Consider the following 144,179-nt stretch of genomic DNA (forward strand, 5'->3'; position numbering starts at 1 on the left):
ATTATCTGCTAAAACCAATGAAGGGGAAATGAGGACGCATTGTATATAAATGCTGAGAGGAAGCCCATGAGCTGAGATGTGGATTTAGGCTTCTGCAACTGAGTCTTACTAAAAGCAGTCACACCTCCACAACCTCAGTGACTTCCTTCACAACCCCAGGGGTTTACTTCAGAAAAGGATAAGTTGGCAGCTTCAAGGATACAACCATTCCCATCCCCAAACACCTAACTTCCTTCCAGAAGGCTCTACCTCCTGATGCTCCACTGCTACCCAGTAACACCACAGGCTGGAAACCAGATATTTAACACATTGGACTCCAGGGGACACTAGAGCAATAGTTGTGGAAATGCATTAACAAGCTATGAATATGACCGGAATGTTCCCTCGGGACATAATAAGCATTTAATCTTCAATCCTACATCTAATTTGTATTCAGGAAAAGATCTGGTGGGGGGGTGGGAGACAGGGCCTTGTTACATAGCTATTCTTGGAACTTATGATCCTCATGAGGCATTCTGGGTCCCTTCCTTTTCATCTTAGTACTCCTGGTACAATACATGAGTTAGCGTCCAGTTTCTTACACAGAACTTAAGCATTTGTCTCCAAATACAAATACCCCAAGCATCATTAGGCCAGTCCTCTCATGCATGAAAGGGAATGGAAGAAATGAAAACTTTGAAAATAATTAAAATAAGTTGCTTATTAATTTTAGTAACCAACTAAGGTCATACTTTGCCTAAAACTTACTACACCTGTCATTTTGTGAATGATTCGGATCATTTCCTGTGGAAGAACACTGAATGTGTAAGTTTTAAAATCCAAAGCTGCCTTGGGACTCCTTATCTATCTGACTGACATGTATAAATAAAGCATTGTTCATGAAGAGGCCCAAGTTAGTCAATTATTCTTTGCCCAGTTCAAAAAAGCATGACTTTGATACATATAAATTTTAAGTTTTATTTTTGGAAGTTACACATAAAGGAACAATAACTTTTAAATTTTTCCAAAGGATGTTTTTACTACTTAGAACACTGGATGACTTCGCTTATGATGGAAACTAAAACTTTTGCATTATCTTCAGCAGGAGAAGCTCAGGATCTGAGGGCTGCATTTCCCATAATGCTCTGCCTTCAGCAGGAGATGCTCAGGATCTGAGGGCTGCATTTCCCATAATGTATTGCCTTCTGCAGGAAATGTCCAGCATCTGAGGATTGCACTTCTCATTCTATAGGAGCACATTTAAAACTACCACAAAAACTCAAAACACTGAAACTCTTTAGCTAATTAAAATTAACATACTGGTCAATTCCACTTCACTTTTTGGTTTTTCAAGACAGGATTTCTCTATGGCTTTGGAGCCTGTCCTGGAACTCATTCTGTAGACCTGGCTGGCCTCGAATCTGCCTGCCTCTGCCTCCCCAGTGCTATGGTTAAAGGCATGCACCACCACTGCTCAGCTTTCACTTTTTATTTTTTAAAAAAAGTATGTATCTTAAATTACTTCTGACACAAATAAGTTATACTGCTTATGGTTGGTGGGAAAAGTTTAAAACATTCAGTAGTTTTATCTTCCTATATTCTTAGACTAGAAATGTTTTGGGATTTTTGGCAACTATTCTGAGAATATATTCTCTTCCCCACCAAAACAAAATCAGTTTTTCTCAATAACTCTAGAAGCATGCTTGCTTTTAAAAATAGTACTTTCTCAAAATACTTTTCAAGTTCATAAATATTCAAAATGTATTCTGACTCTTATTGCTGGTAATATAGGGAGTGCTTCTTGCTGCTATTCAAGGTTTGTTTAAAGGTTAGCCCTAACCTTAGTAGCTAACAGAACACAGGCACTAGTACACTCTCATATTTTCTTAAAAAAAAAAAAAAAAAAAAATCGTAAGTACCAATTTGTATGTAAACAATGTCTCTAAAATCAGGGTATGTCTCATGTCATCTCACCATCAAGTGCAAACTTTGACTCATGTAGCCATCAGTTAACCTGACAGTAGGCACTCACCTCCCAGTCCTCCCAGCCTTGCTCTACCATTAAGCCATATACCCAACCCACAATTTCACTTTTACTTTAAGATAAGCTAAGCTGCCCAAGCTGGCCTAGAACTTGTAATCCTTTCACACCCACCTTCCTATTGTTGGCACCATGCTATGGGTTAAAGTGGGAACTATATCACACAGTCATGGCACATTCTTCCTTGGGTAGAGGCAGTTAAAGGATGAAGGTGAAGGCATTGTCGGGGTTGGCAATGCTTCAGTACTGTATTGAAGTGTCTAATGAAAACCATCTTAAAACTCATGAAATAGAGTGATTAAAAACTGCATCCCAAACCTATAGTTGTACCCTAGAGTTAAAAACCAATGACAAAGATTTTGCCCAGTATATCCAGTCTTGTGTAGGTCTCTAATACTTTAACATCAGTATGTTCAGTATAGCCTGCATCCCCCTACTCCACACTGAGAAATCCCTCTCTGCAAAGACATTTGTTAATTTTTAAAACTAGACCGTAACAACCTGGAAAAGCAAAACTAAACATCGGGTGCTCAAACTTTTATTTTAATTCTTACAAAATACTATAGAAATGAACCCAAACTGAACAGATATGTACATGTACATATGTACAAAATTTTACTCCTGAAAAAATTTATAAAAGTAGATGGTAAAAACAAATAAAACACAGAAACTCCAAAGCAAGCAAACTTAAAAATGTTTAAAACCGGTATTATGAAATTGGTTTTCACAAGGAAAGCAGTAGTAACTATTGGCAGCGGCTGGTTTTCTAGGCTTTACACAATCGATAGGTCAGATTAAAGAAGCCTGCCTCTTCCATTTCAGAATCTCTCTAGTTTCATTCTATTTCATCTGCCAGTCCAGATCCCTCACAACTTTTCAGCATGAGGGCAAGGCACTAAGTTGTCAACTTGTGTTGTCATCTTCCTCTTGAGTCACAGGTCGGAAAGGCAATGTGGTTTGCCCTCTTTCAGGATCAGACATTCGAAGAATTCTAATCAGTTTACTTGAAGGAAGTGAGCTAGAGGAAGAAAAATCAATCACTCAATTTCCCAATAAAATTTTTACTTATTAAAAACTTGCACTCACCCTAGGTTCAATCCCCAACAATATGAGCAATCAATGAATGAAAACTTCCAGATCTCAATATTTTCAATTTGGATGAAAATAAAATAAAAAAAAAAAAATTTCTAAGTCAGCAATTTTACACTTTCCTTGTCTACAGTTGCCTGGATATTCCAAATCAAACTGCCGAACAATCATGGGACTACTTCATAACAAAGGATTAATCCTCAATGGCAAAGGATGGATAGCAGAGCAGAGCTCTTTCTTGGTGTTTTTAAGTAACCAAAGATAAAGAGGAGGGAATATTGAATTGTTTCTTTGTCTTACACAGAATTATAAAATCATCTTTGTATTAGTTGGCCAAGAAAACTACAAAGGAGAAAATTCTCAAAATATAAACAAGTAAAAATTACTTTTCAGTCTATTGATTTCTTAAAAGGGGGTAGGGCATGAATAAATATACATGTATCTAGGAAAGAAGACCTACTCTTAAGTGTGCTGAGCAAGAAAGGGGACTAATGTCCCCTCAACCCTGGTCATTTCTGTATTGAAAACCATGCCTGTCCCATGCTGCTTTCACTCAGGACTGCTTCTGGAGGAGTGTATGTGCATGTGTAAGTTTTAAGAAGTTACCTCATGCTTTGAGGGGTAAGCAAGATAAATTGTCTAAAACGCTGGGAATCTGCCATCTTAAGTATCATGTCCATTGCAATTCTCCTATTAACCATATCCTGAAGAACAAATGATAAAAGTTAGGATTGGTTTGGCATCAGTTATTTTTATAAAAGCAACATTCTTTTGACTAAACAAACTTGTAGAGTTTGATCCATTACTTTACATACAATGCAAGTAGTTCTTTTATGGAAAAACAGTATCAGAAACTGTAAGAGGAAAGTAACTAAATAAATATTCTCCCTGGTCATTTCTATAGTCAAGAGTATTTACATTACAGCTTCCTCTCTTAAGCACAAGTAACAACTAAAAGAATAAGAAAATATACCAATAACACAATTATTACAGAATGAATCTCTAAGTACAGTAATAGTACTCAGAATAAAGATAAAACATGTCTAGTTTCAAATTTATCAAGTTTCTATTTAAAAAGTATAGCAGTCACAAGGCATCATCATAAAATCATCATAAAAAGATAAGCAGACTTGAATAAATAATGCGTGAAAATACTAGACAGGGGCATTGTGCTTGGGAAATACAGAATAATACAGGTAAAATTTTTGACAGATACCATACCATACCATTAAGTGTCTCAATGTTACCTTACAAAATGAAATACTTTAGATATAACCACCTAGGGGTTTTAAAAGGGTAACCACAATCAGGCCTATTTGTACAAATCACCTCCCCTAAAACATGTGGAGGATGAGCTGCAGAAGCAGCAAGACACAGAATGAAAGCCTACCAAAAGATTTTCACACCAGCTGAAGTAAAGAAAGGGCAAGAGGTAGCAGAGCCACATGAGGTGGGACAAAAGGGTGAACCTTCAGAAGAAGACCAAACAAGGCCAGACAGCATAAAGGTCAAAGGGAAGAGTTAGTCAGATATACACAGGGTTTAGAGCTACATGACTAGGGTGGAAATGATAATTTGTTATTAACAAAGTTAAAAAAAATAGGAAAGAAATAAGCTTTGAGAGAAAGACCCACTCAGTCTCAGACATACTGAACTCGGAATGCTGGCACTTTACTAGGTGGCAGAATGGGTATCAGGCACACAAGTTTAGACTGCAAATGAGATATCAGGATGGAAAACATCCATCAGGTAGGTCTACAAGCAGGTAGTGGCTTGGGGGCCTATAGGGAGGGATGTCTATTACATCACATCTACACATATGTGGCCAGAAAAATAACAATACTATAAAAACCAAACAGAAAACTTCAAACACTCAGTGACATCAGAATTGGGAGGCAGAAAGTAAGACTAAAAAGAAGACAAGGAAATGTAAATCCAGATCAATGATATCAGAATTGAGAGGCAGAAAGTCAAGACTAAAAAGAGGACAGAGAAAATGCAAACCCAGAAAGAGTATAGAGGCTATAAGAAAACACACCCAAGGGAGGGAGGACAGGTGCCAAGTACCCCAATAAATATAGCCCAAGCTCATCTAATAGACAAATGCTGCTGTAGAGTCTGAATCCAACTACAACACGAGTAATAAGGATGTCTATTAGACACAGAATCTCATCTGAACCTCACTGTAGTTCAATGAGGTAGCGAATAATCATCTCTATTACATGGAGAACTGAAGGATAAATGTAAGCCATTTGCAAACTGTAGCAGACCAAGGTTTCAAAAAACCTTAAATTGTTTTTAACCCTTAAAGTCAAATGATTTGCATCTTTGTTACCTTTTTTGCCTTCCTGTTAAAAAAGCTTAGTCATAACCAAAGGAACCAGTCTACAAAAGCCCTGTGTTAAGAAGCAAAAGCTTTATGACATCTTTAGGTTGATGGCAATAAGCTAGGGAAAATGCTGAAGGAGAGAGAGGCTGCCAGGTGGACACTCATGATGCCAATGGTAAGAAGGCAAAGGCTGGAGTATGGCAGGGTCTCTAGAGGACCACATAGTAGCCATGGAGAGAAATAAACTTGAGGGACTTCCCACCACTAACATCACAAACTAACGTGGCAAAGCACAGCCTTCCCTGTTGTGGGGAAACTTCCTTTCAAAACGTTCCAACCAAATAAAAAATAGAGAACTTAAAATGCAACAATACCATGTAGACATCAAACTCATCCAGGCATCTGAAAGGTGATTCGGCAATGGACCACAGGGAAAGAATGAAGCATACTGTGGAGAAAGAACGTTCACCGCCGGACAAAGCACGCATGTCATTGAAGGAAGCTTTATTTCCCTCTCCAGGCTGAACCTTTAAGGGTGATCACAAGGAATAGGTTTATAGTTAAAAAAAAAAAAAAAAAAAAAAAAAAAAAAGAGAGAGAGAGAGAGAGAGAGAGAGAGAGAGAAAGAGAGAGAAGGGGTAAAGCTAAGATCATTTAGAACTTTGAAAGAATCTACTCCATTCAAAATATACTATAACAGTAAGCTATCCAATTTTTGATTCACTTTAAAAGAATCAACTTGAGGGGCTGGAGAGATGGCTCAGAGTCAAGATGCTCTTACAAAGGACCCAGGTTCATGTCCCAACACCCATAATGTAGCTCATGCCCATGTACGAGTCAAGTTCCAGGTATCTGATACCTTCTTCTGGCCTCCGCAGGCACCAGGCATGCACTTGGTGCATAGATATACATGCAAACCAAAAGTCCATACACAAAAATAAATTTTAAAAAACTCAAATTGAGCACCTTTTGTCACCTTAATGGAAGATAACATACCAAAATTCCAAAGCTGACAACAAACCCAATATTTAACTCAACATTATTTACTAAATTAAACAATTTAAACTAGTTCTTCTAAAGCTGTTACCATGTTAAACATTTAAAGTACTAAGATAAGTTTTCATTACTAGAATTACAGTGACATCTAGTGGCTGTAATAATTAAGATTGTCAAAACAGACCCACTTAAGAGGCTTATAAAAGAACAGTGAGAGAATGGACTGAAAAATACTTTTTAAAAATTCTCCATGGTAACAGTAACAACAAATCAATAAATGATATTAAAATTATTCATAACATAAAGTAATATAAAGAGGCATTCTATTTTATTTTGACAAAACTGCAGACATACTATAAATCTAACAAAATGAAAAGACCAGTTTTACATTAAATGTCAGCCATATACTACTCTCAAATAAGCATACATTCAGTTTTTGACTTTTTAAAAGACTTACAAAGTCTGAATTTAAATGTATACTGTGCATCATTTTTGGAAGACACAATGCCCCTAGGAGAAAAATATCTTATGAAAACATAAATTCATATTCCTTGAATTTACATCCAAAAGTATATGGTTTCAAACAAATACCACTTTTCCTCCCAATAGCAACACAGTAGCTCTGATTCCAATTCCTTACCAACCGAGTTCCCAATCTTGTTCATTTCCATCATCCTCATTGGGGCACGACAGTAGAAACATTTGTCCTTTTCTGATGACTAACAACCCTGAGTGCTGTCTATGTGATTATCCTCCATTTGGGTAACTAGATCTATTCATTTAAGTCTTTGGTGATGGGCTCAAGTCTTCTTTTCTTTTATTAATCTCAAAAAATTCTAGATAAGTTGTTTTATTATGTACCAAAAATTATCTTTCTCTAGACAACCACCTCCCTTATTGTAGTAATGTTTTAAAATTGCTTTTTGTGGCCTATTTTTTAAATCTTCAGGAAAGTATTTTTTATTAACAGGCAAAGGTGGCACATGGTAATGGAGCATGGTGTGCTTACTTCCACACATATGAAGCAAGAATAATTAGCATTTCTATTCCCTTACTTGCGTCTAGAGACCTTGAGAATTTCTCTTGATCTCTCTTTTCTTTGGTTTTTCGAGACAGGGTTTCTTTGTGTTGTGCTGGATGGATATCCTGGAACTCACTTTGAAGAGCACACTGACCTTGAACTCACAAATATCCATCTGCCTCTGCCTCTGAGTGCTGGGATTAAAGGCGTGTGCCACCACTGCCTGGCAAGTATTTCTCCTCTAGTTTTCCTTGTATATCTAACGGTTCCTGTGAACTGCAGTGGACACTATGCTGGAGCACTGGGACTTACTCCCATCGGATGGATAGGTTTGTTATTCAACTTCTCCTTCTCCCCTCCCCAACATGTAGTGATCATTATTGTGTGTTCAGATTAACTCCTGAACTTCTGTGAGAATATGTACTATTTGTTATTCTGTGTCTGACTTATTTAAGATCACATACTCTAGATTTATCCATTTTGATGCAAACAATAGGATCCCATTCTTTTTAAAGGCTGAATAATCACTTCATCATGTAATCTACTATATTTCTTTTATCTATTCACCTACTGATAAGTAAAATTGATTCCCTCACCCATAAGTTTTATTGTTCTACATTTAAATTTTTAATTTTAATCACTTTTTAATACTGAAAATGTGATAAAGAATCAAAGACTATTTTGTTGTTTTACCAAAAGGATACACAATAATCCAAATGCAAGTAATTCGCAAAATGATCACCATCTACCCACAGGTTATGTAGTGTCTCTCTAGAGGAGGGAGCCCTGTGTGCAGCCTGCTTTGCATCCTCCACTGTTTTGCTGCCAATGGACTTTTGCTTCCTCTTCTCATCTTCTGCTCTCAGTTTTATGAGCTCTGTGTTTGAATTCCTAATTGTCTTCTAGCTTTCTGAGATATACCATTAATGCTGAATCTATCTTTTCCTCCTTAAACACATACAGAGCATTCCAAATTCCTTTCTGAAAGTGTTACAATGTCTCCTTCAAGTTTTGCTATGTTTTACATTTTTATTGTTGATAGAAATTATCTTCTATTTCCCATGTGGTTTATTATGATCCCTTAATCATTCAGAATTTTGCTGTGTAATTTTATAAGTTTGGGAATTTTGGGGTAATCATTTATTTCTAAAATTTCATTCAATTTTAAAATTTAATTCTTTTAAATTCTTTGAGATTTTTAACTGAGTACAAGAAAATGATCTATGTTGATAAATGCTCCATAGGCAGTTCCCAAAAATTACAAACCACCATAGTGTTCTATGTTTATGCTACTGGGTCAATTTGGTAAATAGGGTAACTTTTAATCTGACTTTTCCATTAATTACTGAGAGTTCTAAAATTTCCACCTATATTTAACTCTCATTTTGTCTTTCAGTTCTCTCAGTTTTTCTGTATTTACTGTCTTCTGAATATACAAACAGAAATGTTTTTCAAGTTAATTTTCTAATACTATGAAGCACTACTTTTGGTCTCAAGCCTGTGTAAACCTCATTTTGTTGTTTAGTGTGTAAGCTTTCTTGTCTATCTGCACGGCATGCCTTTGCTCCATGTTTTCACTTAGGATTGTTAATCATTAAAGTGTCCCTTTAACATGTGACTCCCTCTAATGTAACGTAAATCTGTTTTCTGATGGTCTTGAGAGAGCTCTGTGAAAGGGTCATTCAAGATTTACGTTATGATTCTTAATAATAGCAAAACTATAGTTCTGAAGTAGTAGTGAAAATAATGTTATGGTGATGGTAACCACAGCATGAGAAACTGTGTTAAAGGATGGCAACCTCAGGAACGCTGAAAAGCACTGATGTAGCAGAACCTTACTATCTATTATTTTAGCCTAAAATGTTGACATGTTAAATTTTATCTATGTGTTGTTATATGTATAAATTCTTATATATGCACAAGTGTGTGCACATGTGTGTGTGAGAAAGGTGTTTTTCTCAATCACTGTCACCTTCATTTTTCTGAAACAGGGTCTCTTATTGAACTTGGAGCTCACTGATCCAACTAGACTTGCTGGCCAGAAGCCCTATGAATTGGCTTGTCTCTGTCTACGGAGCTTTGGGATTAGTGTGTGGCCTTTATACAATGCTGGAGATCCAAACTCAAGTCCTAATTAATGCTTGCACAGCAACCACTTTACCAGATGGGACATCTCCCCAGACCCTGTTAATTATAAATATAAGGATGTGACTTCCTTTATCATCCCTTTCTTTTGTTCCTTGATATTTGCTAGAATCACCAGTACACTGATGAATAAACAGTGTGCATGGACAACCTGCCTGTCTCCTAACTATATAGTAGGGACTCAAATCTTTTTACTTTATGTTTGATGTTTTATACAAGAACAGATATTCTAGCCAACACAATCGCCCACCAAGGTGGAACAAGTTTCCTTTTGACTAGGAGATACATATGTTAAGGCTGATTGATAGTTAATCTGGTAGAAAGCTGACTTGGAGTGGCTTTACAGCCTTACTAAGACTTAGGCATTGATGCCTTTGGCTGGTCATACACAACTCCAGCCCTCAAGAATGAACTGAAATAGCAGTCATATGCCTAACATTCTACAAGCTCTACTGTCTTGTCTCAGAAGCCCTCATCATCACCAAAATTCTGAGATCAGTAAATGCCTCCAGGAAATAAAATATCCAGCAATGTTAGCTTACTTTGGACAGGCTCTCCCACTTCTTGGAATTTCAATTCATCTAGTCGCTGTTGCTTCCACAGCTTTCCAATGTCTTTAAAAATAGAATTTTTGTAATTTCCTTGGATTTCTTGTACTTTTGCAGTAAAAACAATGGATTATCATGACATACTACCCCCCACCCACAGGCCTAATTCCTCCCAGTTCTTTTAAATCTGTATCTTTAGATAACTGGATCTCAAAAATAAATGGTGGGTAGAGAGATGGTGAACATAATTTACCAGTGGAAATTTAAACAAAGAAAAGGCAAAACTAACTTCCTTTTTTTGTTTAAAATGCAGAAGTTCTAAATTTACTGTGAATATTGGAATACAAGGATAAATTTATGGTAACAAGAGAAGCAGTTACTATTTAAAGTGGGTAGCTTTTTTTTTTTTCTTCCTATATAATTGTTAATCCATATCCCTACACCACATACTCTGTACACATTTCCACAAATACAGAATCTATAAAGGTGAATACAGCAGATAAATTATGAGGTAGAAGCTTCTTGGTTTCCCACAGTGAGACTATGGACAAATCACTTTCTATGTCCTACATGGTGCTGTGTAAAAACTTAAAACAGGAGTGGACAGACAAGATGAACACTATTAGATTGAAAATAAAAATGTACTTAGCATCCTAAGAAAACAATGTGACTGGGGGGGGGGGGGAATCTAAGCTACTAGTTTTATTACGGACAACTTAATTTTAAACATACTAGCACAGATCATCTGTAACTTAGAAATAAATTCCCATTTTCTAAAGCTAACAGGATAAAGCTGATCAAGGTTTCATCAAAAGAAGCAACTAATGCTAAAGATGCAGAGTCAAGATACTTACTGATATACTAAGAGTTTCATTCTTGTGATCGAAATTCATTTTTCCACAATAAGCCCGTTGAGACAGTAAGTTGTCAAAGTACAATTTGCAGCGCAATGTCAAACACCTTCAAATAAAATATTTTGTCACATTATAATATAGAACTGTATGTTCAACACCGTATAAGTACAGGCAACTATGCCAATGTTTGGACAATAGCTGACCATTTTAAAAGATCAATTTAAGATGATTTTCCCTGTTTTTTTTTTTTAAGTTCATAATTTTGTCTTATTTTTTAATTTTTAACATTTATTATGTATACAGTATTCTGCCTACAGGCCAGAAGAGGGCACCAGACCTCTTATAGATGGTTGTAAGCCACCATGTGGTTGTTGGGAATTGAACTCAGGACCTCTGGAAGAGTCAGTGTTAGTTACCGCTGAGCCATCTTCCCCAGCCCCTGATTTTCCCTGTTTTTAACATTTGTGTCCTGGATTTTAACAAGTTCATTACTTTTATACCAATATTTACAAAATAAAGGTATCATTCTACATTTAATATGCCCTATTATGATAGACAGTCTACATGAATGTATTAGTCACCCAAATAATTTATTTAAGGCATGATTACTCTCAGGCATAAGACTAATCTTGTCTTTAAAGAAAATAAGCTTTAGAGACACCAAGGTATTCATCGTATTTATCTGTCTGTTTCCCCAACTTCACAATGGAAAAGGTTAAGGGTAATGCTGTACCCTTGATGTGAATGTGAACTCCATCATTTCTTCTCCACTGTCAGGTGACAACGGACTATATTTTAAGGAAACTTCTGCTGCCTTAGTTCCCTTTCCTGTAAATGTACCAGAGAACAACCTCACCTATGATTCTTTGGTCCTATACACCTTGGTTTTATTGTGTGCATGCGTTTTTTTACTATTATGTTTATGTGTGTTTTGCCTATATGTTTGTCTGTGCATGACATGTAAGCAGTAACCACAAAGGCTAGAAGGCAATGCATCCACTGTGACTAGAGTTGTAGATGGTTATAAGCTGCCATGTGGGTGTTGGGAATTGAACCCCATAAGATGAACCAGTAGTCTTAGCTGCTGAGCCACCTCTCCAGCTCTGTCTACCTTATTTCTTAAACAGCCTCTCGTTGCTCTAGTGCTTGCCTATTTAGGTAGCTGTTTCACTAGTGAGCCCTAGAAAGCCTCTTATTTCCACCTTCCCTGTAAGTGACTCTTCTGTGCCCAGTATTTATGTGGGCCACAAAACAGGGGCTCAAACTCAGGTCGGTCCTCATATTTGCCCCCAGCCTTCCATTCTTTATTTATCTACCTTACTCTTTATCAGGATGAAGTTGCTATGATTGTCAGCTGTCTCAGATTTTGACAAAGACAGCCCTTTAAGCTGTCTCCAAAGTCACTTTGAGGGGGTGGCTAGGGCTGGGATATGAGCCATAACAAGAGACTTATCTGTATATCCCCCACAGATTTGCTATCAGCTCTTTCTTTCCATGAGACACTGGTTGCTTTTAAAGAGGGCACAGTGTTCAAAAATAAGGTATGGGTGAGAGAAAACTGGCAGTTTTTCTGATCTTCTCTACTCATTAATGAGTTGAAGGCTATTTCTTCGATATAACTATGACTTTCTTCTTCACTGTTTCCTGTCCTAAACTACATGAACTCTCCACACTAAAAGGCAGAGAAACTGGGTTTTCTTAGTTTCTTTTGCTGCCCTAGCACTGGTGTTTGGATTGCAGAACTCCCTATTAATAGACTTCAATACTCCAATGCACTGGCTGCTTCCATTCACAAGACTTCCATCAACTGCTGGAAAATATGAAGGTTAGAGAGGAGAGAGATGATTCTGACAAGTTGGTCATTTTGTTCATATCAGTAGTAAAGCATCTATTAAGGTAAGACACTAGGATGGTTAGTGTTGTCAACATGACAATCCGAAATAGGCTGGGAAATGGACTGTGCATACCTGCAATGGATTTATATTTATTGGGCTAATCAAGGCTAGCCTAAAAGCAGGCAGGACCATTCCTTGGGCATAAACCCCTGAACTATGTTAGAAGGGAGCAGAACGGTGCACATTCACACTCCATTCTCTGCTTCTTTACAACACAACCAGCTCCTTCAGATTCCTATTGCCTTCACTGTGAGCAGTCCTGTCTAAGCTGCTTTTCTTAGAGTGTTTGTCAAAGCAACAGGAAAGTGAACTCAGACCAACAGAACTTTTACAGAGACTACTTAAATGTTAGTTTCTATTTAACAACAGAGAAACAAACTACACTACATCTTGAAAACATGTACATAATAGAAACCTGAATTTATTTTAAATTTAAGATAAAATATAGAAAAATTAAATACTATGTTAAATTAAATACTAAAACTCTTCAAAATCCAGCCAAAATATATTAAACAAGAGTTTTCAGTTTGGATACCAAATAGCAAAAGCAGTCCCAGTCAAAATGATCTCCCAAAAATGAGCAACAAATGAACGGAGGAGCCCTACAAATACCCCCCAAATTACTACTCATCAAAGACTACAGCGAGTGTACACTTCATGCAGCCTAGCATTTGAGGAGGAAGAAAAGTTTGGAGAGCACAGTACTAGAGAGAGCAGAGGGAGGGATGCACAGGAGACAAACTGCAGAGCACACACCACAGTTGTGCCAATTACCCTGATCTTATCTTTGCCTACTATGTATGTATGTACATGCAGTGAGATGTCACCCTGTATCCCCACAAAAGAGCACAATTAATTTACATTATAAACTCGTTTTAAAAAAAATTCAACAACTAGTGCCAGGCAGTGGTGGTGGACGCCTTTAATCCCAGTACTCAGGAAACAGAGGCAGGAGGATCTTTGTGAGTTTGAGGCCAGCCTGGTCTACAGAACCAGTTCCAGGATAGCCAGAACTGTTACACAGAGAAACCCTGACTCAAAAAACCAAAAATAAATAACAAAGACAAAAATAAATAATAAGAAAAGAAAAAGTAACCAATTCAACAACTATAAATATGCATTTCAAAGTTTAAAACTTTGACAAAACATTTTATCTTTAAAGCCTTACCTATTGGCCAGCAAGATGGGTACAAGTGCCTGCCACTAAACCTGGCTCCTGAGTTCAATCCTGACTCATGATGAAAGGAAAAGACTCTTGCAAACTGTCCTCATCTCCACATGCCAGCCCACAGCATATAGTACACACAAACACTCCAAATAAATACACAAAAAAATTTAAGGCCACCTCCAACTTTCGCCATATATACATATAATAGCTATTCTTAAAGAATTTTGGGACTAGGAAGTTGACAATTCAGTTGTGGAGGTACCTACCAAAATGTGAAAACCTTAGTTTGGATCTCTAGAAGCCACATAAAAATTCCTCACATAGCTTCATGCTCCTATAACCCCTGGACTGGGCGGGAAGGGGGTTGACAGGTGTAGATCCCTTGAAGCTCACTGACCAGGAAACCTAGCAAAAATGGGTGAGCTTCGGGTTCAGCAACAGATGTTGTCTGGGAATTTAAAGAAAATTCAGGGGCTGGGGGTGGAGCTAAGGAAACACACCTGCTATCAACCTCAAGTTTCCTCCACACACATATGATGTACACACACCATACACACACACACACACACACAAAATGGTAGAAATTGGGATATAAGGACAAGTAAAAAGCATTATTAGCGGACTGTCTGGACAAAACACAGGTAAGTAGAAGAACTGCAGATGCTCAGGAATAAGGATATTAAGAGATATATATCCTGTATCATCTGTCTTCCAGCTTTTTCGGCTTCTTGTGATATGTGGGGGATCTATTCATTCCTGAAAGACTGTATATCTTTGAGTATTGTCTTAGCTAGGCTTTCTATTGCTGTAAAGAGACACCACAACCACAGCTCTTATAAAGGAAAACATTTAATTGGGGTGGCTTACAGTTCAGAGGTTTAGTCCATTACCATCATGGTGCAAGCAAGGCAGCATGCAGGCAGATACAGTGGTAGAAAAAGGGCTGAGAGGTTTTACATCTTGACTCACAGGCAATAGGAAGTGGTCTGAGATACTGGATGTGGCTCAAGCATATATGAGACCTCAAAACCTGCAATGACACACTTCCACAGTGACACACCTCCTCCAACAAAGCCATATCTGCTGATAGTGGCACTCCCTTTGTGGGACACTTCCCTTCAAAGCATCACAGATATGATATTAACAGCTTGTTTCCTTGATTATTTATTCAACTAATGTATATCAACCACCAGCTATATTTTAAACACAATTATAAACACTGGATAATGCAGTAAATGAAACAAAGGTTTGTAATCATGGAGCTATATACCATTCTAGTAGATCATGGTAAAGCAATTGAGACACTGTCTTAGGAGGCCCTTCCAGTCTCCCTTAGTAACATAGTAACATACAATGTCCAAGAGTAAAATCAGTTGCTTCAAATGACTGACAGGCATTACACAGAATCTGAGAGCTATCTAGTAAATAAAAATGCTATCTAGCAGTGGAAAAGCTGGGTCAACCTGCTGTTAAGGTCCTTTCAGATTAGTATTCTGATTCAACTACAGATTACAAACATGGACCATGCACCCAAAGTATCTCATACTGCTGGACTGAGGAAAGATCTAATGGTTTTATTATCATGCAGAATGTGAAAACAAACAAAAAGAGATTAAAATGCACTTACCTTCTAAACTGCTGGTATGTTTTGTACCTGTGAGTCATTATTTCTTCTAGTAATTTAATGAACCTCCTTAAAGTCCTTACTTTATTATCCAAATCAAGATAGGTTTCTCTTGCTTCCTGGTACTGCCTATTTTATGAACAAAATATTCAGTAAACAAACACAAACATACAAGTAAAGACTCAAACATATTTTACTGGAGAAAGGAAAGAAGTAGTGTTGGGAGGGCCTAACAACAGTAATTTCATGAATTTTTAGTCAAAGTATATCCCCACAAGGAATGAACACTATTAGAGAGAGACAATGCAACTGTGAAGGGGAAAGAAGACTTGGAAAATGAGCTTGATAGAAGAAGTATGAGGTTAAGTACCCAGGTAGGTTCAGGGTAGCAGATCTCAGGAAACATTAATAAAGTGACACTTTCTAAAAATAAAAGAGTCACACCAGAAGATTTTCTTAGTATCAGATGCCAAAAAGGGAACAAAGACAAGGTCAGTACTAGAACCCCTCCATTCTAAACAAGATAGACCAGCAAGGTGCTTAAAAATGTCACAATGGAAGGAAACCAACACCCTGATATTCTCTCACTAAATCTGAAGCTTATCTATTTGTCTAGAATGGCTGGCCCATTGTGGAACCATCTGTCCCTGGTGCTGGGTTACAGATAGCCATTTCCCCGGTTTACAAAAGTACAGACGATCCAAATTCAGGACACTGTGATTGCACAGCTCCCCAACTCATTCATACGTATATACATATATATATATGTATATACATACACACACACACACACACACACACACACACACACACACACACACATATATATACACATATTTTTTTTTTTTATCAAATTCTGGGCCTTGGGTATGATATGCAAGTATACTACTATTGAATGGCAACCATAGCCAAATAATAGAACTTACAAATTTTTAAAGTGTGATATACTGATTCCAAAAACTTCTTAGTAATCTGATTTTCCCCCCACTGTTTTGAAAATGAAGCTGAGATCATTGCTTTTTCAAACTTGCTTTTTAAAAGTACTTGTTTACTCTGTGTATTTGTGCATTCACCATGGCACATGTGGAGGCTGGTGGATAATCAATGTTGTCAGTTCTCGCCTCCTTACACGATATGAGCCCCAAAAGTTGAATTCAGGCCATCAGGCTTGGCGGCTGGTGCCTTATTTGCTGAGGTATCTTACAGGACCCTTCTCAGCCTTTTATAACATTAAAAGGGGTTTAAAAAAAAAAAAAAGCTGTAATTTTACTATTCTTTAACCATTCTTCAGAGATGTGTACCACTGTTAACGTTTCATATTAAAAAAAATACCTTTAAGGGGCTTGGTGTAATATTTTCTCACTTTAGATTACATTACAATATAAAAGCATTGATTCATTTAAAATTGCAACAAATATTTTGACTCATAATGATGAAAAGTTTTAACAACTATGCTAGGTTTCCTCTAGATTCTATTTATTAAAGATTCTTTTATTTGACTTGATTTCATTTCATTTGATTTTCCTAACAAACCCTAAGTTATCATAATTGTACACATTATGTAAATGGAGAAGGCTAAAGAGAATTCGATTGATTGGTAGTAGATAACAGCAAAACCATAAAGTCCTCTAATTCTATTAAGGCCTTTCTTTTTTATCAGTAATGTAAGAATACCAATTTCATGAGACCTAGACTGTTAGTGACTAATTGCATTTGTTTTCATGCATGTGGAAAACCGCTTATAATTATTCTGACTGTCAGTTCTTGATCACTCATGAAGCTCAATATTTTCCTGTTCATATGATTCTTATAACATAAATTGCATTTATGTTAAAATGTCATTCCATAATTTAGTAAGAAGGTATTGTTCATTGTCAATAATGCCCATTACAAACTACTTCAGTACAATTACATACTGATGGCAACCCTTCATCCAAATTAAATTTACATATAAAATAGTTCTGTCTTAATAATATCCATGGAAAATACACTCATGTAAAAAATTAATGACCGCTTACTTCATTATTTCTTCCCGATCTCCATGACTAGCATGTTCTGCCTGTATTTTTTGTCTTAATCGATTAATTTCTTTGTCTAGAATTGATGCAGATTTTTTTACTTCTATCCGTTCTGGGCAGATCTGTCTTGCTTGTGACATTTTCTCCTAGGAAAAGATATTTAGATCTTAAAAACTTCTTTGTTATGATACTTCATTATACTAATGTCATTAAAATATGCAAAGAAAATTATCTTAAATTTTTGAGACATGCACTTACTATCAGTGTTTTTTTAAAAGATTTATTATATTTAATTATGTATGTATACTTAAGTATAGATGCCTGTGAAGGCCAGAGATGTTGGATCTCCCTGGGGCTGGAGTTACAAGCAATTGTGAACACGACACATGGGTACTACAAAGCACATTCAGGTCCTATGGGAGAATAACTATGTATGCCCTTAGTTGGCTCAGTCAGCTCTCCAACCCACATCAATATGTTTTTATCCATGTTTTACAATGAAGAAATAAATTTATGTGTCATTAGAAATGTACTGTCTTTAGGATATACTCTGAAGAACAGAGGAATGGAAAACATAAATAGACCATCTTGTTTATAAACAATTAAAAAATGCTAAGATTTTCTCACACAATATCTATTTCATACCATAATGTACTGCATTATGTATGGAACAAATATGGAAATAGATTAAGTGCTCCACTGAACCCGCTTTCTTTAGGCTACAAGACTGCCTTCAATTTATTCTCTACACAGTGGCTGCTAAACTTTGAACAGGCACAGCTGGCAGGAGTTAAAGCCGGCCAGTGATGTGGAGGCATCGTCCTGATATTAAGTGGTATGTACTGAAAGAAGAACACCAAGTCACAGAGCCACCTTCTCACTGAGACACATGGAAAGCAAACTATTCTAGTTAGGTCTTCACATTTTGAGGGACACTACTAAGTCTCCCCTGTCAATTCACAGAAGCACCTGTTTCTCTGTAGGAAACAAAAACTCAAGACCATTTGTTGTTGTTTTTTTTTTTTTTTTTTTTTTTTTTTTTTTTTTTCTAGAGACATGACACTGAAGAAAAAGGCTCTTAGGAAGGAAGTGTGACAGACAACATAGCAACATAGAAGTAAGGATAAAACAAAAGAGTATGGTAAGTAAAGGAGCAGAGAAATAAGAGAGAATAGGCAGGAAGAGGGAACTTACCAAAAAAAGCATGTATGGAAAATTCACATGGAAGCCTATTTTATTACTTTAAAAACAAAAAATAAAAAAAAAAAAAAAAAAACAAATCGATATTGTATAGAAACGTCTTAAAATAAATCTATAGGAAAAAAAAAAAAAAACAAAACTAAATGGAATCACCAAACAACAGAGGAGACAAAGCTCCATCCAATTAGACATTGCTTGCCATCAAATGAAACCTCCAATTCCAGGAATGGGTTACATCTAATCAAACTGTTGAATAGTTAGTTCCCTTTGGAAACCTCCAAACCCAGGCTATTGCCAAGGCTATTGGCTGCTCTCCACAAACTGATGGTAAGAACCTACTATCAAAAAAACATCTACAAACAAACAACAACAAAAAAAAAAAAAAAAAATCACTGAACATGGAGATGAGTCAACTGCTGTCTACCCAGAGCCTTCATCTCAAATAACCAGTGTTCATGGTACTGGAAGTCACTCTGTACATTACCAGAGGAGAAAGATAAGTACTAATGTAAGCACTGCATTCCCTTCAATCTATAATAGTGACCTTCATGCAAGATACATTGGTAAAATGGTGTCACAAAAATGGAAATTAACTAATAACTATCTGATTAGAATTAAGGCCCACAGATGGAACCCTGCACTGCCCAGTGGCCAAGCATCTAATACTAGATAGGACATGGACCTAGGGGAAACTAGGTCCTTGCTCAGCCATCACCAGAGAAGCATCCTCCTGCAGCAAATGACAACAAATAGAGACCCAAAACTGTGGACAATATGCAGAGAGAGGGCAGGAGAAGACCTTCGAACACTCCACTCTGAATTGGATGTCTTCATCAAACCCCTCCTCTCAAGGTTTAGGAACTCTACATTAGAGGAGCAGAAAGATTCTAAGAGCCACAGGGGACAGAGAACACCAGAGCATCAAGGCCTTCCAGACACAACAGGAGGACTGACACACATATATGAACTCACAGACTGTGGCAACATGCTCAGGCCACGCAAAGGTCTAAAGTTGTAGATAAATAATCTGAAAGGGAAAAGCAAGCCAAACCACTGGCTAACCTGTAGCTCCTTTTCCTTCATGTCAAGTTCTCTTCTCTTTTTATTTAAGGTATCCAAATGTTCTTTCTGTTTATCTTCATAATGCTGCTTTCCTCGTTTCTGGCTATCCACTTCAGAATCAGCAAGATTTAATTCATCCTGTTTCAATAAAGACAATACAATCTATAAAGGAAGGATCATTAACAGCAGGGTGGGTGCTCTGGGGCTTTGGGAATAGGTGACAACTTAGCTAATAGAAGTGCCCATTGCACTTTTTAGAGAGAAATACCATACACCAAAATCTCAATTATCTCACAACCTCCCCACAACACCTCTAACACTGAGTACACTCTCAAGTACTTGGGAAATCAATTATTTAGTTCAAAATCATCTTGGTTTTGCTACTGACAGGTAGTGTGACATTTTGAGGAGGAGGAAGAGGCATAAAAACTTCCTGCCAATACAAGCAGGTTTACCAGAGAACTCAGGTCCTACCTTTCAACAATTTAAAGGGAAGGCAAAAAATTCTTATTGCCCTTTATTGAACTTACTTAAGAACTCCCAAGTTCATGGCTTGCTTGACATTAGATTAAGCACAGAGAATTAAAATAAAACTTAAGAGTACAAAAAAAAAAAAAAACCACACACACACACAGATGCAGAGGGGTACAGTGCTTACACAACACAGCTCACATAAAGCCCTGAGTTTGTTGCAGAAACATACACAAAACAAAACAAGCCCAAAACAGAGCTTGCTCTTCACTCTTTCCTAATTTGAAGTCTCCTGAGTAAATAATTTACCTGCTAATCTTTCTTCATTTTTTTTTTTTGCTTTAGCATGTCACTATTAGTATTTTAAGTGACCCTGTTCAATTCTTTATCTCTGTAGATTTTCAATGTTACTACAATGTTTATTGTTGCAATCCCTGAGACCAAAATTTTATTTTACCTATTCCTCAAATTTTTACAATTTCATTTCTTTTCTTATTTTAAATCAACAAAATACTATTTTAGTCATATTTTTCATTCTTTGTTTTTTTTTTTTTTTTTTTTTTTTTTGTACATTAATGCTGATTTTCTCTAGGACCTTTTTTTTTTTTTCCATTTATCTTAGGTCAATTATATTTTGTTTTTCTTCTACTTTTAAACTGTACTTCCCTAACAATCAGTTCATTTACGAGTGAACTGTGCTTTATCACTAAAATGTCTAATTCTGGAAATAGAATTATTGAAATGACAATAAACTGCAGGATAACACAACTACCAAACAAGGCCTGAAATTCACTTTATTAATTTATTTATAAACAACAAAATTTATTTTAATTCAGTTCACTTTACTCCCCTAAATCTAGTCACAAATATTATATGCCATGAATAAAAGTCAAAAGAAATCAGTCCAGAGCCATGTGTGGTGACCCATGCCTTTAGTCCTACTACTTAGGAGGCAGATGAGGACTCACCTGTTAGTTCATGGCCACCCAGACCGTTTCAAAACACACCAGAGAAATCAGCCTCAAATCTAAGTGTGATGTGCTAATAAACAGGGTTAGTAACATTTTATTTCAAGCTGGCTTTCACAGCTGCTAATCCATGAGTAACTAAAGGAAAGATGGGAAGACTCAGGCAGGGACAGAAACAAGTTGCTGCTTTGGGTGGCCAAAGAGATTATGATCTAATTGTTCATTTTCTAAAGACTAATTCAGCAGTTTATACATTTATATTTATAACTAACTAGTGAGGATCTTCAAGGCAAGATACAATGAGTTTGTTAGGTAATAAGCTGTAACATAAAAAAGAAAGAGTAACAACTGTATAAATACCTTAAGCGGATCTGCTAGCTCTGACAGCTGATTAATTTTCAATTTAATTGTATCATACTTGTTTTCTGCTTCAATTTTTAGACTTTTAAGATTCTCCATGTTTTCTTTTTGTTGCTCCATATTTTTCTCAACCATCTGCATTTTTATTTTATTTTCCTCAGCTTCATCTTCCTGACAACATTTAAAGAACATAGAGTTAAACACAAGTCATCCAACAAAAATATATTTTATATAAGCAATTCTTAGAAGGAATGAACAACAGGAAAACTCAGAGCGAAGATAAAAAACAAACACACAAACAAAACTGAAATATTTTCATACTTAAATGGGAATACACAAAGTAGTGCAAAAAAGGTTCAAAAGAAGGAATGGTATTTACCATTCAAGCAAAATAATACTCTGTTTTAAATTATAACAAAAGTATAACTTATTCCACCTACTCACTTTCAAAATGTATTTAGTATAAATCAGTATGTATTTGTGACAATGTGGTATCTGCTAAGTAAAAAAAGAAAAATTAAAACATAACCTATGCCTTTATAAAAAAAATTAACAAATAATAAGCAGGAGACAGAACTACTAATAAAACTCAACAATCCTCATTAGCCAAAAGTTCTGTAGTGACGATCATCCCTGTTTCGTTCACTGCTTACTGCATGCAACATGCTGCCATTCATTATGCAGGATATGGGTTGCGTGCTTCTTTGTTGTACTCCAGAAAAAGTCAAATTGGTCACAGAGGGCTAGAAAATTTAAATACACAAAAACATGTTCAAAAAGAAAAAAAATGAGATGGAATACAAACCTGGAATAAGGAATCCACGCTCAACCCTGACTGACTGGAAAAGTAGTCCTGACCTTAGGCCCCACTTATCTGAGAAACAGCAGCTCTCAGCATGCTGTTTAGAAGCACATGCTTTGCTAACATTTACAATATTTGGTAGAAGAAAATTCTACTGTGTGTACAGTCATATACCCAGCCTCACTCCGTGCAGAATCTGATGTATTTCACGAATGTCGATGGTGAGCATAAAGAATAGTTCCAACAAAAGGATCTTTTAAAAAGTGAGACTGGCAAGCCAATAAGCTATTACAGTTTTATCCTTTAACAATTAATTTGAAGAAAAGTATTTTACCAAGGTCGCAATATCTACAGACTGGTGTTCTTCTATATTCTCAAGTTCCCGAATTTCAGAAATATTTTTTCTTATTTTCATCTAAAAAGGAAGTATTTAGAATTAATAAAAACCAAAGGCCTTGGAAGAATATATTAAACTACAAAGCTCTACTATGCTTATAAAACAGCAGGATGTAATATCATCAAAGGGGATAGATACATGGTATTCAATGAACCAAAAAACTGAGATACATGCCACTAAGACCACTCTCACTAATCTATGTCTATGCAAAGAAGACATTAAGAAATACACTTTAGCATTCAAAACAACCCATTCTTCAATCCATACAAGAAAAATGCTTCTCTAAAATACTTAATGTTTCAAATTATTGGAAGATTACTATAAAAATACAGTGTTTCCCAAAGGCCTAAATAATCCCTGGGCAGCATAGAAGTCCATGTAGTTAAAACTTTTGCCAGAAAAGCACTGTAATATCATCCATCATTCTTATTAATGCTTTCTCTCAAATTAACAGGTAGTTTATAAGTGTACCTACCAAAAAAACAAAATTTGTATTTTCATTTCTAAGCAGTGATGATACATGCCTCTAATCCAACCACTTAGGTGGCAGAGACAAGTGGATCTCTGTAAGTTCGAAACCAGCCTTGTCTACAGAGCGAGTTCTCAAGACAGCCAGGGCAACACAGAGAAGCCCTGTCTTGAAAGAAAGAAAACAAAAACAAACAAACAAAACAAACTTTACTGATAAAATACAACACACTGGTGTTGTCTAGTTTTATTATGTCAACTTGACACAAGCTAGGATCATTTGGAAGAAATATTAAGTAAGAAAATGCCCCAACTAGCCTAGCCTATATGCTGGTCTGTAGTGCAGTTTCTTGATTGGTCAGATACATATAAAAAGGCCCAGCTCATCAAAGGCAGTGCTACACTGGGCTGGTGGTCCTAGGAGCACTAAGAAAGCAGGCTGTGCAAGTCGCGAGAAAGACAGTAATTAGTACTCCTCCAAGGTTTCTGCATCAATCAGTTCCTGCTTCTGCGTTCTTGTGCTTCTGCTCTGACTTCCTTCAACCATAGACTGTGATATGGAATTTTAAGCAGGTAACTTTGCTTTTGATCCCCAGTTTGCTTTTGATCATGGTGTTTCATCACAGCAATAGAAACCCTAATTTAAACAACATACAAAAGAAAGATATCCCTAGTCAGGCAATGGTGGTACATGCCTTTAATCCCAGCACTTGTGAGGCAGATGCAGGTGGATCTTTGTGAGTTCCAGGCCAGCCTGGTCTACAGAGCAAGTTCCAGGACAGGCTTCAAAGCTCCACAGAGAAACCCTGTCGCAGGTGGGAAGGGAGTTATTTCTAAGAATAGAAAGGGAGTAAGGCCAAAATATTTGAGAACATGAATGACAAAATGGTTAAGTTAGGAAAACCAAAGGGTTTTTTGTTACCTTTATTTCTTTATAATGTAGCTGGCACCTTTTAAGAAGTTCTTCATTTCTTTTAATATCCTTCTCTAAGGCAGAGAGATGGTGTTGAAGATTTGTTATGTGGGCCTTTTTATTTTCAATCTCAGTCTCCAAATCACTTGATAGAAAAGAGAAAAAAAATAAACTAACTCTTTGCTCCTTTACAAGAAAAGTTTACTTGAAATAACTTATTTACAAAACTCTATGCCATCAAACCAGTTCTACAGTCCTATCAAATCATTAAAAAGTTACCAATGAAAACTAGCAGAAATGAGACAAGATTATCTAAACTTAAATTTTGCTTATTTGATTAGCAAATATTATAATATGAATTCTATTCTCCAGGTATAATGCACTGATGTCGGTGGTAGCAGAAACAAGACAAAGACTCAATCCCTTAAAAGAAGATGACCAGATTACGTGCAACATTAAGTATCAATAGGACAAGATACCTTCTGTCCTCGCAGCTATAGGAATGCAAATGTTCTGGAAGAACATTCTTTCCAGCTAGGTCAGCTAGGTGATGCAAGGAGCATGCATGCATATACACAAGCACACACCCAGTGGTGACAGAAGACTTAAATAATAGCTTAACAATTCTCGTTTAAGAAAACAATGCTAAGACCATGTATGGAGTGGAGGGAAAAGAGGACAAAGGGATGGAAAAAAGGATGACAGATGCCCAAAACATCAAGGGTCTCTTTGTAGCAATGCAGCAAAAGCTACAATTTAGTGGTCTGCTTTACTAGTTCACACATGAAAAAGAATATTTGTTACCTAGTAAGACATACTAAACAGGAACTAAGTATACAAGCTACTTGTGTGACATCCATGTATTCCAGAATAGCAATGATCTCTAATCCTGCACTGCACTTTGTTGGTTTCCACAACACTCTCCATGTATAAACTACCCACCCCTCCTTAACACATTTGGCAGGCACTAAGTATTTGCTGTTTGAAGAAACAAATGAAAGCATAAACTCTGAAGTAATATCTATCAAAATGTTTCACCATGCAGTTCAACAACACACAGATACTCACCCTAAGAGCCTGTTCATACATCATGCATACTTTCCTAATGGGACTGCTTTGGGATGAAAAAAAATGAAACCAACTGCCACAACATTCATTTGGCTAATTTTCCCCAACATCTTTTTTTATTCCTAAACAAGAACAACTTTTATTTAAAATCACTAAAGCCTTGTAATAACTTCATGCTACTTTTAATGAATCACATGAAAATTAGTCAACATTTGAAAATGAGAAACAACACTCTCATTTCCTTACACATGCAAGTCACTTAGAAGGAATCCTTTTACTTTGAGTCAACTTTCTTAAAGGCCCTTCCTTCCTTCTGTAGTAATGCCACAGGGTGAATCTTAATACCTAATACATGGTAGATAGGACTCTACTAAAATAATGCTCCTTTTGCCTCAGTCTCCCAAGCAGCAAGGATGGCACCAGCACTAGATCTTTACGTCAATTTACTCTAAATATACTACAAGTTGGTAATTTCAAACCTAACCCATCACTTCACCAAATGGAATTAGTTGGGTTGAGAATTCAAGATATCAATGGTACCAGAAACTCTTATTTGCAAACTGCAAACTCTTTTAACTTCTCAGGTTTCTTTTTTGTTTTGTTTGTTCGATTGATTGATTGATTGATTGATTGATTGATTGATTGATTGATTGACTGATTTTGGATACAGGGTTTCTCTGTATAGCCCTGGCTGCCAGGGAACTACCGCTGTAGATTAGGCAGGCCTCGAACTCATAGATCCACCTGCCTCTGTCTCTGGGCACCAATCCCTGGACTAAGGTGTACACTACCACCTCCCAGTGTAACTTCTCAATCTATCTTTTCTACCAGCCCTATTTTCCTAGGCCTGTATTTTAATTTTGTTAGTTGCCCTTCTTTTTGCTTTTTCAAACAATGTAACTGTATATGAGACAAATAAGGAAGGCCATGTCTGAATGTAGCTCAGTATGCTGGATCCTTGCTAAAGGAAAAAAAAAATCATTGTGACTCAAGAGTGAGCAGTGATACAGCTGTATTTCTTCAACGTGGAATCCTTCAACTCTGCAATCTACAGTCTTCTGTGTACTGTTAGAATCTCATGCTAATTCACACACTCTTAGTACAGTGTTCTTACAGCCTGTGGACAGGTAGCATTTTGTACATCAGCTGCTGAGAACACTCTGTGTATTTGGTCCTCAATACTGTTGTCAAAATAAATGCTCAATTCCACATCTAGTTAAATAAACTTTTAAGACCAAACACTTAGATAAATCACAATTTTTCCCTGAAATAATCCCTAAGGGAAGGAAGGCCATTGAAGAAAATGGAATCCAAAGGAGATGGTGGGAATAATATAGTGAACAAACTCAATTCAAACCTGATTTCAGAATCCACATCTCTGCTTAGAAACTTGGGTCTTGTGCTTTCAGATGAATAGTAACGTCCTGCAAAAACTTGATCACCATCAGCTGTAAAAGCTTCTCTACAATTCTTTGGTGGCTTTTGGGACTGCATGACTGCACGAGCTACAGAATTATTCTACAATAGAAAAGAAGATACATTTTTAAAACACTCAAAGTATTTCTGATGGATACACTTCAAAATTTTAGCTATTGCTAAGGAAATTCAAGTACAGAGTATGAACCCTGGCCTTACTTTGATTAGCAGCACAGTCTCGATGCTCCGCATGTCAATCAGGCTATTTGCAACAACAGCATTGTCTATTTCTAAAGCTGTCAGAACAGTTGGAAACTCTGGATGGTAAGCAGCTCTAGAAGATAGAGGAGAAGGATAACTTCACAAACTTTAAACTCAAAAAACACAAAAGTATGTAATTTAACGTAAGTAAAGAGAACCTGAAGTATCTGATGATATTTGAAGGAATATCTGTAAGAGACTTATTTATTTACTTAATAACACTAAAAGTTGTGTGAAGACACTGTTCTAAGCACATAAAAAATATGAGCTCATGTAATCTCCTAACAGCCACTGTAACACATCCTCTCTATTCTCTTCTGATCAGATAGATGCTTCCTAGAGCTTATTAAGTTCACTAACATCCTTAAGGATAGTCATGTGGCCAGGCTGGAATTTAAAATAAGCAAATACAGATTTAAAAGACAGATACATGATCATAGAAGTTACAATTTCTACTGTAACTGTGTACAAACATAATAGTTCACTAAAACACATTTTAAATAGCTGAGTAACTATTTCACTGAATAACAGGAACTGGAGATGGCTCAGCAATGCTTGATCTGCAAGCATGAGGACATGAGTTCAAATCCCCAGCATCCACATAAAAAGCTGGACATAGCTATAAGCCCATCACTGAGGCAAGCAGGTCCTGAGAACTCACTAACCAATAATCCTTTCATAAAGGAATAAAATGCATCTTAAGTATCTGATACAGTTAATATTCTAATAGTTGCTCTTTTTTACATTTAAATGTTTCATTGCTATATTTAATTTCCAACCATATTTTAAAAAGTCCTTCAACACACATATTCACAAGTCCCCTTCAGAACATTTAAGTCAGCTAAAGGTTATTAAATCTACTCCCATCATATCAAACTGGCACTTACCAATAGTCACACACAGTAAAAATATTACAATTTAAATCCTTCCACTACTTCAACAACTTTGTACTTAAGCACATTAGACTTTATGCTGGGTTAAACACTTTGCCATCACCCAGACCTGTTTTATTAAACTATAATTTCTAAAATTTCTCAGTCTTACCAAAACTTTTCTTCCCAAGCTACTCCTGTTAAGCCTGACTAGCCCACAAAGCCAGGTCTACATTTTCTTCTGAGCTCCACTTTCTTTGAAATATTTCTCAGCAGGGTCCTTAACTGCTTCTCACCTCTTTGACACACCCACACATTCCAGAACTTATTCATTTCAGTCTTAATAAAAATGACATTCTTACTGACATTTATAAAGTAGTATTAACAAAACCCCTGTAGCTACCATAGTTTTGTATCTTAAGTAGAGTACCATTCAGCTTCCTCATGATTCTTAGCACTTGGTTTAGACTTTCCAGTAACAGAATTTCCAAGCCTCCCACAACTCCAGTTCAGTACTCTCATACTCATTTTTTTTTTCTTTTGTCCAAGGAAATCAGCAGTATACTGCACAAATGTTGCTAACCTTTAAACCCTTCCACAGTATACTGTAAATCAGAGTTGCTATATATTGCTTAATCTCTGAAAAACCACAGGCTGGAAAACAACGTGACAGCTGGGCAGTGATTAGCATTCCCCTTCACCAGGCTATGGCAATGTTTTGTTTATAGACTAAGAAAGCTTGCCATAGAGGCCAGGCAGTGGTCTGAGCATTGGTAGAGGTAAGACCTCTAGCAGCTGGTTGCTCTGCTTCTCTGATGCTTCAGCTTTCACCCCCTGCTAGCTGATTCTGAGTATTTATTATTAAGACCAATTAGAATTCATGCTACACCAGGCCCCATGGCAGATGACAGGGTTAAGGAAGTTGGAGAGATGGCTCAGTGATGAAGCTGGCTCTTCTTACAGAAGACCTCAACAAAAAGAGGCTCACAACTGCCTTTAACTCCAGCTCCAGGGAATCAAACACCCTTTTTCGGCTCAGTGGGACCTGGACTCATCTGTACAAACCTCTTAACCCCCACAAGTTAAAAGTGAAATAAATTCTTAATTAAAACAAAACAGGTTCAAGAAGGTGTTTTCCCTCACCTAACTTTATAGAACAGCTTCCAACTTCCCCATTTGGCACCCATATGGCAACAACTTCCCCATATGGCATGCAGGTCACCAGTTCAGGTGTGGGAGTTCACTGTGTCATTTTCAACATAAGCAACTAAGTCTGTCCTTAGGCAAATTCATTAGTTAAAGGGCTGGTCATTTATCACCGCCTCTGTCTACCTAACACTTAACTCTGTCTACCTAAGACTTAATGCTGTAGAATATTACATTGGGATGTGATACATTTGCTTATGCTTGGAACACTTGGTTTAATGATGTGTTGCATCCTTTTAAGTTGCATTTGTTTAATGAAGCTGTGTTACTTGCCTGCCTAAAACACCTGATTAGTCTAATAAAGAGTTGAACGGTCAATAGCAAGGCAGGAGGAAGGATAGGAGAGGTGACAGGCAGAGAATAAATAAAAGGAGAAAAAGAGGGATGGGGAAGCAACAGAGAACAGGAGCAAAAGAACAAGGAGAGGAGGACTCAAGGGGCCAGGCACCTCTTTTTTTTTTTTTTTTAAATTTGCAGTTGAGTTTTAGGTCCTAGATTCAAAATATCTCCCGAGTAACTAGGACCTATAGGTGTACACCAATGTGCCAAGCTCACATAACTCTATTTATAAAGTGGACTGATTAGCCAGCGATAGTAAGAGTTCTGGATTGGTCCCCTTGAGAGGAAAACACAGTTCTGTAGCATCCTAAGAAATGCCTTTCCAATTGTGCACATGACTAAGCAAACTAGAGACAGTATTTATCTGATTACCTGAGTCTCACATCATATACCTCATTCCGAAATTCAGAAACGATTATCTGTGGCCGAGAGGTCCCTGGTGGATAAAATTTTTTCATCAATGACTGAAGTACTCTCTCATCAGCGTGATTATGGCAACAATAGGCTTGCAGAAGTCCTTTTAAGCAAGATTCAATGGCCAAAGCAAGCTCGGGGTCCCGCAGATGAATGCAAGCACCTAGAGTGATCCACACACACAAACACATGCACACAAAAAGAATTATAGGATTTATAAACATTTAAGTAACACAGTTCTATAGAGTGATCACTCTCTAGAAGAATGTGACTAAAATTTCTGAAACCTTACATAGAAACAAATGAAAATACATTAGCATGGACACACTGGAGATCATACTGTTTAAATGAAGTAACAAATGAAAAGGAAGAAACTTTATGAAGAGCACATGAATCTGAAAGGACTAACACTCTTTCTCTAAATTCTTTTTCCCTTCTCGGCTTTAGTTTTTAAAGAAGAAAAGGAAAGGTAGACATTTAAAGTGATTGTCTCATTATGTTTAAAAATGTGAGCCATAGTGGTGGCACATGCCTGTAATCGCAGCACTCAGGAGACTGAGGCAGGAAGATCAGAATTAAGAGCTCAAGACCACATACAAAAGACTGTCTGTTCCACACCAATGTCAAAACCCCTTAGTGTAATTAAAGTTTATATATAACTAGCTAGTTAAATAGAACACTTCCTAGAACTAAGAACTCATGTTAATAATATTTTCAAAAACAGTGGCAAATACCTAAAGGGCCAATAGGTTTATGAGTAAATTGTCTCCGTCTGTAAGCATCATCTATAGCTTCCAGAAGAGCTGGAACATGAGGACCAAATCTTTTTAGTCGATCAGTTTTACTATCTTTCAGTTCTTTCAATTGTCTCTGATTATAACTCAATGTATGCCTCACATCTAAATCTTCTCTCCTAAAATACAAAAGCAGAGAAAGAAAATGTATTATGTTTAAGTTATACAGAAATATTAGGGTTTTGTCCATATATTTCCATGTTAATCAATAACCTTACTATGCTAAAAAAAATCTGATTTTCTTTAATTTAAAAATAATTGAGTTATCAGACAAAAACAGTCAGCAGTCCTCAAAACTCACATTAAAAGTGATACAATACTGATGGAATGAAAATCCCACAGACTGTCAAAATGTACAAATCTTAGAAAAATAATTTTAATACATTTTTATCAGTGCACGTTGGTGGCACAGGCCTCCAATCCCAGCACATGGGAGGCAGTGAATCTCTGAGATGGAGGCCAAGCTTGGCTGTGCTAAGATTCCCAGGCCAGTCAGGAATACAATTCTGACTCCAAATAAACCAAGTCGAAAGGCTCTTGACCGCTATCACAAAAAAGCTGTTTTTGCCTCATATTAACAGCAGAACTGCACGACACTCAAATAAGTGGAAGGTGTGAACTTACTTAATTCGAACATGTTCTTGTTTGTCCTTTTCTATAGCTTGTTCGAACTGTGCTGCCTCCTGATTGACGGCACTTTCCTGGTCCTGTAAGGCCTGTACTTTCTCTTTCAACCAACAGATCCTTCTTTGCCTTTCCAAGCGCTCTGGCTCCAACGACTGATCAGTGCTAAGGAGAGTAATAAACAAAAGGAGAAAGATAGTTAAATGAAACCTGACATTAAAAGCATAAGTCACTGAAATAAACTTTCATTAACACCAACATAGACAATGCACTGCTCATGGTGCCTCATCATTACACAGTGGTGACTGTGGAAATGCCATGTTACTATAGTACCTTTTCTTTAGCTCTTCAATTCTTTTACAAAGCTGCTCATCATCTTTCTTTAATGCTTTATATTCATTTAGGGAACGGTTATACAAAACCTAACAAAGAATTAAACATATTTTAGTAACATGCAGAAATGCATACATATACCATCAAAGCACACCCATGACCATCTGAAATGACATTTTATTTTTTTGTGTTTTTGTTTTTTTGTTTTTTGTTTTTTTGAGACAGGGTTTCTCTGTGTAGCCCTGGCTATCCTGTAACTCGTTCTGTGAATTCACAGAGATCTGCCTACCTCTGCTTCCCAAGTGCTAGGAGTGTGCCTGCCACCACCACCTGGCTGAAACAACATTTCTTGATGAGTGAATGCAGTATTTTTATTTTGAGCCAAGTAGAAAAACATTACTTTAAAAAAGTAATTAACAGAAAAGGAAAAGCTAACACAACAGTCATTATGTTTGGTAGAGTTTTTTTTTTATATTATAAGTTATAAGATTCCTCCCACCTCAGCATCATTAAAGGCTCTTGTCCGTGCAATGACATCTGTTTTCAATGCCAAACATTCTGGTGCCCGTGCATTTGTCTCTTCGCTGATTTTTTCTAGTTTATCTTGAATATCTTTGTACTTTCTTTCTGCATCATTAAGTCTGACCTTTAAGGAAAGAAAAGGAAAAACAAAAACAACAACAACAAAAAAAATTACTCTATTTTTCAATAACAAGAAAAACATAAAAAATAAGAACCAGTCACATTCTAATAAAATTAATTTTACTCTCGACATCAGATAAGGGCTAAGTGAGACGGCTCAACAGGTAGGGCACCCATGCTAATCCTGACAATGAAAATTTTAACCTGAGAACCAATCTGCTAAAGAGAACTGAATCCCTTAAGCTGTCTTCTGACCTTTTGGTACAACCCAAGGCATCTGTGGATGCTACAGCTTACATGGATGTACACATATGTGCATGCATACATACAAAACAGATAAATGATATAAAGCCTTTAAAGTTAAAAGATATTAGGCAATCCGTTACATAAAATACTAAAATGTAATTTAATCCTGACCCATTTAAATTATCCAATAGATGCTATCTATCCTCTGAGTATACAATGAAATAGTGTCTTTAAATGAAAAAGATTTTAGAAAGACAACATAACAGAATACACACAAACTGGATACTAGGTAGAATATACCTATTTATAATTATAAAACATAAAAAAAGAGACTATAGGTATGCCAGGAAAAGTCAGGATGGCCCAAAAGGAAAAAATTGTATGTGCTGGCAACAGAAAGGGTAATTAATTATGTACAGGTACATAGGCTGAGGGAAAGGTTTTAGCCAAAGACACCAGAGCATGTGCAGGTATCAATATCTATTTTAGAAACTAAAAATAAGAGAAGTTCAACTGAGAACATATATGAAATGAGATGATAGGTAGAAAAACTTCATATTCTACAACCAACAGCTTATAACTCAATCCTCTAAAGTAAATAATGTCCAAATTTGCATGCTGATATCTGATCATCCTCAAACTTGTTGAAGGCAAGGTGGCAGGAAAATTAAGGAAAGGTTTGAAAAATAACAAATATAAAGTCTTAAGGAACCAAAATGAGACATTGACAATAGGGATGAATTAGAAAGGGAGGGAAGGAGGGGAGTGTCATTTAAATCAGAAGCTAGCACATTTCATCTATAAAGAATCCCACGTAGGTCTGCCTCTGCAGGCAATATGATACGTGTCACACTCTCAGCTCTGGCCTTCGAGTGTCACAAAGACACCTGGGTCTAGAGGCTCACACCTGTGACCCAACACAGGGGAGAGTAAAACGAAAGATATAAATTTAGGACTTGGCAGAGGAGGAAGAGACTGGAGGAGGGAAAGGAAAAACAGAGCAACCAACAAAGGACAATGTCTTAAAGAACACTTCTTTGTTGTTGTTGTTCTTTTGTTTGCTTTTCAAGACAAGGTTTCTCTGTATAGCCCTGGCTGTCCTGGAACTCTGTAAACCAGACTGGCCTTGAACTCGAGAGATCCACCTGCCTCTGTCTCCCAAGTACTGGTATTAATTAAAGACATGCACCACCACTGCCTGGCTAAAAATGGTTTTAAAGTTAACAAAAATTTAAAGTTAGTATGATAATATTTCTTCAGAAACCTATTCAAGCGTCAGTCTATAGGCAATAATAAAGTCATGTCAAAGTGCTGCATAAGAGTGGTGGAAGGGGACTGGACAGATGGCTCAGCAGTTGAAAAACATTTGCTGCTCTTACAGAGGGCCCAGGTTCAATTCCCAAGAGCCACACAGCAGCTCAAAGCCATCTGTAACTTCAGTTCAAGGAAACCCAACAACTTCTTCAGGCCTTCATGGGCACCAAGCATGCATGTAGGAAAAACATCCATTCAAATAAATTTAAAAATTAAAGAAACATGGTAGAAAGGATATAACTATCACTATAAAATAGTCCTTACCCTCCAAAAGATTATAATTTCCTACAGAAGCGCCAAATGCTTACACAGAAGAAAGCCCTATAGCTTTCTTCACAACTCCTAGCTTTTGAAAAAAGAGGTGAGCATCTATTACTCAATTGGGTTCCATTATTAGGCTGGGAAATAGCTCTCAAGGAAAGTACCTCAGAACTTCCTCTACAAAAAGCTGAGAAATAAGACTAAGAGGATAAACATATTTGAAGAAAAAAATTTACACTATTATGTCAGAAACAAAGTTTGAGGTGAGTGGTGGCAAGGGTTGAACTTCCATTTATTACCTGAAGAGGGAGTGAGAAACCTTGCCCAGAGATTGCAAAGCAAATATACTATTCACTGCTACAAAACCCTTAAAAGTAAAGACACCTGTTGTGACAGACAAGTGCTAGTAAGCTGGGGAAGATTGCATCCTAAATTGCAACCATACTTGGGGCAGAAATTCCTTAAGCAAAGGAGAATAAAATACTAAGACATAAGTAATACACAATGGCACATAGAGTAGGACGAGGAAAATCATCTTATAAAGCACTGCTTCTTAAACCCATGTGACAGCATGTTACGGAATGTGGGAGTCCCAAAAACTTAACAGGAAAATGCTCCCGAATGACCAAAAATGAAAGAAAAATCAAATGCATAAGAAATTCAGGGTGTTCATGGCAATACTTTGCCATGCTGTATCGTGCACCTTCTCCACAGACTTGGTTCTGGACACAGTATGAGCACTTTGCACTATACATACCATATGTCACAAGACCAACAAAATCTGCCTCAAACACATGTCAGCTCAGGTCTGAGAGTTTTATGTTATGAACTACAGTATTTTTATTGAATAGATAAAGTTAGAGTAACATAATGGCTTAATTAAGGAGAACAACTTATTATTTTCCTACCATCACTCTGTAGCTTGTATAAATTCTTGTATCTCTGGATTATTACTGTGTTTGGATATTTGCTTTTAAAAACGGCTCTGAGTTTCTGACTCCAGTTTCAAAAAATGACCATGAAACCACTGAAACATTGCTTAAACCAGGCATGGTTTAAGTCGAGAAAAGCAGAAGCAGTCTGATCTACAAAACAAGCTCCAGGGCAGCCAAGGCTACACAGAGAAACTGTTTCCAAAAGCAAAACATTGCTTAAAAAACTCCTTGAGATTAAAACAGAATTTCCAACAATTTCTGAAATGAGCCTTTTAAAAAGCTTTGTTACTTTGTACTAGTACTTTGTACTATGTATTTATATCAAGTGGCACCCTTATAGCAGTAATGATTATAAAACTTATACATCAACTCTGAAAAAAACATTAATGATGTATGTCCCACAGTATTAAATACTAAGCTAAAGATTTAATTCCTTATGTTTAAAAAAAAATGTACATCCACCTTATTAGTATTCAAATTTGCATTAGTCTTTAAGGTAAAATTTTATGTTCACCTAAATATTGTGTTAAAATAAATATCTGGCAGTGATGGGGGCACATCTTTAATGCCAGCATTAGGCAGAGACAAATGGTCTAGTTAAAGCATAGCCAGGGCTACAAAGAGAAACCCCATCTCAAAAACAAACAAATGAAAATTTCTTGATGACTTAGTATCAGTGACTTTACAAACATATTTGACATACCTACACACAGATGACGAAGGATTGGGAGTGGAAAAGCTTTAAGAAGCTCTACCTATAAAGACCAAAAAGCTATGAGTCTCACTTTGAGCATTAGTGAAGGAAGCTCTATGCAGTAGCTGCACAACCTGGGAATTACCAAAACCCACGGAACCACACTTGAATAAACCTAACAAGTTATCTATTTCAAACACTAGGAAATAGGAAATCTAGATTCTGGAATATAAATCATAGTACTCTAAGGTTTCTCTAGGCACTGTTTTCACTTCTAATTTCTCTAGTTTACTAATATCTAACTTTAATTCAAATAAATTTGACAGTTATTTTTGGCAGCTCCCTATTTCTCAAATGTTCTGTTTCAACTCCTATTGTCCATATACATGACAGACAAGTCAGGATTATTACAGACATATATAGTTCTGTTTCAAAACAGTTGCAGCTGCTATACATTATACAGTCTTTGGAAAATGATCTGGTTCAAGATTAACAGATTTAAGTACAGATAATACACAGGTGGTTTGTAGGTCAAAACTAGCACCAGCAATCTCATGACCTAACTGACTATATCTTTGTAAGAGTCTCTAAGTACCTGCTGCTCTTCCATTTTCCTGTCAAGTTTGGCAGCACGTTCTTCACCAATTTTGATATTATCTCGAATAGCATTCAACTGTTTTTCAATTTCATTAACCTGAAATGTAATCATATACAAAATTACAAAGAACAGTCATGTAGTCTGTGATGAAATTCACAAATGAATATAGATTAACAAAAGGAAATATTACCACTGCCCAAGCCATTTCATGTTTCAGATATTCTAAATTGGTCTTCATTGTACTTAAACCAGCAATATTTTGAAAACGTTCCTCTTTCTCCAAACATTGCCGCTTTAGTTCAGTAAGTCGCTTAAAAGAAAAACAATAGAAGGAAATATATTGTGAACATGTTATTTAAAACAAGGCCTAAATTGGCACTACACAAAAGCTTTTTAGAAAATGACTTCATTATTTGTGCTAAGTACAGTAATTTTGCTGATCAAATGATCAAATATTAATGAGCAAAGGATTACAGGTCCAAGACCATATAAGTTCTCATGCATCCTTTTCATTTCCCATTTAATTCCCTATCTAAATACCCCTATCTCTTAATTACCCTCTAAAGGCTAAACAAGCCTAATCTTCCAGATAAAGCATAACAAGTACCCCAAAACTATTCAAGATAACAAAGAGAAGGAATTTATTCACCCAACCAAAAAAGTCCTAATTCTTTTAATAATAAATAAAACAAATACAAAATATCACATCATTAGAACAGGTTATTAAGTGGCTCCCAGACTTAATGTTCTTTACACCTGTGTGTATGGTCCCCTTCATTCACATTTTCTATATTCAACCAAGCCTCAATACTGTAATCTTATTTTGATTCCCTATCCAATCCAATTTACCTTCCCTTTGCCAAGATTACTTCAATCTATTACCAAATCCCTCCAAGCTTACTTGTGCCTCCTCGTTCCTTCACTAATGCTCCCTGCCTTTAACTTCAGCAGTTGTGAAAGTTAGCAGACAGAGATTCTCAACATTTCCAACATAATTACTTACAAATCTAGAGTAGCTATCTGCAGGGACTGCTGCAAAACAAAGGAGGTGGCCTGGTTATGTAAAAGGTCATCTCCAGGCTCCTGTCTTGGACCCTACATTATCGCTTCTCCATTCCAACCCTGTTTCATGAAAACCATCTGTATCTGCTGCATTTCCTAACTCTACAGATCTGGCTCCTATTTTTCTCATTAGTGAACCTGCCCTGACAATTTCTACATCTCAGCCATGACCACTTTCTTCTCAAATTCTCTTCCCTTGTCTTATATGGCCCCCATGACCTCTTCTCCCAGTTGAGGTTTGGTTCTGCCTTTCCTGCTCTCCTAGTGATCTAAATAAGATGCATTATATATTTGTACTAAAAAAAGTTACATTTTATACTAATTCATATAACCAGCTTCCAACTTGGTAATCCTGATAACATACAAGCCACTTAAAATTTTGTTTAAAACAGAATGAAACAGGGCATGACTGGTAGACGTTACTTAAAAATTCAAGGACTCAAACAATATGCCCTGGGGTCAAAATTTTAAGATTTGATAGCTGCTGATATGCACTGCCTGCTCAGGGAATGTCACTGTCTTATGATGACTCATCCACTATAAAGGCATACTATGTGTAACATCAGCTTGACCCTTGTACTCAACAAATGTTACAAATTTCAAATTATTTATAGTGAAAATCAGGGATGCTTTGTACAACCAATTAGTTATATAACAAGGGATTTTATCTTCTAGTTTAGTCTAAAAGAAGAAAAAAGACATATACATACCCACTATCACAAAACAAAATTGAAGGTATTAAATGTCCTAACTATAAAAATTAAATGTCATATAATTTAGTGTGCTAGAAAAAAATGCCATTTGTTTCAGGAAGACATAGATTTATACATGGGAATATAATTTTGATACTTTTACCTTAAGTAACCTAAGAACTGAGATCAGCTCAAAAAGATTTACAGTAGTTACAAACCTCTTCTCCTTGATTTATCTGTTCCTTTGTTCTTTCTTTTGTTTCCATAATATATGAATAATCTTCCTTCATCTGCTCAAGCTGGGTTGCTTTCATGAAGAACTGTATCAATAAAAAGAAACATACACTTAGGACTTTGTAGGCATTTTGTGCAAAAAAAGGGGGGTACATTTTAGCCCCCAAAACTTTTAAACCATTTGCACAGAAAGCACTAAAAATGTTAAGCATGTATACATAAACACAGAAAACAAATCATATTTCACATTAAAATTACTGAACCTGCTAGAACCACATCTACACAGTCAACTGCAAACACTCTTAACACCCCATGAAGGAAATTCCTTAAAGTATGAAAATAATACAACTTGGAAATTTTAAGAACTCCTACATTTTCACAAATCCTTTTTTCAAAGTATAAATGGCACTGCATTCCTATCTTTGACCTTAATGCATCCTAAAATAGGAAGTATCAAAATTCATTCAGAAGACTACACACTAAGTTTTAGTAGTAATCAAATAATTTTTTAGCTTTAAAATTTTAAATGGTTTAAAATTTGTTAAGTTATTAAGTTATATGTGGCCAACTGTTTGTTTCACTGTATTTCCTTAAAGTTTATTTGAAAAAATAATAATCTGTTCTTTTAGAATGAAAAGTCAAATTTAAAAAAAAATGAAGACATACCAAAAAAATTATACTTGCATCTTACTTGGCCACGTTTAAATATATTTTACAATATTCTTTAAGTGGGTGATTCTGAAGGGGGAAAAAAAAAAAATCTCAGTATCCAGTATCTGAGCAAGTTTCTATGTATCTACAACCATGACCTTAGTTAGGTTTATAGTTTATTCTCTTACTTTGTATTTGTCTCCCTCATTTTTGGATTGTAAGAACTGCTTACTCATCTCTTGTGTTAAAACAGAAACTGGGTTGTCCACCTAAAACAAAATTTTTAAAAAGGGCATTAAGAAATATTTCATTATAATGCTTTAAACCAAACTATACATTTTTAAATGACCAGTGGTCAATCAAGAAAGCTAAGCTTATTAATTTATAAGCTTATAAGTTTATAACATTAGGAATAAAATATAAAGAACAATGCTACACATTTGTAATATTTTATTTCAAAATAAACAATACCAAAATATATTGTAGCCATATTCAGCATTCTACTCCAAAACATATAAGCTCAAGAAGACTCCTACATGCCTTTACCGGTTTGTCCCACAAGCTAGGGAAATGGCTTAGTGGGTAAAACACTTGCTATGCATGCATGAGAACTGAAGTTCAGAGGCCCCAGAACCCATGTAAAAAGCCAACAGGAATGGGAGCCAACTTTAACCCTAGCATTTAGGGGACACAAAGGGTCCTGAGGGCAAGCTGGCCAGCCAAACGAACATGAATCAGTGAGCTCCAGGGACAATGAAAGAACCTGATTCAATAAAGTGGAAAGCAACTAAGAACACACAAAGTCACCTCCACACAAACAAGCACTCATATATATATATATATATATATATATATATATATATATATATATATTGCATATAAATATACATGCATACTATAAATACACATGCACACACACACATACACACACACACACACACATACCCCCATACACACGCACATACCCCAAACACCACACGCCAAAAAACAAAAATAGACTTTTCACTTTCATATAGATTACCACTTAATGTCACCACCATCAAAGGGCAATATAGGTAAATACGTGAGTCAGCTTTCCTGCATTCTAAATTTAATTCTGTCCTTATCCCTATTTGCTGCAGTCATTGGCAAGTCAGTGAACTTTTTCAATACACAAAGAAAGTTCAGCCCAATTACCTGTGACCAAAACCATGATGCCAAGTACTGTTTTTTCACAGCAGTGCATAAGATTTCTCATGTCTTTCTAACTTTGTGAGGATAATAGAAAAACCAATAGATCTCGTTTAACAATAGGAGTACAAGTCATTTTAAATAAGCCATACCTTAAACAAAAGTACAGTTAGCTACCAAAATATGTAAGGTGAAAAGGTTTTAAATACATATTCTGCTTTGAAAGATTCAGGGTGCTTATATAACAACAACTATGGTACTATTGACAAAGCAATTTATGATGCTAAAAATACTCACAGGTTAATTAACAGGACAAGTATAAGAAAGAAACTTCAACTATTCATTTTAACATTAAGAATAACAACTGTTGAAATTTTTTCCCCTTGGTTTCTCTGTATAGTTTTGGATCCTGTCCTAGAACTTGCTCTGTAGAACAGGCTGGCCTGGAACTCACAGAGATCCACCACCTGCCTCTGCCTCCAAGTGCTGGGATTAAAGGTGTGTGCCATCAATACTGGCTGACGACTGTTGAATTTTTAAGTAAAACAATGTTTCTAAAAGCACCTCCTTTTAAGTAAATGCTGATGCTTTTTACTGCATTAAAAAATGCTCACAGTTCAGTGTGGTGGTACTCATCTTTAACTCCAGCACTTGGGAGGGGAGGCATACAGGAAGATATCTGACAGCCTGACTACATACCAAGTTCCAGGCCAGCCAGAGCAACAACACAGTGAGTCTGTATTTCAAAAGAAAGAAAAGGGGGAAGGGAGCAAGGACTATGCTTCAAGACACCCCTTTCTCCCCTTCCCCCCCCCCACCCCTGTACCTGCCCCCAGCAACCTTAACTATCTGACTTCTTGGAAAGAAGACCTGATGTTATTGTCAACACCTGGCCATCAGCTCGTGATCAGTAGCACTACCTAAGTTTATACCGTTCATTAGTCATGAAATGAACCTGAGTCCCTATACTGCACAGAAATTTCATACCATTATTAAATAAATTTTAACAAGATACTCTTCACTATGCTAACAAAGCCAATGCACTAAAAATAGAGCACATATATTCTATCAATTTACCATGAAGCCATCTTATTTACTTATATGCATGGCACAGGCAAATATCACACCAAACCAATAAAATGATAGTTTCATAAATTAATCTGAAAAACAAATTTAGTATTACCTGGATGTTAAAATGGTCAAGAATTGCAATCAGCTCTTCTTTCCTGGTAGAAACCACGGTGCCTGGTTATAAAAACACAAAGACCAGGGGAAAAGTACAATTATCTAAAAATGCAAATATAGAGCACCTTTTGTCAGGCCAACAACAACAAAAAAATACTAGTAAATACATATAGTTTCAAGATGACATATTAAGTCATTATACAAATAGAGGGTAGGAAAACGCATACATGCAGTAACAGTGTATGTGTCTTCTTCCTGTGGGTCCTAGCCAGTATCTTAATAACTAAACACTCACCTCCCCTTTAGTGCCCTTTCCTACCTTCTGCTAGCTGTAAGCTATAGAAATCAAGGGAAAGAAAAGAACCCTACAGTTGAAAACAAAATGACACAACCTACTTCAAATTAATTCAGTTAAACATGGTATTGATTTTGTCTTATAGTAACAACTAAGTGTAATATACACATGTGCGTGTGTGTGTGTGTGTGTGTGTGTGTGTGTGTATTTGTACGACCAAGCAGGTACAAAGAGGTTTCAAGAGACTAGAAAGATATCACAGGGACAATCATAAGAACTTTTAACTATTTACTAATATTTCATAAGATATAAGAAAACCAACAAACCTTTTTCACTTTTTAGTTTGTAAGACCGACTTCCATCTACACTAATGTGTTGCTGCACAACTATAGAGTCGCCGTACACATTTGCCCGGAAGGCATCATCTCCTCTGTTCCGTAACGTTATTGAGATGTCTGCTGAGCTGAAACAATGAGGTTAACCTGAGTTACATGATGGCACAGTGCAACATGTTAGATTCAATACCATAAGCAACCTACTTAACATGTTAGATTAGCTAAGGGTCATCACTATCACATAATGTTAAAGACACTGTATCAGACAGAAAAATACAGCTGAGAATAAAAGCAGGCGATTCATGTGAGCACTTGATAAAATATTAATGCCTTCTCATACAGAACTATTTTAATTAAATGAAATCTTTGATGAACTTCTTAATGGATTTGTCAATAAACTCCATCCTTTAACATTTACAGGAAACACAGGAAAAATATTAAAGATGAACTTCTCTGTACACCACAGATGTGACAGGAGATACCCATCAGCATTTCTGTACTTCGCCACCTATCCCCCAAAACTGGGCTAAATATACATAAGTCTCTTAATTATTCAAGTTCAAGAAATAAGCCTACACTTCAGTTAAGACTCCTTAATGTGGATTACATAGCTTGGTTAGAGACATCTTAGTGAACCTTAATCAACAGTGGTGAGAAACATAGAAGAAACACTACACCATCTTTGCAACACTTCATTAAATCTAAAATAAATTTTTCTTAATTCAAATTTCAACATGACCAAACAAAGGAATGATGATGGTGCATTAGAGCTATAGTTTTGAGGTCTCAACAATGAAACCAATCTGATGAAGTGATGAAGCCTGCAGAGAAAAGCAGGAGCTCTAGGGAAATGAACCTAACCGACTGACAAAAGAGGCATATACTCCAGTCACTGACTGAATCAGAAACAAACAAAACTCACTTCCTCCATGCTCATACCAAATTAAAGTATTAGTTAGTAAGGCCTGCACACATGGAGTCTCAGTGGCCAAGACTAAAACGAGGAAGAAGAAACAGAACATAAACTCCACAAAGTCACACACTCAGTCATCACAAAGAGACAGGAAGGGAAGCTAAGAAACACAGTAAAGTAGAACCATCCAGGAAAAGGGATTGGTGGTGGTGGTGTATGCCTTTAATGCCCGCAGAGGCAGGCAGATCTCTCTGAGTTCAACGCAAGTATGGACAGCTAATGCTACACAGAGAAACCCTGTCTTGAAAACAAACACACGCAAGGACCAGAAAGATGGTAGAGAACAAAGGAACTACAAAGACACACACACACACACACACACAAATTAGCCAGAGAAAAAGAAAATGAGGTCTGAAATAACATCTAAAACTTTTAAATTAATAGTCCCAATTATTCTATTTTATTATACTTAGCTATGGACTTCAAGAACTGGTCTACCTGCACAGGTAATGCACCCATCTATTAAAATAAAGGAGTGATTCTCAGCCATCCTAATGATGAGATCCTTTCATACAGTACCTCACATTGTGGTGACCACCAACCACAAAATTATTTTTATTGCTACTCCATAACTATAATTGCTTTTGTCTTGAATTACATTGTAAATATCTGTTTTCCAATGTTCTTAGGTGACACTGATGAAAGGGCTGCTCGACCCCCAAAATGGTCTCAACCTACAGGTTAAGAACCAATATAATAAAACTTCAATAAAAAAATTTTAAGGTACCATGATTTTACACTTTCAGTATCAATTACATTCACTTACCTGTCACTACTTAAAAAAAAAAAAAAACTAAAACTGGAAAAAAAAAATAAGTTTTACTAGTTAAAGTACAAAACCCTAAGCAAAACTCCAATGCTTTACATAGCCATTCTAACTATATAAAAAGTCATAAAACTGTAAAACAGTAATAAAAACCAGTGACAAATATTGGAGTTCAAGCTGATGGTCTGATGGTAAGAAAAGCAAAGCAACCAGCCAGTAGCTCTTACCACTACCAAGGCTGAAAGGGAGATACATGTTCCCTGTGACTGGAAACTGAATCCCACATGAGACCCTTTGCTTCTTTCTTATATACCTCTCTAGTGCTGGGATTAAAGATGTGAGCTCTGTTACTCTTTTAGACTGACTCATTTATCCCTGGGTGGTCTTGAACTCAGAGAGATCCATTTGCCTGTCTCCTGAATCCTGGAATTAAGTGTGCCACCAACACCCAGCTTCAATGGCTATGGCTAGCTTTGTATTCTGATCCCCAGGCAATCTTTATTAAATCACAAATAATTTATCACCACATAAATCTGTACAGAATTTGTGACTGAGTGTTTGACTGGCCTCCTTAAACTAGCCAGGCAAAGTTTTTCCACGAGATGTTTTATGTCTCATTAAATCCTTTAACCTCTCCATTTGGGAAGTACTGGGACTCAACCATAAATTTCTGAGACATGTTGTGACTACAGTTTAAAAGCTACTAGCTTATACAACAACTGATTTTCAAGGATAATTGCCATAAGAGGGAACATGTATATAGCTTAAAGCAGTAAAGCAGAGATAACAATAGAAAATAATTAGTTCTGGGAGACTAAGCTGTAACTACACAGCCCTAGCTGGCCTGGAATCCCCAGCAGTCCAAGCTGGCTTAGAAATAGAGCAAACATCAAGTCTCTGTCTCCCCAGTGCCAACATTACAGGTATGGAGCATAATGTAGTTTTAGTAACCTTTCTTTAAACAGGAGCTAAAAGACCCTTTAAAAATGTGTTACCAGTCAGAACTGCTAGCACACACCTTTAATCCTAGCACCTGATCTATGAGTTTGAGGCTTGCCTGGTCTACATAGCAACAGGGCTACAGTGAGGCCCTGTCTCAAAAACAATCACCTCATTAAGAGATTTTTTTGTTTTGTTTTGTTTTGTTTTTTTGAGCTGGGCATTGGTAGCACACGCCTTTAATCCCAGCACTCAGGAGGCAAGGCAGGTGGATCTCTGTGAGTTCAAGGCCAGCCTGGTCTACAGATCAAGTTCCAGGACAGGGTCCAAAACAATACAGAGAAACCCTGTTTCAAAAAAAACAAAAAATAAAAACAAAAAAAGAGCTCTCCTTTTTTTTCTCCCACTGCCTCTGAAGTATTTAGTGACCACAAAGCTCTTTGCTTTTTGATGACTTATGTCTGCATACTAGGCTGCTCCACTGAGGGTCCCAGTCTACCTTACTATGTCTACATTGAAATCTATACACCTGTCCCTTTGCAGCCTGGTCTGCCTGCTCCTAAAGTTGTCCTAAAGACAACATGTTTAGAGAAGAAGGCCAACAGAAATAGTTGTTGGCATAGAATTCAGTAAGATATGTAAAAACAAAAACTATACTAGAACACTGTCTTCAAATACTTCTTTTCCAAGTCAAGTATGGAAAATGATTTCCTGTGTATCTTTTGTCTTGTATCAACTAGGAATCCTGGATTAAGGTTCCTAAATTCCTCAGCAATATATATGTGAGAAACAGGCATTCTTCAATTGTATTATATTCCTACTCTAAAGTATTAAAATAATGAGAAAAATGGAGACAACACCAAACAGAAAGAAATTTGTGTCATATTCTGTCATGTATTAGTATCAATTATCAAAGTTACCATCAGACAAATGTAACAGGTACACAACTGTAAGAGAATGTAACAAAAGTTGGGCATTATTATGAGAAGATAAGGCCCCTCTTGAGGGTATCTTGGGTAGTATCAAAAACAAGAGGAACCAGGGGTGCAGCTCAGTGGCACAGCCCTTGTCTAAGAGAAGGGAGAGCAAAGAAAGTTAGGAAGAAGGAAGACAGCACCTGCCTGACTCCCCAGGCTTCAACAGCAGCGATATAAAACTATACAAGTGATAGAGTGTATGGAAGCAATGTCTGATCTGATGGAAGTATCAATGCAGGCAGACACAACCGAATATACCTACAATTCCAGCACTGGGAGGGCAAGAGGTAAAAGGACAGGAAGTTCAAGACCAACCTCTGCTACATAACAAGTTAAAGGACAGCCTATGCTACACGGTATCCTATTCAAAAATAAAAAACAGAAAGAATATGAATATTAAACTATAAGGCAAGGGTCTACACAGTACACTTAACTTTGATCCTAAAATCATATACACTGAATAAAAGAAATAGCCAGAGATAGGATACTTTTGTAGAAGTCACAGAAAGCTAAAGAAAGAAATTCTGCACAGAACAAGTTGACTCATCACTGACTTTGCTCTCATCCCTATCACATTAGCATGATTGCTGATACCAAGTTTAGGCCAAAACCCACAAAGGTATATAATATTTATAAATATTCATTTCAAAATACATTAAATTTGCCATTATCATTTCTTCCATAAAAATAACAAATTTAAATGGGCAGTACACAGTACCAAGTAATTCAGGCTATCTGACTAGACGATAACAGTAAGAAGGCCCATGGCAACAAGAGCAGGACAAAGTACTAAGATAGGAAACCTCTCCTTGGATACACCCACTCTCCAGGGTTCTAAAGCATGCTTCAAAGAGAATAAAAGCCCAGCAGAGAACACTTACTTCTGTCCAGCTTTCACAAAACCTTTTAAAGAGGATCCTCTATTAGTAGCAACTGCTTTTCCACCAAGGCCAACTATGAGAGCGGTGAGTACAGCACTCTTTCCACCTAAAGAAACACATTTAAAAATTCACAAAGAGAAAATGCTAACTTTACAACTTTATTCAAAAGGACAGCCGCATCTGTCAATCTGAAGTGAAATGTTACAAATTCAATTATAATTTTCCTTCGGTGCTAAGGTGGCAAACTAAGAAAAGTTCCACATTAAGAACTACCTCACTGTAGCCAGGAGGAAAATTTTATACATTTCAGATACCAAATTTGTACCCACAATAAGTAGGAAAATGGTCAATATCTTTCCAACCCAAAACTCAATCTATCATCTTGGTGAATCAAACTACCAAATACATTTACATATGTAATTAAGTTACAAAATTTGCCATTTATCCTAATTTAATTATGTCTACTCCTTTCATCACAAAAGAAACTTTTAACTATCTCTCAAATTGTAAGAAACTCCACATGGGAAAGAAAGCATGTCTCTTTCAATATATGATGTATCTTGGAAATCAGCACATGTATTCACTGAACACATTAAACAGAAAAAAAATTAGAAAATCACATATTTCTAATTTAATATTTTGACAATTTTTAATTCAATATCTTAAACTTTAACATTGACCCTTAATTTTAATATTCCTGCCCCTTATGTTTAATTCTGAAGTGTAATTCTTTTTATTCTAAAAGATATAAAACACCACTTTTAAACTCCACTTTTAAACTCTTAACAGATTTTAGCTTAACAGATATAGCAACCACTTTCTGAATTTCATCATCCACCAATCAATTAACAATTATCTCCTACAACATAACACCAAATTAGCCAACAGAGAATAATGATTATCTTAATTTAGCTCCTGGAATGCCTTTCAAGTTCTTACTCATTTTTTCTCTGCTACCAGGTATAATGCTTTAGTTAATTCTCCTTTATTAAGGTTTATAAAAGAAACCACTCAAACTTTTAAAAGTACACAACTTGGAGAAACTATGATTCTTTCTTTACTTCTTGCACTTTGCAACCTCCCTGTAATAATGACCCTTTTCTCCATTCACACTCTCCTGCTAAAATCTCTTCCTTCTTCACTGAATGACAGAGGCAGCAATAATAAAGAAAAGGGACTATGGAGCCACACATACCTAATTTCCTTGCATGGTAATGTCATTAGGTGGTACACTGTACATTATCTCAGTCACTCCTGATACCTGCCACAATGTAGCTAGTCTGTCACAATCTTGCCCATGTCAACCCATCACTCAGAAGTTTTTAACTGACTACCCACTGTCCAATGAATAAGACTCTAAAATCTTTACCAAGCCTTTAAGACCTTCAACAATCCTATATACAATTCTGTCATATTCTACCTTTCCACATCATGTACTGTATGATACAACACAAAGTTAAGTCCTATTCTCCATATACACCTCCTATCCTCTAAACATTTGAGAATGAGCCTACTGTGCCTAAAACATCTAAGCTTCTTGACAAATGAGTCTTAAGAAATCTTTAAGTTTCATCCAAGTACCAGCAAAAACACATATCCTCATAAAAACCACTGATGATAACAATGGAATGTCACTTCCATTTTTTGGATTTCTAATGCACTTCATCTGTGCCTTATCTAGTGTTTATACCAGGTCACTGTGGTATCTTCTACTGAGAGGACAGGAGGCTCCTTAGACCCAGAAGTTTGAGGTGAGCCTGAGCAAAGCAACTGAGATTCTATCTTAAGAAAATGAAAGGGAAAGGAGGAAGGAAGGAAGGAAGGAAGGAAGGAAGGAAGGAAGGAGAGGGAGAGGGAGGGGGAAAGGGAAGGAGAGAGAGAGAGAGAGAGAGGGGGGGGGAATGGTATATGAATGAATATATGGAATGAAGAAAGAGATGGCATAGTGGTTAAGAGTACTTGCTGCTCCTGGATAGAACCCAGGTTCAGTTCCCAACACCTGGCTCACAACCATCTGTAACTTCAGTTCCAGGGGATTGAAAGCCATCTTCTGACCTCTGAGCCTCTGAGAGCAATGCATGCATATAGTCCACATAAATGCACGCAGGCAAACAGTCATATACATAAAAATAAATAAATCTAAAAGACAACAGAAAAAAGGGGAAGAAATGTGTATACCTACTACTTAAATAACATATCTAAAATAATTTAGTATTTTCTTGAAGTGTAAATTAAGTACTGTGAAGCAACAAAGTTTAGACCCAAATATTTATCAGCATTAACAGTCATCTATTTAACAAAGCTCATGCAATATCATCACAAAGTAGAGTACAAAGAGGGCAAAGGCACTTACTTCCATTGTTGCCAACAACGAAGTTGACATTAGAACCAAATTTAAAAGGTCCAAGCATTGAGTGGCACATGAAGTTTCTCAGCTGAATACTCTCAATGATTCCAACTTCTGCTGCAGTCTGTTAACAACAAAGAAATTGGGGGAGAAATCAATCTTTCTAATCCACGCACTGCTAACACCCAAGCATTAGACAGACCAGCAGTATTTATCAATAAACAGTTATATCATGAGCAACAATAACTTTAATGACCGTAATTAAATAATGCAAATTTTCTTTAGGTTACCACTAGTTCTACAAACTATCTGCCCTATGTTTGACGATGGAATTCATTCTCTGACATGGCATTCCAGTTTTGTAACAGAGAATTCAAAGAGCATTGTACCCAAATCTGTAAAGCAAAAAATAAAAGCTCCCATATTATAAATGTTAGGATTGAGATTATTATAAAATTTTTTCATCAGTATTTGGCCAACAGTACTCAGCTGTACTCTACAGATGTTAAGTAGCAGAATAAACCAACCAGATTTTCAGTCCTAACATTTCAGAGACCATTTTAATGTAATCACCAATTTTAATGGGTTCTTCTGAAACTCCATCTTAACTCTAGCCTATACCTTATTAAAAAGCAGAGAATATTTACATTATTGCACAAGGAAGAGATCATCAGGTATTTCTGATTCATAAATTTCTAAGAATATGTTTACTTTATGGTAAAGAGTCACATGCAATTATTAAGAAATGAGACTCTATGTGCTCTTCCCTCAGCTTCTGCCAATGGGCAGTTTAATAAAGCACAGTTATCTCAGGCAAGACATGGACACTGACAGTCTACACACACTGTTTCCCTCACAAGCAATCCCTTAAGTTGTAAGGAATCATAATCACGATGACATCCCTTTCAACACACACCAACCACTTATCCACTAGTCTCTTCTTTATTTCTGTAAATGTTATTCCAAAAATGCCAACTAAATGCACTTAACACAAAACATAATCTTTGGGAACCGGCTTTTTCTGCTCAGCTTAATTGTCTGCTGTTGACTCTGCCATGGCTAAGCAGTATTTCACGAAATGGATGTACCACAGGGTGGTAGTCACCAAATCACAAGTGCACTTATTTTCAATTTAACTTTTTGTGAATAAGCTAATAAAAATATGGGACATTGTGTACTAAAATAAATTTCTTGGGAACAAATGCTAGGTCATATTGCAATTTTCTATTGTTTTTCACAGAAACAAACTTTCCCCAGTAGTGGTAACAAGTTACATCCCATCAGCAATGCACGAATGATTCAGCGCATTCTTGCCACCTGATGATACCACTAATTTACACTTTAAAATTCTAATAAGTATGCAATGATAGTTCAGATTTAAGTGTGAAGGACAACTATAGTGGGTCAAGTCAATTATCATGGCCTCTATTCTATTCATAGTATTGGCAATTTACTTCTCAATTTCCTACTGGTCTTACTACAGGTTTGCCAATTTTATTTAAAAGATTTAGTTATTTGTCTGTCCCATTATTTTCTTCAGAATTTCTAATTATTAACATAAACTTCAAAATCAGAAGCTAATTTTACCCAGCTCTTTAAAACTCTTATGCTTTCTCCAGACTACAAATTATGAAATATGATATATAAAATGACCATGAGAAACAAACTAATTGAAAGGCATTATTTTGTAATTCTGTGCTTACCAAAGTAGAGGTTCCGTTAGTGAAAGAAATTGTACATTCATCTTCATCTCCATCTTTATCAAAATCTTCCAGTTCTTGTCTTGGCCTTTTAGCATTTTCAGGAGAGCAGAAATTTTCTTCCTTTCTTTTGGCCATCAGATCTGAACAAACATTTACAGTAACAACAACATAAGCCAAGGACAGCTATAAAGACGATTCAGTAAACACTTTACAATATAAAATCACACAAAACTCCTTTAATTTTAAGGAAAAAGATCCCCTTGAACCTCCAAAAAGAAACGCAACCCCACTAATGTAGTTGTTCCTTAAGACCTGAGTTCGACCTCTAATTTCCAGACATGTCAGAAAGTAATGTTACAGTATCTTAAAAGAAACACCACCACATGAGTCGAACACTTCAGCTGATTTTACCTCACAGTTACTCATGGTTATAAATTAAGAGCCTAGCTGAATATTTTCTTCCCATACCCACTAAAGGGAAAAATATTTTATTGGTAAAAACTCTGTCTTCTAGTTTCCTATAAGTCAAGAGGACACAGTCCCTCCTGAAATTATTACAGCATTCAACTGCTATAACTTATAAAGTGGTATTAATCAAATAAAATTTGATTTTTTTAAAGTATTTCCCAAAGGAAGAAATTTTGAAGCAGTGATATCTCACACTAGTAGTTTCCCTGTTCCCTAGATAGTCCATTCCAATTGTCATAAACAAAGTACTTAAAAAACACAACAGACACTGCTCTTGCCAAAGTCATGAACTAAAAACAAGAAAGTTAGAGCAGTAGGGACGTAAGGATCATAAAATGATTTGTAGACTTGATGTTCAGAATGCGGTTCAAAGACCCTGGGAGCTGAACAGATATCCCCAGTCCCGGGCCCCATATTAGAGCATGCAAATAAGACCCTTGATAAGACTTTAGGTGATGCAAAAGCAGTTTTATACAATTTGAGAACTGGTAAATCACACTTCTAAGAGACTTGGACTCTGTGCCACTCTGACATCAAGTATCTTTAATAAAAGGTATAGTAGCAGCCAAAGGACATTTAACCTAGACCAATACTTTTCCAGGGAATATTACCATTAAGCACAACTGTATCATATTAGCAACTTTCTCTGCAAATAGTTTAATATTTATCTCAAATCTCTTATAGAAGCCAAAACTTCAAAACCAAGAATCTTTTTATCAAATAACTTAATCACAAGAATCAATGTATATTAGGTTTAGCTTGTGGCTAATTTAAATTCCCCAAATACCACCAGGTCATTATTTCCCAGCGACACTTTCTGTCTCATCCACTCTTTATTCCTTTACCAGTTATTCGGTAATAACATAAATTACTAAACAAAGAGAGGCATTGTTTTTATTAATGACTCACAGATGATCTGACAGAAAGAAAGCACTCAAAAATAGCCTGGCTTACTTAAGTACTTCATCCCTAGAAAGCAGTTTGGCAAGTAAAACTGGGATGAGGTAGGTATATTAAGATAAGTGTGATGAATCTGCACTGTACACAAGAATCTACACTACACAAGAGATACTACATTCAAATACCTTATACTGAGGCTGCTTTTTATTTGATGGTTATAGCCTGGGATTAGCATTCTGCTAGGTTTTCAAGATAACTTGCATCTGAGACACAGAAGAATCCTCCTAACTTTTAAATAGAAAGTACTTTGAAATTTAAAGACAACAGACTTACAAAAAACATGTATGAGTGTCCTGAGTATGAGATATAGGCAATAAATAGTAAACCATTATTACTAACTAGATAAAAGACACAACATATAAAAAGGGAAAGATTCCTCTGAGACCTTGAGTATACTGAAAGAGTAATATCATTTATTTTACTTACCTACAATTTTTAAATTTTAGTTGTTTTGGTTTGTGTGTTGGTTTAAGACATGGCCTAGCTATTCAGCCCAGGCTATCCTGGAACTTGAGTGCTGGGATTACAGTTTCGTGCCATAGCCCTAGAAAAGTGTCACCTCTTCTCGTCTAAGAAATAAACTTTAAAGCAGGAACAGTGAAGAACATCCAAAAAAGTTAAGAAGAAAAATCAGTAACTAAGGGTTGAATGAAGCATTAAGATACACATGAAATTTTAATGACATCCTATAAGTTTTAGCAAGATTAAAAAATTTGGATTCCTGAGCTTTAATTTTTTTATATGTAACTCATACTTCCCATTAATGACAAAGTAGAGATTAATAGTAGTGTCTAGGGTAACAGGATTAGACTTATTTAATTCTATAACTATTAGAACTAAGTTTTTGTTTGTTTCTTGGTTTTTTTTGTTTGTTTGTTGGTTGGTTTTCTCTGTGGCTTTGGACCCTGTCCTGGAACTATCTCTGTAGATCTCTGCCTCCCAAGTGCTGGGATTAAAGGCATGTGCCACCACCTCCCAGCTAGAGCTAAGTATTTTTAAATTACTTTAACTACCGCTACCTGAGGCAGAAGTGACAGATTCAGATATCTGCTCTGAACAGTGTTTACCACATCCCTAATTGTACTTTTCTCATCTACAAAATGCATTCATTCTATATTAAACAACCTTAATGTACTGAATTAACACAGTGTTTGGAATATATTACAAAATCAAATGAGGTTAACTAGATAATACAGTAAAACATTTTGTTAAGTCTAAACACCAAGAAATCCAAGACCAGCAGAAACTGGGAAGCCCTGTACTTTCAGGTAATTGACTTGAATATTCAAAATTGAGTTGAAAGCATAATATGGGATACACTAAGAATAATGCCAAAGTAGCAGCTTCTAATAAACTTCTAAACAAAAACCAGAGCAAGAACAGGGATGAAGCAGTGGTGATGACACCATATAGTTAAAAAGACTAGGTCAAAGTCTGAGTGAGTAGAATTAATATTTGTTGAGTTGCCTATGGTTAGCTCAGAAGTAAACTATATCCTGTGATCTCTTCATGATACAGATCATTCCTTATTCTACAAGGGAAACTGAAACACAAATGTAGTATTTCCACCAGGCATTGCTAGCGCTCATCTTTAATCCCAGCACTTGAGAAGCAGAGGCAGGTGGATCTGTGAGTTCGAGGCCAGCCTGGTCTACAGAACAAGTTCCAGGACAGGCTCCAAAGTAATACAAAGAAACCCAGCCTCAACCACCCCCCCTCCCAAAAAAACAGAAAATGTAGTATTTCCACCCGTATAGCATCTACTTAGTAACCAGATGCAGACAGAGCCATCCAGCTTATGTCCAGGTTCCTACTGCCATAAATTGAGTTTAGCCAATACTTGATTCACACTCCATGACTGACAATCTGTTATTTTCTTGCATGCCTCTTGAAAAACTAGAAAGAATTCTATTCTAAAGCGTTCCTCTCTGTTCCTTCAAATCACACAGTTTCACTTTTTCACTTAATGCCATCAACCATTATAAACAGACAATATTTGTCAAGAGGAAAGGATAATAAATTTGTTTTGTTTGCAAACACTTGAGTTTGAAGGGTTCGGAGGGATAGACTCTGAGATACTCTGCCATAGAAAGCAATCTAGAAGTGGGGGAAAGAAAATTAGGTGGTTTGAAGTTGGCAACCAAAGAAAGCATGCAGAGGGGAAAGGACCTAACTTGTCAATTTAAAGAAACACAGACCTGGGCTCATGTACACACAAAGCACAACTGACCACACTGGACCCTCAGGTGCCTGGTCTTACTGGGCTGGAAAGATGGCTCAGAGATGGCTCAGAGATTAAGAACACTGACTGTTCTTCCTGAGAATTTAAGTCTGAATCCCAGCACTCACATGGAGGTTTGCAGATCTGTAGCCACAATCCTAGGGAGCTAATACCTAAGTGGACACCGGGCATGTATATGATACACAGACATATATACATGCTGGAAAAACAGCCATACACATAAATTTCAAATATAATGCATTATACTATTCCAGTAAACTTTTTAGTTATCTATTATTTCTTGAAAGTAAGTCAACTACTGGGGGGGGGGGGTGTCCCTAAATGTTAAAGTAGCAATCTACCGCTGAAATACACTCCTAGACTGCCTACTATATCTTGATTGACTGTCCTAACAAAATGGTAGTTTTGGCACTTAGTAAAATAAACCTTCCAGCATTAACACTTGCTTTCCACTAACACCCAACAGGCTGTTTATACTGGCTTTTTGTTGAGCTCAATACTGAACACTTTATACTGAATTAATCTCTCAGGATTCTTGTGACTTACAACTCTGAGGTAAGGAGCTGGAATTATTCTCCAGAAAGTCTTATCTGCCTCGTGTGGGGGGAAAAAATGTTTTTAAGCAATTGCAAAAGGTCTCTAAGCTTACTATACACACTCAGAAAATAATTTCTGCTTTTGAACAGTTTTCCTCTGTATCCTGAGCTATATAACCCAAACTTTCCTGTCTCATCCCAGCTCCTTCTAACTGAGATTACAGGCCTGAGTCACCATTCCCAGCTCAGAAAAATCTTTTTTTTCAGGCCGGGCCTCATGTAACCCAAGCTGGCTTCAAGTTTGCTATGCAGCTAAGGTCCTTGATGCTCCTGCCTGCACCTCCTGGATACTAGGATTACAGGCCTGCACCACCACCAAGTTGCAAGTGATGGTGGGAACTGAACTCGGGGTGGGGTTCTGTGACTGCTGCTAGGCAAGCAAGCTACCATCAGCACTCTAGTCCCCAGGTCCCAGGGGAAAAAAAAAAATTACTAACTTAAATTTCAACATTAAAAAAAAACATCAGTTTCACACACTACCTGGATAAGTCTTAGGGGGAAATTCTAACACTTCATCACCCACTCCTCCCTCAAAAGTAGATGCTGGCCACTGCTGATTCTATCTTACATTTTTAAAGATCCCAGACTCCTTCTCCGAGTCAAGGAATATGGCTTTTCTAACTTTGAACAGACATCTCAGAAGAGCTTGCCTTTAAAATGCAAGCTTGGTCTTCTGTCTACTCTACACTAAGTGCTCACATAACTTATCTTAGGGCTTTAAATGTCAATTAATTGCTTTCTAGGAATCGGGAATCTCACCTCAAGCCCTAGCCTCCTAGAGTCCTTTCTCCACCCCCAGACCTGTTTTCTAGATTTGCCAATCAGGATTTCCCTCCAATTCCACAGTAATGAAGGGCAAGAAATGCCACCCAAACCTTTCACACACGACGGTTTCCTCTCCCTGGTCAATCCGAATGCTGTTTAGGGGAAACTGGATTTAACGGCAAACTCAGATTTCAGTGGCATTTCCAGTCGTGTCCCCTCCACCCCTCACCCGTCCACGGTACTGCGCATGGAATACCCAGCTCCGACGCCGGCCTCAGCCCCGGCCCGACCTCTGCGGCTGCCCGCCAACGCCCGGGCCGCCTGGGGACGCGCGAGGGCGGGCCGGCGCTCACGGCCAAGTTTCCCGATGTGGAGAGCGGCGACCCGCCGAGAGCGCGAAGGTCCCCGCGGCCCGCGCGCAGGCCCGACCCTCGGCACCCTCGGCACCCGCAGCTTCCAGGAGGGCCGAGGGCGGCCCGCCGAGGCACGGGGCTGCGGGCATGGACAGAGGGAGCGCGCGCGCCCTTACTCTACCTCCAACAAGTCGCGGTCGCCCCGGGGAAGGGAGTCGGCACGGCTGTCACGACGCGAAGGCCACCCTGAGGGCGTCCGACCTCGGCCACTGCTCGCCCGCCAAGCAGGGCGAACCCGCCCCGAAAGCAGGCGGGAGCCCCGCAGACAGGCGCCCGCCGCGGGACAGTCCGCGCCTGCGCCCCGCCCCTCCCCGCCCCCGGGCCCCGCCCGCGCCTGCGCGCTCCCGGCCTCTCGCGCCGCTCTGGTCGACGAGAGGGAGCCGGAAGTGCGCTCAGCGGGCGGGAGTGGGAGGGGCGGAGGAGGAAGCAGAGAGGCACGCGCCCCTCACGGCGGATCTAGACCGTGGAGGAAGCGGGTGGGAAGATCGCCGGGCGCCCTGGCAACAGGTCTACGCATGCGTCCGTGGGGCCGATTGCAAGAGGGGAAAGAGAAACCCCGAGGGAGCGAGGGGCGGGTTCAGGAAAGAAAGCGAACCGTTTCCCGGAAGGGGCGGGACTACTGGCAAGGGCGCTGGATTCGAAATTGCGGCCCTGCGCTTAGCAGTTGGGGATGCTGCTTGGGAAGGGCCTTTTGTTTTGATTGTTTTTGTTTTTTGTTTTAACTTTGGCTTGAAGGGATCGGGGACTTGAGGGCGGCGGTAGTTACTAGACTCCAGGCCCAGACTGGTAAATGACAGACGTGTTCCTTCCACAGCCGCGAGGAGGGGCTGTGTGGGTAAGTCCCGCGGGACAGGCTGAGGCCGGCCGGCCGGTGCTTGCACAGACTTCTAGAACGGAGGCGGGAGGACGAGCTCGCCCACAGCCGCCCTGCGGGGCCACGTCCCTTTCCTCCTGGACACCCCTCGCCTTCCCCGAGGCCCACTCACATGCCACTCTGCATTATGGTAGCAAGTGGGAAAACAGTTTTACAGCGGTCACCACTTGGGTGTGCCTGTGGGGTGGTATGTGTGGTCCTTTCTCCCCTACCCGCTCCACCCTCGGGTGGCCATAGATTTAAATAGCAGTTAAAGTTGTTCTTGGGCCTTCTCCCTTCGCCCCTTGACTCGATGCTAACCATCCATTCCGTCTTTACACAACTTCATCCATTTGCCTTTTTACCCGAGTAACCTCACTGTTTCAGCTTTCCTTCCTATGTCGGGGGAAGTGGCATTCGCTGTGTCACCCCAACCTCGGTGTGCAACCTCAGGTCTCCGGTAATGAAGTCAATTCCCTCATTCAAAGCCACCATTCATTTCAAAAAATAATGCGTCCTTTATCCTGGATTGGTGAAAAGTATGGCATCATCAAAGTAGACTAACCATCCTTGTAGCTAACGGGAACAGCCTCTGGCAGTACTATCATTATATTAAAATGCTGATTTGTGTCCCTCTATAGCTTCAGTCTACCAAGATATTTAAATCCAGACCCTAAGTTTTACTTTATCTCCAGCACCTAGGCATATTCCTAATAAATACTAATAGGTAAAATCAATATGAGCCTCAGAGTTTAAATTCATATGACAGGATAACTGGAAGAAATTTAAAACAGCACAACTTGGTGAAATGATGTGGTAAATCCCATGCAGTTACAGGAAGTTTATATTGTTTGCTAATCTTTATATGAAAGTATAGTTGACTAATGCGAATTTGGAAATTTGACTATTTCCTGTCCCTTCATTCAACTTTGACAGAGAAGAAAATATGCCTTAATAAAACGTGTTTTTGCATAAATAAAGCTATTGGCTTCTTTTTATGTTCTTTACATTTGATTCATTAGTGGAATTAGCAAGGGTCTGTGCTTTTCTCGCCTCGTTCAGTTTTATAATTAACCAATAGAAACTTAATAGCTTCTGAGGAAGCTTTAGGAGCACAAATGGATTTATGGGCGCCATATGGTTACTTCAAAGGATCTGTTTTTTGTTTTATCTTGAAGTAGATTCTTAGGCCCTTTGTTAATGTAGACACTTATTTTCTATCAAGCAATAGTCTGGGTATTCCTGCTACCAAAACTGATCTTGAAGGTCAGAGGATGTTAGAATTTCATCATGTGTCTGGTTTAATATGTCTCCTTTCCTAGAAAGGCTGGTGGTCTCTCTGAGGCTATAAGGTTGATCAGTAGTATATCCAAAACACAAACCCTCGAAGTATGGACTCCAATCAAGATACATGAAGCTATTCATAACTTATACAACTATTTCCTATATATCCCAACTTTGTTGATTCCTTTCTTTTATACAACCAATTCTCAAAAATTAGAAATATGTTAGGAGACAAATTTATGTTGACTGCATCATCAGAGTGACAGTAGTAGTTATAATAAAGAGGCTTGAATAGAAACTCACCAAGTTGCATGGTTTTGGAGGATGTAATAGCTGTAGTATTTTTAAGTTTTACTTAATGCTAATCTTTCTTCAAGTAAGGAATATGGCCTGATCAAAAACTGTCTGTACTGTCTTTTAGTGCAGTTACACATCCTAAGCACTGTTCCATTTGGTCTCATGGTGTTTTACAAGCTTCTGTAGTCTAACTATTGCTATGCAATATCACTTCAGAGAAATGACTGGTACTAAGAGTACGTAGCAGTGAATGGTGGCTTAATTTAAAGATTTTGGATTAACTGCATTCTTAAAACAGGTTGTATGTACTTTCTAACACAGTACATTGGGTGGGCTTCAAGACAGCACGGGTTTTTTTTTTAAGATTGTAGAATTGGAGAAAATCCTAAAATGATATTTTTTAAAAATAGCTAGGCATGAACATGCCTTTAATCTCAGCACTATGTAGGAAGAGGCACTCAGATCTCTGAGAGTTCAAGGCCAGCCTGGTCAACATAGTGAGTTCAGGATAGCTAGAATCATACAGTAAGACCCTACGTCAAAATAAATGTGTGTGTGTGTGTGTGTGTGTGTGTGTGTGTGTGTAGTATATATAAACATATATTGTAGATGTATATATGTTAAACTTATAGTACATAATTTTATAATGTTTGTATTTCCTTATAAAATAGTCACCTTAATTGGTAAAAGCGATATTTTAATAATTTATTTTTTCAAACATGATTGTTCAGGCTGTTATGGAGAGAAAAACTGTACACAAATGGGGAAAAAGTAAAAAGAAGCTGGGACTCTAATTACAGACTTACAACTGTATATAGCAGAGTTAGTGAAGTACTGTTAGAAATGGGGGATTAAGAATACATTTTGTAGACACAGAATGTATTTGGCTGTTGAGAACAAAGCTTAAGCCATCATACTTGGGAAACACTAAGACTGAAACAGTTTGTATGGGATTAAAGAGTTTGGTAAAAAACCAGTCAATTCAGGCTGGAGAGAAGGCTCAGAGGTTAAGAGCACTGGCTGCTATTCCATACATCATAAATTCAATTCCCAGCAACCACATCTATTTCTAGTGCCCTCTTCTGGCATAAAGGCCTACATGCAGATAGAGCGCTCATACACGTAAAGTAAATAAATAAATACATTTAAAAAAAAAAAAAAAAGGCAATTCCAGTATATGGGCAATGAGATGAGATCACACCATTCTACCCAGCCAGGCCAGACCCTGTCTCAAAAACAAACAGAGAAGATGCAGTATCCAGCAAGAATTAAATAAGTAGGCTGTTTGTCACTTCAGAGATTACAGCTACTGACAAGCATTAGTAAGTTTAGAGGCCAGGCTAGCAAATAAAACTAATTCTTGTGGCTACATCTACACTTAGTATAGTTCTAACCCATACTTTTTGTAGTTTTGTTTGTTTTATCTGGTAATGCTTGATGGCTTTTTAGGAAATTGAAGAAGCTCTAATAAAAATAGTGTAAGTTTCTAAGAAACACCAAGGATGACAGCAATGGTCTATATTGTTTTGAGGACCTCTTGGACTATCCTGACCAACAAGGACTGGCACTAGGATTTTTGTGAACCTGTTTTATGGGGGGGGGGCACTCACCCCAATTGGTGTGACTTCAATTAATACATATATATGTAAACATATGCATTATATTACATATATAATTTTAAGTAGCCACAAAATGGTTCCTTATCACTATTTAAGACATCTTCGGTGTTTTTTATCCCCCCCCCTTTTAAAATAAGTCTTTTTATGTATCCAGTGTGAGTCACAAAAGCAAAAATATAGGGAATTTCACCCTCATTATCTGGCGTTAATGTGTTCTAATGGCTAATGCTTTACAAATCTTATTTACCTTCATAATAATGTATTGTATTAAGAAATATATGTGCCCCTACTCTGTTACAACCAGTAGAATATGTTGAGGTAGAGTAAAATTAACTACTTAATACTTTGTGTTTACTCCGTTTTTCTTTGTAAAGCAATATAACCAGGATATTTATGCACATCACAAAAAATGAATACATAAAGTAACACTTGTGGAAGAACTGGCCACATTATAAAATCAAGATTCAGAAAACTGAGAAAAGTATATACAATAGCCCTTGTTTTAGTTTTTCGAGACAGAGCTTCTCTATATTGCTTTGGAGCCTATTATAGAACTAGCTCTAGGCTGGCCTTGAACTCACTGATCTGTAGGCCTCTGCCTCCCTAGTGCTGGGATTAAAGTTGTGTGCCACCAATGCCTAGCTTACAACAGCCTTTCGAGCAATGGTTTTCTTTGCATCTGTGTGCAATTTGATAGAGTAGACTTTTGGAAGAAAAGAGTAATTTTTATTGAAAAGTTTTCTGCATATAAATAATGGCCTTTTGCTCTAATATATTTTTGCCTTCTACTTTGGATTTTTAGGCTGCATTAAGGATAATAATCTGGGTTAAATTTATGTAGTCAGATTTAATATTCATTGCAAACATGTCTTTATCAATTAACAACAAAGGGGAAGAAGAACAGGTGTGGGTGTTTAATAAAGAAAAGCCAACAAAATATGCAGGCATGACAATGGAGACGAAGATTGTTTGTTCCTAAATTGTCCTTTGAACAGTAGAACCACAGGTAACTTAAAATATGTTGCTTTAAATTTCATTTTTCCACAATGAACTCCTTACACGGCCATAAATTAAAACAATATGTTTCATAATAGCATAACTGCATATTTCTCTAGTATTTTCTCCTTCATTTCTCTCCTCCCTAATTTTCCGTTAAAGTTTCTATGAATTAACCTTGGATTTGGGGGTTGTTTTTGTTTTGTTTGTTTGTTTAGGCATTTGCTTGCTTACGTGTTTCTTTCTTCAGATAACAGCAGATAATCACCAGGATGGGAGTGAATGACTTGTGGCAAATTTTGGAGCCTGTAAAGCAACATATCCACCTGCAGGATCTTAGTGGGAAAACCATTGCCGTTGATTTGAGCCTCTGGGTATGTGAGGCACAGACAGTGAAGAAAATGATTGGAACTGTCATGAAGCCCCACCTCAGGTATAGTAAAAAGGCTCTAAGAATGTAGATGACATGATTGTATAGCCAGTCTTGGTGTCCTGGCTTTATTTCAACTTTTTTTTTTTAATTGTCATATATTTGGGGTTTTAAAATAAATTTAACATGTCTTGATCTGCCATTTTTATACCAACGACTTAAATATGTATCTCCTACTCCAAGCTTCAAGCTCAGATATCTCTGTCTTCACTATCATGTTTCTGTAACTGAAAGCCAGAAGTTGAGTGGCCATTTTCTTCATCTTTTATTTCTCATCTCCAGTTCATCAGTAATTATTCTTACCCATTCAGCTTCCAAAATACCCATATATTCACAAATTTCTCTCCATGTCCAGAGATATCACATCAGACTGTGCCAACCTCATGTTTTACCCACATCTGTCACTGGAAAGGCATTATCACTCCCTTCACCTGCTCTTAACCTCTCCCTCCAAACCAGCTGGCAGTATGTACAGTCAGAAATCACACTTACTTAAAAATGTCAAGTACTTGCCCAATCTTCTTAAAATAACATCGTAATAAATAAAATACAGGCCATTGAGTTGGCTCAGTAGGCACACATACTTGCCACCAGGCCTGACAGCCTGAGTGTGATCCTATGACCTCCATCCAAGTACAGTGGTGCATGTGCCCACACAAATAACCGCTCAAACACACATGCACGCACACTTAAATGTTTAAAAAATATTATTGCATGTAACATTTTTTTTATTAACCTAGGGCTCTTAAACCTTTTTTCATATTGCTATTTGGACTTGCTATCAACATGACAATACACTACTCGTTTGTATATTTTAGGAACCTATTTTTTCGTATTTCGTACTTAACTCAAATGAATGTAAAACTGGTGTTCGTAATGGAAGGGGAGCCACCAAAGCTGAAAGCTGATGTCATGAGCAAGAGGACACAGACACGTTACGGGCCTTCTGGAAAACCATGCTCACAGAGGACAGGGAGATCACATTTTAAGTCAATCTTACGAGAGGTGAGCATTTGGGATCGATAGTTCTTATTTGAGTTAAAGTCATTTTATAAATTTGTGCTCATTAGCCACATTGTAACTACAGGAGCAGAGTGTTTGTGTTAGAGCCAAGTTCTAGAAATTGTGAGGCACTAGGCAGGATTTTTAAATTCCCTGTGTTTTAATTCTTAATGAAATGGGGATAGTAATATTGTGCAGTGATTTTATAAATGCTTGAGAAATGTGTCTACAGTAAATAATCCATGGTAGAAACTTAGCTTTCTTTCCTTTTAACTGCAGCAGTTCCTGAGTGCATAAGAGCCATAAGTCATTTGCTTCTTTGATCAAGGTTAAGGGTACCACTGAATTGTGGGTATAAGCATAAATATTTAGGAGGCAGTGTGATAAAATGTGCATTTAACTAAGCAATAGTAGTACTCTCTCTATGCTGATGACCTCTCCAGTTATAGGCCTCTACTGGGACTACAGCACGAGAAACTTGTATGGAAAGGGCCTCAGATTTCATCAGAACCCAGTTGTTGCCTTAGCAGTCACAATACTATTATACCATTAAGTACCTCTTGCCTAGCAAGTTGGTATTGTATCATACAAAGTCTAAGTAAGACTGTAGGTGGGTTTTATCCCCCAGCTATATGGTTAGCAGCCTCTGGCACTTTGAAGGCTACCCAGCAGGATTTAGGGGGGTTCATTTGTTACAGGATCTTGCTACATAGTCCAGGCTGCCCTGGAACTGGCTATATAGCTTAGAGTGGTCCTAAATTCTCCATGTCCTCTCTCTTCAACTCCTTCTATATACCCTCCTCAAATTGTTAGCCTCTTTGCGTGTGTGTGTGTGTGTGTGTGTGTGTGTGTGTGTGTGTGTGTGTGTGCGCGCACGCTGTATGTGTGCATGTGTGTGTATGTTTAGGGCTACTTTATATGAGAAAGCCAGTTAGACAACTTATCTCTGGAAGATGCCAGTTCTCCCTCTCTCATCAGTAATTAGTTTCCTGGAGTTCTTTGTCTAGGTATGGGACCTCATGAGAGTTCCCCCCTTTTGAATTAGCATGCCTATTGATAGTGTCAATGTTACAGTCTTGCTTATAGTGCCATTTCTAGGAGAGACTGTTTCACAGCCAACTACCTGGAATATTTTTAAGAAATTGTTGTAGTGTACAAATAATTTTTATTGGCTTTTTACTTAATGCATCATAGACATAGTTCCCTGTTGTTGCTTTCTATTCAAAATTATAATTTATAGTGTTTATATAACATGTAGGGACCTATAAATTATTCTTATGAATATCATTTACATTTTAACATTTCTCCATTGTACATGAAATAATGAACTTTTTCTGAATATACTTTTCTTATCTTTGGAGGTTTGAAATAAAATTATTCAAAAATAGAATTGACAAGCCAGGCGGTGGTGTTACATGACTTTAGTCCCAGCACTTAGGCAGAGACAGACCGATCTCTATGAGTTCAAGACTACCCTGATTTACTGAGTGAGTGAGTTCTAAGACAGACTCCAAACCTACACAGGGAAACCCTGTCTCAAAAGACAAGCAAACAATAGAACTGACAAATTGGGAGTTCAAGAATGATTTTTTTTTTTTTTTTTTTTTTTTTTTAGTTTTTAGAAATACTTTCCTACCAACACAGGTGTGAGGGCAATTTTGGTGCTCACAAAAGAACTTGGGATGTTCTTTGGAAGCAAAGATATGTAATATAATCCAATCATGGTTAACTGTAGTACTTGGGAGGCAGGAAGATTTCTATAATCTTAAAATTGGCCAGGGTTGCATAGTGAGACCCTGTTTTTAAAAGTCATGAAGGTGAGGTATTTAATATAATGAGGTATTTTAGAAGACATTACATAAAACAATGATTCTTGAACTGCTGTCTCCTGTCTTAATTTTAATCACTGAATAGTCAAACTTAATGACTTAGTAGTTGAAGTAAATGCCTGTACTAGGGTCTAACAATTTCCTGTAAAATTAGTTACTGTAAATATCTGTGAATCAAGAACAGTAAATATGCTGTGTGTCTATTTATGTCTTCTTAAGGGAACTGCTCCGTGCCTGCTTATTTATTACAGTCATTCTGGTGCCCTTAAGCATTTTGTGTCCATTCAGTATTGCTTACCTATCACTCATTTTCATATTTCTGCACTCTCATTTGGTCAAAAAATGCAAATTAATTATCCTTCTTCACCAAACCCATCCTATAGAATAAGTAGAACATTGCAACCAGCCATGTCATAACTTGTGTGTAGCTGCTATGAAAGGAGTTGTAAATGTAATGGCACACAAAGCTGAAATAACTTTGCTCAGTGTGAAAAGATAATCCCTAGCTAGGATAGAGAGAGAAGATGTGCTTGTTGCAAAAATGTTGTTTCTGCAGAGTCACTGCACCAGTCTTGAGACTGGGCCTTGGGCCACATCTGGCAGCTTTTTTTTTTTTTTTTTTTTTTTTTTTTTTGTTTTGTTTGTTTGTTTGTTTGTTTTTGGTTATGTATTATTCAAAAGACTAAATGTTCTGAGCAACAGGTGTTACTTCTATCAGCCTGTGGAAAGTACATTACATAGCCTCTTTTCTCCATATTCAGTATTCCTCAATTCAGAAAGGACCATAAATGGAAAGGAAAGGAAACTATTATAGTCTCTGTGGCTATACTACAGGCTGCTCAGCAACATCAAAGCCATAACCCAAAGAAAACTCACAGTGGATTATTTATGCATCATAAAAGGATAAAATCACCTTGCCCAGGTATCTGATTTCCTAGGAGGAACCAACAACTTAGCATTGTGAGAATCTTCATACTATTATATGCATGACACAATTCCTTAGGAAATGCTACCAGGTAGGGAACTGATGACCGATACCACCAGAATCCAACTTGGTGAACCAATGAATTTATTGGGATTACTTACAGGAATTGGGGTACGAGGTCACTTAGAGGAATAGGAACAAGGATATCTCCACAAGTCCATCCACATAGGCAACAGCTCATAAAACCTGGAAACCCAAGAATGCATTGTACAACCTGTTGTACTTCAGAAGAATGGAGAGGTGGCTCAATTTCTCTGAGTATCTTTGATGCAGTTCAGTGGAATCTGCTTCTTCCAGGTAGCTTGGCTAATCTGTCTCTTCCAAACAGCCCAGCTCTCTTCTCTGTCTCTGTGTGTCTGTGTTTCTCTCTCTCTATTAGGTAGCTTGATGATCTAAGAAGGTTTGTCAGTAGTCCTTACAACTTACATATGCTTGGGAAGGGAGGAGCCTAGGGTCAGGTCAGGGACTTCCTGCATCCTTGTAGTTGTTTATTCCTGATCTGAGCTTGTTGAGCTTCCGTGCAGGACAGAATGTTTTCACTCTCTCTTAGAAATATGCTATGTAAATCCCAACCATAATACTGTAGAATTCTCAGTATCTCAGTGTTGCTTTCTGCAAGAGAACCCTTTAAAAATTAAATAGGCATAGCCTATTTAATTATCTCACCTAGAAAGTGAGCAATTCTTAATGTCATCTAATTACTCAGTGTCCAAATTTCCAAATGTTTCTTGAATGCCATATTTTTTTAAATACCCCAAAAACAACTACTAATACTTTTAATGTAGAAGTAATTTAAAAGTGAAAATTGAATGTCTTGCACCTACTCTTTGTTTCAGTGTCTTGAGATGCTAGACTGCCTAGGAATCCCCTGGGTCCAGGCTGTGGGGGAAGCTGAAGCAATGTGTGCTTACCTTAATGCCAGTGGCCATGTGGATGGCTGCCTCACTAATGATGGTGATGCCTTTCTTTATGGAGCCCAGACGGTTTACAGGAATTTCACCATGAACACAAAGGTACTTTTTTTCTTTCTCTCTTGATATTTGTTTATACATTACATTTTTAAAGAAGACTAAAGTAATATGTATAAAATGCTTCTATGATGCCTGGCAAATGGTTATGCTAAATAAAATGTTTACTGACTTAAAATATCATTGTTATACATTTAAATAAGTTAGAAAACAATTTGAAAGTTTTCACCATAAATGTGTGTGGTGTGTGTGTGTATTTAGATTTGTTTTTTAATGATTTGTATATATGGGGTAGGAAGTGTGCATTCATGAGTGCAGGAATCTGTGAGCCAGCCACCTGATATGGATGCTCTTCAAGAGTAGTGTGAGCAACCACCAAGCCATCCCTCCAGCCCTGTAAATAAGGATTTTGAGGTGATGGAGATAATAAAGATGATTATCTATTTAAAAAAATAAATAAATAAATGCATTGTGGTCCAGCAAGAAGGCTCAATGGATAAAAGCACTTAACCGGAGTTTGAATTCCAGAACCCACATGGTAGAAGAAAAGAACTGACTTCCACAAATTGTTCTTTGCATTCCACTCATACACCAGGGCAATTAATTAATGATTGTTTTTAATTAAAGCATTGCCAAATAGCTTATTATGTCCAAAGTGTGTATTTCTTACTAATATAACACAGAATTATGTGTGAAATGCATTGCTTTGTCCCAGAACTTCTAGTTTCAATATTTAATTCTCAAAACACCTCCAACTGTACAAGGAGAGGAATAGAAGGCAGGATATTCTTTGTTGCAGTATAAAAAACTATAAAAAATTAGCAAATCAAATGCTTGTTGTTGGGAATGTTTAGTTTAAATGTTTCCCAGTTATAATTCCTAGTTGGGGATTCTTGCCAATTAGCATTTTTATTACAGCAATTCAGGGGAAGAAGACTAGGTAGTTTCTATCTCAGCATTTGGTTATTAGGGCCAGCAAGGCTAAGAGTCATGCCATCTCTCTCAAAATACTAGTAGGTCCCCACAAGAAGTACTATCAGAGTCAATGTGATCCAGTATTAAGCAGTCGTGTAATCATATGTCTTAGAACAGATGGTGCACACCTTTAATCCCAGAATGGTGGATACAGGGCAGAAGTGTTAATATCAGGGTACTGTTGGCACATGACTTTAATCCCCGCAGAGGCAGGGGCAGGTGGATCTCTGTGTTCAAGGCCAGTCTGGTCTATAGAGCAAGTTCCAAAACAGCCAGGGCTGTTACATGGAGAAACCCTGTCTTGACAAACAAAAAGAGTTAATAGTAAATATTAATAATAAATGTTAGAGAAAGGGATTTTTTTTTTTTTAAGATTGGAAGAATGTGTACCCAAACTACTAATAATTAACTTTAGGTAATACAATTATAGTGAATGTTTGTTTTCTACATTATATACCATACATTGTACTTTTTAGATACAAAAATCAATAGAAAAAGATATTATCCACTATGAATGTTTTTCTATTTAAATGTAATATTTTTAGTAATTAGAGAATTTTTACATGAATTCAATGTATTGTGATCATATTTACCACTCTTTTCTCCCAGACTTAATTCCCATTCCCTCTCTCTCTGTCCTAGTTTGCTTTCTATTGCTGTAATAAACACCACAACCAAAACTTGGGGAGGAAAGGGTTTATTTAACTTACACTTCCAGGTCATTGTTATCATTGAAGGAGGTCAGTACAGGAATCTGGAAGCAGGAGCTGATGCAGAGACCATGGAGGAGTGCTATTTGCTGGCGTGCTCCCCATGGCTTGCTCAGCTTGCTTTTTTGTACAACCCAGGAAAACTTGCCCAGGGATTGCACTACTCACACTAGGTGGGCCCTCCAACATCAATCATTAATCAAGGACATTCCCCCAATGACTTGCCTATATACCAATCTTATGAAAATATCTTCTCAATTGAGAGTCCCTCTTTTCAGATGACTCTAGCTTGTATCATTGACAAAAAACAAAAACAAAACAACAATGAAAAACCGGCACACCCTCCCATATTCATGTTCTTTATTATATATATTTTTATAGCGTATGGTTCCAATTTGAAATGCCCATATACTATTGGGTATGAGGCTGTCTACTTACAGCATGGATAACCTGCTAGAGTTAGCACCCTTAAAGAAAACTGACTCTCCCTCCCACAGAAGCCATCAACTGTCAGTGGTCCCTCAGCGAGGGGAGGGGTCTCCTAACCCTCTTCCTGCTCAGTGCTGAGATGTTGTTGCCTTGGTCTTTGTCAAGCACACACAGCTGCTCTGCATTCGTGGACGCAGTGGTTCTCTCTTGCCCAGAAGGCACTCTTTCACTCTAGCTTTACAATCTTTCTGTCCACACTTCCACCATAACCCCTGAGCCTCGGGGTGGGGGGAGTATTGTATGCACCTCTAAATACTGTGCATACTCACATTCCCTGCACATAAAGCCCACTGCTTCTCTAATGAATCTGACAACTGTAATAATCTCTAGATACAGAGATGCAAATTTAGAAGACAGTTTGATACTATATCCATTTAGCAAATTAGTTTCACCCTGGGTCCTATGAGCTCCTCAACCATGAGTCCTTGGCCAGATTTACAGTACCAAGCATGTGTAGCCTCTTGTAGAGTGGTTATTAAATCCAATCATAAAGCAGTTACACTCATAATATATAGCATCCATTCCACTACTGAACCCATGGTAACTATTGTAGCTCACAGGTTCACAGCTGAGTTAGATTGTTGATGTGTTGATGACTTTGTTCTTCCCCACACAGCAGACAGCACTTTCTGGTACTTTGAAAGATAGCCAGTAAGGAGGAACTTTTAGTTATATTTCATTCATTTACTGAAATATCACGTTCTATAGATATTGTGATCAGGGTCATTTTCTTGCTTAAATTTTTAGAAAAAGACTTTAAATGACAGCTTATTCATTCTACTCTTTAATATAAAACACTGGAGATGAACCCTCTGCTCTCTTTAGGATCCACATGTTGACTGTTACACGGTATCATCTATCAAGAGTAAGCTAGGCTTGGATCGAGATGCTCTGGTTGGTCTTGCAGTACTTCTTGGCTGTGATTATCTACCAAAGGCAAGCTGAGCTCATTGCTTCTTTCTCAATGTCTTTAATACTTTACGTGGTATGTGTGTGTGTACATAGTATGGGCGTATCATTATGAATTCACTTTAAATATAAGACATTCACTAACAAAAATAATCAGAAGGAGATGATTCATGGGTGAAAACACTGCTATGCAAGTATGACAGCTTGAATTCCATGCCTGAGGTACACATAAAAGTGAAAGGGAAAAAAAGCCACAAAATTGTCCTCTGACCTTCCACAAGTGCACACACACAAAATAATAAATAAATAAATCAAAAAACAATTAGTATCTCACATAATGCTAAAAAAAACTGCCTTGTGACAATAAACATTACAAAGGGGAGTTCAATAAGTGGTCCCACAGCTTCAGCCTCAAAAGAGATTGACGTGCATGCTTAACCAACCTATCAGAGAAGTTTAAGGACTCCTCTTGTTTTATAGCAGTACTAGTTTCTATTACAGCTTTACCTATGTTTTAGCTCTCTATACTCATCATAGTTGCACACATGTGCTCTCGTCACTGTTGCTGAGCAGCATCATTACAGAGGTAAGCCATTCATACATCCCATCACTGTATTAGGTTTTCTTCATAGAGTGATGAGAATTAGGACAACCTTTTCTTAAATACCGTGTGTAAAAGTGTAGATGGTCACTATTCTACCTCTTTAAATATGTACCCATCATTCCAGATTAACATTTAAGTTTGTTTTTCCACTTTATGAAAGGGAGTGCCTGGAGTTGGAAAAGAACAAGCATTAAAACTGCTGCGGATTTTGAAAGGTCAAAGTTTGCTTCAGAGGTAACTCAGTGTTGCTTTTTACTCCACACTGGACACTTTTTCTTGTTGGACTCAGTAGTGAGCCTACAGAAATGATTACTTTTGAACTATTCTGTGTTTTTGTTTCTGGTGATTAATTCTTACTTATCTGGAACTCTTTCAGAGGATGCAGTGAATATGGTACTTATCTAACTCTGAGCTACTCTAACTGAAATAGTGTCAGCAAATATATATAATTTTTGGCAACATTTAAGCATAGTCTTTACACTTGGAAATGATCAGATTTTTTATAATTATCCATTCTTCTAATTTTAATAATTTATATTATTTTCCCTATTTTTTAATCTTTGAAGCTCTGTCATTTATCCAGAAACTATCAATAGTGATTTTTAGTATGCTTATAGTCAAAATTGCCAACAGTACTACACATTATTATTTTGTGAAACTCAATGTCTTATGAGTGGCATCTAGGTGTCCTTGATAGTATTATGTTAACATGAAACTTTGAGCAAAAACAAATTTTATTACTCAACATCTTAGCAGTTCCATACATGTTTCTTAAAACCTTGCATTACACAAATAATGTTTTGCCATTTTAAATTATCCAATCTTAAAGTTTTATTGAAAAACTTAATGTCTTATTTGGACCTACATGTTACTCTTTACCCTTATTTCTGATTAAAAATATAATTGATATACAATTCTGCTTGGTTTGTACTCTGGCACACAGTAAAGAGATGGAAAAGGCCAAAACACATTATTCTCCCCATCTATTGGTGCCTAAGAAACTCATCTGTACAGATGTACACACAGATATACACATATACACAGTCTGCTCCCCTTTGCAATTCTTCTCTACCTGGAACCACATGTAAAGCTTATAAAAAACTAAGCATTTTTCCAGGCCAGGCAAGTGAGTTAATAACCAGCAAAGAGAAAATAATTGGACAGATTAAAGGGAATTGGGATAAACTGACATTTGAGAATATATTTTTATTACCTCAATTTTTTTTCTGTCCTTTTCAAAACTATTTTCTAATAAAGGTTTAACCAGTGGATTATAGAACCTTGCTCCTCTATTCCACAATCTGCAGCTAAAAATGTGGCTCACTGCTCTGTGTGTTCCCATCCAGGTAAGCAGCATAGGAAACTCCTCTAGAGTATTGGAGTCTGAGTGCTCCTCATACTTTCTCATTCCTTTAGAGTCAGAAAACATCATGAGCACGCAGTAAATGTTTGATAAATGAAATAATGTGGTAGCAATGGTAAATATAGAATGAGTGAAGTTTCATATTGTATTACCAAATTATTTAGATTTTAGAATTATGTTTTGATATATGAATCTATTTTTATGATGAATTATAAGTCTTAAAAGAAAATGGAGGGGCTGCAGAGATGGCTCAGTGGTTAAGAACACATGTTGCTCTTCTTGAGGACCTGAGTTCAATTCCCAGTACCCACATCAGGTGTCTTACAAGTGCCTGTTGTTACAACTCCTCACATGTCTGACCTCTGTGGATACTTGCATGTACATGTACATAATGAAAATAAATCTTTTTTTAAAGGAAAATGGAACTAAAACCATTTATTTTTATCAATGTCTATATGCTTAATTAATCTTAAATAAATGTACTTAATCCTATAGTACATTTTTACTGGCTCTATAGATACGGACTTAAAACTAGCTTCAAATACAAGTTCATTCTTGTTGAAAGTAGATTGGATCGTCATTAGTCTTAGTTGAAAAAGATAATATTGAACATGAGCTGAGTGTGTTATGTACTTGTAATTCAGTACTTGGAAGGTAGAGACAGTAGGATCAAGAGTTCAAGTCCATCTTCAGTTACATAAGAAGTTTGAGGCCACTCTGGGCTACATAATACCCTGACTCAAAAAAAAAAAAAAACAAAAAGGTATCCTTGAGTGTGTTTCCTTTCAAAGGAAATGAGGGCTCCATTCACACCTGTACTGTAGTGATATTCTTCCTTTTCCAAGTATAGTTTAAGATGTACACACTGGCAGAGGACATGAAGTGGGTGATCTTTTAAAATGCTCAATAAAAAACTATTTCATGGATTATTATGTTAAGGAAATAAATTAATACTTCTAATAAATGAGTATGTTGTGAGCGGTGTCATGATGTGAGCTATAATTTGTCCTAAGAACTACTCTGGCTGGGTGTTGGTGGCACAAACCTTTAGTCCCAGCACTCAGGAGGCAGAGGCAAGCAGATCTCTGTGAGTTCGAGGCCATCCTGGTTTACAGATCCATACAGTGAAACCCTGTCTCGGACCTCCCCCCAAAAAAGAGAACCATTCTGGTGTACACTATTCTTTCAATCTAAATATATTGAAACCAACTGTGCCAGACAATACTAATTTTGATTTGAGATAACAAGAGAAGAGTGTGCATGTTAAAGCTAATTCTTCACAGCATCTTTGTGTCTCCTAAAAGGTTCGCCTAAGGATCATGAACGTAAAGGATGCACATTATGTAAAAGTGATAGATACTGTGAACCACATGATTATGAATACTGCTGTCCTTGTGAATGGCACCAGACAAACCAGAATAGACAACTAAATGAAATAGAAAACAATATTAAAAAGTAAGTTGTTTTTAGCCACTTAATGTTTTTTATGACCTGTATAGATACTTGAAGTTGATTTACTTCCCCACGTGTCTAGATTAATTATGCCTCATACACTGTATTGTTGATTCTGTTAAAACAAATCCCATCCATCTGAGCCAGTCACAGTGGCACACACCTTTAATCCCAGCACTTATGAGGCAGAGAAACTGCCTGGTCTCCATAGAAAGCGCCAGGCCAGCCAGAGTTACATAGTGAGACTCTGTCTCAAGAAAACCAAAGGGAGGAAAATCATCCATCTAAAGAGCTTAGCAGGCAAAGGTGCTTACGGCCACACCTGCTTCAGCCAAGCTATCCATCCTTTGATCTCCACGCATAAGCTGTTCACATGTGCCTACACAAATTCACACACACATAAATGAATATTACAAAAAAAGTAAAAATAAAATTTCATATGAGAAGGTAACAGTTTAATAGTTTTTTTAGAGAAAGACTGGAAAGATACTGGATGTGGATATTATAAAATAAGATTGGATGAGATTTCAATGTTTAATTATCTTACTGTATTGATAATGTGTATAATTTATCTCTAGAAAAGCTTGCAGTTGCAAAGGATTTCCATTCCATGAGGTAATAATAATCCAATTATATATTTATTTTTTAAGATTGTTACAAGTTTTAAAGTCCTGAATCCTGTTTTTTGTCTTTTTATACTTAGGTCATTCAAGAATTCCTTTTGAATAAGGATAAAATGTTGAAACCTATCAGGTACCAAAGACCTGATTTATTACTGTTTCAGGTATCTGAAAATAAATTCTTACATAATAGTAAAATTCGATATGAGGAAGATCAGAATGATATTAGCTTCAGTGTATGAGAGGAGACTTCAAAACTAAGACCGATAACTATTAACTGTCCCTATATTCTTCAGCATTCATTTATAACCTTTACCCCTTGGCTGCGCAAGATCTATACTTCCCAGACCATAAGGCAAACACAGACTGCTTCTCAGAAGAGTCTCAGTCACATTGTGTAGACACATTGAACACAGGAGTATGTCTGGGAAAGAGGCTCAGGACAAGGGTGCATGGTCAAATATACTATATGACCCTGAATATGAAATATCTGTAAAATAAAAATATTGCCACCTCATCAAGTCACCATAAGGGTTAAATGAGATTATTTTAACCCCTGATGTTGTAATTAGGGGGAAAGGATGGCTGAGTAAATCTAGTTGCACTCTACCTTGTTGACAAATATTACATGTAATGTATTAAATGTCCTCCCACTTAATCTATATAGCCTGTCAACAGGGTTATGTTCTCTTCTTTTAAAGATGGAAAAATGGCCACTAGCCCACCATCTTGTACCTAAGCTGGCATTCCGAGAAGAGAACCTACTCAACCATATTTTTCTTTGACACTTTATGCTTAGGGAGCTCGTTGTTTCACGAAATAGTCTCATTAATAGTACTTTAGCATTACTCTTACAAGAAAATGTTGTCTGAGAATATTTCATGTCTAAAAAGTTTTAATATTTATTTTTACTGTGTTTACAGAGGTTTACTGTTCAAAAAATGGAGTGGCCCAGTCACTATGCATGTGAGAAGTTGTTGGTCCTTTTGACCCGCTATGACATGACGGAAAGAAAACTTGGGAGAAAGAACTCTGGTCAACTACAGCCAATTAGGTAAAAAAAAAAAAGATGCCCCAAGCACAGTAGCACACTCCTTTAAACACTCCTTTAATCCCAACTCTGAAGGCCAAGGCAAGCAAGCAGATCTCTGTAAGTTAAGGTCTACCAAGGCTGCATAGTGAGACCTTGTCTCAATACAAGCAAATACACATACCCACAGAGAACTATAAAAAGTATATATCAAAAGACAAAGTGAAGCCAGAGGAAGATGTGAATAAGAACACTGATAAACAATAATGAACTGGGTGAAATTATTCACCTGCATAATTATATTCACATAATTTTAGCAATTAATACATGATAAACTAAAGGTCTTCATTTTGGATTATATTCCAAGTGTTGGTCTTAAATCTTTAAATACATGTTTTGAGAGTATTTTTTATATCTGTTGTATACTGATATGTTTTCTACTAGAAACACAATATCTGATGTTCAAACAATTAAAGTTCAAATAAATAAAACAAACAAGAGTATACAGGAAAGCAGAAGTGAGTAGAAAAAATTGCCAACAGAAAACATAAAATTTATGAATGAGTCCAACTCTCACTAGTCATAATAAGCCTAAGTGGATTAAATTCATCTATTAAAATGAATATTGCATTGAATAAGCACAGATAAAAATTTTCATAAGAAAATACAAAGTTCAAAAACTAAGATTTAATAGGCAGCTGGACATTGGTGGCACACGCCTTTAATCCCAGCACTCGGGAGGCAGACACAGGTGGATCTCTGTGAGATTTGAGGCCAGCCTGGTCTACAGAGCGAGTTCCAGGACAGGCTCCAATGTAATACAGAGGAACCTGTCTCAAAAAAAAAAAAAAAAAAAGATTGAATAAGCAAATACCAAAGTAGTGTAACAGAGTAGACTTTACAAGAGAAATCATGAGAAAACCAATACTATATAATAATGAAAAAATATTGAGGGGCTGGAGAGATGGCTCTGAGTTTAAGAGCACTTGTTCTTCTTGCTGAGGACCTGAGTTCAATTCCCAGAACCCATATGGTGACTCACAGTCATCTGACAGTCCAGTTCCAGGGCATGTCAGTCCTTCTTCTGACCTCTGTGGAAACCAGGCATGCAGCTGCTGCACCTACATACATGCAGATAAAACACAAATAAAATGAAAATATAAATATGTGAGTGTGTGTCTATATATATATATAGAGAGAGAGAGAGAGAGTCCAACAATATTCAACTGTCTCACAATGAAATTATTCAAATTGAGTCCAAAGAATATCTAGGGAGTAATTCCTTATATCTTTACTTAGAATAAATATTGATGGAAATTGAAATGTATAAATTAAAATTTTTATAAATAACTTGTACAGTTATACTTCAGTATATGAATTCATTTTTCAGAATTGTTAAACCCCGAATCAGAAATGGAGTTCGTTGTCTTGAAATAGAATGGGAAAAGCCTGGTATGTATTCATTATACACAGAATGTTTAATTTACAGCATGTGATCTGATTTTGAAGTAGATAGTGAATATTTAGAAATCTTAAATGCTTGTGGAAGTCATTAAAAAAAAATCACATGCACTATGAATTTTATTCTTATTTTACCTGTTGTATTTTAAATAGATTTTGATTACTAAAGGTGATAAACTTCAAGTGCCTTTATTTTTAACATCTTTGACATTTCTTCAATGTTTGGAAATAATGCCAAAATAGTTGTGAATCCTAGGTCTTAAAAAAAAAATTGCTTCCACAAGTGTTCTGTCTTTGGGGTCTCATATGTAGCTGTTTCTAACGCAGTTGAGGTGAGTGAATAATAACTAAAGAATTTTTCTTCTTTTTCCTTTATTCTATTTTGTTTCCAAATAAATTTGTACTTTTGCTACCACAAAAATAGTGTAAGCTCTGGATTAACTTTCACACTAGAGTCCAGAAAAGTGGGTGATTTAAAATGGACATGACTCAAGATTCATGGGCTTTTATTGCATTTTATTTGTGTGTGGGGACCTGTGTGGGGGTGTGGATATACACGTGTGTCACACTTTGGAATCCACTCACAATCATTGGGCTCCCCCAAAGTGTTTGCCATATCACACAGCACACACAGCTTGTCTCCTAGGCTCTGGCTGGCCCCACTTCACAGCTGCTGCTATCCTTGGCAGTCCTCCCCATAGTTCTGGGGTCTCCTGCTGCCACTGGGCTACATCAATAGCTTTTCTTGGACTCTCCATGGTATCAAGCCTCAACTTTTCCACCTGATCCGTTCAGTCCTGGGCCTTCAACTTCTACTGAGACTGCACCTATGGATTCTTCTGACTTCTCAAAGTACCAAGCCTCAGATCTCTCCATGACCTCTCATGCTTTCAAAACTACCTGGGGACTCGTAACATTTGACCAAGATCAGCTTCCCACACAAGGAACAACCATAGCCACCTTTGGAACTCAGCATGTGTGCATTGACCCTGAGAAAACACTTCCCAGATCTCACTCAATGATTCACTCTTCTTTGTCACCATTAATTTCTCACCCCCCTATTAACCAGTATCAATTGTCCAGGTTTCACTTCAGGGGTACCAGTCTTGTAAATCACAGCTGATTCTTTGGCCCTGGCTGTTTCAAAATAGTTCATGCCCCCCAAAAAATCTTTAAGGAACTCTCTCCAATTTCCCTCCAAAACTTCAGAAGAAGCCAGGCCTCCATCCTTTGCCGTGATCTCAACATTCTTATCTTCCAAGCTCTTACAGAACAGTCCACAGAGTTTAACCCAGAGTTCCAAAGCCTTTCCACAATCCTTACCACAACAATATGAGATCTATGAAAGCAATACTTCCCAGATCCTCCTTATATATCTTCCCCCCCCCCCCTTTTAACAAACATAGAAACTAATGTTTCCTTGCGGCATTTTCATACATACTTTGTTTTCTGATTCACATAGACACACATACAGGAATATTCTCCAACTCCCCATTTATACCATTCCAGCTCCAGTATTACCTTTTGCTTTCATATTACATGTTCAATTGCTCTCCTCACCCCACTTTCTTAAAGCCTTTCCCCTTCTGCCATGGCCCCTTTACAGTACAAATTAAAACCAATTAAAGATTTCACGTAATCCCAGGCAGAAGGCTTACCATCAAGCAAGCAAATGGCAACAAATGCTGGTGAAAATGTGGAAAAAGAAACCTTTATTGACTATTGGTAGGAGTGTAAATTGGTACAGCCACTGTGTAAATCAGTGTAGAGGTTTCTCAAAAAAAAAAAAAAAAAAAAAATAGGGGAAAAAAAAAACTATAGAGGACCCAGATATATCAACTCTAGGCAGATTCTCAGAGGACTATCCTTCCAGAGAGATACCTACACATGTATTTATTAATGCTGTAGTCATATCACAAACTAATTATATCTAATTGTAAGTAAGTAAATGAATAATTAAATCATTTAGTACATAGACTCTAGCATTTTATTCAGCCTTAAGAAAAAATAAAGATGTAAAATTTGCAGGAAAATGGATGGAAGTAGAAAAGGCAACCTTTATCAGAAAGATAAAGAGCACATTTTCTCTCATATGCAAAGCACAGCTTTTAACTTTTCTGTATATATTTTATTGTGACCTCCATATAAACATTCTCATTTCAGCTGTTTATGAATCTTCTGATGCTGGGAGTATCTTAAGAAATTGATAACTTAGTACACAGGAAGCCCTTTGTCTTAAGAAATGATTTATTTTCTTCCTTATGTGTAATTTTAACATTTTATCTAAAGAAAGTTTTCTGTTCTCTCAACTGACAATACTGTTTCTGAAACAAGAGAAAATAGTCAGTTTAAAAACCACCACAACAAAATATGAGGATAGGAGGGAAAAAAGAGCCAGCCAGCAAGAGTGATGAGGTACTAATAGTAAATGACCTGGATACGTTCTATGATTGTATGTGACTATCAGAAATAAATAATAGAGAAATGACAATGTTGTAGAGCAAAATTTGTGGTGAATTATCTGCCCACTTTTGGACTGGTGACTGCTTGGAAAAATTAGCTTTTAAACCTTTTGTTGTCTGCTTTTTCTATATTTTAAATCTTTTAGAATATTATGCTATGGAAGATACAGAGGCTGGAGAACTGGATCTCCTTACAGTTGAAGAAGCATCCCTGTTTGAAGCAGCCTATCCTGAGGTCGTTGCTGTCTACCAGAAACAACAGTCAGAAACTCAAGGGAAGAAACAGAAGAGTAAGTGTTGTGCTGGCTGTGAGTCTCCATAGGCTTTATCTCCCAGTGGTGCAGTGCTAGCAACCACACCCTGGCACCTCCCAAATGCCCCAGGTGTGCTACCACTGCACTTCCTACCAACCCCAAACACTTCCTTTAAAACTGAAATGCTTGGGGTCCACCATTATGCTCTGTTGACCAACTTGATATGTTAAGTACAGAGGAGTGTGTTCTGTAATGTAGCCAGCTTTTCAGCAGCTACTTCAAAGATATCCAGTGCACTTTTTTTATTCCTCAGAATTCAGTGAGGAAAGTAAGTCATTATTGACATTTCCCAAAGGAAACTGATAGTGTTTCCAAGAATGGGTAGTGGGCGGAGGTGGACACAAAAAAACAAAACAAACAAACAAAACCTCGCATAAATTACTGGTTTAACTCTTTGGTTTAAGGTACTGTCTTTATTTTCGCTTGAAGTTTTTCGTTTTGCTTTGTTTTAACCAAAGCAAAGTATTTATTATATGTGTTTCTTTCTTTTCAGGTATGAAAGTTAAGCCCAAAGGAAACAGTTTATCAGAAATGGATAATGTAGTCAGTTCTCAGTCACTTATGACTTTAAAACCTAAATGTGAAGTCCTCCCCAAGCATACTCGCAAAACTAATTTGGAAATTTCTCCAGATCCTATTTTACCACAGGAATCTACTTCTCCCTCACTGAGTAATTTAGTTTTCCCTGAAAGTGCTCCCTGTTTGAATTTGCAAGAACATTTCATGCCTCCTCCAAGACCTGTGGCTGGAAAGCAAACTAAAGATGTCAGTAATTTTCTAGTTTCAGAATGCAGTGAGCCCAGCTCTTCATCCCACAATATCTCTGTGATTGCTAATCTACACTTGAGTACCATTGATTGGGAAGGTACTTCCTTTAGTAATTCTCCAGCTGTTCAAAGAAACAGTTTGTCCCAAGATTTACAATCAGAACTTGAGTCATCATCCATCCTTCCTGGCTTTGAAAATACCCCAGAACAATGCACCGCAAACAATGAAGTGCTGGGTAGAGATCTTCAAAAGATTGCTCCTGAAGAACATCTACTTTCTGACATCACTGGTTTATATCTTCACGATTTGCCTCTAAAGGAGCGAATACATTTAAAATCCTCATGCCCTCTGTATAATGTACAAGCAGATGCTAACCTGGAAAGTTTGCCCCTAAAAGTAAAAAGTTCTTGTATTATTGACAGTAACTCTGGTTGTTTATCAGATTTCTCAAAGGAATTTCCAGGAATATATCTGCACAAAGAGTCCAAAAACTTGAAAGTACTAAACAACCAACTCCTTCAAGAAAATTCTTCAGTGGATACTTCCATACCTTATTCTTTTGATGACAAAGCAGTAAAGACCAGTCTTAAAGTTGAGCCCCCAAATACTGTTCTACCTCATAATCCAAAAGTTGATGAGAAAACTACTAAGAACCTTGTAAAGAAGAGTGTTTGCCTCAAGAGAGATTCTTCAGATGAAGAAAATGATCTAGTGTCCTGGGAAACTAAGAATACTGCTTCAAAAATGAAACATGGTTCTCAGAAGCATAGCCTAGCCCAGGGCAGAGATAAACTCAGAAATCCGAAAGTAGATGCTAAAGAAACCAGACTATGCACAAAGTCTTACACAACAGCTGAAGGTGAAGAAAACTCATTCTCAGATCCAGGGGAAAGGACTCAGAGTTTTCTACCATCTCATAAGAAAGATGAGGACTCTGCTGCCTACTTGGATAGTCCTCTCCCTTTATGCCAGAGGTTAAAACTTAGGTTCCAGAACACTTGAAGTGGATTTTATAATACTTAATTAATTTGAATGTTGTCAGCATTAACAGAAGCCAAGCAATGCTGTCCGGTTCATGTTTGGTAGGAAATTTACATGATTATGTACCATTTATTCAAAATGTAGTTTAAAATGTTAGCAGCCATGTATGGTTCATGGCTATAATCACAGCGCTTAGGAGATGGATACAGTTCAGAGAAACAGGAGTTCTACCTCATCCTCTTGTGTATGGAGAGTTTCAGGCCAATCCTGAGTTATCTAAGGAAGAAAATCTTAAAACTTCAATTACAAAGTTGCTTTTTTTTTTTTAATGACAAAAGATGGTAATTTTGATTACAAAACATGGTGACAGCTTCAAATAATGTGTTTTTTTAGGACATGTTTTACCAGTCTTGAAATGTCTTTACTAATTATTGTCTAACTTTAACATATTAGTGTATTCTTTGATAGAGCAAATGTGCTATCATTTTTAGTTTTTCTTCTGTAATCCTCTAAAACATTTGTTACAGTCTAGCTTATTCCCAAGAAGGTAACACTTTGTAATTGCACTGCAGTGTCTTCATAGCCCTTCCTAAGGGCTATATTTCCTCTTCATGTTGAATACCATTAGCATGCTCTTCCACTTTTAGTGGATGTGGAATAACGTGTGTTTGTAAAGTCTGCAGAAGGAAAGTTAAGCATTATAGACATCAGAAGGTCAGGCACTGCAAGTGGACAATGTTTTTAAAATCACATGAAGCTTATCCAGATCACATAGTTAATAATATTAACAGTGTGAGTCCCGCCTTTGCTTTCTAGTTTGGATCTCATATTGTTTATTTTTCTGTTTTGTTTTTGATCTGTAAAACTATTCCCTTTTGCTTTACAAATCAGTTTGTATGTTATATTGACTTTAATCCCTACAAATACTAAGTCTTACATAAATTGTACTCAAAAATTCCAGAAGCATCTGGACTTTAAAAGAGACAGTACAACTCCTTGTAAATGACAGGAGCCTGAAATAGAAGATCTTAATGGATCCATCAAAAAGTGCTTTAACCCCAGCACTTGGAAGGCAGAGATAGGTGCATCTCAGAATTCAGGGCTAGCCTGCTAGGCAGAGCTAGTTCCAGAATAGCCAATGTCACACAGAAACCCTGTTATGAGTAAAACAAAACAACAACCAAACAAAAACTATTAAAAGTGAAACACGAGTTCAGGTTGTAAAATCCAAAATTAGTTTACTAACTATTCAGCTATGATTCTTTATACTTTGTATGAGCATGAAATTTCACCAAGTGAAGATTAAAAATTAACACAGCAAAGATGCAAAACTTTGAGTTAGCAGTGGAAAACAGTGGATGAAAGGAAAGAAAGTAGAAATGAAGAGAAATCTCAGAATCATGGGTTAGAAGACTTAGCATATGGATCTGTTTAAACTGTTCAGTTTTGCCAAGTGGTGCTGTTGCACACCTCTAATCCCTACACTCCACTCCTGCAGCAGGGGCAACGAATCTCTGAGTTCCAGAACAGTTGTGGCTACACAAAGAAACCTGTCTGGAAAAAAATGAACAAATAATAAATAAGCTGTTTTGTTTCAATCCAATCCCATCAATCTCATGTTTGCTTGGTTCTCCCTCTGACTCGCCTTCCCCCCCCCCCACAAAAAAAAATGGCAAGCTGATTTCATTATTCAGATAGAAATTTAAGGAAAAAAACATTTTGGGAAAATTGGAGAATTCATCCTTCCTGATGTCATGATCTATTACAAAGCTATATAAATGAAATATGTTGTACTGATGTAAGAGTAGGTGTGTGGATAAATGCTAAATCAGAATCAGGAGTCTAGAAATGTGCTCTCCCATTTATGGTTGATTGCTCTTTAGTCAATATGAAGACAATTCAGTGGGGGGAAAGTCTCAAATTCAGCTGGACCGTTTGGCTGTTCACATAAGATCTCTGTCTCTGTCTGTCTCTCTCTCTGACCTCTTGGTAACCAGCAACATTTCAGATTGAGGACTTGATGTATGCATGGATTACTAGTTAGTTGTAGGCAGGGGGCAACAGTGATGCTAATATACACAACTAGACCTATAATATCCTTGAGTCACTAACTAGATCATTACAAATAGTCATGCGACGGGTGAACCAAAGAGGTTTGAATAGAGTTGTTCCCTTTCTCAGAAACTATGTCTACAACAGTGAGGAAGTGGTTGTTAGATATTACTCATGAGTGATATTTGCATGTTAGTAATACATGATAACATGCTGGTTTTCTTCCCTGTCCATTACTGCCTCTGCTAGAAAAAGACTCTAAGACACTTGAAGCTTCATGTGTTTTTCTAAGAAGGAAATAAATGATTCCTTTTTTTTTTTTTTTTTTTTTTTTTTAACAGACTAGGTAGAGTAGGTAATTCTAGAAATTAGGTTTGCTACAGAGGCCAAGATCAGAGGTATAACAGGAGCAAGCTCAGGTATGAGGGACCTCAAGAGAGAAAAGAAAGTTATGAAAAGCTGATGCAAGTGTTCTAGGTTGTAATCCTATCAATCATTGCTTCATAGGAGGACAACATGCCTCCACTCAGGGCAATTCTCACCTCTGTCCTAAAGAGAGAAGACTTGAACACTTGGTCAGTCTTCTAAGTAGTGCTGGCCTTATCTTATCTGCCAGGTTTGACAGACTTCATTGAATACAAGTTAATCAAGAAGACCAAGGCAAGCTCTTGATGGTTTGTGGTAGAACAATTCTTCCATGTTGTAGGAACTTCCTTAGTACACACTTGGCTTTAAGGTCACTGTGGATTCCTTCACTCTACTTGTAGGACATCACAGTCTACTGGGCAGTAAGTCCTGTGTCAAAGGAGCCTAAAAGGTAGTTATCACATTGGCAAGTGCATACTGAATAGCATGATTGTGCTTGAGGTAGATAATTAAGTGAAGTATCCTGAGACTAGGGCCATTTGAGGATCTGTAAGAGTAGTACTAGCCTGGCATCAGTAGCTCATGCCTTTAATCCCAGCACTTGGGAGTCAGGCAGGTGGATCTCTGAGTTGGAGGCCAGCCTGGTCTTCAGAGCGAGTTTCAGGACAGCCTCCAAAGCAATACAGAGAAACCCTGTCTCAGAGAAAAACAAACAAACAAACAAAAAAAGAGTAGGCCTTTGGAAACCATATTTTTTTTAATGCAAAATTGATCAATGACTTGAGATCTAAAACTGTAGGAGAAAATAGGCTGAAGGCTAGAAAGATGACTCGCCAGGTAAGAAAGAACACTCAGTAATGCTCTTGGAAATGACTAGAGTCCAGTTCCAAACACCCGTGACTCCAGACCTAGGGGATCTAAAACCTGACGTCCTCAAGTACCTGCACACATGTGCGTTACCCATATATACATACTTTAAAATTCTGAAAAGAAGCTAAAATCTTTGGTCTTTCATTAGGCAAGGGTAGGACATTAAGGCTTAGGCATTAAACAACTGGGTTTTTATTAAAACTTGCTTCAAATGGCAATAAAAGTGATAAGACAGTGTAATAAGAGAAAACATTCAAATTCCTAGCTGTAAAGGATAAAGCCAGGCTATGGTGGTGCAGCCTTTAATCCCAGCACTTGGGAGGCAGAAGCAGGTAGATCTCTGTAAATTCAAGGTCAACCTGGTCTACAAAGCAAGTTCTAGGACAGGCTCCAAAGCTACACAGAGAAATGTCTCAAAAAAAAAAAAAAAAAGATCTGTACAAAGAGCTGTTATGATTCAATAGAAAAGTAAGAAGTAAGCAAAATACCTAAATCAACATTGCTCCTAAGAAGACATAAAAATGGCCAATAAACATGAAATTTTTTTCAATCATTATATCCACTGGGAAAATATGAACCAAGCCATAGGCAGTTCCCACTTCGCAGTCACTAGGATGGCTAAACTTAAGAAAGTAGTATCAAGAACATGAATTGGAACTTTATAACCTACTGTGGTAAGAGTATAAGATAAGAAGGCACTTTTAAAAAATCTCATAGTTCTTCAAATGATTACAATTATTGAGTAAATCTGATCCCAGAAATATGTTCAAGGCAAATGAAAACACAGCCACATTAAAACAAAAACAAAACAAAACTGTGTACAAATGCTCCTAACATTACTATTAATAATAGCCACCCCAGTTGCCAAGGGAGAGAGGAAAACTTAAGGTGCATTGGATGCCAACTGTGTGGTAAGTTGTCGGGGTCCATAAAAATTGCTTAGCTTCATCTTGACTTAAGGTAAGAGATTTCAAAACTATTCTTTCTTTTCCAAGGTTAAAGTTATAAGACCTAAAAGTCTAAGGTATGGCTACTGTGGGATGTTTGGTTTTAGTAGTGGACATCTTATGTAAATAACAAGAGACTTGCTCTAAGGTGTGGTTACTCTTAACTCTCAAGGTCAGATAAAGAGAGATTTAGTCTACTGTTTGGAAAATTAAGGAAGAAGGTCTATTCCTTGTATCTTGATAGTGAATTCTCTTGCCTTTTCCCCCTTTTTGGTTTGCGTATATTGGAATGTTGAAGAATAAACTTGGAGCATCCAGTATTCACTGGATCGCCCTCCTGCCTCTATTTTGTGTCTCTATCTTTTCCTTAGTATCTTTACCAATCCACACTCCCCCTCTCAGGTATGATCCAGGCAAGTCGACTAGATCTTCCTGAAGCCCCCACAAAGACAGGTTCCAATTCAGCTAGGTTCTGTACAAAGTTTCTACCACCTCTCTTAACTGTATTGCCAAGTTTTGAATTTTTAAGAAAATAATCCCATTAAAAATTCCCACGTGTTGATGGGCAGAAGTGGTGCACGCTTTTAATCCCAGCACTTGGGAGGCAGAGGCAGGCAGTCTGTAGTTTGAGTCCAGTCTGATCTACAGAGCGAGTTCCAGGACAGCCAGGGCTATACAGAGAAACCTTATCTTGAAAAAAAACAATTCCAAAATTTCCAAGTGTCTTTTTTTTTTTTACCTTGATTTGTCCATTGTTCTTGACCATACATCCAAGGGAAATAATAGTTATACATGTTCTTGAGATTTTATGAAATGAAGGCAATAAAAATGGCTCATCTGGATTACTTACAAATCTGTGCACATCAATCTATGCAGTCTGATACCAGCTTTCACTTCCTCTTTTGTTGTTCAGGTGTTTGTTTGGTGTCTTTTGTTGTTCAGGCTATTATTCAAATTCTCTAGCTTTGAAGCCTGTCCTGGAACTAGTTCTTGTAGTCCAGACTGGTCTTGGACTCACAGAGATCCACCTGCCTCTGCCTCCCAAGTGCTGGGACTAAAGGCATGTGCCACCACTGCCTGGCTCAAATTCTTGTATGTTCCTTGATGATAGGCTCATGACACTTGTGTATAGGCTTCCCTCATGAATTATGGTTTTTATCTGGTCCATCTCTTCATTGTGTCATCTTTCAATTACTCTCCTAAAAATCGGCTTCTAGCTACTTGGGCACTGGAAACTGGTTTCTTCCTCTTTCCTCCATGCTGAGTCCCTCTCTGATCTATCTTCTATAGGCTTTGTGAGGTCAGCCTGAAGTCCTTAGGGGTTTTCTTTGCACAGTTCACATTAAGGCAGACTTCTTTATTTGGGGTAACAATGATAAATACTTTTTTTTTCTTTTGGTCAGATACATCTAGTTTCAAGGGCTTTTCTGCTACAGATTTCCCCAGATATTTCCTGAACTTTCTGAGACTCATTGAAATATTTATGTCACCTCTATTATGTGATAGACATCGATGGGCCCCAGAGATAGAGTGACAAATAGATCCTGTAAGGCAGTTTTAATTTTTATAAATTAACTGCCACCATTGGCACATTGGGACACTTAGTAAGTGACAAATACCAGGTACTATCACTTGGAAGAACATTTCAGATTTAATTTCAAGCTAAATTAAATATAGCCCAAACACTCCTTTAAGAAAAAAATGGGCACTGTAATCCTCTACTAGGAGGTGTGAAGTAGAGATATCTGGAAAAAAAAGAAGCTTGCTGGGTTAGCACCCTAAAAAGGATCCTAAAGAATGTAAGATTTGAGCTTTGGTTATAAATTCTGGAAAGTGAACAATGTATTTACTGAAATACCATTGGCAATTAATGTTAATCCAGTCACCCGACATAGTTACTAATCCCAACTTCCTACAAAGCACTTGGACTTTGTGTGGCAACTGGTGGTGTGTCTGTGAGTTTAAAAGGAATTTGAGGGGGCTGGAGAAATGGATCCGTAGTTAGAGCACTGGCTGCTCTTCCAAAGGACCTGGGTTCATTTCCCAGCACCCACATAGTAGCTCACACACATCTGTAGCTCTAGTTCCAGGAGGTCCGACACCCTTACACAGACACATGCAAGCAAAACACCAATGTATGTAAAACAAAATTAAACCATTAAAACTTTTTAATAAGGAATTCCTTTAGGCCATTCAGCTAGAAAATGCTAAAGCTGGACTGAAGAGATGACTCAGTAGTTAGGGGCACTGGCTGCTGCTCCAGAGGACTTGGGTCCAACTCCCAGTCCCCGTACAGCAGCTAATAACAGTCTCTACCTCTGTTCTAGAGGATCAAATGCCCCTTTCTGGCCTCCAAGGGCACCAGGCATATACACAATGCATAGATGTACATACAGACTAAATACCCACATACATAATTTTTTTTAATTTAGAAAAACAATAAAGCTAAAGCTAGAACTGAGATTTCCTGTATCTGTAAGTGTGTTTCTATACTTAGTTCTTGCCTCAGCTATAACCTGGACATCTTTCCTGGCTTTTTAGTGTCCTTCTGCTGCTATCTTCAGCCCTGCATTATTCTTTGCACTTAATAGTGCCTGACATAAATGTATAATTCTCTGCTTGTGGCTTTTTATTGTCTATTTCCCACACTAGAATGCAAACTAAAGGGAAACTTGAAGTTTTGTGACTACAGAATACTAGGAAAATTACTTGGCTCACTAACAATTGTGTGCATGGCCTCCCCCGTCCCACTGAAGCCTATAGCGGCAATATACAATCTTTGTAGAATGTAACCTAGGAACTCCAGCATAGCTTGAAACGCTGTGACAGTATCTAGTTTCAGCATGAGGGGTGCTCTGCTGTAATCGTCCACTTTAGCCACCAAAGAACACTTGTTATTTACTGAGCAGAAATCAATGTCTTTGCTCATGAAATGCTTCCCTTATAGTCTGTTAGACTCTATCCTTTCAGGGTCAGCTCACATGGAATAACTTCTCATTCCAAGCAGATTTTGCTCTTTGTGTCCCCAAGCTAATTAATTACCAACACCTCCATGAAATACAATACTTTGCCTTTTAAAACTGTCACAGTTTTAAACCTGGTTTTTGCATGCCTCAGAACCCTGTGCAGGAGTTGATACCTTATGTCATTTTTGCTTCACCAGCTGGCTGACTCCTGGAAGACTTGGCATAAACACCATCTACTATAACAAACGTATCATTTCTCTGGGTCCTTGCTACTCTTTATAGACTTTTGAGGTGTTACCTGCTAATGGTTTGGGGTTTGCTTGATTTTTTTCTTTCCCACACTACACCAAGCAACTAGTATTTCTGAATCTTTAGCATCCACAAAGAGGCTGGCAAAGCATTCAGTGAGTAGATGCTGGGTTACTGACTGGTGGAGAATTCAGTGTCCTGGTGCTTCAATTTGTCTGAAGAAAGACCAGACCCAGTTGGATGGCTCCCTCCCTTGGCTTAATCACTAGTCACCTTCAACCCTTTCAAGGTGTCCCTGGGTGATGCTTCCTGGGGGAGCTAAATCAAAACCTCTACTCCTATTGCTCTGTAGCACATAGGGGTAAAAGAGTCAAATAAGACATCCCTAGAGTAGCTTCCTTTCATCTGCAGATTAACATGGTAGTGTTTATCCCCTTAGCCAGAAAAACCTTTTATCAGCTTACAGCTTACCTTGGTCTCTTTAAAAGAACTTGCCAGATTGCCTTAAAGGGAGTTGCTACAGAATCGATATGTGATTTTTTTTTTTTGGGGGGGGGGGTCAATGAATAGCATTTTTTTATCTCCATGAAAGATAAAATTTTCTGGTTTGGCAGTGGAGATCACCAGCAGTTGGATGGCCCTTCTGTAGCCATTATTTTTTGCAATATTTGGAAGCTTTCATAAACAACAAAGCAGAACTTTCTGTAGGGATTAAGGTTATGGTTGTTTCTGGCACAATTATGTGCCAAGACCTAATATATCTTCACCACCACCACTACCACCACCACTATACCCCCACTGCCACCCCAAAATGGCAACAACAACAAATGTGTGTGTGTGTGTGTGTGTGTATATACATATATATATATATATGTATATATATATATATATATCTCCAAGATCTAGCAAAAGACTTAAGTTTTCCATCGTAACTCAAACCTTCATGTACCACTGAATAGATTCCCACCTTTCCCACCAGAGAAAAGGTCAGGAAGTGATGTTCTAGGTACTTTGAATCCAAATGTAGCTACCAGTGGTTTAAAAAACACCTCTGTGAAGATAGACTGCAAGTCCTTTACATTTTCTGTTAAATTGAATGTGGGGACCAGCTGCCTGAGGGCAGGCAGCTGATTTTTACAAGGCCATTCAAATCCAGACATCTCTGGTCTAAGCCTCATAAGGGCCCCACTACTTCACAGCTGTGGTCGTTCCAGAAGACGTGTCAAAAGACTTGGCACAGGCAGGTCTACATCCTGTGAAACAGACCAAAGGACCATTTTCTTACGCCCATGAGGCAGTGATCTGAATAATTAATTACCCTAGCATTGTTACAGAAGGGCGTTCCCTAGACAGGTCTCCTGAGAAGTACCCTGCTTCTCTTCCTCTATTTGCTAACAGTCAGATCTCATTGCTCTCAATTGAATGTTAAGGACGAACATGATGATTTTCACTTTTCATATCCACAGGTTAGGAAAAAATTCTCTGAAACATGTGCCTCATTATAATGTGTAGCATTTCCTGGGACACCAATCATCTCTACACAGAACCTAGGCAAAATGAGTACTATGAGGTATTTGGAGGTCGGGAAAGTATTAAAAACAAGAGCAAAAGAAGACAGGCATTAAACATTGACTATACACCACACATTCTTCAAATCCCTTTTGTATGCCACACCCTACAACAACTACGAAAGGACAGGCATTCTGTCCCTGTTTACATATGAAAGGCTTATTCAAATTATACATCTGGCAAACAGCATGTCCTGGATTCAAACCCAGAGCAACTCCAAATCCATAGCTCACTCTTTCTCCCTACTTGTGGCTTCTTAGCTAAGAATTAATTCTCTCCATAGTCAACATGGGTAAATTGGTGGCACTATTGGTAGCATCTACAATCTGACTCATGGCAAACTGACTAACAGAACAGTTCAGAACCTCAGAAATCCCGTCTTAATGAACAAGAAATCACCATAAGTTCATTAATTCTCAGAGTTAAACAAAATAATGATCGTAGTCTTGGGGAAGCGGGGAGTGGGGTAAAGGGGAAACAGTGAGAGTGACAGGCCATGTACCAGATCCCGGATCTCCTAGGCTTGCCTTCCTCCTCCACATCTCTGCCCACCTGAGCCATTGTTCACATGTCAGTTCCAAATAAAGCAATAGCTAGAACTATCTCCTTTTCCATCTTCATGTCCTTTGAGTGGGGCCCTTCAATGAGAGGGGGCCCTTTGCTCATGCTAAGTCTTTCTTCTAACCTTAAAAACAACTCCGGGAGTAAAAGGTTATGCCCATGTTATGTATGAGAGAAGAATAAATAAATAAGATAAAAGAAAATATTGTTGGAGCACAAAAAAAAATATTTTGGAAAAAAATAAAGAATACTTTATTTTTACTTATAGGTCGGGGCCGCATAAATAGGAAGCAAATTTCCTGGTTGTGCATATACTTCTGAAGGGCGAGTGTCATCTTCTCTTGTAGAAGCTTTTAAAATAGCTTTCAAGCTTGACCTTCCAGGTTCCAGACACTGAAGCACTGCTGTAGCTCATGCACAGGCCATACAATCTACTACATATAAGTCTCCCTCTTAATGTCTCCCTGTGTGAGCGCTTCCATGGCTCCTCCCACATTCAGTATCAATCCTTTTTGTCCTGTTTTGTTTTTGTGGTAGTCTCCTGGCTCCTCCACTTCCAGAGTGCAGGGATTTCACCCATGCAAGCCACTCCTGATTCAGATCACCACTCTTGATTCTCCTGGTGTTCCACATAGACTGCTTACTGGGCAAGCACTGTACCAACAAAGCTGCATCCTCAGCCCTTACGGGAACCTGTAAGGTCCTGCATGGATGCTTTTCTTCCAGCTTCATCTTCTGCATTGTCCTGCCCACCTTGCTCCAGCAGCACCAGATTGTTCCCTGTACATGAGACACTGAGTTCACGCCACAGTGCAGCTCTTAACTTGGCTGTTTTGCCCAAGATGTCTCAAAGTCATATTAAACTCCTTATTACTATGCTTTTCAGCTGGTACCTTTGTGAGCTGAACAACCACACCCACTGCAGTCTCTCCTCCTTCAAGTTTGCCTCTTGTTCCTTTCTTTGTTCATTTTTAGATTCTGCTATTTGTTCACTTGTTTCTATCATTGTAATAACTAGACTAGAGAATAAACTTTGAACTGACTGCCTTTTGTTACATTCCTGGAACTTCAACAGTACCTAACAAGTAACATCCAATTCATACTTACTTGCTGGATAGATGAATGTGTTGATCTTTGAACTCAGATCTATCCGAAGCAAAAGCTTTGATCACCAATGCACTGTAATCTTAAAGTGGATTGAGTCTTGAGCTAGATGCATAGAGCATGCAGGAATAATGTCTGGTGTCTCTCTTTGAGCCATTTATAATGTAGTTGTGGTGCCAGACCCAGTCGTTCTTAAGAATAGTGAGCACATGAGCTGGAGGGATGCCCCAGTGTTTGAGAGCACTGGCTGTTCTTCTGGAGGGCCTGGGTTCAATTCCCAGCAACCACATGGTGGCTCACAGCCACCTGTATCTCTCTGGCCTCCAGTGGCTTCTTTAGCCTCCATGGGTACTGTACACATACCTGTGATAAGCAGACATTCATATACATGTGATACACCAACATGCAAAAATGTATATGGGCAAAACACCCATATGAATAAAAATAAATTAAGAAAAAAAAAACAAGCATAATAAATGCTGGTTAGAAAAAATGGCATTAGATGGCCTCAGAGTGCTGCTGGAGGGTTTGCTTCCTAGACATGAGGAGACTCCAGAGTGGCCTCCTTGAGTGGCAGTTATCATTTAGAGAGGGAGAAAAGAAGGCTCTGATTCTTGGAGGCAACTTAGTTGAGGAACCTGACCCAGGGAAGAATCTAATAAATAATGCACATTATAAGGAATGCCAGCCTGGTGCATTTGTTAGATTCTTTTCTGTGAAAAAAGACTAGATACATTTTTCACAAGAAAATGAAGCTAACAGGGAAAGAGAAGAGAGGAGATGGGAAGGCAAGGAGGTAGCTCCATTGCTTCTGACTGGCAAAAACAAATGTGGAGTGTTTACTGACATTTTATCTCAGGGGTCTCCCCCTATGGGGTCTACCTAAGGTTCCTCACTTCCTATAGAAATCGGTCACAAACCGTGTGACTCACAAGAGAACAACAACTAACTGTTTGGGGGAAAACTATGAGGTCAAAGTTTCCCTGAAGAGTCACACATCCCCAGGCTGTGAAACTGACCAGAACTCTGAATGCTGGAGAGAAGATTTGTGCTCACCCTAGAGTTCCTCAGAGGGCCACAGCTGTTCTTGAGGGGTGCTGCTGACATGTTTCCAATGAAGCCTAGTGGAGGGGTGCTTGAGAGCTAGGTCACCAATTAAGGTTAACATTGATACATTCACTTATACATCAATCTATCCACAATTTCCACCCAGGCACCCACTATCTGTTCATCCATTTATCATTCATCATCTATCCATCATTTATATATTCACTATGCTTCCCTCTGTCCATCTATTCATCATCTTTCCACCCATCTACTCTCTATGGCATCTATGCATTCATTTACCATTTCTCCATTCATCCATCCATTCACCTATCCTTCCATCCATTCAGCAGCCACTTGGCATGTACACTACATCAAGAATCATGCATATTACAAAAGTTATATGATAAGTCCAGACATAGTGGTACACACATTAACCTCAACACTTGGGAGGCAGATGTGGGGTCTCTGTGAGTTCAAGTCCAGCGAGGTCTACATAAGGAGTCCCAGGACAGCCAGGGGCATATGAACAGTGAAAGACCCCCACTATGCATATCGCCTGTTTGAACTGCTCTAGCCAACTTGCCAAGGAAAGTACAGGAGGGAACCAGGTGCTGCTCTCATCTGACACCAACCAGATATCTGTGGTCTGCAGCTTGGACCAAAGCAAGGTCAGCAGGATGGTATCCAGGATGCTGAGATAGTCATAACTGAATTCTCTGTATTCTTTGTGCCCAATCCGAATAAACAACTCTGTCCTTGGTTAACTACAATCGCTTTATTTAGATAGAACAATGAAATTCCTATAACCATGCTTCTGCTTCTGTAAGCCTGCTTCTTGCCACCCCAACCCTATATAAACTGCATATGTTTTAACCACGGCACGCTCAGTCTCCTGAAAGACTGAAGCGTCCACAGGTACCTGTGTGAGCAATAAACAGCCTCTTGCGCTTGCATCCAGTGGTCTGGTCCTGTCTCTTGGGGCAAGGGCCTCTCCCTGACAGACTCCGAACTCTTGGGATCTTTCAAACAGACCCTATCTAAACCTCCTTCCCCTGCCCCAAAAATAGTTCTATTAAAGTTTACATAGTCTCTTCTACTTTAGGGAATCACAATCTATTTGCAACGCAAGTCATATGTAATTAGCTTCTTAATTGTCCATATTTTTAGGTTAATTTGAGTGAAATATTTATCACATACCTACATTTGGTCACAAAATGATGGTAATACCCAACCAAAATGCTCCAAGTGGGGATAGACTATGGTTACCTTTCTCTCTATTCCCTCCAGGCTCCCCCCTCTGCACTTCTTCCCAGAAAGGTGATAATGAAAGATTGGGTCCCAACTGGGCCACAGGCAGGGAATTTGCATTTTAAAGTTTGACAGATATTTATAGACCTTTTGATCTTTCTCCTCTCTAGCCACCCTCCCAGATCTTTCTGCCCTTTCCTCCCCCCACATCCATTTAGTAAATGATGGTTCCAGGTCCAAAGGTTCCTAGGATCTCCCATCCTGCTCCAAATATGGCAAATGCCATCTATTTATCAAGACCTTTTCTCACGTCCTAACACCTACAATCACGATGTATGGTTCATATTATAGTCTTTCTTTTTAAGTGGAGAAAACGAGGCTCTGGGTAAATAATTCATCCCAAATCTCTTGTAAATTGGAAGAGAAAACAGAACTAGTCCCTGGCAGATGTGCCTCCAAACCTGAGACTTTCCCACTACACCAATCTTATCCCAATAGGCCAGACTGGTTACTCTGACCTCCTTAGCTTCTTGGAAAAGGTAATTCTGCATTCCAGTTTACTTGCTGGTGTTATTCTGGAAATAGCCCAATAAACGTCACCATCTGATTTATTCAGGGACAAACTTGCAGCTGTTTTTTCCCCTTGCAACTCTTCTTGGGCTCTGACTGCTTTTCTTTCACACAAATCCCCCAACAGCTGCATGTTTCAGATGTAGAAGCGTTATCTACAAACCCTACAATCTACAGGAGGGAGAGAGTCTGTCTTAAGGCATCCTGCCAGACTCAAGCAGAGCTTGGTTTCCTGTACCGGAGGAGATCATGAATACCACAGAGGTTACAGGTTTACACAACTCCTTGAGGGTCACGTTTATCAACCTATAGATCTGATATATTAAAGTTGAAGACAAAACAGCAAGGCGTGCCAAAGAATGCCTAGGCAGATATTCCTTAGTGCAAACAAGTGAGGAACAAGTAGTTGTTAATCTTGTAGTCTAGCTGAGCTCTGCCTGAGAGAAGAGACTCGGGTTCAGCAGTGGAGCCAGGTGACTATAGCAAAGCCATGCAGGTGCTAGGTGACTTATGAAATGTGCCTCTCTGCTGCAAGCAAAGAGCCAATTCAATGAAGAAATTTATCCAGTCATTGCAAAGATCTGGCAGGCCAAGTCTGTCATCCAGACTCTCCTGCATTCACAAGCATGCAAGCCATATTTTGACCCAAGTGGGCTCGGTAAAGAACAGGGAAAGCTTGATAGCCCACAAGCCTCTCCTCAAACTCTCTGAGATGCTGGTGACAAGTCAGAGCATTCTGCAAGTTCCTTAGAAAATGTCTGCCCCCTCCCAACCCACCCCACCCACTCCCAAAGAGAAAGGCTTAGAAGTGCCAAGTCAGGAGCCATAAGAGTCACTGTGATAGCAGAGTGTTCCTGTTGGGCTTGAGAGATCAGGTTCAAAGCTTCCGCAAGAAGCACCCTCCTCCTTTCTCATCTCCAATCCAAGGGATGCTAGGCTCCCTTCCCCCACTATAGCTGTGGGGTTAATTCCTTGGGTTTGTGCTCAGTGGAGGGGGAGGGGGCCACCAGGGTGGCCCAGGTATTCTTTCTGCTCTCTCCCTGTGGACTCCAGCCTCACAGAAAAAGCCTCTGGAAGTGCTACCTTTCAGGAAAACAAAGCACAAAAACAAACAAGAGCAGTCTTTCCTTCCTACATGGGGGTGGGGGGACACACTTCACAAACCTCTTCTTGATGATTCCCTATCCACTTTGATGCCTTGGTCCAGCACTCAGATGGTCCAATGGTTTCCAGTCTGACTCATAATACCAGCCCTGGTCTAATCCCAATAAATCCTTTAGAGCCCATAGCCCATTTCTGCCAAAATATTTTTTCTTGACTATCTGTACATTGCTAACTTTATTGTGCTCAGAAATGTTACACTTTCATCTCATCGCAGGGTCCATTATGAGACTGCTTTTGGGCTGTGCCTTAGGAGTCACCTTTGAATTGTCTACCTCCAGAAACATTTTTTGCATCTTGTTTTTACCCACTCTGGAACAGCTGGTTGACCTGCTTTCAGCAAAGTTTCTGATCAACTCTAGGTGGATGATTGCACTTGTTTACAACCCAGTAATTTTCTCATATTTAAAAACACCCAACATTGGTATTAGTTCATGGAGTACCTCTTACTTAGCCTTTTCTGAGTTGCACAAAACTTATAGTACATTACTGTGGCTATAGGTATCCTCACTAGTGAGATATACATGATTTTTGTTGCATGACTGAAGCTTGTTTCTGACATACTGAGGACTTCTGCTCTAGAAAGAAAGCTCCCTGCCCTGGGGAAAAAAAAACTACATCTGGTTCCCTGGGTCACCCCAGTACATAGTGGATTCTAATACAGTTAGAGTTACAGTTTATGTGGAATGTGTGCCATATGTTGAGTGACTTGATTATTCTGGAAAAGGATTGTTGAGGACAAAACCTGATACTGACTTGTGAAGGAAGTAGATGCTAGTCTGTCCCAAAGGAGTGGCACTGAATGACTCTATGCACAGCTCATATGGGTCCCAAGGTTGCACTTAATAGAGAATAAATCAGAACTGGTAGGTTTATGTGGAGGACCAGTCTAGAAGAGTGAAACACCTTGGGAGGGTATATCCTGGAACTGATGCCAAGTATATGATTCTGAAGACTGTGCACCTCAAGCCAGGGACTTTCCATTTGGCCTACTCAAACCTTATCTTAGTATGTTATAAAAGCAGATTAAGGATGTTGTGATGGCTCAGGCAGTTAAGGTACTTGTCACCAATTTTGACTACCTGAGTTTGATCCCCTGAACCCACACCATGGGAGAAGAGAACCTATTCCCACTAGTTGTCCTCTTGCTTCTACAAACATGGACATGCATGCACACGCACATTATAACATTATTACCTGATGCAATCTTTAAAAAGTTAAGCAGGATTATCGGCCCACAGACTGATTCAAGTAGTATTTGACCCTCTTGCCTCTGCTTTTCAAGCCAGCACTCAAGCTTTAAAGTGCCTGGCAAGTCAAAACCTAGAAAAGCATGGAGAGATATGAGAGTATCAACGAAGAAAAAGAGAAAAGGAAAATAATAGATTTTGATTCTGTTTCATTTACCAGTGTAGCAGAGTAAAGAATCTCTCCTCCCTTGTTCTGCCTTCCTTTTTTTTTTTCAAGCTATTATACTTCTTTCTGAAAGCATGAAGATTTTTTTTTTATTACTGTACCATTGTCCAGAGCAATCACACATTAACTAGCAGAGCTCTATCACTCTGGAATCAGCAGAGTATTGTCACTGTGTACATAGTATAGGTAAAGACTACATAACTGTAACTGGCAACTTAGACAGTAAGTGAGGAAAGTACAAGCCAACAGAATAGGCCCTTCCTGTCCTACAGAGAACAATTGCAGATCTCCTGCAATGGGAGCCCTAAACTCTGTTCTGCTGGCACTCATTGCTTCTTCCCAAGGAAAACAAAACAAGAAGGCATCCTGGGAGATGGAAAGCTCATGGTCACGCTGGCCTGATCAGAGGAGATCCAGAACTCCCAAACTCCAGGAAGCAGGGGTGTCAGGGCCTCCCACCCACAATCATGGCTCATGAAAAGTGAGGCAAGTCCAGAAGATCTGTACTAGGTCATTATGATGGACAGTCAGCTTTGGAAACTGACAAGGAGTGTTATCGGTCACAGTTGTCCTGGTCCTCTGACTCACTGAGATCAAAATCTCTACCCAGATCTGGGTGAAACTGCCTCTAGTCTTTTGTCCCACAATCCTGCCTCAAAACTCATTTCTAAGGCCACTGTTTCTGTGAAGTCTTCCTGGTTCCCCACCTGAGCTGCAGCTCCCCCTTTCCTACCACAACACATTTTTAGTGTCTTTACACTAGGCGCTGTCCCTCTGTTCATTTGAAATTTATCCACACCAGTGTGTAATGAGAAACAATGTGGACCATATGTAACTAAAACCCTCGTATATTCTGTTTAAAGTGAGTTAAATAACATCCTCAGTTTAACTCAATATATTCAAAACTTCATCATTGCAAATAGGTAGTGAATGTGAAAATCATTAGTGAGATATTTCACACTGCCCATATTCAATGTACATTTTACATTCAACCATTCTTGTACTTAGTGAATAAATGCTATTCAATATAGCACAGTGCTAGCTCTTTATAATAATTCTCAACCTGTAGGTCACAACCCCCTTCTGGATCTAAAGGCTCTTTCACAGGGTCACCTAAGACGTTCTGAAAACACAGATATTTACATTACGATTCACAACAACAACCAAATTATAGTTATGAAGTAGCAACAAAAATAATTTTATCTTTGGGGGTCACCACGACATGAGGAACTGTATTAAAGGGTCCCAGGGTTAGGAAGGTGCAGAACCACTGTCTTTAAGGCTTCTGCAGTTTTTGCCTCTGGGTTTTCAGAAGGGACATAGTGCTGGGGTGCAGGGTAGGTAGTCCGGAAGTTTCTGAGCCAAATCACAAGTTCAAGCTTATGTCCATACTTGGCACATATTTATAAGACACAGCAGCTTCAGGTATTATTCACATAGTTTCTACAAAAACCACCAGGGCAGGTTTTTTCAGAGAGAATGCGGGTGGGAAGAAGCCTGGGGCACTTCAAGAAACAGTCAGACATCTGTTACCTTCTGCTCTTGTCCTGTGAGGTAGCCTAGTGTAGATAAAGGAGATGGGGGCTCTGAACCATGCACTTAGCTTCCCACACAAACATAGGTTATTCAGCTTCCCCCCCCCCCACACACACACAGAGACACCCAGAACTGCTACAGTGGTTGGTCAAGGATTTGATTTGTTCCGAATGTGATCAAAAACACAGCTGTAGCAAAAACGTTCTCTGAACAGATCTCTTCCCAAAACAGGTTGAGCCAGTTCATGGTCAGGCTCATAGGCTTCCCAAGGGAGTTCACTGACTTGCTTTGTAACTCAACTGTGATTAGTTCAATGGAAAAGCTGTCACTGGTATCAATAAAGTACTGTCTCCACGGCAGTGCCTATGGGTATGAGGTTGTAGCTTCCCAGAGAACACACAGCTGAGGAATTCAGAGTACAGGCACTTTCCAACAGAAGGGCTGGAGCTACGCACGTACGCCTGTGCTTGTTCTCATCTGTGATATATTTTTCTGCAAAGCACCAAAGACCAAACTTTCAGTTAATCTTACAGTCCCCCAAAAAAGGCCTCTGGAGATGGTGGCAAGAACCCAGCCTTTTCCTGAGGAACACTGTTTTCCAAGTGCCAGCTCCTTCCCAAGTCCACATACACATTAGAATACTTAACTTGGATGCCTCTTTTGTTGTTCTGTTCTGCTATTGATTGATTGGTTGTTTGATTTTGAGACAGACTCATGTGGCTAGTCTTGAACTCTTGATCCTCCTGCTTCTGCCTCAGGAGTGCTGAGATGAAAAAGCTCATGCTCAGCTAACCTACGTACTTTTGTTTTGTTGTGAGACAGGGTTTTTCTGTCTTAGACTAGCTCTGTAGACCAGGCTGTCCTCAAACTCACAGAGATCTGTCTGCTTCTGCCTCCTTAGTACTGGGAGTAAAGGCATGTACCGGTCCAGCTTATGTACATACTTCTTAAAGGGGACTTTTGATGGTTTATGTGAACTTAAGCATATTACCTTCCCTCTTTAACCAACAACATTCTTGGGTATGAAACCTAAGTGGAACCTGTCTCCTGGGGCTTTGGCTTTCATTAAACTAGGAAATAAAGTACTTGTCAGAACAAATGGAAACTATCATGAAGGTCTATAGCTGAAGATTAAACCACCATAAACAGGATCATAGAAAATAGAAGCAATGCAAGGCAGAACGAAGTAAATGTTGTCAAACAAGATGGGGGGGGGCTGAGTACATAACCATCTTTCACAGAGCAAGAGGTGGACAGCAGAGAGAAATGGGAAGGAGGGGGCCCCCTTTCTGTCCATCGTCGGTCTGCTTGATAGTCTAGCTGAGGGAGCTAGCCCAGAGCAGGAAAGGCTGTGTAAGGTTGTGTGACTTCCAGAGACACTGAGAAGAGTCTAGGCTGGACGAAAGGGAAGAGTGAAGAAGGAATTGGAAAGCTATAGTAAAACTGGAAGCAAGGATATCAAAGGAGAAAACGGATCATGGACTCCTTACGAGGCACAGTGCCTGCTGTGTGAGAAGATGACGTTAAGATGCAAGAAACAGGACAGCATGTACTGTGGGGTAAGAGGGAAAGATAGAAGGAATCTCATGTCCTATTACCAGTCTCTCAGCAGAGACACTGCGGGGGCTCCCCAGCTCCACCAAGGACAAGGACACTCATCTTCAGTGCCCACTGCAAACACTGTATCACAAGTGACTGAAGGCTCATGCAACCCTGCAAACACCTTCCTTTTTCATCTTAACAATACCACACAAAGGCCAGTTGAAGACAGTCTTTCTTCTCTCTGTGTCTGGCTTTCGTCCTTATACTCCTCATGCATGGCCTTCCTGAGAAGTAATTAGATTATAGCCGTAGAACGCTTTGAGCTACAGGACAGAGAACATCGTGCACACACATACAGGCATGGTCATTATTGCAAACTCTGTTTCCTTTGTTCTGTTTGCATCCATCTCCTGGCAACAGCTGTCTGGCTTCGAAAGGCAGCAACAGCTGCAATAATGAGCCCACTATTGGAGTGATGACAGTCACTCTGTCCCACAATGCAGCTGTTCTTCAAAGGGAGATCTTGCCCTTCCCTTGAGGCTGGACAACACTAAGAACTATTTGTGTTTTTTTGGTTTGCATAAAGGAGAGTCCCATGTTCCTTTCCCCATGGTACATTCTAAATTCCACCACAGACCAATAGCTTTGCTATAGATGTGACAAGCCTCTCTGCCTTTGGTTCCTTCCTCTCCAGCTGTAATAATCTGACCTACCTCTTGAGGTTGCCATGACATCCCAGAGAGGTAATAAAAATCTTTTGCAAGCTCTAAGGCAATTATTTCTAAACTAGAAAGCAAGAAGGCCTCTTTAACAAGTGAAACAAAAATAACTGAAAAACCTAAGCTACCCCTGTAAACTTCTGAGCTGGCCTGTGAAGATAAATGGTCACCGAGGATTGGCAGAAAGGGATTCTGAACAAAATCCAGGCCTGGACTGGAAGATCTAAGCCATCAAGGGAGAACTGAGTGAAAGGCACAAGTCAGCCTTAGGCTGATAAAAAAAAAAAAAAAAAAAAGTTCAGACCAGGGGCTGGAGAGATGGCTCAGCAGTTAAGAGAACTTGTTGCTCAATCAGAGGACCTGGGTTTGATTTCCAGCACTAAATGGCAGCTCACTATGCTGGAACTCCAGTTCTGGGGATGTGTGTTGTCTTGTGGCCCTATAGGAGTTCTTCATGCACTCGGTGCACAGACATACGTGCAGGCAAAACACCCATACATAGAAAATAAATAAAACAATTAAAATCAATCAAACCAGAGTGTGTCTAAGGGGGAGGGACACACAGGTTGGAAGGGTCAGCAGGGCCCAGATGATGGATAGTCTCAAGTGACAGGCAGAGAACTAAGATTTTGATTCTGTATGTAATTTTTATAAAAACAAATAAATCTCCAACTTAAAAAAAAAAAGGATGGATTAATTTAGGTCACAGGTCATAGTACCTTGTCTAGAAAAATATCAAGTATATTTTTAAAGTCTTTATACTAGTCGTACATGGTTTTCTTTTTTATATTAAAATATAATTATGTCATTTACTCCTTCCTCTCTTCTCTCTGACCCCTCCCTTCTTTCCCCTCCCTTTCAAATTCATGGCCTCATTGTTTTTAATTATCACTGTTACATATATTCAAATAAATATACATGCAACCTGTTTAGTGTTGCTGTGTGTACATATATTGTTTATTTTAGTGTGTGTATATGTCTGCCTGTGTGTGTGAGTGCAGTACCACAGAGAGCAGAAGTTCCCAGTTAACAACTTCCTTTTTTAATAAAAACAGAGCCTATCAGGCCCAGCTTGGACTTAGAGGCCCACATTTCCAAGAGTGGTAAGTAAATTTTCATTAATGAAACATGTTTCCCCTCTCCCCAAGAAACTATTGTCCTCCTGAAAGTGGATGCTGTGGGACTATAAACTCCAGACCTGCATCTGAGTGGCAGTTCCACTGTGCACTTTAAGTATGGGAGGCGAAAGAAGGGCCACTTGGCCTACAAAGGGCTGGGGACAGGACTCAGCGGCTAAGTACTACAATATTGGGAGGAAAAGGTCTTCGGTCTTCTCTGTCTCCATGGGGACAAATTTTTCTTCTATCAGTTTTGCTATCTTCTCTAGATTATCTTTAAGAAAACAAAATAAGATGACTTCAACAACAACAACAAAACCCTCTTCTCACTTCCTGTTACCAAGAATACCAAGAAAAACAATGAATTGCTTTTCTATTAAAATAGTAAAGTGGGGTGAAAAGATGGCTCAGCATTTATCAGCACTGGCTGCTCTTCCAAGGACCTAGGTTCTGTTCCCAGAACCCACAGGGCCCCCATAAGCACCAAGCACACATGTGGTGTACAGACATACATGCAGGCCCAATACTCACACATAAAATAGAAGCAAAAATTCAAGAGAATGTCAGAGTGAGTCAAAGCATTAATTTTATGTAACATGCTTAAAACACCATGCCACTGGATTATATTTTTATATTAAGTGTTCTCCATGAACATGATTCCCTTGCTTTTTCATGTACAATATTCTTCCGCATGCCTCAAGAGCACATCATTTACATGATCCCCTCTTACTATCACATATTTGATTGAATAATTTATGATCATAACTATGGGGATTATTCCTGTTTACAATCATTTAATTGCATATTTGCTTACTTCTGTAGAAGAAATCCTATGTTTCTGTCTAAAATACTTTCTTAAGTGGAAGTTGATAAGCAGCATGTGGGAAGGACAGCTTCCCTCTCTTCAGACTATGCCAATCTGGGAGGTGAAAATGGCTTCCCTCATTGATTCCATTTACATTTTTTTTTTCTGTTTATTAGCCACTTGCCCTTCTTTGGTGAGCTGTTTATTACCCTGGTAGTAAGCTGATGTTTTTCTTATCTGGATGAGATTTTTCACAGCAGTAACCTTTTGACTATCATATTTGAGTAGTTCATATCAAAATATTGAGAGACATGTTTCCCAATTTGTTCTCTGCCTTGTCGTTTGCTTTGGAGATGTCAGTTCATTTGAAAATACAGGAATCCAGATTAAATATAGGCAAAAGCAGAGGCAAAGCTCTGTGCAGATGTCCTACTGAAAACATTTCTAGTATTTGTTTTAGCAATGGGAGTTGGAGCATTATTAAAGACGAATGGAGAAGTAACTTTGCACTTTTCTTTTTGTTCTTCAGGCCGGCTAGAACAGAGGGTGATCCTAGAAGAACAACATCCTTGCAAACTGCTTTCAACTTTTTGACATGGGTATTAAAATGCCACCCCAAATACCAGTGGTAATAAAGAATGGGACTTGAAAGGGAAAAGAGGTGTAAATGTAACACTGGGAACCCTCTTTTGACTCTTGCTGCCCAGTTGCTGAGGAATCGCCGGTGGGGGACTCGGGTCTCCCAACTCTCTTAGTCTCAGGTGGTAGAAAACCTTGGTCATTTGAGGCTGCTTGTTTAGGGCTAAACGTTTTGAACCAAGATGAGCTGTTCACAAAATAATGATAACCAAAGCATCCTTCCTGGGTACAGGCTTTCTAAGGAGAACTAGCTTCCACTTCTTCTTCTTTTTTTTTTTTTTTAACTGCCTTTTCCTTCATCTGATGTCCCTTGTCCCTTCTCCACTCTGCCACCCTCCATTCTATGCCTGCTCACAATTTCTCATTTTGTGCAAAAGTGATGGCTAGTTTCCTTTTCCCCCAAATGAATATATCTAGTGATATTTTCTTTTCTACCGTCTTTCTTTTTTCTTTTTGGTTGTTTTTTCGAGACAGGGTTTCTCTGTAGCTTTGGAGCCTGTCCTGGAACTCGCTCTATAGACCAGGCTGGCCTCGAACTCACAGAGATCCCCCAGTCTCTGCCTCCCAAAGTATTATGATTAAAGGTGTGTGCCACCACAGTCCAGTATTATTTTCAAGGGCACAGAGCTACTTTGGGATGAATCCTATTTTGGAGAAAGTCACATTGCTCTTGCTTCTGCCTGTGTTTACTAGGTAAAGAGTCTCAGAGCACTTGGTTTGTGAGGCTGTCTCTGTACTGGGGGAGGGGGATCTCTTCTATGTTCCAGGAAGATGGCTCCCCAGGCTCAAGGCTTTGTTGACTGGAAGGGACAGAATGATGAGTGTCACTTTGGAAATGATAGCATTTCTTCTGGCTAAATGTTTTTGAAAGTGTTAGCATATTTCTTTATTATCTTTTAAAAGTAATCTTTTATTCTTTGGCACTTTTCATACATGTTTATAAACAATTCAAGTCCGTTCACCCCGGTTTTTTCTCCAACATTCTTCTTCCCTCTGAAACCTTGCTCCTTTCCAATCAAGTTCCCTTTCTACTCTCTCACATTGTGTGTGCACCTGAGTGTGTGTGTGAGAGAGAGAGGGGGGGGAGAGGTAGGGGGAGGGAGAGGGGGAGAGGAGGAGAGGGGGAGGGGGAGAGGAGGAGAGGGGGAAGGGGAGAGAAGGAAAGGGAAAGAGGGAGGGGGATGGGGAGAGAGAAAGAAAGAGACTGGTGTTTACCTGAGCATGAAGGAAGGAGCAGGTGAATGACAGGAACCTGGGTGAGTTAATAGTGGCTACACTGTAGCAAAAAATCAACATTCCTCTCCCTAGCCTCCCTTAATAGACAACAGTCCTTAGGGAGATATGGGGACCTTAGAATTCCCTTCCTTACCCATGAAGAAATGTTGATGGAACAAATCACTTCTGCCTTTTGTGTCTCCTATGTAGTAAGTCCTAACTATTTACTTCCTATTGTTCTCTGCTACATTTTATTGTCAGCAGGACTGACACACACACAGCCTGTGAAATTCACATATTCTCTTACCACTTGATGCTACGCAAGCAGTTTATTTTTAAGGAGGTCAAGTCCAAGCATCCAATCAGAAGAGCTAAATACGTCTATTTAATTTTATTTCTGGTTTTTTGTTCTTCTTGGTTTTGTTTGCATGTTTGTTTTCTGAGACAGGGTTTCTCTGTGTAGCTCTCTCACTCTGTAGGCCAGGCTGGCCTGGAACTCACAGAGAACCTGCCTTTGTGAGTGAAACCCTGAGATTAAAGGCATGTACTACAATGCCTGGTTGGTCTTTCTTTCTTTGTTTCTTTGCTTCTAATGATGACAGTGGCATAAAAGACGTTTCCTGTAGACTCTCCCTGGGTTTTGCTGAGTCTCTTACAGACTTGACAACATGGGGGCCTAAGAACAGCAACCAAGTCAATCAACTCATGGCTGACTTTAATTCTATTTAATAGCTCAAGGATGTTGGCTGTTTTCTGCCACCCCACACACTTCTCCCTTTCCTTCACACGTATTATCTACATCTTTTGTTGAAATTCATGCCAAGACTATGTGCTGGAATGGAAGAGTCCAACATTTTTATCTATTCACTAGTAAACACTAGGAGCCTGAGGTGATGGGGAGCGCCTTTAACCCAGAAGGCAGAGGCAGGTAGATCTATGTGAATTTGGGGCCAGCCTGGTGTACAGAGTATGTTCCAGGACAGCTAGGGCTACATAGAGAAACCCTGTCTGAAAAATGAATGAATGAATGAATGAACAAATGTAAATAATTAAATTTCTTGCCTGGCAAGAAGTCTAGACACAGACTGGCTAATGCATTCTGGGTTGCTGTGTCTGCAAGGATGGTGGAGATGTGAAGCTCAGAACAGACAGAAGCCTAGTGAAGCCACATACCCTGACCCATGATCAGGAGGCTGAAGTAAGAGGACTAAACGTTGTCAAGCAGCCAGAGACCCATCTAAAAGTCAAAGAAACAAGCTAGAAATGAAGCTACATAAAACCAAGAGTGTGTGCCTCTGGAGAGGAAGTGAGGGCTGGGACTTCTGACTGGTTCTGGGTGTGTCTAGGGCAGAGCTTTGGGTGAGGTTATGGCTTGGAAAAAAGAAGCTGAGTCTGGTGACCTTTTGCAAAACTTGTACCAAGTGCACTTTGCTTCCTCTCCTGTAAGACAAGGACCAGCCTACCTAGGTAAATGACCTCACTAATTTCATGAGAGAATGTAGGAAAGACCCTGTGTTCAGTCCTTACCATAGAGTAAGAGCTACAGGGACTCAGAAAATGGAAAGCACAGTTTCTGTTGTAGACAATAGGACCTGAGTGTGTTTGTTTTATGAAGAATAAGATGTTCTCCTAAAATTTTCTGTTTTGAGAAATGTTTGAGTATCCACCCTTATCTCCTGTTGGATTGTGCTAATGATCAAGGAAAATACTTGGAGTGGAGGCAGACAGACAGATGGGTGGAGTGGAAGTAGATAGACAGATGCCCTGGAGTAGAGGCAGACAGACAGATACCCTAGAGTGGAGGTAGCAGACAGATGCCTTGGAGTGGAAGCAGACAGACATATACTCTCTGCAATAAACCACAAGCTAGGGGGAGCCTAAAACTCTCCCATTTCTTACCTCTCTTGGGACGGGTCTCACTAGAGTCTAAGCCTCAGTTTTTTACTTTTTAAAATAGGAACATGAATTGTATTTCTGTATCATTTAAATAAAGTAAAACATAAAGAGCTCAGTACTAGAAAAATTTCTTATTTGCACTTTACTATTCTCATGTCCAAAATTACCATAAGAATAGCCATAGGAACAGTGTGGCTCCCATACATACAGCACTTGCATCAGACTTAAGAATTAGGCCTGTTCACTATTGTGTGTGTGTGTGACTTAATTAAACCATGTAATTTAGGAATATGGACAATCTAAACTGACTCTAACAGTCTCCCTAATTGTCTAGAGATTTGATTCCATACCACAGCGGATGCCCTAGACCTTAAGTATTTCTCCAAACTCTGTATGTATCAACTCTATATATGTTTTTTCTTAATCCCATCTATATATCTATGTTAGGGTTTTGTTTATAAATTAGGCACAGTAAGAGATTAAGAATATTAACTGAAAAAATAAAGCATAACAATAGTGTAATAAGCTACATATTGTACTGTAATCATAGTGAATGGGTTTTCTCTCTTTTGGAATATTACATTGTACTAATTTTACTCCTCTTTATGTGATAATGTGAGATGATACAATGTAATGAGATGAGGTGAAGAGTGTTCTAGGTGGAGTACAGTTGTATGGTCTATTTCTTTATACTAGTATAAATGGTACTAATTTGGAATTTAAGATATGTTTATTTCTGGGATTTTCCTTCGAATACTTTTGCATCATAGTTAACTGATGGGTGACTACATTCTCAGAAATAAAACTGTGGGCAAGGAGGGGGACTACTACATATCTGTTCAGGTGCTGATTAATCCCAGGTCTCTCTTCTACATTTACTGTGTGAATCCAGGCTAGTCTTTTTATATTGTCCAAGTTCCCTTTCAAGTTTGGATGCCTACCTCAACAGCTCTACAGGAGTTGCCAGTCTGATGCGTCCAGCTGTCCCCCAAGAAGCAGCAAAAGCATGATTACTCTCCAATTTGAGTCAGCCCGACCCCCCCCTGGGAATATCAGACCAGATATGCTACATTGGGGAAACTATTGAGTGATTCTGTGTCTCTATATTCCCCCCCCCCCCGCTTTCCTCTTTGTTTTTTGAGACAGGATTTCTCTGTAGTTTTGGATCCTGTCCTGGAACTTGCTCTGTAGACCAGGCTGGCCTCAAACTCACAGAGATCCACCTGCCTGTGCCTCCCAAGTGCTGCGATTAAAGACGTGTGCCACCAACACCCTGCTTCAATTTCTCCTTCACAGAGCAGGACTGGTAGTGATAATATTACACATAGACATGATTAATTCTCCATAATTACATTCATTGAATGTATGGTTCCTTATTTTGTCAGATCTCAGCATGTTTCAAGGGGTCAAGCTTATTCATTTGATCTGTTTGTTTGCTGAAGACAAAAGCTATTTAACTTACTTTTTGTCCTTAGCATCCAGTACAGCAGACAACATACAGCATGAGCCAAACAGAAACCTAGATCTATGGGAATACACTATCAAAATGGCAGGCAAAAAGATGGGGCCTAATCAAGAGTTGAAGAGGTTTGGGGTCTGATACAGGCAGGAACAGCACCTTGGAGAGGGTGGGTTTTGGACTAAGCCTTGTACCTTGTAGATATTGGCAATGGTTATGTAACATGCATAATGCAGATTCTAAGGTGGGAACACTGTATAAATGGACAATACATGAAAGTTGTATTTTGTGCTGTTTCTCAGAGGACAGATATTGCATTTGAGTCATCTTCCATGACAATTTGTATGGTGCAACCTAGCATGGAAATGGATAATTTCCATAGTGAGACTATAATTTTCTTTATTAACCTTGGAAATATTGAGATAGCCTGTGATGATCATAGTCATGCCCTCTTACAAATGCAGGAGGAGTAAACAGACATTAAATATAGAAACCTTATACCAGTGACCCACTCCGCAGGAGGTAAGCCATCTACTTGGCATGAAAACTTAGGGCGTGATCCACATCAGTTCCCAGAAAAGAAAAAAGATGGACCTTGAAGCCAGGCAATTCTGGATCTTCTGTTCCCATCCCTGCACAGCCTTTTGGTGTGGCACCGAATGCAGCTGGCCTTCCCCAGAGTACAGATGGAACTACAGTCTCAGTGCCCCCTGGGCCTTCTGTTATGGTACTCTGTGAATTAAGTCTATTCACACCCCAGTGATAGACAGGCTTCATCCTATTTTAGAGCCAGGAAGGAGTTCAATGGATGGATGCTCTTCAGGTAGATGACAAGCCAGACCTTAATTCCAGTTTCCAAATTACAACACATGCACCATGAGAAGGTAGGACAGTCACTCTAGGGGTACCATGGCTCACCTTCTTCATATAGCACATTTTCCATTAGAGATTTTTGGGCCCCCTCTAGACTGAATGAATTGTCCACTTTAGTATACATAATGGAAAAAGGAAAAAGAAAAAAAAAATTCCAGTATCATGTGGCCAAAGCCAGGTCCTTGAATTCTAGGGGGACCACATTGTGTCTCACCTTTTCATTTTCTTCAATTTGAGCAAAGAGTGATTCATGGAGACAGGCCAGATCAGTGTGAATCTTGGCCAGTACTGCCTCCTAGCAGAGGGGAAAAGTGCACATTAAGAATATGGACGCCAGGCCATTTCCTCACTCTAATAATGTGCTTTTGGGATCAACATTGTTGGAGCCTCTGCTCAGAGTCATACTGGTGGTGTGACTGTGACAATTGACAACAATCACTAAACAAACTCCAATCAAGTATCTACAATGCACTTAAGACCTATGTTTTGTTTGAGACAGGGTCTCATGACTCTTGGGCTGTCTTTGAGTTTAATATGTAGTTGGGCAGGACCTTGAATTTCTCATTCCATTGCCTGTGCTTCTGAAGTCCTGGGATTGCCAAGGATGTGCAACCACACTCAGCTTGTGCAGGGTGAGGGTTCGACCCTAGGACCTTAGAAAGGGTAAGCAAGCATTCTACCCACTGAGGTACATTCCATGCCCACATGAATCAAAGATTTAGCAGACAGTTTCTCATTTAGAAAATAAATTTGGGCTGGGCATGGTGACACATACTTTTATCTTAGCTCTGGGGGGGGGGGGGCAGAAGAAAGTGAATCTCTGAGTTCCAGGCCAGCCTGGTGTATAGAGAGAGTTCCAAGACAGTTAGGGCTACACAGGGAAAACTCGTCTCAAAAAAACAAAACAAACCAACAAAATAAAATAAAACTTGCAAAGAGAGGAAGAAACTGAAGAAATTAGTGACTTGCAAATGAAGCCGTGGAAAGGAGGGAAATATGAAAGTTTTAGAACAGAAATGGTATTATAGTCTGACTCTGGTGGTAGCCACCTGAGCCACCTTGTGTCCTAAGTCACACGCATGCCACATGCCTTCTAACAACAGACTGGCCTAAGGGAAATGTTATTTTTAAAATGATGGGTGTTTGGAGTTTTATGGGGAATTTGCCACTTTCTATTGAGTGTGCCACTTCCTGTTGGGGGTTGTAACCAAGTTTCTCAAGCTCTGGGAACCTCAGCCTTTTATGTGTATAATGCTGGAATTTTTCAATCTAAGGTTAGTTGTAATACATGAAAAAAAGTTCTTGAAAAAATTCCACTTTACTCTGGGCTTTGGAACTGGGGCAGAAGGGAGAGAGAAGGAGAATGAGAAGTAGGAGGGAATAGAATACATTTATTATATTTCATTAGCACTGTTGCTGGGGCCCTGGCTCCATGTCTTTCAGCAAATGGTAAAGCTAAGTGTATTTTTCTCCAGATTACATACTTCAGATGTTTATTTCCTGAGCCTTGCTAATTAAAAAATACCACAAGAGTTCTAATTAGGTCCTTGACATTTCTTTCTAACAATTGCAAAGGGCTGAAATAACCATGTTAAAGGACAAGTCGATGTGAAATGAAAGGTGATGGTGACGTTAATATTCTTTTGAACAATGAGTTGCATGTTCCTGAGACAAATGGGGGAATTTGGAACTACTTTTCCTAAGTGTGTGTCTGTGGGAACATATAGGAAATGAAGCTAACTAGCAAGGCTATCCAACTTAACACATTTGGTGGCATTTGGAGTAGTGGTGGGGGAAAATGACTCTCTTGTTAATTTCACACTTCCTCTATACATTTCAGAAAATGAGGTGTGACCAGGCAGCTGGATTTTTAAAAAGACCTTCATCAGGCTAAATGCCAGCCGAGTACACTTGCAAATTCCTGGCTTTACGAATGTCCTATTGTCTGATGGATGTCTGCTTGCTGCAGGGATTCTGGTGTGATCACTTAAAGCAAGGGCTTTCTTCTTCTTCTTCTCCTCCTCCTCCTCCTCTTCCTCCTCCTCCTTCTAGGATATTTCCTGTTCCATAAGGCTCCCAGCTTACTGGATGTGCTGGTTTGTTCCTCTATGGTAGGTTTTGTTTTTGTTTTTAAACCTGGGGCAGTTAACTAAAGTGGGGAATGAAGTGAGCATTGATCAGAGCCTTCTGCTTGCTAGCCTATGCCAGCCCCAGGAAATAGGAGCCATTATTGCCTGCATTTGACACAGAAGAGCATCAAAGCTCAGACTTGCTTTGTCGCAGTCCCGTGCTTCTCCTCCAACAACAACCACCCCATCTACTCTTAAAATATCCCAGAGGTGGGCGGATCCTCCTGGCCCAAAGGCCCCCCCACAGGAGCCCCTCCTTGCTGCAGATCCCCAGGTTTGTTTTCTTTGGCTCCTCATTAATGAGTTCCACAGGACAATGCTAAACCTGGTTATGCAGACTTAATTGGTTTAGTTACAACAAGATAATTCCTTTTTTCTTCTCTTGGAGGCCGGTCTGTTTAAAGACATTTTAGCTGGAAGATGCTAATTATCAATGAGGAGAAAGTGACACCTGAGGAGTTCATTTTCCATCTTGGTCCTTGGTTCTTCCTTTGAACTCCCTCCACCAGGGGCCTCTTTGCCACTTTGTCCCCATCCCCTACCATCATAAAAGAGAGCTAGTCTCTGGCCAGGGCAGCAGAACTTTTCTTTCACATTTGCCAAGGAGTCCTTCCACTGCTGTTTCAGGGGTATGGACAACCTGGGAGAGACTTTCCTCAACCTGGAGGATGGCCTTGATTCTTCTGACACTGTTGGCCTGCTGGCCTCCTGGGACTGGAAAAGCCGAGCCAGGCCCTTGGAGCTCAGCCAGGCATCTCCAACTCAGAGCCTCTCCCCAGTTCCTTCTCTGGAGTCCTACTCTGGGGTTGCACTGCCCTGTGGGCACAGTGGAGCGAGCATTGGCAGCAGCGATGGCTACAGCAGCCATGGGGCTGGTGGCCTGGTAGAGCTGGATTATAGCATGTTAGCTTTCCAACCCGCCTACCTGCAAGCCTCTGGTGGTCTCAAAGGCCAGAAGGGCAGCAAAGTCAAGATGTCTGTCCAACGGAGACGCAAAGCCAGCGAGAGAGAGAAACTCAGGATGCGGACCTTGGCAGATGCCCTGCACACGCTCCGGAATTACCTGCCCCCTGTCTACAGCCAGAGAGGCCAGCCGCTCACCAAGATCCAGACACTCAAGTACACTATCAAGTACATCGGGGAACTCACAGACCTCCTCAACAGCGGTGGAAGAGAGCCCAGGCCCCAGAGTGTGTGAGTTCTGCCCGCTGGGGGAATCCTACTGGTTCCAGACCTATGAACAGTCATAGAGAAGTTCTGAAGACCCTGAACTTGTCTTCCAGGACAATAGGACAGAGTTATCATCGTGGACACTTAGTGTGGCAATCTGGTGATCTGCTAAGTTGAAAGGGACTTCCATCAGACCTACTGGAGCTGCGGGGACATTCACCTGCCAGGCAAGCAGGACACTCCCAGATAGCCTCATCCTGTCTTCAGTGGCTTGGCTTTTGCAAAGAGACAGATTATTTTGTCCTGTGTCTTTTAAAGGTACTTTAAAGGTTTAATACAGTTTAAATACACTCTTTTTGATCATGTGGAATACCTACAACCATATACCCTGATTCCCCTACCATTTTGGTTTGGGGAGTTTTCTTTCTGTTGGAATGAAACTTGTATTTTGTACAGTATCCAATGTGAAGCTTGAATTCTTATTTAGGAAAACTGTGTCAAGTAAGGAGTTGTTTCTCTCTCAGTCCCCCCCCCCCGTGTGTGTGTGTGTGTGTGTGTGTGTGTGTGTGTGTGTGTGTGTGCTTGAAAGCATGTCTTTACTTTGGGGGGGTAGGAGTAAAGTCATTTCATTGCAGAAGGAACTTGTATCACAATAAATAGGAAGTCACAAGCAGGTGGGCTGAGCTAAGGTAAGACACTGAAGATTCTATGATGAGAGTTTCCCTCTAAGGCACAGGAAGGAAGGCAGGGCTCCTGGGCTGCAGTGTCTGGGGAATGGGAGAAAGGAGGAAGGGAGGAAGGGTCCCATCATGATAGGGTGGCCAAGAAGCTGAACTTAAGGAGCAGGAGCTCTTAGTCCCAGGCCTACTGTGAATGTGATCTCATTGTTTTACACATTCATTTCTTCAATGAAAAGATTGGCTTAAAACAGTCAATTTGAACTCCATAGATAATAAGTGCAAAGGCCAGGATTATAAACCAAGGCTTTCTCTGACCCCTCTAAAGGAATTTATTTCATATACAAGGTCTAGCTGCCCTATCCTCACCCCCTCCATTTCATACCCTTCCTTTACCCCATGTGCCCCACTAGCCCACACGTCCCCATATACAGTCACATTCCCTCTTCTAGGTGCCCATCCTGCAGCAGCCCCAGTTTGGTTTTTCTGAATACAGAGGGCATCATATTGAAGGCTGTTCTTTTCTGAGTGCCTTTTCCTTGCTATGGTTATTAACCACTAGTGTGTGTCTTTAGTGACTCAATATTCTGTTCATGTTTCCTGTTGATTTTCCCCACTTTGGTGTTCTTATTGTTTTAATCACACAAATTACAAAAGCAGTGACTGTGTTCACAATGTCATGTCTAACCTCTTCCCATTTTTTCTTTGATGATACAAATATACTCAAATAAATATGCACACATGTACACTTTGAGGATCATCTTTATTTTTGTACCTCTGATTCTGACACAGCACTGTAAATTTGCATAAATATGTATGTGATATAAGTGCTGCTATTATTTCGATTTTGTAGGTGAGAAAATTGAAGGATGGCTTTCCCAGCCCAACACCACTCTCCAGTACCGGTTCTGCCTAATTCCTTTAATGAAGCACCTTCTGGATGATATTTAAATTGTTTGAGGTTATTTCATCACCAAAAAAAAAAAAAAAAAAAAAAAAAGAATAAATGCTTTGCTAAATAGAGACAAAAGCTTTGTACACTAGTAATTTTTAAATTAGCCTTAGCAGTCCTTGGGAAGGGTATTCCTAGGTCAGAGCATGTGTGTAGTTTACATGTTAATAAACATTATTTGATCATTTTCATTAAAGTTTGTAGTTATTTCTATTTCCACAAATATCTTGTGGTAAACCAGCAGTCCCACATAATCTCTAGCTATCAGCCACCTCAAGAATTGGTAGCAGGCAAACACAGTGACAGCATCATGTCAGTTTTAATTTATCTATTTATTAGTTGAGATGGAGCAGTTTTCTTTGATCTAATGAGACTACTATTAATTCTGGTTCCTCTCCTGCAGTGTGCCTGTTTTTGTTCTTTGTAGTGTTTTAGTTGGAGTGTCTTCCTGTTAATTTGGGAAAGTACATTACCTGGGTTGAAATTGTTCCTGATAATTTGGTGCGTTTGGGGTTCTTTTTACGTTTGTCATTATGTTGCTTTATATTTATAATTTTGATTATGTTATAGCTTGTTCCTTACAGTTTTTCATTTTTATATGATCAAGTCTTTTTTGTTGTTGTTGTTGTTTTATGACTTATGTAATTTTTTTCCTTTGTGTAATTTTTCCTAGATCCAAAAGGTTTAAATTTCTTTTCCAATTATTTTTATTGCTGCATTTTAAAGTCATGGATTTTTAATACAACTGAAATTGTGTCTACTTAGAATTTAGCTTCACTTGTGACTAGTGGTTTTATAACCTAAGAATAGCATGTTTTATTTGTAAGGGGTAGTGGGGTGCTAGGGCGGGGTAAATTAAAAAAACATCCTATTTATATGAATCTTCATCAGTTTCTTTATTAATTTTTTTGGTGTTTGGTGAAGAAACAAGAAACCATTGGTCTATAGCAAGATTTTTCTTGAGGGACTTTGCCTTCTATATGTATTTATTCGAGATAGCATGTACAACCATGTGTTTGTATATGTGCTCTGTAAGAGTGCACACATGTGCCTTGTAGAAGAGAAAAGCAGGCAGAATAGTACTATAGCCTTGGAGAGAACCAGTTGGTCTCAAAACCAATTTGAGATGAAATACTACTTTCCTTTTAGATTTAAACAAGTGAGAACCAAGTGCCCCCTGGCTTTTGAGTTTGTGAGTTCAATATTAAGGATGATTTAATCATTTGGGACATTTGGCTTGTCCTGGGGACCAAGGAATAGAAATGAATTACAAGGTCCCTGCTTTTACTTTCAAACATTCCCTCAAGGAGCTGGAGCAGCCTAGTCAGTGAAGTGCTTGTCCTGCAAACTGAAGGACCTGAGTTTTGATCCCCAACATTCACATAAACAAAACAAAACAAACAAACAAAATACTGGTGTGATGATTCAAGTCTGTAATCCCGTGTCAGGAAGATAAAGCCAGAAAGGTCCTGCTATACACCAGGGAGGCAGCATGGCTGAACAGGTGAGCTCGGGTTTTGTGAGAGAATCAATCTTCTTCTCCTTTTCCTTCTCCTCCTCCTTCTTAATTCCAAGGCTGGATTTCTTTGTGTAACAGTGCTGGCTGTCCTGGACCAGGCTGGCCAAGAATTCACTGAGATCTGCCTGCCTTTGCCTCCCAAGTGTTGGGACTAAAGTCATGCACTACCACCACCCAGTTGAGAGAATCAATCTTAAAAATAATGTAGAAAAGCAGCTGAAGAAGATACTTGACATTCATGTGCACACATGTGCACACACCTATGTGTACATGTCACACACAAATAGTTACCCCCCCAAAGAGAGAGAGAGGGAGGGGGAGAGAGAAAATAAAAGAGGGAGGAAGGGGGAGGGAGGAAGAGAGAAAAAGAGGGGGAGGGATGGATGGAGAGAGAGAGAGAGAGAGAAAGAGAGAGAGAGAGAGAGAGAGAGAAGAGACCTTCAAAGTCCCACTGTCACCTGTTAGTTGGGCTTGAGCTCAAGAACAAAGAGGCCTCTGAAAAGCCAGAAGTTGGGCTTTCTGGAAGATTACTCATGACCTTTAGTTTTGCCCTCACTCACCCCAGACTGCTGGCTTGCAACACAACTCCATTCTGAAGAGGCAAAAGTCTGAGAGCATTTGATGGCACAGCAGATCTTCCCTGAGAAGGGGCCTCCCTTGTAGGAAGCAGATCTGGAGTAGGTTCCTGATCCCTCCGGGGAGTGGCTAAAAGCACTTGGCTCAGGCCGAGCTTTAGAAAAGCAATAAGCTATTTCTGGTGCTGGGAAAAGGAAAGAACTGAGGAAACACTATCCATGTGTCTGTGCCTGGCTATGGGCCACATTCTCATGCTGACTCTTTGACACAGTTCTCCATGGAGATGGATACTCAGTGAGTTTCCTACTTTGAGAGCATGGAAACTGAGGTTTAGGATAGATAAGGACACAAAGTCCCATGGTTAGCCAGCAGCACACTTCGTGCTTAGCTCATGGCTCGGCTCTGCAGAGCTCAGCGTGCTTGGTCTGCTGTCATACTGCCTTCCTTCTCAGCTTGCTGGATGAGCTTGGCTCAGCTTTGAAAGGGCTCTTTGCGAAGGCTAAAGAAGTCCCTTTGCTTCCCTCCTCTGGGGCCCTTGTCTCTCTCACCACATAAAGCATTTCATCCCATCCTCTGAATTATGTCCCTTTGAACTTCCTCCCCTCTCCTTTAATGTTTCCGCAGAACCTCCTTTTATTTCCTTTGCCAGCGCTTAGAGTCTTAATCGAAAGCTGAAATCTGCCATCTGCTCACTTGTGTTCAATAAAGTTTCCACAATTCGCAAGAGCCTGAGGTCTTTTGTTCTGCTTGCACCTTCTGCTGCTGGAGTTGAACAGTCAGGAAGCCAAAGCAGGGTGTGAGTGTGTGGGTGGGTGGAATGGTATGGGGAGCGGGAAGCATGCAAATTGACAAGTTGGCAGAATTACTCCTGTAATTCTGTAAAAAAAAAAAAAAAAAAACCTTTTCAGAATAATAGCGACAGCTGGATATGTAACTTAATGGTCAGATGCTTGTTGGGTTTCATCCTGGATACTGCAACAAACACACATGCAAAAAATGTATGTGCCCCTGAGAACTTGCTGCAAGGGCTTTGCATACAATCTTCAAGTCCCTGGAGGTGGGGATGGGGATTCTCTGCTAGGCTTAGACCTTGACCCCTTTGGACACAGTTCATGATGTTTTGAAAGGAACCAAAGTCTGGTTAGCTCCACTCCTCTCTCCTCTCCCTTCTCCTCCTCTCCCCTCTCTTTCTTCCCTCTCTATACATGCCCTTCTTTCTCTTCTCCCTCCCATACTGCTGCTGGGAACCCAAGAAGATGCCCGAGATGGGCCAATGAAATGCAGACACTAAGCAGCACCTGTATCCTTACTAGGAAGGATTTGATCTTGCTATGTTGGTTCCAGACAAAACCTTGCACTCCAAGGAAGAAGAAAACACAAAGACTTCTGAGATGGCTAGGGCATGGGCAGGGCCATTTGGACAATTATTTGTCTCCTGTGTGGAAGGAGGGGGAGACTGGAAGCCCTTTGCTATCTGGGCACAGGAGGACACTATTTAAATGACCTTTACAGGACTTTATGATCCGGGGCTTTGAGGGAACCCCATTCTCAGGAGTGTTTCCCCTCTTTTTTTTTTCTTTCTGGAACTCCCTCTGTAGACCAGGTGGGCCTCGAACTCACAAGGAGCCACCTGTCTTTGCCTCTTGAACACTGGGATTAAAAGGGTGTGCATAAACTGATTCGCTTCCTATGTGTAACCAGGTGTCCCTGCTCTAATTCTTTGCTGTGGAACGTGAGAACCAGTGTGCTACAGCAGGTGCCCTATGACTGAGATTTGTGCCTCTAACCATGGGTATGGAGGCTGCTGATCTTCCCTGCTGTCAACTGTTGTCAATCATTGTCTTCACATGAACTCCACTGACTTCTGTTTCTTTTCATTCAGGTGATTGAACAGACCTTATAGGGGAGGCGTCAGGGACTTTGCACAGGAAGTTTTTTTTTGAAAACACTGAATAGGCTATTCTGTTCTAGTCCAAGAGGGCAGTGTAGACCCATTATCTGAGGTATCAGGTTGACTGTTCATAAGGTTCCTTATTGGATCTTTACTTTCATCTCCATGACCAGCACTAGGAAGCAATTGCCCACAATTCGAGTAACCTTGCCAAAAGTAACATAACTGGTGCAGATCCAAGTTCCACCCAGGCCTCGGTGACCCATTTTCTCATCAGTACTGAGTATAAATGGCCAAACTATGTATCCAAGTACAAGGCCAGTGTAGAAAGATCTCAGCGTTCATCTTTCCCAGGCAATGCCTTCACTAGGTGAAACTTTTGACTTGGTACCCAAACTTATTAGAAAATATTTTATTTTGTTATTATTTTTATGTGTACCTGTGTGTATGTGTATTTTCAAGGATACACACACACACACACACACACACACACACACACACACATATATCTGTGTGAGGTCAGAAGGGGAGCATGTCAGGTGTCCTGCTCTATCATCCTCCATCTTGTTCCTTTGAGACAGGCTCTCTCAATGAACCTAGAGCTAGGCTTGTGCCCGAATCAGTGTTCTGTCTTCTCTTCCCACAGTGCTGGGTCCTGGATAGTGTTAGATCCACTTGATACAAGGTAGAGTAAACTGAAGGAGGGGACCTCAATTGAGGAAATGTCTCCATAAGAGTCATCTGTAAGACATTATCTCAATTAGTGATTGATGTGGCAGCCCATTGTGAGTGGGGCCACCTCTGGGCTGGTGGCCCTGGGTTCTATCAGAAAGCAGGCTGAGCAAGTAAGCCAGTAAGCAGCTCTCCTCCATGGCTTCTGCATCAGCTTCTGCCTCTAGATTCGTGCCCTGCTTGAGTTCCTGTCCTGGTTTCCTTTGAGGATGAACAGTGATGTGGAAGTATGAGCAGAATAAATCTGTTTCTCCCCAACAGGATTTTTGATTATGGTGTTTCATCACAGCAATAGAAACCCTATGTTAGACATCCAATGTGGCCTACGCTGTTCCCAAAGCCATCCTCAGTATGTGCTCTGTGGTGCATTAATTCAAGGTGTGTTTTGTACTCACCCTTTCTGAATTTTCCAGTTTATCAACACACACAGACAGGGTAGGTCAACCAGCTACTTCTTGTAAGGGATCAGTTTTAAACTCTTGAACAGAATTTATTCTTTTCACCATTTAAGAATTCATACTCTCAGCCAGGCGTTGGTGGTGCATGCCTTTAAACCCAGCACTCAGGAGGCAGAGGCAGGCAAATCTCTGTGAGTTTGAGGCCAGCCTGGTCTACAGAGCAAGTTCCAGGACAGGCTCCAAAACAATACAGAGAAACCCTGTCTCAAAAAAAAAAATAATAATTCATACTCTCCAAAGATTGCTACCTCTATTTTCACTGTATGCCTTAATTGCTTCTTAGCAGAGAAAGCAAACATGAGAGTAGATGAAGTTCCAAGGATACTGGCAGGTACCAAAAAGCCTGTGTTGTGAGGGAGGATCCAATTAGGGTCAGAGAGTGTAGGATGCTAATGATGGTAAGAGCTGTGGATCCAGGGCAGAGGGAATCAGATGCTAGCTTCCACCCTGCCACCATGCTCTGCCTTGTGCTTCATAAAGGGCATGCAAGGACAGACTTACAACTGCCAGAGAGAGACCTGACAAGACACAACCAGGCCACTGCTCATTACAGGACATTGGGAAGACTTCACATAGCAAGTGTCTGGGCACTTGATGGAGCCAAGGGCATCCTCCTCCGGGGAAACTATGTCTCAAAAGCTTAAAGGTCTGGAGAAATTCCAGCACTTAGGAGGAATTCCCTGGAGTGGTTTAGCAGAAGCACCGAGTGAGATTGGAGGGGCAGAGAACAGAGAATGCACGAGCAAGCAGGAATGGACTGGGTGGAGCTTGAGCAACCAAGTTGTGGGGCAGTTGACCTTTGGCCTGAGAGAAGCCTGGCCAATAGATAACTCAGGTAGTTATCTATTGATGTCTCTATCAGAACACTGGGCAGACTTTGGTGGCTCCTCATGGGAGCCCTTACCTGCTGGGAGGAGTAGATAAGGGGTGAGATGGAGGAGGGGCATGGGGGGCAGGAGGAGGGGTGGGAGTAAGAACTATGGCTGGAATGTAAATGAAATTTGAAATAAACAAAAACCAAAACACTTGGCATAGAACACAACAATACATGCTTCATGGCCAAATCACTAAGTGCTATTTTCCTAGTTTTACTTTTTGCATCTTTTATACTTGTCCCTCTTCCTCTGCATCACACCTGGGGTTAACTTAGGCCATTTATGATGCTATGACAAAATACTGGAGACTGGGTACTGAGTAAGTAATAGAAGTTTACTTCTCACACTCTGAATGCTGAGAAGGCCCAGATCAAGACGCAGACACTCGAGTCTTCTGAGGGCCCTGCTGTTCCTTCACATTGTGGAAAAGAAGGGCAAGAGGAGCGAATGCTATGTCTACTTTCTTCTGCCAGTTACTAACTCCACACACGAGGACAGTGTCCTTTAGGCTTAGCCATCTTCTAAATGCTTTATCTCCTATGCTTCTACATTGAAAATTTAGCTTATACCTACAGATTTATTTGTTTTTGAGACTGGATCCTACTATGTAGCTCTGGCTGCCCTGGAACTTGCTATGTAGACCAGACTGGCTTTGGACTTGCCAAGATCCGCCTACCTCTGCCTCCTAAGTGTGGGATTAAAGGTGTGTGCCACCACACTCAGATTGAGGATTCTTTTTTTTAAATTAATTTATTCATTATGTATATAGTATTCTGTCTGCATGTATGCCTAAAGGCCAGAAGAGGGCCTCATTATAGATCTCATTACAGATTGTGAGCCACCATATAGTTGCTGGGAATTGAACTCGGAACCTCTAGAAGAACAGCCAGTGCTCTTAACCTCTGAGCCATCTCTCCAGCCTGTTTTCAAAATATCATCTTGGAGCAGAGATGGTCCTTCACCAGTGGCTTGTCCTGCTGTATGGGGATCTTGGGTATCCCAGTCTCCACAACTGTTGAGCAATCAATTTATGATGCTTCCAAATTGCTCAGTCTGTGGTATTTCTGTAGCAGCTGGAACAGACTAAGACAGAGGGAGACAGTTCTGTTTGATGGGTCACATGCTTCTTGAATGAAATGTGCCTGAACCTAGAAGGGGGTGTGGCCTTCATGCTAGGGAAGAGGAGAGTTTAGGCCAGGAAATAAGGACAAAGTGCAGTTTCAGGGATCAGCAGCAGACCTGTTGTGATGTAGATAACAGCTGGGACAGAGGAGAGTGAGCTCAAGTATATGTTACAAAGGGTGCTGCTCATCTAAGGGACCTCAGACAGTGGAACCAGGATGCATTCCTGGTGCACAAAAGGACCTTGCAGACACATCCCCCATAGAGGGATACTACCTTCACCTAGAGACAGGAGAGAAGTCCTAGTCTCTACTTCAAATGACTTGACAGATTTACATGATCCCACCTGGATGGCATTACCCTACATGTAGAATTGGGGTCAGGGGATGGGAGGGGAGGGTGGTCAGGGTGCATGTAAGGAGGCAGAGAGGGTAAAAGGGAGGAAGAGAGGGAGGGAGGGAAGGAGGGGGAACTGGGATCGACATGTAAAATAAAAAAATTAAAAAACAAACAAACAAACAAACAAAGGGTGCCTCTCAAGCTAAGGGAGTCACAGTCACTTCTGAGTCTATGTGAAGATGACATATGTAACAGATCCATAAACTGAAATTGTGTCTCAGCCTGCTTAAGATCTCAGGAGAGACACAGAATCCCTGACCTTGGCACATCAATGCCTTAGCCATAAGGAGCTGGATGGTATAACTGAAGAGTGTCTCTAAGGGTGAAGTGGCTAAGAGCTTGCACTAGAGTTACCTAGTACTCCTTGGGGTCAGAAGCACAATTGAGGTTTAGGGTGACAAAAGGAGAAAGCTGGGCCAAAGAGGGGTAAAGAAACACCCCAGGGCTGGCAAAGCTGAAATGTTAGCTTTTGCCCACAAGAGGAGAGCGGGAGAGGGAAGGGAACATTCATGGCATTGTAAGGAGCAGTCATACAGCAGGGAGGGGGGCTTTACAGAAAGAGCAAGGAACCAAACTGTTGCATGGGGGTGGCAAAAAAATAAATAAATAAAAAAAGAAAAATAAAAAGAAAAAGAAAAAAGAAACAAGCCAAGGTGGCAGCACTGTAGAAATCCCTCTACAGAGAAACCAATGTGTCTATTATGTTGGGGCACTGGAAGGATGAATGTCAACAGCAGCAACAAGTGAATTCTAATAAGTACCAGAAGAGCAGATGCCCACTGAGGAGGCAGGTAGAGGGTTTACATAAAAGCCCCCCCCCACACTCATACAGGCTTTTTGAAGTCCCTTTTATGGGGAAAGAGCTAAAGTTAATAGAAAACAGCTTTAAGTGTGTTTACAGGGGTGAGATAATTTGACTGCTGGAAAAAGTGTAATGAAAAGTAGTAAAGCAAGAAAATACACCATGTGGAAAGGGAATCACATATTATAGGGTAGGTGGTCACCGGTATAGATCAAGTACCCTGAAAACATATTTGCAAGGCAAAGGGACAATCAGTCATACATCATGGGGTCACAGGTTCAGTGCTGGTTGGCTCCTGTTCTAATTTCACACTTCCTATAAGGCTGAGAGGGAGCCATAGTTACCTCCCACTTTACAGATGAGCAAACCCTGTCTGAGGGTGTAGAAGAAATCTTCTGGGGGTGGGTGGGGGCTTGGCTAATTAAGAGGCCTGTATAAGATCAAGCCAGTCAAAATTTCAGCAAGAAAGAGGGAACCCCTTCCCTATTCCACCCACCCTATCTGAGAAGCCACTGGTTGTTGATAACTCTGGGGGTGTGGCCACAGGTCACCCATTCTTCAGTGGGTGGCCGTGTGTTTATGTGTGTGTGTGTGTGTGTGTGTGTGTGTGTGTGTGTGTGTGAGAGAGAGAGAGAGAGAGAGAGAGAGAGAGAGAGAGGAGGGAGATGGTAAGGGTTAAGGACTTGGAGGGAAGTAGCAGTAAATAGATATCAAAAAACATGAATGTATGAAGTTTAAGCAAAACGTGTTTTTTAAAAGTTAAACACATATTCTCACTTAAACAAACACACAAAAAGCAACTGGCTACACAGCTTCTTTATCAGAAGCATTGCCCCTAACTTAGATGAAGACCTCCGAGCTGGGAGGGCTGGGGAGCTCAGGTATCGCCTGTTGTTAGTCCTGCACCAGGGGCTGAACCTGTGTTGTGTCCAGCTCTCTTGTCGGTCAGTGTCCACACCTCCCTTGTCTGGTGACCCTTTGCAAAGATTTAAGTATGGTTACCGCAGCAGTTTGCTTGATCTAATAACCCAATACTTCCCGAGTATCCACTCTCAGGAAATCAGGTCCCTGGAGTCATCCCTATTTTGCCCACCTTTCTCTGTCACAAGTGAGAGTCTGAGCTTCCCAGGACCAGCTTTTCTCCCTGCTAAAAAGGTTGCAAGAGCCAAAGGGCTCCCCTGTGGGCCAGAGGGGCCGGGAGGGCTTTACTTAAAAGAAACACAATGTGCTAGGTACAAGGCTAGAGCTGTGTTTTTGTTTGTTATGTGTTTTAAAAAGAAGCAAGGAATAACTGAGGTCCCCACTTCTCAGTCCCAGGCTGATTTGACAAAACTGAGGACCCCTTGGGGGTGTGAGGTGTCTGCTCTGTCTGTCTTTGTCCCCCTTTTGTGTTTTTCTTGGACTACAGAGTTCGTGGAGGCAGAGCCTAAACCCCACTTTGGGAAGAAGCTCCAGTTCATTGCCTTCACAGGAGCAGGCATCTAGACTCGCGCGGTTTGAGCGCCCCCTCCTGAATATCACCGGAACTGCAGGTCCCAGCGGTAGATCGTAAACTGCTAGGGTGGTCTGAGTGGGTGGCAAAGCACCAAGAACCTGATCCGCAGCCGATTTCTTTTGGAAGAGGGGTGGGGACGGGGGAAATCAGATTATATTATTCATGCCTTGCCCAAGACTATAAAAAAGAAAAGGCCAGCGTGGAGTGGTGATGCGGAGGGTGTAAACAGCATGAACCTCTAGTGCTGAGCGCTCATGGGCTCAGTTGGAGGGACTGCATCCTGCTTGTCACCGGGTTAAAAGATGCGTATCAGAGTAGAGTACCATCTTTAAGGCCCTCATTGAGAAATAAGACAGTGAAAACTTGCGTGACCCAGGGGAAAGTGCAGCGTTGAAACTAAGCGCGTTTCCAAAACCCACACGGTTTATGAAGGTACCTTTCTGCAAAACAGAGCAACAAAGTTTGCCTTCCCATTGGTGGGGTGTGGACATTTGGACATTAAGCCCCTTGCTCAGTGACTGATGGAGTAAATGAAAATTTCTTCTGTTCAAAATTAAGGGGCACTCAGAAATTCTTACTTCAGTTTTTCCTCCAAAAGTTTGGTCAGCGTGCTTAGTGGAAAGTTAGTGGGCGGCGTATGATTTCTTGCCCAATAAGCTGTGTAGGGAAATGATGTCGAAGATGGGTCACTGTAAGATTCACAAAGGAGGTAGAGAAATCCAGGATCAAGGCACATACGAAGCTTGTTGTCATGTCCCCAGACTAGGGATCCTGAAGTCATTAAAATGTATTCAGTGGAGTATACCTCAAAAAGAAGTTTCAAACGGTATGGAAAAATAGGAAGAAAAAAAAAAAAAAAACAAAAAACGCAAACTTTCCACTGCACCCTCACCTCAACATCAACCATATTTGACTTCTAGAGGTTATTACTACCTTGGGAGATGGAGGGGTCTAGAAGGCCAGTTGCTAGCCTGGTGATTTCTTCACTAAGAGAGAAAAAGGCAAGAGTTGAGAGTGTATTAGACACGCTGCGGTACAGTGCCTGCTGGCAGGACAGTTGGACGGGAATGACAGTGCAAAGACGTCCTGCAGGCAAGGTAGGGTTTCATCCACAGCAGTGAGTTCCGGTGTCTCTGAGCCCTGGAGCAATTGCAGCTAAGGCTAGTCAGGGTTAACTTTCATTCTAGGCAAAGGCCCTGCTGTGAGACAACAGTGGCCCTGCTGAGCCCAGCCTGTTGTGAGGCAAGAGCAGCCTGTTGTGAGGCTGGGAATAGCTCTAGACAGCCCCAGATCTCTAGGCCCGCACCCCCAGTCACTTTCCAGTTTTAAAAGGTGCGGAACATAAATTTATACTTCTCCCTTTATAAACATTATGTCTCACCCTCTAGGTAATTCGTATTTTAGGACCTTGCAAGACTCCCAATATCCCTGCCTCCCCATTGGAGGGATTCAGGCATTGTGCTGGCCTGCCCCTGTCACCTGGCAGAGTGCACTCAGGCAGTACCCTGGTCAGCCCAGGGTTCCACAATTGTGTAGAATGCATGGAGGTGCAAAGGACCCTTTAAAAGACAGACCCCGCCCACTTAGGCTCTCTTTCCCTCTCTTTCTGCTCTCTTCACTCTCTTTGCTCGCTCTGCTCTCCTTCCCCGCGATTCCTCTGGGGCAGACAGGACTTTTCCTGTCTCTCTTTTCTCTTCTGTCCTCTCTGTCTCTTTACCTCTGTTGTCTTTTCTTCCCCCTCCCTCCTCTTTCTAATAAAACTTCTCACTTAATCTCTGTCTGCCTGGCATGTTTGTCCCTCTCTTTGGTCTAGCTTGCAGAATCCGCCAGGGTCTCCCACAAGCATTATTCGTAACACCAATCTTCAATGTTGAGGTCATAAGTGTGTGCCACAATGCCTTATCTCCTTTATAATTACTACATTTCCCATTGGTTGTTTTTACGGTGTCAAATACAGGCCACTGCTTTTATTTACTTGTTTATTTTTATTTACAATTACACAGAACCTCACACATGCTAGGTAGAGTTTTTTTTTTTTTTTACCACCAGGCTATCTCCTCGGCCCATGCTGCTGCTGTCTGAACATGCTTGCTTACTCAGGCACCCTCCTTGTATAATACTGGCTAAGCAACACCAGAGTTAGTTAATAGTCTAAAATGAAAGCGTTTGAAATTAAAGATGAAATTTATAAGATCCAGTGATTCTAAATTTTTGGAAGATGGTAACCATTTAGAAGATGTTATGTAGTTTCATGTGCAAACACTTATGTATATCCATATATATGGTTGTATATTCATGTGCTAGACATAAACTATTATGAAATCTTCGAAGTAAGATAATAATAAATGCAGCTGGAGAAAGGACTCAGAGGCTGAGAGCACTTGCTGATCTTCCAGAGTTCAGTTCCTAGCACCCTTATCTGGCAGGTTGGTGATGGAAGCCTTCTTACTGCCACTGAAGACTCTAAATGAATTTTTTTTCAAGAGGAGAGATAAATAGGGTGGTAGATAGAAACTGGTGGGAATAATGAGATCAGAATTTCAAAGCAGACTGTATTGCTTTCTGATTGTTACAGTTCTGAATGGGCCATGCAGCAGTGCAGTGCCTCCAAGCCTTAGCATCCTATGACAATAGAAGAGTGATCTATTGGAAGGAGGACTGTGAATTCTGCATTTCATTACTATCAGAGCACGACAGAGCTTCCTCATAAATGGTAGATTGGAAGAGCATTAGAGAAGGATGAATTGAACGGTGTCTCTTAGATGTATCCAGTTGAAGAATTTGTTCCTTGGGTTTAATAAAACAAGGAAACCACAGGTTAAAAGATTAGCTTAGATAACAATTGTTCCAAAACATGCATCGAAAAGCAATACTTGTAAACTGTACCACATGAGTCTGTAAAAGTGAATGAAGAATGTTTTGTTGTGAATTAAATTTCTGCTCTTGTAAGTTGCTTTGTAAGTTGTCCAATAGGACAGGAAGTCCAAACACCAAGAGAAGATGCAAATCGGAAGGGTGGCTCTTCAGGGTCACCTGAGCTTCTGGAAAGTTTAGTGCCTGCAGGCCAGGAACCAGAATGAATGACAGACATGAACTAAGCTATTTATTGCAAGACAGGTAGCTGCATTTTGGGCAGGATGGTCACCAATTTTCAAATTGATAGATGGTGGTTAGGCAGTGTCTGTGATGGTGAATATTGAATATCAATTTAACAGGATCTCATATCACTGAAGAGGCGAACCCCTGGGTATATCTGTAAGGGGCCATGCTGATTTGATTGACAGAGGTGGGAAAGATCCACTCTAATTGTGGGTGGCCAATTCCATGGTGTGGGGCCCTAGACAATAGAAGGAGGAAGCTGGTTGGGCACCTGCATTCATTGTGTTCTTCTTGACTGCAGATATATTGTGACCAGCCACTTCAAGTTCTTGTCACCTTGTCTCACCCGCTGTAATGGGCTATACCATCAAACTGTAAAGTGAAGTAAGCCCTTCCTTCATTAAGTTGCTCTTGTCAGGGTATTTCTACCACAGCAACAGGAAAAGTATCCAAGACAGCATCTAATATTGAGACTCTATGTTTTTATGCCCCATGTATGGACACTCATAACACTTGATTGCGTGACTAAAATAGGATTTGTTAATTTGCAGGGAACATCTGGGATGGCATGTTATACATCCTGCCACTTAGAGAAATGCTTGCATGATTCTAGACAGAAACTGCAGGGATTGACCACAATGGGGTCCCAAATTCTGGTACTATCAGTAGTCACAGATGGAAGACTCAATTGAAGAATTTGAACTTTTGGGACAGATTGTTCAAATGAGTTCTACACAAAGAAGCAGCCCAGGACAGCCATGAGGAAGAACAAGGGACAGGACATGGCAGGCCTCATCTTCCACTCCATCCTCCTCCACCTCAGTAGCACCTTGCTGCCTCCTGAGCACACCCATCATTTTTCAGCAATCTCCAGGACACCAGCATGCCTCACTCTCCTCAGATTCTTACTCGCATGTGGTTGCACACAGCCTTGTCCTCTGGACGGACTTCCACAATTTCTCTCCTTTTTGTGGCTTTATTACCAGATGCAGTGTTGTATCTTTCCTCCCACTGAAACACAAGTAACACAAAATAAGAACTTCGTCTTGTTTATTCACTACTCCATACTCCAAAGTTACACCCACATAGACACAAATAATGGAAAAATTGACCTGAAAATAAACCTGGGTTCTAGGTTTTCATCAACACAGACCACCCAGATATGCCACTAGCAAGTTCTGATTGCCAGCAACTTCATAGTTTCCATATTAAAAAAAAAATAAAGACACATTACAACCTGGGCACAATAATTCTACAAACCTTCCCATAGCTGAAGTTTCTGCATGTCAAGTTCTTTCTCCCCCAGAAAGAGAGAAATTAGAACAAATTGCTATCATTTTTTTTGATGGTAGGTTGAAATTAAATTCTACTTTACACATGATTGTACTGGTTTGTCACACTTTGTAAATAAGAAAGATCTTCTAATGCTGTTGGTGCAAGGTTTGGTTAAATGTTTTAGGAAGCAAGATGATGAATGTTCTTCATACTCAACCCTTTTGGGTCAATTAAAATACCTGTTTTGTTTAAAGCACCAAAAAAAAAAAAAAAAAAAAAAAAAAAAAGTCGATGGGAAAAGTGGAGATATTCAGACTTCAGTGTCTGAGACCATGCACAATTATCTGCAGCTATAGCCTAGCCCTCAGTCTGAAGCACACAGCCTTAAGGTCTTTCCTTTATTGACTTTCTCACTACCCAGACTGTGGGTCCTTCATACACTTCAGGGATAGAATAGCACGAAAATCTTAGTTCTTCTGTGGAAATGAATATCAAGGTTAACTGGAATTAAAAAAATACTTATAAATATTTATGAACCAAGACAAATAAAAAAGTGATTGAAATAAAAATGGAAATGTAAAAGCAAGAGATAGAAGGGAGACAGATTAAATCATGCAGGCAGATAAGATGTTCACTTCTGAGTATCCTGACAACCATGGCAAAGGAGACAATGAAGACAAAGTACAGAGGGAATCTGATGGCCTTCGGTACTAAAAAGAACTGATCCGTTGTATCCTCCAAGATCAGGATCCCAGAAGTTGCAACTATGGCAACTGAGTTTAACTGGCTATGTTTCCAACTGAAGCTGAAATGAAAAGTTTTAACATCACAATGCAAAAAATCTTGCATATTTGAGAAAGTCAACATAGACAAATTTGTGACAAGCTTTTCCTTTCCTGTCTTGCTTGTCACGGCAGCCCTTTTTCAAGCATCCCGTTCTTCAAAGAATATCATTACTTCTGATTGCTGTTTCTTAATAAGCAGTTCTTGTCTTGTGGGTTGTGAACCCTTTGGAGGTTGACTGACCCTTTCACAGGGGTCACATATCAAATATCTGGTATATCAAATGTTTACATTATGTTTCACAACAGCAACATTACAGTTGTGAAATAGTGACAAAACAATTTTATGATTGGTGGTCACTACAATATGAGGAACTATATTAAAGGCATAGCATTAGGAAGGTTGAGAACCACTGGTTTAAATAAAAGTAGCCATTGAAGGGATCATAGCTTTCTTCCTGGTACACGGTTTATGGTGTTCAATGTGTGGGAATGGGTAAATTACTCTAAAATACTTTGGTGGTTTGAATAAGAATGGCCCCCATAGACTCATGTGTTTGAATGTTTGGCCCACAGGGGATGGCATTATTAGGTGTGGCCTTATTGCAGTAGGTGTGGCCTTGTTGGAGGTGGACTTTGTGGTATCATATATGCTCAAACGAAGCTGAGTGTGGCCTCCTTCTTCTGTTGCTTGCAGATCAGGATGTATGACTCTCATCCCCTTCTCCAGCTCCACGTCGGTCTTTGTGCCACCATGCTTCTCACCGTGATGATAACGGACTGAACCTCCTAAACTGTAAGCCACCCCAATTAAATGTTTTCCTTTATAAGGGTTGCTGTGGTCATGTTATCTCCTCACAGCAATAGAAGCCCAACTAAGACAGATGCCTTTCATTGAAATGAAATCGGGCTGGAGAGACAGCTCAGTGGTTAAGAATACATGCTGTTCTTGCAGAGGACCTGAGCTCAGTTCCCTGTTCTTATCCTGGGGTGGCTCATAATCACTTAACTCCAGCTCCAGGGGATTTAACACCTTTTGCTGGCCACTGTGGGAATCTCTCTCTCTCTCTCTCTCTCTCTCTCTCTCTCTCTTCCTCTCTCTCTCTCTCTCACACACACACACTTTTTTGTTGTTTTATCAAGACAGGGTTTCTCCATGTAACAGCCCTGATTATCCTGGAACTCACTCTGTAGATCCACCTGCCTCTACCTCAAAAGTGCTGGGATTAAAGGCATAGTGTTTAAGAATAATAATAAAGTCTTGGAGCTATGGAAGTGGTTCAGTGGTTAGGGTCATTTGTTGCTTTTGCAGAGGATCTGGGTTTGGTTCCTAAAGCCCCTAAGGTAGTTCACAACCATCCATAACTCTAGTTCCAGAGAATGCAACTTCCTCTTCTGGTTTCCACGGACACAAGGCACACACATGGTATATACATACATACATACATACATACATACATATATATGCAGGCAAGATACTCATACACATAAAGTAAAATAAGTAAACCTTAAAAAATAGTAAAGTCTTAGTATTCTCATTATATAAAGAAAATGAGTCTTTTGGAACTGGTCTTGAGAAGAAACATCTAATTTTATGTGAGTTGCTGCCTTGTAAACCAAATTTCATAATAGTGATAGAGATGATATGAGTCAACATGATGCCTTAGTATTATGTGTCTAGGTCTGTAGCTGCCTTTAATCCCAGCACTCAGGAGGCAGAGGCAGGCTGTGTTGTCTATGAGTTGGAGGCCAGTCTGGTCTACAGAGCGAGTTCCAGGATGACCAGGGCTATGCAGAGAAACCTTGTCTCAACCCCCACCCCCAAAAATATGGCATTTCTGCATATTAACTGAGCTAATGCTCACAGAAAGCCTCCTGGAATTAAATATGACATCGTGACAGTGTGACTTCTGCTTGTAGCATCGTGAGTCATTTAATTAAAGTCAGCAATCCAGCAAAGATACAAATGGCATTCATAGTCTGGCCACCAGGTGGAGCATGTGGCTCTCTAATGGAGTTTGGCAGGCACCTCGCAGAGGCTGCAGCAGGGTTGCCATGCTCAGGCTACCTGAGTGGATGGACTTCAGATCTGAAAAGGTGTCATACTCAAGCCATCTTTATAATACAATATGATCTCATGTAGGGTGGATGTGAGTCTCCTCTACCTTGAGGTGTGGCCCAGTGGCAAGCCACCACTCCTCTGGCTTACCTTCTTGAGTGATCAAAGCTTTTCCTTTGCTGCATGCGCTGTAAGAAGTGTGGGGGCTGGAGAGATGGCTTAGAAGTTCAGAGCATTGACTGTAATTCCCAGCACCTACATGGTAGTTCACAGCTGTCTGTAACTCCAGTTCCAGGGGATCCGAACTTCCCACACAGACATACATGCAGGCAAAACACCAATGCATATAAGAACAAATAAACTATAAAAGAGAGAATGCAGCTGGGTGGTGGTAATGCACACCTTTAATCCCACACTTGGGAGGAATCTCTGTGAGTTGGAGACCAGCCCGGTCTATAGTGTGAATTCCCAGAGAAACCCTATCTCAAAAAAACCAAAAACAAACCAAAACCAAAAACAAAACAAAACAAAAAAACCAATACCAGGGGGACAGAGAGAGAGAGAGAGAGAGAGAGAGAGAGAGAGAGAGAGAGAGAGAGAGAGAGAGCAGTGAAAGTCTTAAAAAAAGGGAAAAGAAAAAGAAAAAAGAATGAAAGCAACAAGAAATAACACAACAGAAGAAAAGCACCTTCATGGGCTCTAACCTGGGAGGTGAGAGGAAGGTGAGCTTGGCACCTGGTTGTAAGAGTATGCAGCTGCTAGTCTGTGACTTTGCAGACACATACCCAGAGCCCAATTACTGGAGAAAGCACCAAGAGGTCTGGCAGGGTCTGTCAAAGGGGAAGAGTCAGGGAACATGCTCCTCCTAGACCTTTGGTGTGAGGAGAATGATGACTTATCCAGGGCATGCTGGGAGCCACAGGAGACCCTTGGCAGGTAGGTTCCCCCAAGGGGGCTTTGAGTGTGTATGTTGTGGGGAGGCAGGAAGATAGTAAGAGGCAAGGGGAAATGGGGAGTGGAGTGTCCAGAATCTAGAGCTGAAAGTTCCCAGCACAGTCAAAAGAGAAGGGTAGTGACAGTTGCTTCCTTCAAGTTTGCAACAGCCAGTGTCTCTCGTACCTTTTCTCTCTGCAGGAGATCTTTGTCACACAAAAGCAAGGAGGACCTGCTGGTGATGCCCAGGGAAGAGTGAGAGGTCCAATAGAAACAAAGACAAGCCAAGTAAAGCTTCCCACCTTCACCACAAATGCTTGTGTTTTCTTGCCCTCCTCTCTGCCACAGAATGCTGGAGGTCTGTGTCCTAGAGGGGAAAGGACCTGAGAACAGGACAGTACAAGTCACCTTAGACATCCCAGGTTGCTACAAAGGAGGTCCATAGGTCCATCCCATACCTGTCTCCCAGCTTGAGGTCCTCTGCCACAATGAGAAACTAGGACCAGTCTATATGAAATAGACAACTCTGTGAGCAGCCCAACAACCAGTTTACCTGAGGTTGCAAAGTTCTCCCAGCACACCCCAAAGGGCAAAAAGGGATCATTCTACAGGGCAAACAAGCTGGGGGTTGGTGTGGATAGTCCCCCCCCCCCCAGCATTTGCTCTCATTCTTTCTCTTGGTTGTGACTGTGAGCCTCAGTGAGGACAGAAGTGGTGTCCTGAAGGGACATGCTGTGACATCCACACAGGTTTCACACTGTGGAGTGAGAACTCATCTGAACCAATCACTTTGCCACAGGGTAAGACAGGTCTCTGTGTGTGTATGCACGTGTGTGTGTGTGTGTGTGTGTGTGTGTGTGTGTGTGTGTGAAGAGCACCATTAGCCAAGACAATGCAAAGGTCCAGGAGCCAGGCAAGGGCTGGGGTCAGAATGGTGGAAACAAGTGTGCCTTCCTGAGTCCCTGGCTTAGCTTCCTGCAGGGTTCCTACTGAGAAGACAGAGGAAACATCCCAAGGCATCTATTCATTGTGTGTAACAAGGGATATTCTTTACAGTCATTGTCTTCATTGGGACACAGTCAATTCCTGTTCTGTAGCCATGCAGATTTCATTCATTTATTCAAATCAGCTCAATGAGGCTTTGTATAATACCAGCTTTATATGTATGAGAAACTATTGGCCAGCCTACCCAAGCCACAGTCTCCCTGCCCAAACCATGAGCATTTGCAGCAGGCACTTCCTCCCTGAGCCAACCTAAGGCCTGCCACCATACCCAGAGACACCTGATTGGAGATGCTAATGAGTGAGAGTTGCCCCCCTGAGCCAATGGAACCTTGGGAGGAGGTATACAGGGGAGCCTGATTTCCTCAACAAATGAGTAAGCTTTTGCTTCTCATCTGACTCCTGAAGTCTATGTCATTGACTCAGCGCCTTCTTGCCCCCTCCCCCGAGGAGTGTCAGTGCAGGATGACCCCCAACACTCATATGTAATCCAGAGCTACTCTTCTTAGTCACCAACATTCCAAGTGTTAGACAGCGGATTCTGTCTCCTCCTCTGCTTGCTTTCCCGAGTACAGCTTTTCCCCCAGTAGGGTTGGGTACAGGTTTACTAGTAAATGGTCAACAGCATAAGTGTATCTGGTTTGGTTAAAAGTGCTTGTGTTCCCAAACTCATTAATTGAAATGGAGTCCAATGGGACGCTAGGGAGTAAAGCCATGGGGACTTGTCAGGTCATGAACGGTCTTAGGAAAGGACCTAGTGAGCCACTTTGCTCTTCCCCATGTGACAAGTGAGGCAGAGTTATCTGTGCTTTGAGAAGTGGCACCTCACCAAACAATGAGTCTGCCAGGATCTTAATTTCGGACTTCCTAGCCTCTGGAGCCATGAGAAATGAGTTCTCTTGTTTATGAACTATCCATTTCATGATCGTTTGTCATGGCAGCCACCAGATTATGTGACAGCCTTCTCCTCTTTCTTATATTCTTCATTCTCTTTAGATAAGCCCAAGAATAGGTCAATAAATCTGGCACATCAGTGGAAGCCAAGCTAGGGAATAAGCTACTATTCTGTTTCCTGGAAGTGTTCCTGAGTAAGGGAAGGCATGGGTGGGGTGGGGGGCTGGGGAACTGGGAGAGTATTGCCAGAGATGGAGTTCATTCAGTACAGTGTCTGCCTAGCATGTAGGAAGCCATGCTAGTATCCTCAGTATAGGAATGGTGGCATGAGTCTGTACTCCCAGCACTAGTGGGTTAGAGGCAGGAGGATCATGGTCATTCTCTCCATGTCAAATTCAAGGTCAGCCTAGGCTAGATACTTCCCTGTATGTATCTAGGCTAGAAACCACCTTACCTTAGAATTCCCAATTGGGGAGTGTGGGGTTGGAATACCTGAGTTACCCATGGAGAAACTACTTACTTGCTTTTTCATCCTAGGAACAGCTCTGAGCACTTCTTTGCTCCTGGAACTCTGCTCTGTGTTGCCTGAGGCTATGATGGTGCCTAACAGATATCAGACACTGGGGAAAAAAAAAAAGAATCTAGTTTAGTAAGTACTCTATAAGATTAGTTACTATTATTATTCCAATGACCTCTTTCAGTTATCCCAACTCAGTGTGTCTGGCCTTTCCCCAGCGTTGATACCCTATAATAGGTATCAAGAAAGAGGCTTCAGAAGTGAAAAGTCATGCATCTTGCATATTTAAAAGGTATTTGTTTCTCTGACACACCAGGGACATACCAAGGGTAGAAACTGTCTTACCCATCTTTGTATTCTTTTTTCCTTTTTGCTTTCCTCAGTAGCCTGCCTCCTTCATTTACCAATGGTATTTTTCTCTTTAAACTGAACTATAAAAAGCCTTTCTAAAGCTAAAAGCCTGTATTACAGGAGCTTAGAGGTAACTACTGAGAGGCTGTCAATGTCCCCAAATCCCTGCACACAAGGGTACCATACAATGGGAACACGGAGGGTATTCCTGGGATAGCTTCTAGCTGGGTGATGCATAGGAGGTTGAAAAGCAAGGACCTCATCCTGAGAAAGGCTCGAATATCAGCATCAGAACCTTGTTGAGAATGGACATTTCAATTAGGATCCTGGACTTGGGTTTTTCTGTGGGAATTATCTGGCAGCTGCCTGCACACAATTTCCTATGGGGGCAGTGACTCACATAGATGCTTTTAGAAGTGGGCACCCTTCCATATGGGATCTTTAGAGAAAGTTAGATTTGCCGAGGAGAGATAAGAGATCTTTTGCAATGTGGCAGAATTGGTGGAAGGATATGTATGAGCTATCATGAGATTCATTGTCTAGAGTTACACCAAGCAGCAATGTAGTCATCTAAGGCCATGTATTTTTACATGTATGGTGATGGTAGAGGGCAGGGCCATAAATGCATGTATAGACAGGAGATAAATTGCCAAATACATATGTATATACACATAAATATATATGCATAAAATATATATTATGTGTGCATGCATATATTTATGTATCTGTATATATGATGTGTAGTTAAAATTTTTAGTGTAAACATATACAATGCAATGTTTTGGAGAATGCTTTGAAAGAATCATTGTGTCAGAACAATGATTAAAGGGAAGACAATGGGGCTAGATAGATGACTCAAAATAGATGGCTCAGCACAGTCTGCTTTCAGAGAACCCTAGTTCAGTTCCAGCACCTGTGTCAGGTGGTTATCAGTCTGTTGTAACTCTAGTTCTGGGGGATCTGAACCTCTTGTCTCCATGGTTACTGCATCCTTATGCAGAAACCCACAACACAGTTATACACAGGTAAACATAATTTAAAAGTTTTTATAAGGAGGGTATTAACAAATTAAGGCATTATACATGTTCTATATTTATATGAATTCACATTCCCCACATAAATTGGGATGCAAAAGTTATGAAAAATTAAAATAATTGTCAGTTAGCAAATTGACACTAATTAATCTGCTCAGTGGTGACTGTTGGTTCTCAGGTTTGCTTTTTAGGTACATGACTAGATGAATCAGTGGCTGAAGAAGGAAACAGACACTGTAACTTCCTCCAGGCATTGTTATTTTGGTCACCTTTTGAGAGCCAGCCTTGTTCAAACATCTGGCTGAGGGTAGACTTGAGAATAGGAAGTTTGTGTATTTTATTTTATGGAGAAGAAGCTGGAGGGCCATTAGAAATCATTTTCTCTATGGTAGTCTTCCCAAGAGGCAGGACTGGTACTCTTCTGACAAGTGAGGATTCCACAGCCTCCCAGCAAATCAATGGAGGAGGGCTTCAGGGTGGGAGGGAATCTTGATCTGAAGATTTTCTCTCTCAGCAGTGAACAGGAATCAAATCCAGGTGAATATGTAAATAAACTTGTATTTGTAGATTTATTTCTTGCTCACACAGGTCAGGCACTGAGAAGAGGGCTTGGGTGGATGGGCTGGGTGTGTGGAAGCATGAGCCTTTGGACTCACTTAGGAGAGAGGTTAACTTAGACCTGTAAGAACTAGTCTGGACTTAATAATATTGAGACAGGGTTTCACTATGTAGTCCTGGCTGACCTGGAACTCACTATGTAGATCAGGCTAGCCTCAAGCTCACAGAAAATTTCCTGCCTCTGCTTCTCTATTGCTGGGATTAAAGGTGTACCTAACATGCTCAGATATTTTCATCTTTAATCTATTTTTATTTTACATGTATATGTACATGATTGCATGTATCCACATGCAATGTATAAGTGCCTACTGCTCATAGAAACCAAAATAGGGCATTGTGTCTCCTGGAACTGGAGTTACAGCTAGCTGGTTGTGAGGTTCCATGTGGGTGCTGGGAACAGCATCTAGTTCTTCTGCAAGAGCAGCGAGGGCTTGGATCAGTAGAACCATCTCTCTAGCCCCAACAGTATGAACTTTGACAGAATAGCTAGGAAAGGATTCTACTGTGGTGTTAGGTGGCTTTAAAAGCCTCTCATATGATGTACTAGCACCAGTTTCCCAAGGCTTGGGCATGGTGTTCTATCCAGAGAAAGATATGGAAACGTATTTGGGGGCAGAGGCATGTTGACTAGTTTTTGTCCACTTGACACAAACTGGAGCCACCTGGGTAGAAGGAACTCCAATCAAGGAACTTGATTTCTTAATTACTAATTGATGTATTAAAGCCCAACCCACTGTCGGTAGTACCATCCCTAGGTGTTTAGGTCAGGATTACATATAAGAAGAAGTAGCTGAGTAAGCCAGGAAGGGCACTAGTAAGTATCCTTCTGTGGTTCCTGCTTCAGTTTCTGCTTCCAGGTTCCTGCTTGTGTTCCTGCCCTGACTTCCCATCATGATGGACTCTATCCTGTAAAATGCAATCAACCCTCTCCTCCCCAAGTTGCTTGTTTAACACAGCAACAGAAAGCAAACGAGTGTAGAGTGGTGGTGGTGGGGAAATAGCACATTTGGTAAAGTGCTTGTCTTGAGAATGTGAGGACCTATACAAAAATAAGCCGGGCATGGGCACACGCATCTGTAATCACATCACTGGGGGAGCAAAGGCAGGCAGACATTTGGGGCTTATGGATCAGCTAGCCTAGCCTACTTGACTTGGTGAGTTCCTGGCCAGTGGGAGATAGTGTGTCAAAACAAGAGGATGGAACCTGAGGAATGACAGCCAAGGAGGTTAGACGTACAAAATCCTCACATTTTGTTCTGACCTGCTAAGACAGGGAGGAAATAAAGCTCTCCAAAGAGTCTGCTAGACTTGGGGGATGTGTGAGCTGTACAAAGAAACAAATAGGTCACTCTGGTGTCCATTCTGATCAATTTCTTGGTTGCAAGTAACTGAAAAAAAATGACATGCTAATTTAATCAGAGGCAGGTAATTTATTGGGAGCTGACAGGGTTCAGGAAAATCAAAGTCAGTCTGGATGGTCATGAAGTAAAGATCGCAAAGAGCAACTGTGTAGAAGCTGTCCTGAGCTAGTACCAATGTCACTCTGAACAACAGTGAGCACCACATGCCCATGTTTGCATCTCATTAGTAACACAAAGTGCTAGGGAAAAAATGGCTGATGAACCAAATCTGTGCCTCCATCCTTAGCAGGTAAATTGCTCCCATTTCATTCTCCAGCCTCCACTTTATTTATCATTTATTTATTTTTCTTTTTGCTCTGGCTTACCTTAATGACTATGGAAGTAACACCATTCTCCCCCCCCATTTATTTACACAAGTATGTGTGCATATGTCATGTCATGTATGTGCATGACAGAAGATGACTTAACAGGAGGTGGTTCTCTCATTCCACAATGTTGATCCCAGGGGTGGGGCTCATGTTGGTAGATTTGGAGGCACGTGCCATCACCTATCAAGTCCTCTCACTGGCCTAATTACCGTTATTATTGAAAACTTAAAATAAATATTTAGAGAAAGAGCTGTCAAAACAAAACAAATACCTGTCCATGTTATTTTATATTATTTCATATTATAAGAGGCATTTAGAAGCTGTTTTGTTGGGCAGTTCTGACTTCTCCTTTGGGACCAGTCAGTGGCTAAAAGCAGGATAAAAGGCATCTTTGCCCTTGTTTTCTTTCTCTTTTCTTTCTTTTCTTTTCTTTTTATTTTTTTGAGACAAGGTTTCTGTGTGTAGCCTTGGCTGTCCTGGAACTCACTCTGTAGACCAGGCTGGCCTTGAACTCATAGTGATCCTCCTGCTTCTGCCTTCTGAGTACTGTAATTAAAGACATTTGGTACCACCATCTGGCTCTCTTCATTTTCAATGTATATAATTTACTTTGGGTCAGCCACCTGCTTTATTCTGCAGGTAGCTATATTAGCTATCAAAGAGTGTCTACCTAAGCACATGGGATTCCTAACCCGTCTCACCCCATTTCAAGGCAGAAGGCACAAAGACAGGTTAACTGAGATGTCCCAAGTGTCAGCTTTTACACAATTTTCTGGCAGATTTCCTCCAAAGGCACATGAGAGACCAGTCACTTTCCTACATCTGCAGTTACCTTTAACTCCAGGAACAGTAGAGCTTCATAGGCAGATCACCCCAAGATGGGACCAGTGCCGTCCCCCCCCCCATCTCCCAGGAAAAATCACCTCCTGGTATTTGGATGGTTTCCTCAAACAGTCAGGGCTTTTTGAGTCACTTGGCAGAGTTGAGATGAGGTAGTGATCAATCAGAGGACAGTTTGACCAAGACTGCTGAATGGTGCAAAGTTCTCACTTTCTGAAGTGAGTCTTCTTAAAACTAGAGCTTGGACTTAGGGCTACTGAACCTCTTTATGGGTTCCTTTTCACAGTGTGGCCACATTGACTAAATTTACTTTCTCTGCTTTTATCCAATAATTGCCTTTTTACCTGCTATATTGACTTGAGTTGTCAAATGTCATTTGTTGGGACTCCTGCAGCTAGGGCCTTTACCCCAAATGCCAATAAAATTTTTTAGTTTGTATTATGATAGGATGATTTTGTTCCATTTTCATGATAGGATGTTTTTATTTATATAGGCTTCTAGTCCATAGAACTTCTAAGTCAAAACATAGTCTAAATACTAAATTGATACATCTAATAAAATGAAAAAAAAAATCTTTAGACACAACATGCCCTTCAACCACAGATGTCTATACTGTGTGGACAGAGGTTCCCCTGAGGCTGAGGAGAGGGTTCCCTCCATGAGTGACCAGGGTTGGAAGGAAGCAGACTTGTGTCGTGGCTGTGGACCTCTCTCTGTGTGCTCTTGGCCAATGTTCAAGATGGATCTGAGGGCATGTACTACTCTTTGAGCCAGTTTTACTAAACACATGGTCATTTATGACTTAGCCCAGGTCTGGCCTGTTCCCTAAAGTCACCATTTGGTAAAAAATTTTCCACTAATTATGAGCTTTCTGAAGTAGAAACCGTGAGTGGTTCATGTGTAGGGCAATCTTCTCTTCTCTTCTCTTCTCTTCTCTTCTCTTCTCTTCTCTTCTCTTCTCTTCTCTTCTCTTCTCTTCTTTCTCTTCCATTTCTTCCTTCCCTCCCTCCTTTCATCCCTCCCTCCCTTCCTTCTTTTATTTCTGTGCTTTGGGACAGTTTTAGGCAGACCTGGAACTTTTGGTCTTTCTAGTTCCTACTTCCCAGATGCAGGGATTATATAGAAATACCACCATCCTGAGGATGAACCCAGGACATTGTGTATGATAGGCAAACACTCCACTGACAGTGCTACAACTCCAGCCTGAGATAATACTTGAAAATATTAATTACAGTTTTTTTTAATGCAATTGTTTATCTATTAGTCAGAAGTCTACTGTGGCCTTAGGGAAGACTGGGGTTGTTTTTATTGGAAAGCAAAGAGGAAGAAAAGTGCAAGGCTCAGTTTTGACTGGTGAAATAAATTCTTGATATAACCTAAACCCATAGAAATGACTGTAATAGAAAGAGATTAACAAAGGCCAAAGTCCGGACACACATGACAGATGGGGAAAAGAGCAACACAGAGTTTATAGAGCTCAATGGAAAGGAGAGTGGATTTCAGTCCTGGTCAGAAGTGGAGGAATATGGAAATCACAGGTTATGCTGGAAGGATTCCATCTTTATAACCATATGGAGATGTCTTCATCTAGCACAACATTTGAGCTGAAGGGTGGCTGAGCTTTTCTGGAATGAGAGACTGGGAATATTAGCTAGTTAGATAGCAACAGGCTTGGATGTCATTGGGGATGGACTCCTCCCTCCTTATCAACAAATTTAAAACCAGGAACTATGGACTAGAGAGATGGCTCAGTGGTAAAGAACAGCATTTCAAAGGAACTGGGTTCAATTCCTAGCGTTCACAAGGTGGCTCACAACTGTCTGTAACTCCAGGTCTAGGGGAGCTCACTGACACCCTCTTCTGGCCTCTGGAAGCACCAGACAAGCAAGGGGTGTACAGGCATAAATTCAGGCAAACATCCATACATATAAAATTTTTAAATGTTAAAAAATAAAATGGTCAGGAACTGAAAGCTTCAAGACTCTGACTAATGCTTGAAAGAAATGGGACCTGAGTCATATTATGGAAGGAGAGTAGAGACTGGAGAAAACATACTACTTTTAACATAGAGAGTTGAGCATGAAGGGATAAAAAAAGCGGAGGCAGGTGGATCTCTGAGTTTGAGGTCAGCCTAGTCTTCAAAGTGAGTTCCAGGACTGCTAGGGTTGTACAGACAACCTGTCTCAAAATCAAACAGACAAACAAATAACATTAACATATAAAAGCAGCCAGTTGCTGGAGACAGACTGGAAACCCTTCTTCACCTAAACTTTGTCTAACAAACAGGATGTGTTTGCAAAAATCCCAGGACACCAAATATGAAAGAGGTAGGTGCTGAATAAATGTCTTAAGCATACACATTTCTTTGGGGAGCTTGCCGTTCCTGTGGCTCACTAAGTCTGTTGCTATTCTCAGTACTTTCCCTTTCTTCGTTCACCACCTCCTGTACAGCCATTTATCCGTACAACCTGCTAAGAGAGATGAGAACTGGGAAACCTCTGCAGGTGCTATGAGGCTCAGAGAAACACCATTAACAATACCTCTGTCTCTGCTATTCTGAATTGTCTGGATGGTCATGAGATGGAGGCCCAGCTGGAGACTTGTAAAGAACTTGAACCTACCATTGTCCCCTTCCAATGTGAATCAGTTCTACTGGATCTGTCAATCATGGGGAAAAGAAAACACTCTCAGTAAAAGCTGTCTGTTCAAGAGGCATTAGAAATAATCTGAAGTGGTCCTGGTGGTGGTGGCTCATGCTTTTAATCCCAGCACTCGGGAGGCAGAAGCAGGTGGATCACTGTGAGTTTTAGGTCAACCTGGTCTACAGAGTGGGTTCCAGGACAACCAGGGCTACACAGAGAACAGAGAAACCCAGTCTCAAAAACAAAGTGAACAAACAAAAGAAGAAATAATATGAAATGAATCTGAAATATAGATTGATGTGACTGTCTCTTGGATTGCTGTTTGCTGTTACCCCTTGAGATGGTCCACTCCTTGTCTGTGTATTATAGACTTGGCCTGTCCTGTGTTCTATGTGTTTTGTGGTAATTCTTTTCAAGGATATCACATAAACTGCAAAGCAGAGGGGAGTCCAGCACTAGATCTGGGGAGAAATGTATTTCCTTCATGTCTCACCCTCTGGGAGTGCTTTTTGTCCCATGCAGTGGCAGGGGAGGAGCTGAGAGTTTCTGAATCCTTCAACAGCACTTCAGTGCTATGGTCTAGCTGAAAGACCAAAAGCAGAGAAGTCACAGTTGTGAAGGACCAGAAAATTCCTTCTGAGGGTCCAGAGGGCTTGTGGGTACCAGTGTTCAGCAATGGTTCAGGGGGATTCTCAGGCAGCAGGAAGCCCATCCCAGCACAAGCCATAGTAGACTCGGGCCCATTGTGCAGACTTGGCTCCATTCTCCTGTAATGCCTGAGTCATAAGCATACCTTTTGGGTCATACATAGATTAAAGGAGAAGCAACAGAGCATGGGGAAGAGAGGAAGGTTATAAGTTCATACAATAACTCTATAATATAATCACTAGATTTGCCTGGAGTTGTCAGGTTTGTTTTCAGTTGTTCTGAAACTGAACATTGATTGGGAGGGGAGCAATCACAAATTTGTATCTTGAAACTCACATTCAACAGTCCCAGATTTTTGCATTGGACTTGATGCTATGTTAACATCAGAAGACATTTGTTGACTGGGGGAAAACTTTAATGAAAATGTAACTCTTCTGTCTGGGTGGGAAGCCTGTTTAGAAACCTCACAGCTGGTCCTTTACCTGGGGGGGAGGTTCCTATTGGTCATCATTTGACCGTACTTGCCAAGAATGCTCTGGAATGGTTTATACATAGTGAAAATATAGTTGAGCCAGGCCACTCAGATCTCAGGACTTCATTACAGAAGTGGAAGGGTATGCCTTGAAGTTTATTTAGGATTTATATGGATGATTTTCATTTTCATTTGTTTATGAGAAATTCTCTTTATACACAGTAAAGGAGTTTGATTATGAAGGGTTAGGGAGGAAAGTGGAAGATAACACATGTTTATCATTCTCTGTTGTGCTTAGCTGGACACTGAAGCCTCAAGCAAATCTTGTAAGTTAGAATTAGCATCACTTTGTTTTGTCATGGCTAAATTGTAGCTTTAATTAGTCCACTCACCACTCATTAGACCCTCCATTTTTGGTTGAATGAATTAATGAATGGAGGCTGAGTCATACGCTCATAGCTCCTCAGGCTGTGGTAGTAAAGTTGGGAAGAGATCCTGAAGTCTATGGGTTTCTGCTGTTCTATAAAGAGCATGCCATAATTGTAAATTATTTTCTTGGTGACTGTTTCTACTTGTTGTTTGTTTGGCTATAATAAAATATACAACTCTTCTGATTAATTTGTAAATAATATGCAGTTTTTTTTGTGGTTCTGGAGGTTGGAAAGACCAAGGTCCCAGTGGGTCCTGTTTAGATGATGTCTTCTATTCAGTATTTTCATGGAGGAAGAGTAGAAGAGAGAGCCCACCCTTTAAGCTCCTTTTAAGGAGTTTGATTCTATTCACAATACAAATTATTACTTAGTATACCCTTAATATTCCTTTAATACTATCAAAATAGTATTAGGAATTATCTACTCCATCTTGAAATTTGCAGGCAAATGGATGGATCTAGAAAGAACCATCCTAAGTGAGGTAACCCAGACCCAGAAAGACAAACAAGATACATACTCACTCATAAGTGAGTATTAAACATAAAGCAAAGGATAACCAGGCTATAGTCCATGGCCCCAGAGGAGCTAGGCAAAAAGGAGGACCCTAAGAGGGACACACACATGGAGGGCCACAGGAAGGGAAATAGTTATGATTTCCTCAGTAAACTGGGAGGGTGGTAGAAGGGAGAGGATGTGGAATGGGAACATGAGGGATCCAGATGGCCAAGTTGGGGGAGGGACTGAGAGAGAAAGAGCACAATGAAAGAAATATCATGATAGAGGGAGCCATTATGAGGTTAGGGAGAAACCTGGTGCTGGGGAAACTCCGGGAATCCAGAAGGATGACCCTAGCTAAGACTCCTAGGAATAGTGGAAAGGATGCCTGAACTGGCCTTTCCCTGTAATCAGATTAGTTACCACCCTAACTCCCATTATACAATCAACATCCAGTAACTGAGAGTGATCCACAGCCAAGCACTGGGTTGAGCTCCTGGAGTTCAGTTGAAGAGAGATAATATGAGCAGGGGGTGGTGGTGCAGGGGTGGGGTCAAGATCATGATGGGGAAAACCACAGAGACAGCTGACCTGAGCTAATGGTAGCTCATGGACTCTGGACTGACTCCTGGGGAACCTGCATGGGACCCACCCTCTGAGTATGGGTGATGGTTATGTGGCTTGATTTGATGGGGGAGAGGGTGCTGGCTGTGGGACCAGGACTTATCCTGGGTACATGAACTGGCTTTTTGGAGCCCATTACCTATGGTGGGATACATTTCCCAGCCTGATTCAGGGGGAGGGGCTTGGTCCTGCCTCAACTTGGTATCCCAGACTTTGGTTACTCTCCAATGGAGGCCTTATATCCTCTGAGGAGTAGATGTGGGGTGGAATGGCAGGGAAGAAGGGAAAGGTAAGAGAACTGGGGTTGGAATATAAAAATAATAATAAAAAAGAAACCAAAAAAACAAAACAAAAAAAAAAACAAAACAAAACAAACAAACAAACAAACAAAAAAAAAAAACAAAAAAAAAACAAAAGACTGTCTGCCCATAAGTTCTGAGGCGAGAAAGTATTATTTCCAAATAGTGGGTAAGAAAACAGTTTTCTCCCACACTGCTAACAGGTACTAAGTGGCATTTTAGATTTGCATCAGCTCTGGTAATCATCCTTAACATTTTTAGAAAGTTAGCTTCCAATAAATTGTTATAAT

General features: G+C 39.6%; 3 protein-coding genes across 6 annotated transcripts; 2 read left to right on the forward strand and 1 right to left on the reverse strand.

Moving 5' to 3' along the window:
* Positions 1-2,542: 2,542 nt before the first annotated feature.
* On the reverse strand, positions 2,543-56,320 carry Smc6 (structural maintenance of chromosomes 6). Of its 3 annotated transcripts, none has more exons than XM_051181650.1 (27): positions 56,141-56,319; positions 50,576-50,715; positions 48,879-48,996; positions 46,526-46,631; positions 41,981-42,117; positions 41,358-41,419; positions 39,193-39,273; positions 38,338-38,439; positions 36,556-36,675; positions 36,363-36,461; positions 32,175-32,321; positions 31,676-31,764; positions 31,343-31,507; positions 30,659-30,837; positions 29,883-30,087; positions 27,052-27,166; positions 26,774-26,934; positions 24,358-24,493; positions 22,905-22,985; positions 21,769-21,939; positions 19,970-20,107; positions 17,708-17,853; positions 15,693-15,818; positions 11,003-11,108; positions 5,813-5,965; positions 3,716-3,813; positions 2,543-3,038 (listed from the first exon to the last, which is right to left on the reverse strand). In XM_051181650.1, exons 2-27 carry the CDS (start codon positions 50,708-50,710, stop codon positions 2,924-2,926), a joined length of 3,291 nt encoding a protein of 1,096 aa, XP_051037607.1. In that variant the 5' UTR covers positions 50,711-50,715; positions 56,141-56,319; the 3' UTR covers positions 2,543-2,923. The 3 variants fall into 3 exon arrangements, with proteins under 3 accessions (XP_051037607.1, XP_051037608.1, XP_051037609.1); XM_051181651.1 differs by lacking the exon at positions 56,141-56,319 and adding an exon at positions 55,717-55,733; XM_051181652.1 differs by lacking the exons at positions 2,543-3,038; positions 3,716-3,813 and adding an exon at positions 10,143-10,214 and having other exon boundaries at positions 5,816-5,965; positions 56,141-56,320.
* A 4,998-nt stretch (positions 56,321-61,318) lies between these two features.
* Gen1 (GEN1 Holliday junction 5' flap endonuclease) lies at positions 61,319-80,703 on the forward strand. Of its 2 annotated transcripts, none has more exons than XM_051181653.1 (13): positions 61,319-61,501; positions 62,317-62,503; positions 66,151-66,327; positions 69,282-69,392; positions 70,130-70,203; positions 71,227-71,315; positions 72,637-72,787; positions 73,363-73,399; positions 73,488-73,568; positions 74,328-74,458; positions 75,825-75,886; positions 78,504-78,665; positions 79,165-80,703. In XM_051181653.1, exons 1-13 carry the CDS (start codon positions 61,341-61,343, stop codon positions 80,439-80,441), a joined length of 2,700 nt encoding a protein of 899 aa, XP_051037610.1. In that variant the 5' UTR covers positions 61,319-61,340; the 3' UTR covers positions 80,442-80,703. The 2 variants fall into 2 exon arrangements, with proteins under 2 accessions (XP_051037610.1, XP_051037611.1); XM_051181654.1 differs by having other exon boundaries at positions 78,504-78,647.
* Positions 80,704-110,872: 30,169 nt separating this feature from the next.
* Positions 110,873-111,726, forward strand: Msgn1 (mesogenin 1). The gene has a single exon (XM_051181898.1). It carries the CDS (start codon positions 111,109-111,111, stop codon positions 111,673-111,675), a length of 567 nt encoding a protein of 188 aa, XP_051037855.1. The 5' UTR covers positions 110,873-111,108; the 3' UTR covers positions 111,676-111,726.
* Positions 111,727-144,179: the final 32,453 nt, after the last annotated feature.

The sequence above is a fragment of the Phodopus roborovskii genome, unplaced genomic scaffold (assembly GCF_943737965.1).
Source record: "Phodopus roborovskii unplaced genomic scaffold, PHOROB, whole genome shotgun sequence".
NCBI classification, from domain to species: domain Eukaryota; kingdom Metazoa; phylum Chordata; class Mammalia; order Rodentia; family Cricetidae; genus Phodopus; species Phodopus roborovskii.

Bases quoted from the DNA above. Each gene is read 5' to 3' on its own strand.
- Msgn1 (XM_051181898.1), top strand. From the start codon at position 111,109: ATGGACAACCTGGGAGAGACTTTCCTCAACCTGGAGGATGGCCTTGAT.
- Gen1 (XM_051181653.1), top strand. From the start codon at position 61,341: ATGGGAGTGAATGACTTGTGGCAAATTTTGGAGCCTGTAAAGCAACAT. The intron at 69,393-70,129 runs GCAAGCTGAGCT...ACTTTATGAAAG, and splicing joins GCTGTGATTATCTACCAAAG to GGAGTGCCTGGAGTTGGAAA. The intron at 78,666-79,164 runs GTGAGTCTCCAT...CTTTCTTTTCAG, and splicing joins GAGTAAGTGTTGTGCTGGCT to GTATGAAAGTTAAGCCCAAA.
- Smc6 (XM_051181650.1), bottom strand. From the start codon at position 50,710: ATGGCCAAAAGAAAGGAAGAAAATTTCTGCTCTCCTGAAAATGCTAAA. The intron at 15,819-17,707 runs GTAAGCGGTCAT...TTCATAAAATAG, and splicing joins GATCGGGAAGAAATAATGAA to GCAGTACCAGGAAGCAAGAG. The intron at 5,966-11,002 runs GTAAGTATCTTG...TCACCCTTAAAG, and splicing joins ATGAAACTCTTAGTATATCA to GTTCAGCCTGGAGAGGGAAA.